Here is a 144,179-nt window from a genome sequence, read left to right as displayed (position 1 = left end):
CTGGCTGCCTGTCCGTCAGAGGATAGACTTTAAAGTTCTGATGCTGGCCTATAAAGCTCTGAATGGTTTAGGACCAAAATACATCAATGACCTCCTGACCCAGTATGAACCATCCAGATCCCTCAGGTCATCTGGATCCGGTCTTTTATCAGTTCCCAGAGTCAGAACCAGACACGGAGAAGCTGCATTCAGCTTTTATGCTCCTTATATCTGGAACAAACTCCCAGAAAGCCTCAGATCAGCTGAAACACTCAGTTTATTTAAATCCAGGTTGAAGACTCACCTGTTCTCAGCTGCATTTGAATAAAGCACCAAATCCACACTTTTAAGCTTAAATTTCAAAACTTACATTTAACTACTGATTTTATCTACTGTTCTGATTTTATCTGTTTTGATTTTATATACTGTTGTTTGTTTGTTTGTTTGTTAATTAGTTAGTTTATTTGCTTGTTTTAATCAATTTTAAATCATGCTTTTTATTTGTTCTTGTTTCTTTTTTTTTTTTTTAACTCTTTATTTTGTACTTTTTCCTTTGTATTACATACGGACAAGACAATAATAATAATAACACAACAACAAACACACACAAAAAGAAAAAAAAAAAAAAAAAAAAAAAAAAAAAAAAAAAAAAACCACGAGAGGTCCCGCCCTATAAGGCTGACTGAGACTTATAAATTATCCATTTTGTCCACTGTTTTCGGTGTTTGTCAGATTTCAGTCTCAGAGTGTAAGTCATTTTTTCCATTGTATATATGTCCTCGATTACGTCCATCCAGTCTTCCAGTTTTAAAGGATCGCTTTTCAGCCAATTCTTTGTTATCACCTTTTTGCTTGACAACAACATAATCTTAAACAAATACCAGTCCTCCTTTTTTACATTTTCCCATATTCCAAAATACATTACTCGTGCCTCACACAGTACTTCATACCCCAGCACCTTCGTCATTGTTGCCGCGATTCTTTCCCAATATGATTTAATATATTTACACTTCCAAAACACATGTGAGTGATTGGCGTTCCAGTCTCCACATAATCTCCAGCATTGTTGGGGTGTTTTCAACTGCTTGCTTTTAATATATGGAGTAATAAAAAACCTAATCACATTTTTCCAGCCATATTCTCTCCATCGTCTAGAGCTAGTGGAGTTATGCTGTGTGAGACATAAGGATCGCCAATCATCCTCTGACAACTCAATTTGTAGTTCCGATTCCCACTTTTGTTTAATATATAATGTTTCATTCCTATTCGAATTTTGTAGGCCATCATATAATTTCGACAGAATTCCTGATGGAAGATTTTTATATGCACCTGTTATTGTTCCTATTATACGATTTCTTTCTCTCGAGAGCTTCTTTCTAATTTCTGTATTGTAAAAGTGTCTTAATTGAAAGTACCTAAATAAATCTGATTTATCCAATCCGAATTGTTTCTGTAGATTCTCAAAAGATTTAAATGTTGTCCCATCTATTAATGTACACATTGCTGTAATTCCTTTATTGACCCATCTTAAAAATGTACTATCCCATTGTCCACTTTGGAATTTTCGAGAGTATGCAGGCCAAATCAGCAATTTACAATCTTCTGTAATTCTATATTTCTTCATTATTGTCCACCAGAGTTTAATAGTAAATTCAGTGATGAGATTTTTGTTCGTGGGCTGGGTAGTTTCTTCTCCCAATCTTGCTTGTGGATGACATGATAGGCAATAATTTAACTCTATATGCTTCCATTTTGAAGTATATTCTGATGAACACCAGTAAACAGTATATCTCAGCTGGGCTGCATAGAAATATTCCTTGAAATTCGGGAGGGCAAGTCCTCCTTTTTCTTTTCCTGATTGGAGTATTTTAAATCTTATTCTTGGCTTTGTCCCTTTCCAAATAAATCTACTAACTAATTTATCCCATTTACCAAACTGTGCATCTGTTATTTGGACTGGTAATGAGGTGAATAGGTACAATAACCGGGGAAGCACATTCATTTTTATTACCTCTATTCTTGAGCTAAGGTCCTTGACAAGCGGAGCCCATTTAATCAGATCTTTTTGGATTGTGTTACTAAACTTCACATAGTTTGCCTCGTATAAAGTACTTGTATCACTAGTTAAATAGACACCTAAGTATTTGATCTTATTTGAATCCCATTTTAGTTTAAGTTCATTTTGTAATAATTCTTTGGGGAAATAATTCAGACAGAGTACTTGAGTCTTTACGATGTTTAGTTTATATCCTGCGTTTTTACCAAAATATTTTAATGCTTTAAACAGCCAAGGAAAGGTCGTATCAGGATCCTGTAGATATATAATTATATCATCTGCAAAAAGACCTATTCGTTGTTCAAGTTTGGAAACAAAAACCCCTTTTAAGTCTGTACTTTGCCGTATATACTGAGCCAAAGGCTCAATATACAAAGCAAAAAGAGCTGGACTCAAGCAGCAACCTTGCCTAGTTCCTCTAAAGAGCTCAAAGCTGTCTGTCAAGTCCCCATTTATTTTAACTCTAGCCATTGGCCTATGATACAGGGATTGTATACACTTGATGAAGATACTGTCAAAGCCCATTCTCTTCAAAACAGCAAAAAGAAATATCCAAGAGACTCTGTCAAAAGCCTTTTCAGCATCTAAACTCACTAAGGCTGTTGGGATTTTTTCTCTATTAACTTCATTAATTATATGCAATGTGCGTCGTATATTGTCTTGTGTCTGTCGCCCCTTAATGAACCCTGTCTGGTCTTCATCCACCAGGTCAGGAAGGAACAGCTCTAGGCGTCTTGTGATTATAGATGTAAATAGTTTATAATCAACATTTAAGATGGAGATTGGGCGATAAGAATCACAGTTTTCCTTGTTTTTACCTTCTTTCGGTAAGACTGAGATGATGGCCTCTTTCCAGGAAGGTGGAATTTTAGCGTGTTTTATTGTCCAATTAAAAGAATCTATCAAAATAGGGGCCAAAACCTCTTTGAAAGTCTTATACCACTCATTGGGGTACCCATCACTCCCTGGACTTTTATTCGTCTTCAATCTCCTTATTGCCTTATCCAGTTCTTCCTTTGTAATTGGTTTGGTTAATAGTTCATTTTGAGTTGTCCCTATTGAAGGGAGGTCTAACTGATCCAAAAACTCTACAATTTCTGGTCCATTTTTCTGATCCGGTTGACTATACAATGTTTTATAATATTCTTGAAAGGTGTTTTTTATCTGTGTTGGTTCATATAGTAGTTCCTTGGTATTTGGATCTCTAATCTTGTTGACTGCATTAGTTATTTGCATTAATTTTAACCGTTTAGCCAATACTTTAGTTGCTTTGGAGCCAGACTCATAGAATGTTTGTTTTGTGAATCTCAGTTTCTTTTCTATTTCCTCCATAGTCAAATCACTTAGTTGTTTTCTTACGTTTTTGATTTTTTCGGCCAAATCAGGACTCAAATCTGTATGCTTTTTTTTTTCCAAATCCCTTAATTGTTGTTCTAATTTGGACTGTGTAAGCTTCTTCATTTTTTTGAGGTAGCTGGTCCTTGATATCAAATACCCCCGAGTTACTACTTTCACAGTATCCCAAATTATTGTTGGGTCTATCTGATCATCCTTATTGTGGGCAATACAGGTTTGTATTTCTTTTTTGATCTCTTTTACCTCAGATTCATTATTGAGAATACCAATGTTCAATTTCCATAATAATTTCTTTTTCTGATTATGTAGGTGAATGGTCAAATGAATGGCGTTGTGATCCGACAAGTCGGCTATACCGATATTGCATTCTGTGACTCTATGTTTATCACTTCTATTTATCAAAAAAAAATCTATCCTAGAGTGAACCTTATGGGCTGCTGAGAAATGGGTATAATCCTTCTCCAGAGGGTGTAATTCTCTCCATACATCACAGAGATCCGCTTCCTTTATTAATGAGTTAAGAGATTTAGATTTATTATCTTTGCGTCTTTTTTTGCTTGTAGTATCTTTAGTATGATTTAATATACAGTTCCAGTCGCCCCCACATATCAAGGTCCCTTCACTAAAGCTTATAATTTTTTCAGATAGTTTTTGATAGAATTTTGAGTTGTCCTCTGGAGGGGCATACACATTTATCAGGGACACCACTTCATTATTAATCCTCCCTTTGACAGCAACATATCTACCCTCCTTGTCACAGATTTCCTCTAACTTTTCAAAATTTACCGTGTTAGCTAATAAAATTATAACTCCTCTTCGTCTGCTATTCTTACATGAGCTATAAAAAGAATTTACATAGCCAAGCTTTTTAAATTTTTCATGTTCTTCTTTTGACATATGAGTTTCTTGAATGAATATAATCTGTGCCTTGTGTCGTTTCAATTTAGATAGCAATCTACTCCTTTTAACTGGATTCCCCAGACCATTGATATTGATTGAAATAATTTTTATTTTACCTACACCACTCATAATTCGTACAGTGTGCAATGATCATCCCCTCTAGTTTAAGAAAATAAAATAAAACAATATTACTAGACATTAAACAAAAATTAAACACAAACTTGCGACTCCCAATTAGTAGGAAGAAACTGTCTCCCACCATGACCCCGTTGGTAGATCTAGGGTAAAAAACCTCCGTAAAGGAGGGCCCTATGAAATATTTGAGAACTGAAGAAGTAGTTCCCAAATTATAGTCCAACGTATTTACCTCCATCCGGTGTTGCTCCTCCAGAACTTTGAATTTAAGAGGCCTATAATTTTCTGATCAGTAACAGGGGGAAGATATCCCCCGAACTAATCAGCATTTCTCTGAAATTCCTCCAATTTTTTTTTAACTCTCTGCCTCGGGGAAGAAATTTGCTCTCGATGGGAGATTGAGGCCCGTTTCCACTCTCGACACCTTCTGCTTAGCGCATCGTCCTCCTCAGATGCCGCCGGGATCTGGACATCGTATCCCCTCCTCTGCATCTCCATAGCCGCCTCTCGTACGTTACCGTAGTTTCTGACTCCGTCCTGCCAGTGGATCCGAATGCTCGTGTAGGGAGTTTGGAAGCGCACTCCCGCTTCCTTTAGTATCCGCTTAACTTCTCTGTATTGTTTGCGCTTTTGAACAATATCTGATGCATAGTCATGATCAAAGTAGATCGTCTTGCCATTCACCTGGATTTGCTTCTTTTTCCAAACTTCTCGAAGTATGAGTTCTTTCGTTGTGAATTCCTGGAAATTAATAAGAATCGGACGTGGGAATTCTCCAGGGCGCGGTTTCTGTACAGAGATACGATGGGCCCGCTGGATCTTAAGTTCTAGCCCGGCCGGTATAGGTATCTCGTGCTGTAGCAGCTCCGAGACAAAGTCTTGGACAGATCTCCCCTCGGAGCCTTCCTCCACTCCAACCAGGCGTATATTATTTCTGCGGGATCTTGACTCCAGGTCCACCAGCTTGTTCTGAATAAATTTCTGTGTTTTCAAGCTTTGGAGGAGCGCTTCAATTAACTCCATTGTCACATCTTCTATATTTCCCACTCGATCCTCGGCTTCCCCCACTCTCTTCGACAGAGTTTTTATGTCCTCCTTTATCTTGTCGAGCTTACCGCCCAATTCCCGCTGTAGCGTGTTAATGCCTTCTCTCAGCCTTTCATTATCTTGTTTCATTTCTGATTTCAATGATTCGATGGCTTTTAGTAATTCGCCAGCCGAATCTCTAATTATGCCATCGGGGCTCGTGCAGTCTTGTCCTGTTGCGTTATTGGTATTTATTTTTGCGGCTTTATCATGTCCCCTTGGCATTTTGGCCTCCTTTTGCCTTATTCCTCACCAATTATATTCGTTTTGCTCAATTGAATTGTCTGTTGACGAGTTTTCGGTGTTTTAAATTCCTGATAGGGAGCTACCACCAAACGCGTCCACTCAATCCGCCATGACACCCGGAAGTCGGCCCGTTCTTGTTTCTAATGTCTCTGTAAAGCACTTTGAATCACCTTGTTGTTGAATTGTGCTATACAAATAAACTTGCCTTGCCTAATCTCAGTCAACAGTTTGTGGTAGAGGTGGATGTGTCAGAATGAGGAGGAGAATCAGGTCCTGTCTCGGCGGTTTGAAGGTGAACTCCACCCAAGTGCCTTTTTCTCACAGCGTCTCTCCCCTACAGAGTGAAATTGTGATGTCAGGGATTGAGAAATGCTAGCCATAAAACTCACCCTAGAGGAATGGAGGCACTGGCTGGAGGGCACTGAGCATCTGTTTATTGTCTGGAGGGACCACAAAAACCTGGAATACATCCGGCTGGCGAAATCCCTCAACTCACGCCTGAAATAAACTTCTCAACCGACTGCTGTCTGGATTACTGCAGCTACTTCCCACGCCTGGCCGGCCTGGCCCACATCACCCTGGATTTCATCATGGCGCTGCCACCCTCTGCAGGTAACACAACTGTACTAACCATTGTCGATCGTCTTTCCAAGGCTGCACGCTTTATTGCCCTCTCAAAGCTTCCGACCGCCTTGGCAACAGCCCGCCTGCTCACCACACATGTGTTCAGACTCCTTGGTATCCCAGAGGATATCGTCTTTGACAGGGGACCTCAGTTCACCTCACGTGTGTGGAAAGAGTTTTGTACCACCCTGGGCGCAAAGGTTTGTCTCTCATCTGGTTTTCACGGCCTGGCGTGCGACTCGTGTCGGCCTGCTATGGACAAAAGAGCGAAATGAGGCTGTCCACTTGCTTTGTGTCTGTTTGAGTGGAGTCCAGAAAACTCTCTACGGAACAAAAGACTATAGAACTTGACTTCAAGCTGAGGTGGCAATTCAGCCATTTGATTCCTATCACAGCAGCTCATGATGAATGAACATGGTGCAATAAAAGTAGAAGTAGACTTTTCCAAACACTTACATTTACTTCAATTTTCTTGAGTAAGTTTAGGGGTTGTCCCATCAGCTTGCAGTCAAGTTCTATACTCTTGCTAATGAGCTACTAATTATATTCAGGTGTGCTGCAGCAGGGACACATTGGAAAAGTTTCAGGACACCCACTCTCGAGGACTGGAGTTTGAAACCCCTGCCCTAGATCACGAGTTACCCCACTAGTGGACCTGTCTGTCCTGAAGGGGTCCTCGGAGCTGCCGAATCCCACTACTGCTTTTGCCCCGCCTGATCCTCCAGCGATGAAAGTGGATGTTTCACGCCAGCTCATTGGGCAGCTCGGACACAGCCTTCCCCTGCATCCATTCCAGTTCCCCAGGTCAGGGTGGCTAGGACCAGCCAGTCCCTGTCTCTGCTCCCAGGGTTGCCAGGGTGCAGTTTTCTTCTGTGCCCTTATCATTCTTCAAGTGGAGGTGGCTGGTGTCCGGTGGGTCCCTGCACCAGTTCCCAGGGTAAGAGCAGCTGAGACCCAGTCATCTCCTGCACCAGTACCTGTTCCTTGGGTGGCAGCAGCTGGGGTCCTGCACCTTTCCTATGGTGAGGGTATACAGTGGCTTGCAAAAGTATTTTGCCCCCTTGAACTTTCCCACATTTTGTCTTGAATTTAATTGTAATTCCAGGTGAAAGACCAACACAAAGTGGTGCACACGTGAGAAGTGGAACCAAAATCAGACATGATTCCAAACATGTTTTACAAATAAATAACTGCAAAGTGGGGTGTGCGTAATTATTCAGCCCCCCTTTGGTCTGAGTGCAGTCAGTTGCACATAGACGTTGCCTGATGAGTGCTAATGACTAAACAGAGTGCACCTGTGTGTAATCTAATGTCAGTACAAATACAGCTGCTCTGTGACGGCCTCAGAGGTTGTCTAAGAGAATATTGGGAGCAACAACACCATGAAGTCCAAACTAGTGATGGGCAGATGAAGCTTCATGAAGCACTGAAGCTTTTCATCCAATTGGTTCACCCCAGCACAAAGCTTCTTGAAGCTTCATTTGCTCTAGCAGGACACCTACTGGACGTAAAAATATTAGTTGGCATGAATTTGAAGTGTGTGGCCTTTTGCACACAGCCTGTAAATGTCAACAACAAAAGGAGTGTGTAAAACATGTATATTGTAGTGATGCAGTATACTGTGTATATTTATACTGGCAGTATGGAAAATGATCATTTGGAAATGCTTAAAATGGAAATGATCATTTACTGTGAGGTGAGGTGTGGTTGGGGTGTGGACAGTGGTTGTGCTTTTGTAACGTTGAAGTATGGACAGCTACACACTGAGGCGTCAGTCCTGCCTGTTCACATTTTATTCTGTAAAAACTAAATTTTCACTGCTTTTATGACCTTTTAGTGGGGAGAACATAGCTAGGATTTAATGGTTTAACAAATCTTTTAAATCCTTTGTCCTCCACAATGCTAAATGGCTCAATCACCATGGTAACCAGGTCTTCATCTATTTGAGATTGTTCTCCTGAGGAAAGACAATAAAGACAAAGCACAAATATAAATATCACACACGTAACTTTCTCTCCTCACTCTCATAAACCTCCAAACTCTCACTAACCGCAACTCTCCATCAAACACCCACATTTTGAATGAAGTCTGAGGGGTTTATATCGCTGTCATATCTCGCAGCAAAGTTCGAACCACTTCATGAACCAGTCACGTGGTACAGCCGGGCAGCGAGGCTTCGGACGTCATCATTTTCAGCTCCTCCCATAAATGAAGCAAGCCTCGATACGTGCATCGCGGAAACGCCCCCTCCATTACTCGACACAAGCTTTGAAGCCTCGATACAGAACGTCACATCACTAGTCCAACGACCACACCAGACAGGTCAGGGATAAAGTTATTGAGAAATTTAAAGCAGGCTTAGGCTACACAAAGATTTCCCAAGCCTTGAACATCCACGGAGCACTGTTCAAGCCATCATTCAGAAATGGAAGGAGTATGGCACAACTGTAAACCTACCAAGACAAGGCCGTCCACCTAAACTCACAGGCCGAACAAGGAGAGCGCTGATCAGAAATGCAGCCAAGAGGCCCATGGTGACTCTGGACGAGCTGCAGAGATCTACAGCTCAGGTGGGGGAATCTGTCCATAGGACAACTATTAGTCGTGCACTGCACAAAGTTGGCCTTTATGGAAGAGTGGCAAGAAGAAAGCCATTGTTAACAGAAAACCAGAAGAAGTCCCGTTTGCAGTTTGCCACAAGCCATGTGGGGACACAGCAAACATGTGGAAGAAGCTGCTCTGGTCAGATGAGACCAACATGGACCCTCTAGCCTGTTCCTGGGCTAGATTTCCGTGTTTCATCACCCGAGGGTTCCCGCCGCCAACCAAGACGACCGAGGTGTACTGTTGCCTCTGGCAGTCAGCCTTGAAGTGCTGCTAGCCCCGCGGCCCACCTCCTGAACTGCTCAATCTCACCGCTGGCCCTGCAGCCAGCCTCCTTAACTGCTTCGTGTGCACTGCTAGCCTCGTGGCTAGTCTCCTGAACGGCTAGATTTTTTTGGACTTGTATTTCATATTTGCCAACATTAAAGCTGCTTTTTGAGTTCAATTCAGCCTTTGAGTCTTGCATATTGGGTCCTAACCTGCTTGACTCACACAGCAAAGCAAGATACCACCAGGTGACCCAGACATTGGTATTCTTCATACGATGCAACCACTGCAGCTGGGCGCATTCCAGACAGAGGTTAAAGAATGGCCCAGGAGGTAATAACAAAATAAGTCAACGACCCACCGGCTTGCCAGGCACTTCTTCCCCTTCTTGCTGTTCCAGGCTTCCTGCTCTGGCAACCTTTAGCTGATGTCAGCCACAGGCCTTGACACCCTGCTTAAACTCAGGTCAGCTCTGTCGTACCATTCTACTCACCTAGACTGACATCACCTCCCCTTAAAACTCATCTCTCTCCCCCTGCAGTCAGTTTAGTTATATTCACCATCTCCTGGACTTAGCAGCCATTACCACACTAACCCCTTTCTCCTCTCCCCTCAGTGTGATCACTAGACATTAGCTGCCATGCTCCAGTCCCCCACCTCTGGTTCAATTTATGAGCCAATATTTATTTACACAATAGTGATAAAAAACAAGTAAAAAACACGTTAAAAGGCACGGTGGCATAATGGTTAGCACTGTTTCCTCACAGCAAGGTCCTTAGTTCAATTCCATCATCAGGCCGGGGGCTTTTTGTGTTTCTGGAGTTTGTATGTTTGTACCCGTGTTTGCATGGGTGTCTCCTACTTCCTTCCACAGTCCAAAGACATGTAATTGGAAACTCTAAATTGCCAATAGGTTTGAATGCAGGAGTGAATATGACCGCAAATAGTTGTCTTTGTCTATGAGTTCGCCCTGTGACAGACTGGTGACCTGTCCAAGGTGTACCCTGCCTCTCGCCCTAAGACAGCTGGGATAGGCTCCAGCCCCCCGCGACCCTGAAAAAGGATAAGCGAGTGGATAGATGGAACACTAAAAGTAAGGCTTACATTTTTTAAGAGTAGTGCAAATTGCATTTATAAATAATAATTACACTATAAATCTAATGAAAACGGTTTTATGTAATACAGAAATATATGTAGAGTCATATGTAGAGTTATTATACTGCTTTACAGAGAACAGTAGGAAGAATTTTCTGAAACATTCTTAATGCCAGCAGGGTTGAATGAGTCTGAAAGAGATCTGCTGCCTCGGTAGTTTGGAGTGGAGTGGGTATGATGAGTCGTCCATGATGGAGAGTAGCTTGTTCAGTGACCTCCTGTCCCTCACTCAGTCAAATGTCTCCAAATTCTGGTGGTTAAAGAATCTGAGCTTGGGTCTGCCGTGTCACAGACTCACTTTTGGTCCAGTCTGTCATTTGGATTGGCCTAGTTGGATTCAGGGTCACCTGATCCAGCCCAACTATAAGCTTTGTCTTTTCTTTCAAAAGAAAAGTATTAAGCATAGTTTAAAAAGTAGGCAGGGTGTCTATCTCCCAAATCCAAGCTGGAGCTGGTTCTGCAGAAATGGGGCCTGGAAGCTGAAGGCTCTGGCTATCATACAACTTTTAAATATCCTAGGAACCACAAGTAAGCCAACAGTCTGAGAGTGAAGTGCTCTATTTGGGTCATATGGTACTACAAGGTTGTTAAGGTAAGATGGGGCCTGATTATTCAAGACCTTGTATGTGAGGAGAAGGATTTTAAATGTGATTCTGGATTTAACAAGGAGAGCTGTTAAGCTGGCTGGCTGACAATGACGAGAAGCCAGTATAGGAGAATTTTACAACTACCAATTCAAGAATTTTCTAGATAAAGGGAAGGTTTAAGATTGGCGTACAATTATCTAAGACAACTGGGTCAAGCCATGGCTTTTTAAGTAATGGCTTAATTACTGCCACCTTTAAAGCCTGTAGTATAGACCTGGCTTTCTTTGTTACTGGAACTAAATATCCAGCAGCAGACTAAGAGTGAAAAGATGCTGCAGAAAGCCAGAAAGGTGGGCAGGGCAGGACTTCTGGACCCTGTAACAGATGTGATGAGGGCCTGCAGCGTGGCCTTGCTGTAGTATGTCCAGCTGCTGTTAACAACTTGCCAATTTTTGTGTGCATGTTTTTTTTTTTGTTTTGTTTTTTGTTTTTTTTTTGTTTTTTGTTGTTGTTTTGCAACTTAGAGTTGGCTTTTCATTTTGAACAAATTCATTTGAATAGAGCCACTATAATTTTCACCTGATAAATAGCGGCTAGAATGTGATGAATTTATTATTCATTTTAGCTAATGTGTTTTTCATTAGAATTTGCTATTTGCTTGTAAATTTAAGTAGAACTGCAACAGCATTTACAATTTATAAGAGCTAGCTTTTTTGTTACCTTGTACCCAATGTTTTCTGGTAACATTAAAGTGTTTTTTAGTTTGCTGTTTTAACACAAAGATATGTCTAAATTGCCTCAAATTCTTCCAGATTAACTGTTAAATGTCTAGCTATGTTTAGTTGCAGCTGTTAGATCATATTTGGACATATCAATATCTTCGGATGATTTGCATTTCTGTTGTGTGGTTAATGTGTAGACCTGATACATCTACCCATGTAATTTCTTCCAGCCTACATTTAAAAAGAATTATCTTTTGTATAAACATCCCATGGGCATTACTGATGTATCTTGGAGCTTCTTCTGATGCAGCAGGCACATTTACCTCAGCTGACATGACTGCTGCTGAGGATCATCCAAATCCTCAGAGTCATCTACTCCCTCCCCAAACTTTACTGAGGCACCACAGGCTTCTACATCCTCCTCTGACATGACTGTATTTGCAGAGGTCTGTTCTGAGTCTGTGCGTGCGTGTACGTGCGTGCGCGTGCCTCATTACTCCTCCTAATGTCATTTATAAATATCAATTCATTTCAGTTTAATTTAATTATACAGCTCCAAATGACAACAACAAGGTGCTTTATATTGTACAGTAGACCCTACAATAATACATACAGAGAAAAACCCAACAATCATATGACCCCCTATGAGCAGCACTTTGGCGACAGTGGGAAGGAAAAACTCCCTTTTAACAGGAAGAAACCTCCAGCAGAACCAGGCTCAGGGAGGGGCGGGGCCATCTGCTGCGATTGGTTGGGGTGAGAGAAGGAAGACAGGATAAAGACATGCTGTGCATACGTAAATAAGCACTTGCCAATGCCTTACTAATACCTTAACAAAGCTTCTTAATAGTGCTTAATTGTGTGATATTATTATAAAGTAATATCTTGCTTGCTCTTTGCTTAGGCTGCTGCCCCCGCGACCCGGCCCCGGACAAAGCGGATGAAGATGGATGGATGGATGGATATTATAAAGTACTAACCACTGAACAAACATGGTCTGGTGTTATTTAGATGAGTCAGTGGTCAAAGGCTTTGGCACTCTGATCTGAGTGAAACTGGCACATTTGTCATGTGATTTCGCCTCTCTTTCATGGCCAGAAATACTACATGTATTTGGATATGTACACCTAGCCTTAACATGTGAGTTATAAAAATGTGCAAATAAAATCATTTGTGATAACGACTGTGACCTTCATATCAAGTCTGAGAAAAACATTTTGGATAGCACTAAACTAGTTTAGGATGTTTATTAGTACGCTGAAGTTCCAAGCCTCTGAGCCATTGTATAACTACTATGTGTCAAATATGCAAGCACTTTATAGTTAATTATCTTGCAGCCTATAAACATTTCTGTGTTCAGCTCTATTGGTCCTGTCAACATACTTTTAAATATTTATGATAGCCACCCAGACAACAAGAGAAGGGTGTTCTCGGGTCAGCTGCTGTCACAGATAAATTTAAAAGGCAGAGCTCTGCCAAGAGGAGTTGCACAACCAACAAGGACTTGTTAGACATTCCTGTCCTAGCCTAGTCTATTGAATTTTAATAGTGAAATAAAAGGCAGTGATGGCATATGATTAAGGTAACAGGTTTTTGTCATACTCCAAGAGCAGGCAGAACTCAAACGCAGACTCAGAATGCAGTTTGGTAAATCTATTTATAATGATATGACAAAAATATTTACAGAAACAGAAACGGGAAAACATGCACAGTCTCTACATACAGTATCCAAGCCGATGCTCTGCCAGATTCGACTCCATCTTTAAACTTGATTGCGAAACAGACTTCTCTTTTCAACTCACACACAAATCTTCCTTGAGGAAAACAGGGCAGGCTCTGCGACTGGTTTAACACTAAAGCGTCAATTAAAGAAATGTCCTCAGTATTTGAAGGGAGCTGACTGATCATCAGATAAGAAGCAGGTGAGTTGATTACCACAGGTGTTCATTCTCTTTGCTGTAGAGTAAAATTTCATGTTCCTGTTCCAACACTATGTGGTGTTTTTGTGTAGCTTATCTGCATAGCAATTAATTAATTGAAAACCTATAGATAACTTCTTATTTCATAGTATAATCGTTGTGTGCCTCATCTACTCACTGACTATTCACTCACTACTTATAGTCACAGTACTCACTCACTGGATCATCGGGCTTCGTTAGCTTAGCTCGTAGCCGACTCGCTAGCAGCATGGCATCTTGCTCATTGTGTCAAATGTTTATTTACTCCTTCGCCTCCTTTAGCAGTAATGATACTTATAATAAATATAGCCTATTTGAAGCTCTTGAAGCTCTGGGGTGGACAAGGCTGATGCTTAGCCTCGTCCACCCCAGCTGTAAAACTCAGAAACCAGTCTTACTTGTTATCATCTATCGTCCACCTGGGCCTTACACAGAGTTTCTGTCTGATTTCTCAGACTTTATATCTGATTTAGTTCTGAGCTCAGATAAAATAATTGTGGGTGATTTTAACATCCATGTAGATGCTAAAAATGACAGCCTCAACATGGCATTTAATCTGTTATTAGACTCAATTGGTTTCTCTCAAAATGTAAAAGAACCCACCCACCACTTTAATCACACTCTAATGGTAAATGGCCTGTATTTGTATAGCGCTTTTACTATATATACATATAGTAAATATATATATATATATATATATATATATATATATATATATATATATTTACTATATATACATATAGTAAATATATATATTTACTATATATATTTACTATATGTATATATAGTAAATATATATATATATAGTAAATATATATATTTACTATATATACATATAGTAAATATAAATATATATATATATATATTTATATTTACTATATATACATATAGTAAATATAAATATATATATATATATATATATATTTACTATATGTATATATAGTAAATATATATATATATATATATATATATATATATATATATACACACACAAATATATATGCTAGAATGAAGGAATGTTTTAAATAGAAGTTTTCATGTTCTGTGACATATTGTTATATCGAGAGTTTTAGTTTTTAAACTGAATATTGCTAAATGTATTAAATTAGGTTAAAAAAACAGTTTTCAGGTTTTCCGTCTGGTTTACAGTATTTTTAGCTACATTTGATGAGTTGGTGTAGTATTTCTGCTTAGTTCATTCAGATATAATTGAAACTATAGATTTACTTATTACTCCTGTTTTCTTCTAAACATTTTTGGGTGAACACAATAGTTCTACATGTAAAAATGTTACACTAATCACATTAAGTAATATGCAGTACTTTTTTATGGGGTAGTAAAATAATGAGTTTGGCTAATCTCACTTAAGTTTTAGCTAATTCAGTATTTGGTTTCTATTATTTGGCAGCTGAATTAGATTGTTGACTTAAATGTGTTTAAAAAAAGTGGGCAGTGGTCTTCTTATGTTTACTGTCATAAAATATACCAATACAAACACAATTTGCATATTTCTTAAAAAAACAAAACAAAATTATAAACACAGCATTACTGTAGCAAACATGATTGCTCATATCTTACACATTCAATGTGTGCAATTACATATTTAGCAGCTTATGTACAATGTTCATCATTAAACTGAGAACAAAACCTGCAAACAAAACCTTTTTTTTATGTAAAATGGTGAAATCTTTAAATACTCAGACATCGTGCATAAAATAGTCTTGTTTGTAGGAGGATTTGAACAGTAGGTCGATGAAACCGTTTCATTGCAGCTCAAAGAAATAAGGAAAGAGGGGCTGGAGGTAATCAGATCCGTGCATAGGGGGCTGGGAAAACTGAAGAGGGTCGTTTCTCCTCTTCTAGATTGTGTGAACAGTCCTTCCTACCCAGAGCGCATTCCTCTGCTCTCGCTCCAAGCGCGCATGATGGTAGAGGGAAAAATGAACCCTTTGGCAAAATGGGCGCTGGTCCTTTTAGGGCTTCTCTCCCTTATTCTGAACATCGTCCTCATCGGCATCCACTCCAGCAGGGCACCCAAATGTTCCCGTGAACGCATCCACCCGCTGCGAGGCAGACACGACGACCGCACCCTTGTGTTCGCTGACCTCACCCGGGAGGAGTATATGAAGGTCCAGCAGTATTTACTCAAACAAAAAGACCTGGCTATATCCACCAGCCAGATCACAAAGCCATCTGAAAACTTTCTCTTCTTAATAGAACTGTCGCTCCCAAAGAAAGCAGAGGTGCTGGCTTACCTGGACGAGAAAGGCACCAAACCGGTGAGAGAGGCGACGGCAGTGGTTTTCCACGGCGCAAAAGGCTATATCAAGGAATATGTAGTGGGACCTCTCGACAACCCAACATACCACAGAGATGTGACTAAAGAGAGGTATCAGGTGGATGTCCCCATTAATGCGCGTCCGGCCACCATTGGGGAGTACGTCTTGGTTTTTCGTTTTTTTGAAACCGAGATCTTCTCCAAGTTAGAGAAACTCCTTCGAGAAAGCTTTGGGGTAGACAAGAAAAAGACGCTGAACGCGTTCGAGCAGATGCCTCGCGGAGTTCGGTCCGGGGACAGAAAAACCTGGGTGTCTTTCTTCAGGGATATGAGTGGCATGTACATCCATCCGGTGGGCTTCGAAATTCTGCTTAACCACGAAAGCCTAAACATGTCACAGTGGAGAATAGAGAAATTGTTTTATAACGGCAAATATTTTGACTCTGTAGAAGAACTTCAACGCGCATATGATAATGGGTCAGTTAAGAAAATCGTTTATAAAGAGTCGCCTGACTATGGCTCTCTCAAGCCCAGGAGCAAGCCTCTGCAGATCGGCCCGCAGCAGTTTTACTCAGAGGGGGCGCGATACAACGTCAGCAACAACCATGTCCTGTACCTGGACTGGAGCTTCGCTTTCGGACTGAGCTCTCTCACCGGCATGAAGGTGTTTGATGTACGTTTCAAGGGCGAAAGGATCGCGTATGAACTGAGCGTACAGGAGGCTATGTCGGTGTACGGTTCAGTGACTCCAGGGATGATTATTACCAAGTTCCTAGATTCAAGTATCGGCATTGGGCGCTTTGCCCACGAGCTCGTCCGTGGAGTAGATTGTCCTTATCAGGCGACCTACGTGGACACATACCGCTACATTGATGCCCCACTCCCGGTCAGGTTTAGAAATTCTATCTGCATCTTTGAGCACAACATGGGTCAGCCCCTGCGCAGGCACTTCGCCGACTTTTTCCACAACAACTTTGGAGGAATGGCAAACAGCGCTTTAGTGTTCAGGACCATCACGGCTATCGGGAACTATGACTACATGTGGGATTTCATCTTTTACCAGAGCGGATCAGTGGAGGTCAAAGTTCACGCAACCGGCTACATCTCCTCTTCCTACCTGCTTCCCGGGAGTAAAACACACGGACACCAGGTGGCTGAAAATGTCCTGGGCAACATTCACACGCACTTCATTAATTTTAAAGTGGACCTGGATGTACTTGGTGAGTGACGTACACATTTAAATGTGATTTATTTATTTATTTTTTGACAAAACCGATGTAAATGTAAAGCTTTGCAAAATTAAGCAAACAAGTCTGTTGTCAAAGGCCAAATTATTTGGATATAAGTCCCCCTTTTCCACTCCACACGGTCCTCTTTACTTTCTCTGCTGGTCAGAGTAAATGTTAGCCCCTTAAATATGAGAAATAATAGTACAAGTCCTTTTTAATAAAAGCTATATGTTATATGTTTAGCTGATGTCACATTCCAGATGTGGAGGACGATTCCCCAAAATTACAAAAACAAAACAGCAACTTCGTATTAGAATTTTCTGTATTTTAGAAAAACAAATAAACCAAATCAAATCATATATAGTGCAGTGTATAGTATTATAGCCTTTAGTTTACAGCCTCCTAATAAATATGTCACACTTGATAAAAGTAAATATAAATCCATACAGGCAATAAGCTGTTTGCACAAGTGTGCCAAGCAGGAACACACACACAGACACAAATCCTACTATACATTCCACAGCACTTACACATTGCCCACAGAGTCCACAGTGAAAACAGATCTCCTCTGGTGTTTCTTACTGCAACCAAAGGCAATTTGTGTTTTACTGCTTATGTTCAGCATTACAGCTGCTTATGGAGCCACGATGCTTTTATGCACAATGTAAGCTTCTAGGCATCCTTACCTAAAGAAATCAGTTCCAGTCCTGTGTAATTCTTTTTAATCTCATCTATGTATTCATCAGCCACTCATCTCGCTGAGTGTAAATAACATAAAGACCACCTTCCACACATTCACTGAAGCATAGAAATGCAGAAAAGAAAACAACATTTTGCCACATTTCCTCTGCAGGTGTGAAGAATGTATTCCAGACCAAAGATATGGAGTACATGAATGTGTCACTGCCATGGATGCCTGATCACTACGCCATGATCCCTAAGCTGGTGGAGAAGCAGCTCAAAACAGAAAAGGTCTTCTTCATTTTTATTCAGTTGCATTTTTCATAACCTGCAGAGAATAGAAACAGCAGCGCACACGGGTCAGGAAATGTAGCAGCAGTGTGATGCAGCTGGCAACAAGGTGCTGGGTTAGAATCTCATTTCCTTTCCATGGTTTCCTCTGGGTTTCCAACGCCATTCTTCTTACATTAAACGGTCATCCTTATTGGCAGTTGGTGGACTGTATTTGATTGGCTAAATATGGTTTTAGACTACAGCACTTAGAATTCAAAGACATTTTTTCAGAGTGCATGAAATGCTGATGCCTAGCTTCCTTACCAACAGTTCTCAAAGATGCATTGCCAGAAATAGTGGATATTGAGTATGAAAGCATGCTTGTAGACCGCACACTGAGAGAAACCCATGTCACACTTTTATAGTACAAATGAAATACATTTCCACGCTCTTAAAACTAGAAGATTTAATGTTTTGTTTTCTCATTTAAAGAGAAAAGAGAGGGAAAGACAACACCAGTAATGAAAGAAAATGTTATGGTGGACGTGTAACCACACTTAAATATCATCCTGCTACAGTTTCCCATCACCTGCACAGACTCTGTGTTATACTGCTATTAACAACACAAGCTCTTGTTCTGCTCGGTGAAGTTGAAGTTGAGCCAACCCCAGTGAGTCTCCACTGGAGAATCACTGGATGAATGATGGGACCACTGGAACAACCTGATTCCAGACTTATGCACAAAATAAACAGGTGAAAAAAGGTACTTAGTAGTTCTTAGTGTAAAACGAGCAGGGTTGATCCAGAAAGGTGAAAGAACACAAAAGGATACACAGGTGTGATTGAGACTCATTCAGGGTTGGACAGACAGTTACAAAGACAGCAGACACTAATAATAATAATAATAATAATAATAATAATGATAATAATGATAATGATAATAATAATAATAATAATAATAATGATAATAATAATAATAATGATAATAATGATAATAATGATAATAATGATAATAATGATGATAATAATAATAATAATAATAATAATGATAATAATAATAATAATGATAATAATAATGATAATAATAATAACAATAATAATAATGATAATAATAATAATGATAATAATAATAATAATGATAATAATGATAATAATAATAATAATAATAATAATGATAATAATGATAATAATAATAATAATAATAATGATAATAATAATAATAATAATAATAATAATAATGATAATAATGATAATAATAATAATGATAATAATGATAATAATAATAATAATAATAATAATAATGATAATAATGATAATAATAATAATAATAATGATAATAATGATAATAATAATAATAATAATAATAATAATAATAATGATAATAATAATAATAATGATAATAATAATGATAATAATAATAATAATAATGATAATAATAATAATAATAATAATAATAATAATGATAATAATAATAATAATAATAATAATAATAATGATAATAATAATAATGATAATAATAATAATAATAATGATAATAATAATAATAATAATAATAATAATGATAATAATAATAATAATAATAATAATAATGATAATAATAATAATGATAATAATAATAATAATAATGATAATAATAATAATAATAATAATAATAATAATGATAATAATAATGATAATAATAATAATAATAATAATGATAATAATAATAATAATAATAATAATGATAATAATAATGATAATAATAATAATAATAACAATAATGATAATAATAATGATAATAATAATAATAATAATAATGATAATAATGATAATAATAATAATGATAATAATAATAATAATGATAATAATAATGATAATAATAATAATAATGATAATAATAATAATGATAATAATAATAACGATAATGATAATTATGAGCAGACTTGAACCTCTGAACATGTTCCTTAAACAATATATATGTTTATCCCTTTTTATTTTTTTTAATGTTTATTACAAATTTGAAAATGGGCCTTTAGTCTTGTTAAGCACTCTATATCCCACGTCTGCCTCCACCATAGAGTCAACAATGTTTCAGGAAGACTCAAATCCAGAATCCAGAACCGTCTTCCTTTTGTGCCATCCACATGAGACGCATACAGAGCAAACTTGTCAGAATGTAGTGAATGTTTAACTTAAATAGATAAGGTTTGCACATATAGGGATAGAAATGGGCTGTGACTGCACTCTCATGTGAATGTACTATGGCAATGAGCATGTTTTCTCCATATTTTTCAACCCTTTAAGTTCTGCCAAGTGCATGAGCTAGGTGGCATCTTTCTTTGTGAAGAAGCTTTAGTCTTAACCAGCTTAAGCCTGTTGCCTTTAAGTCTTAGACTGTGGAACTGGATTCATTCATTTCCACTGACTTTGTTTAATACTGTAAGGTTGTGTCATTTTTCAGGCCAGTTCTCTAAAGGAACCGGTGTATCAGTAGGTATCAGCACAAGTGTCAGTAACCAGGCTAGAGCAGAGTGTTTCCTTTAGTCTCTTTTTTATGGTTTTCTAGAAAACCATGTTATGCTGGGCTTACACTGTGCGATTTTTGGCCCATTTTGAGCCGATTTTTGAGTCGTGCGACCGTTTTGGCGATCGGCCCGATTTTGGCCTTCATCGTGCGTCGTGCATCGTGTAGTATACGTGGGGTAACGAGACGCGATTAACACCTCACGACCAGCTCCCGATCATCAATCGCTTGGTCGTGAGGATTTCAAACCGGTTTGAAGTCCTCGCGACCGTCGTGACGGTGTCACCACAGTTTGTCACACTGCTCACGCGCAAACACAAATGTCAGCGAAAAAGACGGCGCAGCACGGCTGTGCAGCGTGTGATCTGGACACAAGCGATGGAGGCACAACTTGTAGAACTTTGGAAAGCTCATCCGAGCCTTTTCGATGTGGCCTCACAAAATGATCACGACCACAACAACCATGAAAATAGTTGGATCTACATGCTGCTCAATCACAGCTGATCATGTTTTTCATTAGCAATTTAGCAAAGTTGATGGTGGTGGTGTGTCTGTGTGAGTGAAAGACAGAGAGGGAGAGCGACAGAATTTCTGTTATAACCTTCATTTTATGGACGCACAGTGTGACTCAGGTCGCATCAGAGCATCGGGCCGTATAGTGTGAGACCTGCATCGTGACCTATGAACTTCTCACCCCTGCGAGTCAATCGTACAGTTTGAGCAGGAGCTGAATCGCGCGACTGAAAAAATCGCACAGTGTAAGCCCAGCATAATCAGGTCAATAAATAAAAGTGACCATAAGCTTTAAGATCTTTGTACTGGATCAGTCAGAAGACGCCAGACTTAACCACTAATCATGCAGCAGATTACCAGGAGTCACTTGCTTTCACTTAAAAATAGACTAATGACCGTGACACCTTTGCAGGAAGCTGCCTTGCGTTATGACACCAAGACACCACGCTACCTGCACATTGCCAGCAACAAGACCAACAGGTGGGGCCATCAGCGCTCATACAGGCTGCAGGTGTATAGCTTTGCTGGGGACCACCTTCCAGAGAGTGAGACAGAGGAGAAGGCGATGTCCTGGGCCAGGTAGGACTGAATGATAGCAAAATTAAAAAACAACAAATCAAAACACGCACATTAAATCTGACTCATGTCTACTTTATCTTAAAGAAATAAAGCTAGTGAAACAGGTCATTTGAGTAATGGAACAGGTGGGCTTGGACAGGTGTGTAGTATTGATTTTATTTTTTTATATATACCCAAGTTAATGTGTCATGACCCAGTGCTTTGGCCTTTGAACTTGAGTTTTTCTGTTTTGCACGTTTGAATCCAAGTCTGCGGTTTTTTGTTTGCTCAGTGTTAGCACTACATTCTCGCATCTATTGCATATTATTGCTACTCTGGGGTAAGTATATCTACTGCATGACATCATGTTTTGTAAGGATGCCATGTGTCTGTATCATCTCTCTTCTGTTAGACCTTCTTACCCAAAGAAACATCAGCCAAATCATGTTTAATACCATCTGTTTCATTGGCTGGGGCTGTGCTGGGCGCATGCTGGCTCCTCTGGGGACTCTCCCTAATTACCTCATGTGTATTTTGAGCCATCAGTTTTTCATACTGTTTGTTTTCCCGAGTATTAATCGCCACATGTGGATCACTGGAGTTTCTTATTTTGCTGTTTGGAATTTTCACCAGATAGTTTTTTGTTACTTTGCCTGCAAGTCATATTTTGGGTCCAGATTTGCCACTAAACATGACATAATGTCACTTTGAACATGCAGCTAATATCGGGGTTTTCTAAGATGGAGTCCACGCGTGTTTGCCTGCAGGTATAAGGTTGCTGTTACCAAGCATAAGGATGTAGAGCAGACCAGCAGCAATCTGTACAATCAGAACAACATCTGGACTCCAGCTGTTGACTTCAGCAAGTACATTGAAGACAATGAAAGCATAGAAGACGAGGTATGTCTGATAAACTAAACACCAACACAATATAACGGCACTCGATTATTTACTTAATCGTGATTTGTCTGCAGGACCTTGTTGCCTGGGTGACCACCGGATTCCTCCACATCCCTCATGCCGAGGATATCCCCAACACCGTAACGGTGGGCAATGGGGGTGGGGTCCTGCTGAGGCCCCACAACTACTTTGATGAGGATCCATCCATCCACTCTGCGGATTCGGTGTACTTTGAGCCAGGCAGCGAGGACAGCTGTGAGCACAACAGGATGGCTTGCCTCACTCGTGACACCTGCAGCCCCAACCTGGAGCCATTCAGCTACCATGGCTTTGATGGAGTCATGAATTTTAATGACTGGAACTGATTTTTATTTAATTTATTTTAATTTTTTTAATTTAATTTAAAATTTTTTGCATTATGTTGTGGAGCTTCTGAGGCCTGACAAACTCACACGTGCTTGGCCTTAAGTAATAATCATGAAGGCCATTAAAGTGTATAAGAAAGCTGCTTCTAAAGGTAAAAGTGCACCAGGCAGCATTTTATATAATATTCATAATTTTTCTCTAAAGACACATTTAGTCACTTTTTTTTACACATCTACCAGGAGTTAGACCTGACCACCCAGTTCATGTCATGTTTTTCAAATGTATTGAAAAGAGTTTTGCACAACCTTCATTCATTGCAGCTTGCATTTGGTTGCAGCTTGCATCATGCAAAACGGTGATGAAACATAAGAGACTATCCTGTTAGGCTGTAATAGGCCTTTGCATGTACAGTAGATCACGTGTCCTATACAGTAAGACCAGTGTCTATACTCTATATCTAATTACGAGTATAATAACAAAGTTGACTCTAACACGATGAATCTCCCAATGCCAGATGTCTTATTCTAAGCTGGTCTACAAATTACAGCTTGCTGGCTAACTAGCTATTATTGCAATAAGGCAAATGTTAGTTATACAGTTTTGTTTTGTTACATGGTAACATGATTTACTAATGGTTAAATATGCTACCATGTGACATTATATGTCAGTATTACGAGTTACATCAGCTGGTCAAATAATTCCTCAACATGACTTTTCTACTGATAATGTTTGCAAGCAAGAGCCACCGAAATGGAACTGTGAATATGTGTGGTTATAAAATGTTACATTTATTTGCCTGCACAGTTTCTGATTTGTTTCACCTACTTTCAGTTATGATTTTATATGAATTAAAGGATTTGCTTTCATTGTTTATTTTATTTTTTTACCGCTTGCATGTCTTTGATATAGTTACAGTTATCACTGAATACTAAAAAATAATTATAATCACTAGACCCAAAAACCCAAATGCAGAAACCTTGGAGGTAGAGCAAAATCCAGATATTCAAAAATCATTGCAGGCAGGATTCAGGGTAGTCAGTATAAACAACACAGTCAAGAGGTAAAGTTTATATAAGACTCTGAAAGATCACACATGATAAACCCAAATAGGAACAAATAGAGTTATGACAACAGCCCAACTTATACGGTATCTTTAAAAAACACAATTTCCACAGCAGAAAACACTCACTGATTGTGACGTTCAAAGAGAAATGTTTGGTGTTAATATTCATGTAGTTTGTGGATGGAAATCTCTGGAAGAAAATGAATAGCACTTGGTTTCGACAAGGTGAGCTAGTATTTAATAAAAATAAATCAAACTGAATGATGATCTTTATTTCCTCCTTTTATTCATATTTAAAGTTTTATGATAACATTATATACTGAAAATGAAATAAAATAAATTATTAAGAAAAACAACAAAAAACTGTTTGCATAAATAAATCAAAGTGGATTTGAATTTTTAGTAAAAAGTTTAACCTAAATATGAATATGAAAATTAAACCTAAACTTTTCATAACTCAGTTTCTTTAAAGAGTTGTGGTAAACTATGACATCAAACCAAAACAAAGAAAAACGGGAATATTGCAGTAATAAGTCAAAATGCTCCCAAATATGATTCTCTGGTTTTCTTCCTGATGATGGACTGCAACACAAGCTGTGATGTAAACACTGTAAGCTGCACTGCTGTGGCTCCGAGGTGGGACTACTAAACATTTGACTAAAGTTGGATTCAATCTGGATGTTTTTCAACAGAAGCATTCAGAGGAATGTTTTTGTTGTTGTTTTTACTAAAATACTCTTTGTTTTGTTTTATCTGTAACCATTCTTATCAACTCTATCGCACACTCATACACACGCACAAAGATAAGACCATATCCTATTCCAGTAGGGAGGAAATGGAAAGCACATGTGAAAGTCAGAGTAAGTCGGTCTACACTGCAGAATTTATGGGAACTGCTCTAAAGGTTCATGTGCAGGTCAGTGACCGTATGAGCATGAACCCTGGTGAAGCTGAACATATGTTTTTCTGCTCCAGATGCACAAGGAAATGTTTATGTTTAAGTGCTCACTTTTTTGGCTCTCTTGGCTCTAGGACAGGAAAAAAAGGCAGGGGGGAGAAAATAGGAGGAAATATGTTAAAAGGGGGGCTTACTTGAGTAAGGCAGTGACAGGATGTGAAGATCCTGAGGGAGAGCAGAGCAAAACAAAACTATAACTATGTAAGAGTAAAGGCTCTTGACTCTGAGGACCTTCCCATCAAGCAGATAACAGTCAGGTAACCAGTTAACTAAGCACTTTGTCTTTCACACAGTTAAAAGTGTGGGGGGGAAACCCAAAATTCATCCAATGAAAATGTTAAAACTTAAAATGATTTATTCTGTCTTTGACTTTGGCACCGATGCACAAATAATTGAATAGAATTCAATTATATCTTGAAAACTGGGCGGAAACAACTTCCTGTTAAACTAGGTTCAGGGAGGGGCAACTTGTTCCAGGAAACAACACGAGCGCAACAGTTTTAACCCTTAATCTGCATTTATGTCTGACTAACTGGGGTCAGTGTCTTGTCCAGGGATATTAGGTATGGGATCATGGAACCACCAACCTTCTGATTAGTAGATGACATGACATAGAAGATGACTCTTCCTCCTGAGCTACTGCAACACCACAGGGCACATGTTCAGGACCCACAAATATCACATTTGACCTATATTGAGATTATCTTTGTTCATCGAGATCATTCTATTCACGATCACGATCCTTTCCTAAACAGCACCAAGTATTATCCCTAAACTGACACAAAGAGTGCATAAAAGTATACAAACACATCAGATTTGAATGGGGAAAAAATCATGCTGGATATATGTACTGATATGTATGTGTTAGGAACAAAAGGATGCCACACTGTTTGATTCGGCAGGCTGCTCTGTGGAGGTTTTTACAGCTAAGTTGAAGACACATTTGTTCATCCTACATGTCTTAATTCTGTGGCTTTTAGTTTTTACATTTGTATTGTTTTTAACTTGTATTGTGTCTTTTACCTGTATTGCTATGTATCGCTTTTATTTTATTTATCTCTTTAGTTGTACAGCACTTTGTTTGAAAGCGCTTTATAAATAAAGTTATTATTATTATTATTATTATTATTATTATTATTATTATTATTATTATTATTATTAAATTCAGACACCCTGATACTCAAATTGAAAACAATAGACGCAGGATGGTCCATTTTTCTCAAATTTCTTTGCAGCAACTGAAAATGGTACCCAGTAGTTTGTATGGCGCTGTGTGCCATTGTTGTCTAACAACACTGAGACACGTTCCTATGAAGATAACAGATTGCCTTTAAAGAGAAAATAAAATTGAATTGGAATCAGACATACATACATGACATACATGACATACATGACATACATGACACCGGTCAGTCAGAAGTGCCAGCTTGATGCCAGATCTGGGCCAGACCTGTTTTCTATGAGCCAGGGCCACATAAACCAAACCCCAATTAAGCCAGATGTGGCATGCCATCACATAGACAGTGCCATCTATGCCAGGCCTGGCCCATATCTGGATGACATACCACTTACAATGCTGGAAGTCAGCCAGCATTGCTGGCTTGACACCAGATCCGGGCCAGACCTGCTTGCTATGTGGGGAGCTATGAACATGCCCTTGAATAGCTAGAATAGCTATCTCACAGTGCAGGACAAAGGGTCTGCACTTGACTGTCTTCCACCTGTAGTTTTAGCTCATCCATTTTGTTCACAAGAGACTTGTTTATTTTAGTAGGTGCTGGAGCCTGGAGGAGGCGGATTGGTCCAAGGCAGAGAAAGTGCTGGGTAGGCCAGAGCTGAGCAGAGTGGACAGCTCCAATTAAATGTACAGTCACAAAAGAAAAAGAAAAAGTACAAAAGAGAAAACACGTTCATCTGGTGTGTGTGCTGAGGTGATGTGGTAGAAAGGCTGGCCAAAGTACTACAGTGGACCAACCTGCAGACCCTCAGCCAGCGCAGGGGTTGGCTCAGATGATGGTCGACATGGTGACCATGCAGGAGCAGCAGGTGGTGCACTGCCTCTGCCTCGGCCCTCTGCTTCACTTCATCAGGCCATTTAAACGTGGTCGCTTTGTATTAGCTCTTGTTTATAAGATTGGGGAAACCTGCAGTCAGCTGAGACTGAAGAAGTCACTTGGATGAGTGACGAAATATTTCTCCCACAAAACGCTACGTCCAGATGAACAGAATCAACTTTTTGGAGATTTGCTTTCCTGGATGATTGAGCATCAAGACATTAGCTCTTGTGGATAATGCAACGTGATATCTGCGATAAAGCAGGCACTGTTTCGGGTCATCTCCTGAGTCAGCATCCGAAAATAGATACTGACTGACCAGGGCACATCATGTCTCGCACACTGAAAGAGCTGTATGAATTACTGGGTGGGAGGATAAACACAATTGGGATCGCGGGTTATACCCTCTGTTGTTTGAAGTGCAGAACGTGCACCAGGCCTCCACGGGGGGAAGGTCCCAGTCCGGTTAAAATAAAGATTCAGTACGTCCTGGACCTTAGAGCAAAGCTGCACATTTTGGGGAGGTTATTGCAAGAGAATTTGCTCGAGGCCCAATAACATCAACAGCGCCTGTTCAGTAGAGGGGCTACACTCAGGCAATTTTCGTTGGGAGATAGAGTGCTTGTGTTTCTCCATTCTTCTAGTTCCAATTTACTCAACAAGTGGCAAGTGGGGGATATTGACTATGAAGTGATCAGGGTAGGAGTCGCACAAGTATATCATCTCAACCTCCTTAAAGCATGGAAAGAGGCTGAAACCACATTTCTGGTGAGCCTGGTGAAGGAAATAGATGAGTTGGGGCTGGAGGTGTTAAATTCCACCATTCCTGCCTCCCTCCATTGTGTTGACCATGTCACACAGGTCCAGAGAGCGGATGTTGCCACGTTGTAACAGGATTTTGTTCAGACAAAATTGGCCAAAATGAGTTTAGAAGTATAATGAGAGACTGGCCTGGCTGAAGGGATCTCGGCACATAACAATGCTCGCAGAGACACCCGTCCACAGGACGAGCTCTCCAGGAGAAGCCAGCTTGGAACCACTAGATGATCAGTGTCATGCATCCAGTGGAGCAGCACCCTGATATTGGCTGACCAATAATAGAACAGAAGGTTAGGCAGAGCCAGTCCACCTTGTGGGCGTGGCCTTTGCAGGATGCGTGGGTTCTTCTTGTTCCAAATGAATGATGATATTAGCTTGTCTAGAGAGCTGAAGAAATGTTTGGTCAGATACTGTATATAGGGAGGTTTTGGAATAGATAAAGGAGCCTTGGCAGCAGGTTCATTTTAATATATTGATCCTCCCGCAGAGAGAGAGGGATAACAAGTTCCAGCAGTGGATGTCCCTTTTCAGACTCTCCAACATTGGCAGGTAGTTTACTTTATAAGATCTTTGTAACAGTCGGAGATCCAGATTCTGAGGCATTTAAACTTTTTATTGTTTATTTTGAATGGTATTAGATTAGATGGGATATTTTTTGCAGCTCCATTGATTGGGATGAATTCACTTTTCTGAGGATTTATTTTGTAGCCACATTGAACCAAATCTTTGCAGCGTGCTTAGTAGTTTTGAGGCGAGGGTGGGGTGAGTTATGAAAAGCAATAGATCGTCTGCGTAAAGTGAAACTTTGTATTCTTGGCCTCCTCTGATGACTCCTGTGATACTGGTATCTTGTCGTATGGCTGAGGCTAAGGGCTCTATAGCAATGACAAACAATAGTGGAGACAGGGGGCAGCCCTGCCTAGTGCCCCTATGGAGTTTAAAATAAGAAGAGATCGTATTATTAGTACGCACAGCTGCCACTGGTGCATTGTAGAGAGTTTTAACCCATGATATGGGTTAAAGCCAAAGCCAAATTTGCTCAAAGTATGAAAAAGGTAGTCCCACTCCACCCGGTCGAAGGCCTTCTCAGCATCAAGTGACAGTAGGGCTTCAGGTGTATCAGTTGAAGGGGTCATGGATTATACTTAACACGCGTCTAATATTGAACAAAGAGTATCTGATCTTGATAAGCCAGTTTGGTCCGTGGAATTGATTGTTGGTAAAACGACCTTGGTAAAATGAGTTTTTTGTTTTTTTGTCACACCTTCTCTCTCTTGTTTGTTTGTTTGTTTGTTTGTTTGTTTGTTTTCTTCCCTGGCAAGTGGGAGGGTGGGGTTTCAGTTTATAAGAAGTATGCTCTACTGCTTGTATAATTTCTTAATAATTTCTTGTCTGTGATTGTACAAAAACTTCTTTCAATAAAAAGACTGATTAAAAAAGAAAATTGGCTGAAATGCGCGTAATAGAAGAGTCGCACAGCACGTGGTGTAGCCCCATAATTCTGGTGGTAAAGAGGGATGGGTCTATACGGTTCTGTGTCAACTACAGCAAGGTGAATGAGGTGTCACAGTTTGATGCTTAGCCCTTGCCTCAACACCGTTGGGCTCCTGGACAGGTTGGGCGCAGCTCGCTTTTTCACATCTTGGATTTAACAAAGGGCTACTGGCAGATTTCCTTGGCTGGAGTCTAAGAAAAAAACGTCCTTCTCTAGTTCATATGGTTTGTACCGATTTGTCACACTTCCATTTGTCTTGTTCGGAGCCTCGGCCACTTTCCAGCACCTTACAAACCAGGTGCTGATGCTCCATAGGCCGGGGCACAGATGATTGTGGCAGATTTTCTCTCCTGCTAGCAAGGGTTAGGGGTAAGCTAGGCGGTAGGCTATGTCAGGTGATGGAGGCATATGGTGTCGTTCTACATATCCCATAATGGTAAATAAATGGTAAATGGCCTGCATTTGTATAGCGCTTTTCTAGCCCATTGGACTCCAAAGCGCTTTACACTACATTCAGTCATCCACCCATTCACACACACATTCATACACTGGTGATGGCAGCTACATTGTAGCCACAGGTGCCCTGGGGCGCACTGACAGAGGCGAGGCTGCCGGACACTGGCGCCACCGGGCCCTCTGACCACCACCAGCAGGCCAACACGGGGTTAGTATCTTGCCCAAGGATATTTGGCATGCAGCCAGGAGGCAGCCTGGGATCGAACCACCAACCTTCTGATAAGTGGCTGACTTGCTCTGCCACCTGAGCTACAGCCACCCATAATGATGAAGTGAAAGATATTTATGTCAAATAATAATAAAAAACAAAACAAAACCATATTCATGCAACCCTTTCCGCTTGGGTTACTTGCATAGTAGCATTCCAAGTCAATGAGAGCTTGGGAGGTAAATGTGATTAACAGATGGGACAATTTAACTGAGCAGATCAGGTGGGGAGAAACATTTTAAGTTGCACCCATCAGAATCCCTAACGGTATTAATGGGCTACACCTTTTTCCCTGTGAGGGCCACGTGTCAACAAAATGACCTTTCTGGCCACAGGCAAAACTCTCACCAGCCCAACATCTTCTTCCCTGACCTGACGGGCTGAGACGGGCCCGTCCAGGCTGCACTGGCTCCTCCTCATTTGCCTGCGCGCTCTCATGCTTCTCCACTCCCAGAGAGGAGACTTTGCCCAAAAACACCCAGACTTTCCTGCATGTAGCCGTCTAACCTGATGCACATATTCATTAATTCATCTAATGTTTTTGGTAAGTCCGTTATTGCCAACTTTAATTCATTTGTTTTGCTACTCTGCCACACACCTTGTTGGTGGAGTGCTACATGAATGGCTGTCATTCTGGAAGATTTTCCTCTTTCAACAGAAAAGTCACTGGGACTTTGTTAGAGTGACCATGGCGTTCTTGATCACCTCCCTGAATAAGGACGTTCTTACCCTGATCACTCAGGGTAAGAAGGTCCTTAACCCTCTAAGAAGAGTCCTGGTGGTTCCAACCTTCTTCCATTTACAGATGATGGAGGCCACTCATTAGGACTTTCAGTGATACCAAAATCATTCTTTACCCTTTCCCAGATCTGTGCCATGATCTAATCCTGCCTTATAGCTGTATTGTCAGCTATTAGAACTTATATAGACAAATGTGTGGCTTTCCAAAGCGTCCAATCCAATCCAACTTTATTTACAAGCACTTTAAAATAACCAGCACAGGATCAAAGTGCTGTACAGTAAATCAGTTAAGAATAATAGAATAGAACAAAGAAGAAAAAACAAAACACATAATACATGAAATTTAAACAACCCTATTTTTAAAAGAAAACAACATAGAATCAACGAATAAAAATACATAAAAACTAAAAAACAGCATCTCACAAGGTGTCAGAGACCAGGGTGAAGAGACGAGTTTTCAGAAGTGATTTAAAAACAGGCAGAGGAGAGGCCTGTCTGATCTCTAAAGGCAGATCGTGCCACAGTTTGGGAGCTGCTACAGCAAAAGCACGATCTCCTCTAAGTTTACGCTCAGGCCTGGGAATGACAATGACAGCAGGCTGAGCAAGTGAAGTGCTGTGAATACTTTCCACATGCACTGTAGCTGTGTTTGTCAGCATGAAGGATCGTTCTCTCCGTGCAAGCGCTGCAATAGGCGAATGTCCTGTCTCTTCCTCTATTCCTCCTGTCGCCTCACGACACCTTTAACCAGCTCAGTATGTCTATTGTGTATTATTGTAGGGTCTTTATCTTACAATACAAAACTGCCTTGGATGACTGTTGTGATTTGGTGCTATTTAAATAAAACTTAATTGAACTGAATGTCCCTGATGTAAATGATTTCAAATAGTGCCCACAAAATTGTGCAGGACAGAAAAAGCATTTTGAATAAAATCCAGAAACTCAAAAACTTTCAGTTAAGAGAACTCCTGAAAGAAGACGTTTAAACCTTACACAGCACTCGGACTCAGCAGACCATAAAATAGGAGTGAAATGATTCCTACTCTGTTCCCCACAACATGATTTACACACCCAGTCTCACGGAGGCATTGTGCTCCAGCATCCAAACATCTGGGACTTGTCAGAGCGCTCAGTACTAAACTAGGGGAGTTGGGTTTTTTTACATATTCACATAAATATGTCCTCACGATGAACACAGAGCTGTGAGAATCCAGTACAACGGCAGATCATGGCAGGCCATAAACGTGGTGCTTTGTGCAGAAAACAGGAAGAGTTTCTGGAATCGGTTTAAATTAAAGGGAAGTTTAATGACCACTACAGTCGAGATTGTTCATTAATTGTAACTTTATGTTTGCTGGCATGGCTCTGTGTTCTCACTGCCTGTGTCCATACACCAAAAGCTGGAGAACAGCAGCACAATCCTGTGACAAAGAGGTGGTACTTAAGTCAAACGGACTGTTGGTGTTTTACAAATGCACAGGAACTAAAACAGCTTAAATGATCTGTTCTATATTAGACACCAAATAGATGCCTAGAAGGATATCAGCTGATACAATGTTGCCTGCTCTGGTGTTATAGTGCCCATACCCTGAGCTGGACTTCATAGCCTAGCTGAACAAGTCTTTTTGGCTTTTGGCTGTAGCTCAAGAGGTCTACTAGGAAGGTTGGTGCTGCTCCTGTCTTGATCCTGAATATCCGTGTGGAAGATACTAACCCTGTGTTACTCTCTGATGCACCCATTGGCATGTGAATGGGTGTGATGAGATTAGCGAGATTATTTGTTCATTCGAGGCTCAATGTTGAAATCAGGGGGTTGTCTTCTTATGGGAGTGTTGGCAGTTGGATCTCTGACTGCACCTTGGGCAACAACTGAACCCAAAGAGGAGGAAATGTTTGGGAACATTTACATAGCAACACTTTACTGATTATTGTCTAACTTTAAATGTTATTGATAGTTGTAAATCATTTTCTCTGTGAAAACAAATACCAATAAATGCTCACAGTAGTGGTGGAAGGACCACTGCTTAAGATTCCTGTGAAATGCCAAAGGAGCCGTTATCTCCAACTCAGAGGATTTAAAAGAATTTTCTTCCTGCTCCTTCGAAGCAGGGAAACATTAGGACCAGGACTGAAACTTTGCTCGTGCTGAATACATAGACAATTTTAGAGAATATAGTTTGTTCTGGACCCCCTGAGGTTATTACTCCAGCATCAACACAGCCGACCCAGCCTCCTCCTGGAGCTCAGTTTCAGTGCAATATGTTGCAAAAGAGCCCATCAATAGGATGTTCCAACCGCCTCCTTTTGAACTTTAAACATGGTGTGGCATTCAAAGAGTTTAGTAGTCTCATCTGACCAGACTATACTCTCCCAGTATTTCACAGACTTGTCTAAAAATTGTTCAGCAAACTTTAAATGCGCTTGTGTGGTGAGCATGCATACAGGCCATGGCAGCTGATTGCATTACTTATTGTTTCCTTTCATTCTTAGTCTCTCTGTAGCTCTCCACAAGTGGTCCCTTGCTCTTGGACAGCTCTTATGATAAATCTTTTTTACTCCTCAGCTTGAAAACTTGGAGGGAGCTTCTTGATGTTCTTTTCACTTCTGTAATGTGGCTCCGTCGGTGCTCAGTGGAACCTTCAGTAGTTTAAAAATGCTTCTGTAACCAGTGCCGTCACAATGTTTGGTAAGAATAAGGTTGTGACAGTCTTGAGAGAGTTTTTTTATGGGATGTTTATTCTGCGACTCCTTGGTAATAAGACACCTCTTATGTCTATATATAGATATTTCTATATATAGACCTGTATTTGCTCCTTTGTGTAAGGAGGAGCAGGATGAGTTTGTCCAGATCCACACAGCACGAATGTCTCTGACCAAACAACCAGAAACAGACTTCATCAGGGTGGTCTCAGGGCCTCACGTCCTCCACAGTGGACCCGGTGCTCACTGTCCAGCACCACTGAGCCCAACTGTGCTTTTCACATGAGCACATGTGGCAGACATGAAAGGGTTTGGAGAAGCTATGCATAGTGTTATGATAGCTTGCAAAGTTTTTTTAAACACCTGTAACTACCATAACCATTTGTTCAGCTGAAAGAATTTCAACACTTCCAAGAGACTCATCATAACTCTTGAAACACAAAATATTTGAGCTTTCAGGAATAGTTCAAATATTTTGTGTTTCAAGAGTTATGATGAGTTAGTGCTTTAGAGCCTGAATCGTGGAGTGTTTATTGAATTGCTTTGACAAAATGTTTTTCAAAATTAATTAAATATAAATTTTCAGATATGGGTTTAAGTATGATCATATTTTACATAATATTTTGCTGTACCATTTTTGTTTATTTATTTTAGATGTTATTCCTTAAAAATCCATCCATCCATTCGCTTCTGCTTATCCTGGCTGGAGCCTATCACAGTTGTCACAGGGCAAGAGGCAGAGTACACCCTGTCGCAGGGCCAACACACAGAGACAGGCTGTTTCCTGATTCAGGGTCTGCAGCCTTAAAGGCCGCATTTTAAGGCCGATTACGTCACAGCGACGCGACGAAGGCTGTCCCAATTCAAAGGCTGCTCGAAATGCGGCCCTCAAATGCGTCCTTCATTTCCCTGAATTTTAAGGATGGGTCGGTGTAGACTTCGTGGCCCAACATATCCCAGACTTCATAGCACGGCAGTGGGTGTGGGCTGAAGCGGAGCGGCCGAAGAGCAAACCTTTAAAAAGTAAGTACTGAATATGACATCACTTATTTATGTGCGAATGTTTAATAATGAAGAACATTAAAACATGACTGTTGGCCACATGTCGGCAGAGTTATGTGACATTAGTGACGTTTGTACTAACTTGGTTTTAAAGCCTTTACTTTCAAATATACGGCGTTCAATAGTCGACCTTAATCCTACAGAGATGTGATGATTTTGTGGATAATTAAAGTCAGTCATGTATCCACAAACACAACAAGCTGAAAGTCAGTGATGCTGCTCGGTTTGCAGTCCTGAACGTCACGGCACAAGCAGGATCCACTGCACTGTTAATGTGAGCTGTGTTGGTAGCCACACTAGTCTTCGTCTTTGTGGTACCAGCTATTTTAGCTAACTTGTTACATAGTTGAAAATAAAACCTCTTCTAGTTGAAATTCTGGTGTTACTCTCCATATTTATGTTGCAGCTTTTGAGCCGTTTCGCACGTCACTTAGGTGTGGAGGTAAGTGACGGAAGTGACGGGAAAAGGTAAGCGACCCATGTTGCAGGTGACGTCAGACGCCGGAGATTTGGCGGAAAAAAAGCGGATGGTAGCGTAAAATTTAATAAAGTTTCTTTAAGCTTCAGTATTACCAAATAAACTAACCAATTGTCATATAACTAACAACATCTGTTCTATCATCTCTAACACCCTGGAGGACAACGAGGAGAGTTTAGACGCTCTCCAAGATTACATCGACCGGTGCTTCCAAGATTTAGTAATGAAGAAGGCCCAGAGCGCATCCTCCCCAGCCAAAGCTGAGACGCCGTCATCTAAAAGATATCGCCCGGCAGACTCCCCCAGCACAACATCGCCTGCAGGCAAAGATATCGTCGACATCCTGGAGTCAATCGATAAGTGATTGTTCAGTTTTGATGCGAGGCTGTCCCTGGTGGAGATCCTACACCAGGAATTTAAATCTCTGAGAGAATCCCTGGAGTTCAGCCAGCGGCAGGTGGAAACACTTGCTGCGGAAAATGCCACGCTACGGGACTCGGTCAAATCTCTAACCGAAAATTTGACCCAATTAAACATAGAAAATAAAATAATAAAAGAGATCGTTATAGATTTACAAGCCCGTAGCATGAGAGATAATCTGGTGTTTTCTGGTATTCCAGAGTCTGCCGGAGAGGACCCGGAAACGACCGTGAGAAGCTTCATTAAAATCCAACTGAAGCTGCCGGAGGACACGGTGAAAAACATAGGGTTCGAAAGAGTGCATCGCATCGGGGATCCGAAGACAGGAAGCGGGAGACCACGTCCTATTGTAGCCAAATTCGGCCACTTCAAGCAGAAGGAGCAGGTGAAGAGTCGTGGCAGAGAGCTGAAAGGAAGGGATTTTAGCGTGAACGACCAGTTCCCCAGAGAGATCCTGGAACGACGCAGGGTCCTCTTCCCAGTCCGACGTAGTTTTATCCAGAAAGGCTCCCGGGCTGTCATCGCCGTGGACCGGCTCTACGTGGACGGACAGCTCTACCGCGACCCCGGCATCACTCCATGGCTGTATTGTCCGCACACCAGATAAGAATCCGCTACACTATCCTCTTCACTCACACTCTCTTGTTTTAACTTTTGCTTAACTATGTAATTTCAGTTTGCTAATTTAGTATAACGTCACTGTCACTCTCCGCCAACGCTTTAATTGGAATGTTTCCGTTTTTATTTCTTTTTCCCTCTCTCTCTCTTGTCGCTCACATTGCTCTTTGGTTTATTTGCTTCTCTTTTCTATCACTATGTCGATCACCTGTTTCCCTATCCATCCACAAACAACACGGTCTATTTCTACATGCTCACTCTGCACAATCACGCACACACATGCGTTTAAAGGCAACACATTGACAACAGCCACACAGCGCACACAGATATAGGACAGCCACACACATTTGCTCATATTAGTTATTATGCACACTCATAGTCAGACCTATGGAGCTTCTTGCCGCGCATTTTCTTCTCTTTACTTACAAAAAAAAATGTTGTGTTTCCATTTTCCTCACCCGTCTAAGCGAGACACACAGCGTACATCTTTAGCCACAAACACACAACTATGGGCATGCTAAGATTTGTACATGGAATGTGCATGGAGCTGGCTCTAGGGAAAAAAGGTTAAAAATACTTAACCAACTTAAAACATTACAGGCAGACGTTGTTTTATTACGAGAAACCCACATGCCTGTCACAGGTTTGAACAAACTTAACACCTGAGTTTCCTCATGTGTTCTCAGCCTGTTATAATTCTAGACAAAGAGGAGTAGCAATTTTAATACATAAAAATATTAATTTCACAGTACTCGATGCAGTTATAGATCCAGAGGGCAGATTCCTAATCGTCAAACTATCTATACTTAACCAAAAGCTAGGTATTGTAAGTATATATGGTCCAAATGTTGATGACCCCTCATTCTTCCACGGTTTTTTTAGTACACTCTCCGAACACCTTGATTGTGTTACCGACACCAGACCTAGGGGAATCTGGACCGGCAGCAAGCGGCACACAGGCTAGAGAGCACTGTGTAGCCAAATATGAGCAACTAGAGAGGACACCGAAGTTAGCGTCTTGCTCAGGCCGGAGCTCATTTATTTCTGCAACATATACACAACACAAATGCATTCTTCCCATAAAATAACAGAGTTCATAAACAAAAATAAAGCTACAAAAAGCATTCTCTCAAAAGCAAAATAAATACAAACTAATTCAAAATGACTTTACATACTCACAACTTAAACAAAACACTCGTGGCTAAAGCAGAACAACATACCAAAATAACCCATCTCACATTCACACAACCTTACATATATATATACATATATACGTATATATATATATATATATATATATATATATATATATATATATATATATATATATATATACACATACAGCAAGCCCCATGATGGACAAAATCCAACAGATGAAGAGAGCAAGCAGAGTCATTCAAATAAATCATGTCACTGTAATCCAGGGCGGGTAAAAGAAAAAAAGTGGCAGCAACAAGCTTTTTCCTGTGAAACATGATCTGTTCCTGGAAGAGAAGCCCAACTTCAGCCTCAGTGTCTTTATTAGATGTTCAATGTGTGGCTTATAGGAAAGACTGTCATCAACCACAATACCGAGGTATGTGTACGACGCCACAACCTCTGACTTGGATTCCTGAGATCAAATATATTTTCCTTTGGGTTTGTTTTCTTCCCATTTGTGGCTTTAATGTAGTGTTACATCCTGTTTGTTTGCTTCCATCTGTATACATGTCCAGATTCACTGTTGTTTCTATTCGTACATTGCTGTGTGATCACTGTTCCCTCTGCTGACTGATGTGACCTTTTGTATCTCACACTGATACTTGTCATATTTGTATCTGCGCCTAAAAGATAAAAAGTTTTCCATGCTAAAACACAGCTCCACCTCCTGCGGTTCTCCCTCTGAACCACTAGATGTCTCTGTTATCTAAATGAAGACGTGCAGCACAGCAACCACAGCAGCGCTCAGATCACAGGTGTCCTGTTCTTATGTCTAAAAGCATGAAACAGGTGAGACAGGTGGGATCAATATTAATGTTGTGGAAATATATGAAAAAGCAACAGAAGAGTGAAAACATTTCGTGTTTCTAGAAAGATCTTTCAGCTCACAGCTGCTCACAGACTGTATTTACAAGTGACAAACTGCAACTCTACAGTACATCTACAGTATATATCAAATATGTTCTGTATTCAAATCTATTGAGTGATGTTTGAAAGTCTTTCCAGGTGAGTTTGATCCAGGAGGGTCTGAAGTCAGAGTCAGACAGAGACTGTGCAGAGACTGTAGAAGGACAGAGCAGCAGCAGAGCAGTCCAGATACACTGATGATCCTCTGTCAGATCCAGAGGGACACACAGGGCTGATGCTGGACTCTACATTGTGTCTGACAGTGGAGCTGTTCTCAGAGCAGTTCACTCTGCAGCACTGACAGTCATCTGCACTTCATTCCTCTGTCAGTCACTGCTGGATGAAGCTCTCCTCTCCACCTCCCAGTAACATGGCCCAGTCAGAGCGTCTCTACACACAAGCTGCTGCTGCTTCAACCTCTCTGGATCATCAGGACACAGCTGCTCCTCTCAGCACACACACCGTCCTGTTTACCATCATCGCCTCCACCTGCAGAGAGAAGGAGGAAGAGCAGAGGAGATAAACGAGTGTTTCCAGAGACTCTTCATCAGCTGTCAGTCAGTGATGCAGCACATCCAGTATAAAGAGCAGCAGGGACGTCAGTGCTGGGACTGTACTAGGACTCATTGTTGCTTCACTTTCTCTAATCTTTGGATTTTTATTGAAGTTGATGAAAATGTTTTTGACTCCTAGTTTGAGTTTGGACTTTCATTCATTAGAAGAACCTTGGTGTGTCCACTCTGAGCTCTGTAGGAACCCCAACAATCCAGATGGACGGTTCCAGCTGTTAACTGGAGGAATTCCATCCAAACATCTGCTCTCACTAAACTCTTCCTCACCTACAGACTGTGTTCTTCACTGCCTTAAATTCGGAAATGAATGCAGTCATTGGTCTGCGTGCGGCTTTGTTCAGAGAGCTGATTGGCTGTTGACAGCGTTTGATCAGAGCGTGTCAGCCGTTACTATGGTGACCATAAAGGTGAGAAACAGGAAGTGTTTGTGTCCAATCCTGAAGCCTGTCACCGTTCTCCTCTCACAGCTTCACTGAGAAGCTGCAGCTTTACAGGAAACACTGGATCTTTGTTTCATACTGACTGTGTTTAGTACAATACTGCTGACAGCACCACCCACTCACTCCATCACTCTACTTACTCCAGAGTCTCCAGTCTGTAGTCTGGACTCTGCTGAAGATCACACAGCTGCTTCACATCTGGATCCTTCAGGTTGTAGTTGTAGCTCAACTCCAGCTCTCTCAGATGGGAGGGGTTGGACTTCAGTGCTGCTGCCAGATAACCACAGCTGATCTTTGACAAACCACAGTAACTCAATCTGTATAAAGAATGAAAGATGTAAGTTTATTAGACAAAGTGTGAGCTTGAAATCATTCAGTGTTTCATCATCTGTTCAGAGCTGAAGAAGGTTCAGAATGTAGAAGTTTAGAAAATGGAAACTCCAAACAGCTGAAGCCAACAGGAAGCAGCTTCAAACAGGAAACTGTGCAGAGTTTCAGACTATATGTCCTGATGCAGCCAGTTGGATTTTGGAGATTTGAATCTCTGTTCTGTGACTAAGTCCTTGAATCATTTCTTCCAGTTGGTCCAACAAGACAGACTAAGTATTGGACATGTGTTGTGGCTCCATCAGGGGAGCTTCTAGATGTGATGTGATGGCCCCTCTGGGTCTGTCAGGTCACAGCACTGAAGAGAGCTCAAACTGGGCACACAGTTGTTCCAGTCTGGACCAAAGACTCTATACTGGGACTGAGGGACTGCTCTGACTGCACCCACTGGGACTTTTTAAAGGCTCATGTTCTCACTTAGATCATCGATTTCTACTGACATTTCTTTCTGGGAAAAATGGGGATTACTTTGGAAACAGGAAGTATTTTCCCCAATAAGCAGCCCTGGATTAGTAAATCACTCCAACATGTTCTCAGGCAGAAGAAGCTGTCTTGTTATGAGGGAGAGAAGAAAAAGATTGAGGCACAGAAACTTGTTGAAAGAGAGACAAAGCAGCTAAAATCAGGTGTAAAAGTAAAGCAGAGGATGAGCTGAATAAAGGACACTCAAGGCTGGCTTGGAAAGGAATGAAGTCCATGGTGGGGATGCAGAACAAGGAGCAAAGATGAATGTGATGCTGAATCAGCAGAAGACTTGGACTCATTTGATTCCAGCTTTGATATCATTGATTTCAATGAAGAGCTTTGTGATTGTAGCAAAGGGCTGGTAGCTCTGAGAGTCCCACTGATGAGGTGTTTGTGTGGAAATCTCTTAGTGGGACCAAAGAGAGAAAAAGCCCTGGTCCTGATGCTGTGGGAGGGAAATGATTGAAGTGTGCTGTGAGGAACATTTTCCAGTCCTCCTTGGAACAACAGGAAGTTCCCAGCATATGGAAACAAAGGTTAAGTGTCCTATGGCACTCAGTGATGATGGTGCTGTGGCCCCACCACCTCCACCTCTTTGTAAAGGAACTAACTGTAATCTGAAGCTTCAAATGGAACTAAGACTTCCTCCACTAGGTGGCAGTGTCTGATGAGAAAGTGTTAGTGGAGCTGGCCTGGGGTCAGAAACAGGAAGATGCAGGATTTGGGCTGAAATGGGGAAAAGTGGTTAGCACTAGTGCCTTAAAGCAAGAAGGTTGTAGGTTGAAGCTTGGTGGCCTTTCTGTGGAGGTTGGATGTTCTCCCACAGTCCAATGAAATGCTGCTTAGGTTCATTGGTGCTTCTACATTGGCTGTAGGTGTGGATGTGAGAGAGTGCTTCTCTGTCGCTCTCTGTTGGCCCTGTGATGGACTGCTCACCTGTGCAGGTGGACCACGCCTCTTGCCCTATGACAGCTAGGGCACAGGCTGCAGCCCTGTGAGCCTAAGCTGAATAAACAGTTAGCAAAAATGATCCATAGATGGCCTGAAATCCCCCAGTTAGCAGTTTGGTAGATAGCTATGACATGCTAATCCCATCCAGCAGCTGTATTCTACCTGTAAGCTGATCCCTGCTGAGCCAAAGCACTTTTTCATATGCAAATTACAACCTTTAATAGAAACCTATTGGTCAGCATCTTATTAGCCTGCTGTTAGCTTCATTCCACAGAAAACTGAGAGAAACTAACAGAGTTGATAAAGAATAAAGAGAAATGTGCTGATTTAAAGCCTTTGAAGTGCTTCAGATGATCTCTGTCCACTTCTGTCCACTCATTCATTCATGTAAGCTTTCTAATGCCGCTTTGATCTTCACAGTCTGCTTGATGAAACTCATTCTAACCCTGAATGTCAGAGTGTTCCTCCTTCTCTTTCCCATCATTCATGCTGGCAGTGGAGGAGATTTGGATGTTGGACTGTGTTTGGATGATGTGTGTATGTTTGTGTTGGACTGCTGTCTGTAAAGCAAACGCACATTTTGCTTTGGATTTCAGTGTCACACAGACTTTAAGGTGGAATGAAGAGTTGGAGAGTTTCACAGTGAATTATCCAGTGGAGGATTTTTCTTCTTCTTTGAAGGTTTGAAATGTGAACATTGTTCTGCTGCAGTCAATGGACTAAACCAGAGAAGAAGAAAACAGACTTTACCATGAAGATCCTCAGTGTGGATCAGTATAATATCAGCCTGATGTCTGCAGTTTAGAGTCAGCACAACAATCATATTCATCTCAGCACAACTAAAACATGCTGACTGACCTCAGAGTTTCAAATCGACAACGTGGACTCTCCAGGAAACCACACAGATGCTTCACTCCTGGATCCTTCAGGTTGTTGTTGTAGCTCAGGTCCAGCTCTCTCAGATGGGAGGGGTTGGACTTCAGTGCTGCTGCCAGATAATCACAGCTGATCTCTGACAAACCACAGTTCTTCAATCTGTATAAAGAATGAAAGATGTAAGTTTATTAGACAAAGTGCTTGAAAGCATTCAGTGTTTCATCATCTGTTCAGAGCTGAAGAAGGTTCTGAATGTAGAAGTTTAGAAAATGGAAACTCCAAACAGCTGAAGCCAACAGGAAGCAGCTTCAAACAAACACAACAAGAGAAAAAACTCTGAATGTTTCACATTAAAGTCGTACATTTCTCATAAAAACAGGACAAAGACTTGAAAAAGTCGTGTTTTTCCTTCCAGGAACCACATGGCTTCACTTTTAAAGGTGAAGTGTGACAGAAACGGACATATTTGAAGTCCAACACCTTTTTCCAGTCACATTATTAAAGCAGACAAACTACAAGCTCATTTTCATTCCAACAAGTCATCTTCTGACCTGGACTAACAACACTGGTCTCTATGTGCAGCTGGCTGTGAGACCAGTGCTCAGGGAGCGTCTACAAAGTGCAACACTGAAAGAACATCACACACTCATTTGCTTCCAGCACTTTCACACAAACATCTACTGTCATCATTGTCACCAAACTCTGTGGATCCTTTATTGCAAATTCAAATGGGATCAAATGGTCAGACAAAAGAGGGTTATGAGGAAATATGATGAAATGTTGTGTATTAGCAGCAACTTATTGAATCTTTTTCCTCAGAAACCAAACAAAATGATTGACAAACATGTTTTTACAAACTCAGTGTTGGACTTGGATCAGCAGGATAAGCTGATGTTTAAAGGCATTTGAGTCTCGCTGTATGAGAGTCCAGTTATTACTCAATATTTATGGATGATGTTCTATCAGTGTTGCACTTTGTAGACGCTCCCTGAGCCTCACAGCCAGCTGCACATGGACCAGCTGACATTACCCAGCATTAGAGGCGGCTGTAAAAAATTCATGTTCCCATTTAAATGGTTTTAATTTGAATAAAACGATGTTGATTCATTCAATCCTGAATCGATGTTTAATATTAATGTATTTTGCCAGAATCTCAGCTTAAAGCTCCCAAAAGTATTTCAACAACAAGCAAACAGATAAAACAGTAAATGAGAGCAGCTAAACACACAAAGATGGAAACACAGAGCGTGGATCGTTCACTCGACGGCACGTACACGGACACGCCGTCGGGGCTGAAAGTGGACAGCTCACAGATCCTGAAGCTGCAGGTTTCATCTGTCTCCAACCAAAACTGAGTGAAGCAGCAGCAGAAGAAGATCCAAACTCTGCTTCACGTTTGATGAACATCGTCATGAATTCTCTCTGACTTTGACCTTTACTTCCTGCACAGCTCTCTCTCTCTCTCAGTGTGCTTCAAGAACAGTTTACCTTCAGAAATCTGTTTCCTGCATGATTCACTGCTTATTACGCACCAGTCTGCTGTTGTGTTCACTGCTGTCAGCCTCCGAAAACAAAGCCTCATTTCTGCTGTTCAATACTGAAGAAATTTAAACCTTTTAAAATGATGACAGATTACAAACTCTCAGCTGTGTCTGGAATCAAACCTCTGTAACTTTGCTTCACTTCAGCAGCATCAGCTCATGTTCACATGTTGATTCATGGTTTGCTTCAGTTTTTCATCGACTGCAGAAGATTTTGAAGGTTATCTGCTATAAAAAGCCAGAACAGGAAAATCTGCTTCATGTGTTTCTGTTTGATCCTCAGTGACTTTGACACAAAGGCCTCTGCTGTGATGATCACACCTCTGATCAGGTCTCACAGTGTCAGCTTTGTTTTTATACATATGGATATGTGCTGATAAATGATCAGAGTTAGAATATTTCCCACTGTCTGCTGTGTGCCGTGACCTTTGACCTGCTAAAGACAGTCAGCTGTGGATGATTCATTGTTGTGTCTGATACTTAGAACTGTGAGGAAGAAGCTACACAGTTAATCAGGGTCCCCTCTCTCTGAATCAGGAAAGGTGGGCAGGCCGCGTGTGGGCCACGGGCCATACGTTGAGTCTCACTGTTTGAAATGTGAACATTGTTCTGCTGCAGTCAATGGACTAAACCAGAGAAGAAGAAAACAGACTTTACCATGAAGATCCTCAGTGTGGATCAGTATAATATCAGCCTGATGTCTGCAGTTTAGAGTCAGCACAACAATCATATTCATCTCAGCACAACTAAAACATGCTGACTGACCTCAGAGTTTCAAATCGACAACGTGGACTCTCCAGGAAACCACACAGATGCTTCACTCCTGGATCCTTCAGGTTGTAGTTGTCGCTCAGGTCCAGCTCTCTCAGATGGGAGGGGTTGGACTTCAGTGCTGCTGCCAGATAATCACAGCTGATCTCTGACAAACCACAGCTCCACAATCTGTATAAAGAATGAAAGATGTAAGTTTATTAGACAAAGAGCTTGAAATCATTCAGTGTTTCATCATCTGTTCAGAGCTGAAGAAGGTTCTGAATGTAGAAGTTTAGAAAATGGAAACTCCAAACAGCTGAAGCCAACAGGAAGCAGCTTCAAACAAACACAACAAGAGAAAAAACTCTGAATGTTTCACATTAAAGTCGTACATTTCTCATAAAAACAGGACAAAGACTTGAAAAAGTCGTGTTTTTCCTTCCAGGAACCACATGGCTTCACTTTTAAAGGTGAAGTGTGACAGAAACGGACATATTTGAAGTCCAACACCTTTTTCCAGTCACATTATTAAAGCAGACAAACTACAAGCTCATTTTCATTCCAACAAGTCATCTTCTGACCTGGACTAACAACACTGGTCTCTATGTGCAGCTGGCTGTGAGACCAGTGCTCAGGGAGCGTCTACAAAGTGCAACACTGAAAGAACATCACACACTCATTTGCTTCCAGCACTTTCACACAAACATCTACTGTCATCATTGTCACCAAACTCTGTGGATCCTTTATTGCAAATTCAAATGGGATCAAATGGTCAGACAAAAGAGGGTTATGAGGAAATATGATGAAATGTTGTGTATTAGCAGCAAGTTATTGAATCATTTTCCTCAGAAACCAAACAAAATGATTGACAAACATGTTTTTACAAACTCAGTGTTGGACTTGGATCAGCAGGATAAGCTGATGTTTAAAGGCATTTGAGTCTCGCTGTATGAGAGTCCAGTTATTACTCAATATTTATGGATGATGTTCTTTCAGTGTTGCACTTTGTAGACGCTCCCTGAGACTCACAGCCAGCTGCACATGGACCAGCTGACATTACCCAGCATTAGAGGCGGCTGTAAAAAATTCATGTTCCCATTTAAATGGTTTTAATTTGAATAAAGCGATGTTGATTCATTCAATCCTGAATCGATGTTTAATATTAATGTATTTTGCCAGAATCTCAGCTTAAAGCTCCCAAAAGTATTTCAACAACAAGCAAACAGATAAAACAGTAAATGAGAGCAGCTAAACACACAAAGATGGAAACACAGAGCGTGGATCGTTCACTCGACGGCACGTACACGGACACGCCGTCGGGGCTGAAAGTGGACAGCTCACAGATCCTGAAGCTGCAGGTTTCATCTGTCTCCAACCAAAACTGAGTGAAGCAGCAGCAGAAGAAGATCCAAACTCTGCTTTACGTTTGATGAACATCGTCATGAATTCTCTCTGACTTTGACCTTTACTTCCTGCACAGCTCTCTCTCTCTCTCAGTGTGCTTCAAGAACAGTTTACCTTCAGAAATCTGTTTCCTGCATGATTCACTGCTTATTACGCACCAGTCTGCTGTTGTGTTCACTGCTGTCAGCCTCCGAAAACAAAGCCTCATTTCTGCTGTTCAATACTGAAGAAATTTAAACCTTTTAAAATGATGACAGATTACAAACTCTCAGCTGTGTCTGTAATCAAACCTCTGTAACTTTGCTTCACTTCAGCAGCATCAGCTCATGTTCACATGTTGATTCATGGTTTGCTTCAGTTTTTCATCGACTGCAGAAGATTTTGAAGGTTATCTGCTATAAAAAGCCAGAACAGGAAAACCTGCTTCATGTGTTTCTGTTTGATCCTCAGTGACTTTGACACAAAGGCCTCTGCTGTGATGATCACACCTCTGATCAGGTCTCACAGTGTCAGCTTTGTTTTTATACATATGGATATGTGCTGATAAATGATCAGAGTTAGAGTATTTCCCACTGTCTGCTGTGTGCCGTGACCTTTGACCTGCTAAAGACAGTCAGCTGTGGATGATTCATTGTTGTGTCTGATACTTAGAACTGTGAGGAAGAAGCTACACAGTTAATCAGGGTCCCCTCTCTCTGAATCAGGAAAGGTGGGCAGGCCGCGTGTGGGCCGCGGGCCATACGTTGAGTCTCACTGTTTGAAATGTGAACATTGTTCTGCTGCAGTCAATGGACTAAACCAGAGAAGAAGAAAACAGACTTTACCATGAAGATCCTCAGTGTGGATCAGTATAATATCAGCCTGATGTCTGCAGTTTAGAGTCAGCACAACAATCATATTCATCTCAGCACAACTAAAACATGCTGACTGACCTCAGAGTTTCAAATCGACAACGTGGACTCTCCAGGAAACCACACAGATGCTTCACTCCTGGATCCTTCAGGTTGTTGTTGTAGCTCAGGTCCAGCTCTCTCAGATGGGAGGGGTTGGACTTCAGTGCTGCTGCCAGATAATCACAGCTGATCTCTGACAAACCACAGCCCTTCAATCTGTATAAAGAATGAAAGATGTAAGTTTATTAGACAAAGAGCTTGAAAGCATTCAGTGTTTCATCATCTGTTCAGAGCTGAAGAAGGTTCAGAATGTAGAAGTTTAGAAAATGGAAACTCCAAACAGCTGAAGCCAACAGGAAGCAGCTTCAAACAAACACAACAAGAGAAAAAACTCTGAATGTTTCACATTAAAGTCGTACATTTCTCATAAAAACAGGACAAAGACTTGAAAAAGTCGTGTTTTTCCTTCCAGGAACCACATGGCTTCACTTTTAAAGGTGAAGTGTGACAGAAACGGACATATTTGAAGTCCAACACCTTTTTCCAGTCACATTATTAAAGCAGACAAACTACAAGCTCATTTTCATTGCAACAAGTCATCTTCTGACCTGGACTAACAACACTGGTCTCTATGTGCAGCTGGCTGTGAGACCAGTGCTCAGGGAGCGTCTACAAAGTGCAACACTGAAAGAACATCACACACTCATTTGCTTCCAGCACTTTCACACAAACATCTACTGTCATCATTGTCACCAAACTCTGTGGATCCTTTATTGCAAATTCAAATGGGATCAAATGGTCAGACAAAAGAGGGTTATGAGGAAATATGATGAAATGTTGTGTATTAGCAGCAACTTATTGAATCTTTTTCCTCAGAAACCAAACAAAATGATTGACAAACATGTTTTTACAAACTCAGTGTTGGACTTGGATCAGCAGGATAAGCTGATGTTTAAAGGCATTTGAGTCTCGCTGTATGAGAGTCCAGTTATTACTCAATATTTATGGATGATGTTCTATCAGTGTTGCACTTTGTAGACGCTCCCTGAGCCTCACAGCCAGCTGCACATGGACCAGCTGACATTACCCAGCATTAGAGGCGGCTGTAAAAAATTCATGTTCCCATTTAAATGGTTTTAATTTGAATAAAGCGATGTTGATTCATTCAATCCTGAATCGATGTTTAATATTAATGTATTTTGCCAGAATCTCAGCTTAAAGCTCCCAAAAGTATTTCAACAACAAGCAAACAGATAAAACAGTAAATGAGAGCAGCTAAACACACAAAGATGGAAACACAGAGCGTGGATCGTTCACTCGACGGCACGTACACGGACACGCCGTCGGGGCTGACAGTGGACAGCTCACAGATCCTGAAGCTGCAGGTTTCATCTGTCTCCAACCAAAACTGAGTGAAGCAGCAGCAGAAGAAGATCCAAACTCTGCTTTACGTTTGATGAACATCGTCATGAATTCTCTCTGACTTTGACCTTTACTTCCTGCACAGCTCTCTCTCTCTCTCAGTGTGCTTCAAGAACAGTTTACCTTCAGAAATCTGTTTCCTGCATGATTCACTGCTTATTACGCACCAGTCTGCTGTTGTGTTCACTGCTGTCAGCCTCCGAAAACAAAGCCTCATTTCTGCTGTTCAATACTGAAGAAATTTAAACCTTTTAAAATGATGACAGATTACAAACTCTCAGCTGTGTCTGGAATCAAACCTCTGTAACTTTGCTTCACTTCAGCAGCATCAGCTCATGTTCACATGTTGATTCATGGTTTGCTTCAGTTTTTCATCGACTGCAGAAGATTTTGAAGGTTATCTGCTATAAAAAGCCAGAACAGGAAAACCTGCTTCATGTGTTTCTGTTTGATCCTCAGTGACTTTGACACAAAGGCCTCTGCTGTGATGATCACACCTCTGATCAGGTCTCACAGTGTCAGCTTTGTTTTTATACATATGGATATGTGCTGATAAATGATCAGAGTTAGAATATTTCCCACTGTCTGCTGTGTGCCGTGACCTTTGACCTGCTAAAGACAGTCAGCTGTGGATGATTCATTGTTGTGTCTGATACTTAGAACTGTGAGGAAGAAGCTACACAGTTAATCAGGGTCCCCTCTCTCTGAATCAGGAAAGGTGGGCAGGCCGCGTGTGGGCCGCGGGCCATACGTTGAGTCTCACTGTTTGAAATGTGAACATTGTTCTGCTGCAGTCAATGGACTAAACCAGAGAAGAAGAAAACAGACTTTACCATGAAGATCCTCAGTGTGGATCAGTATAATATCAGCCTGATGTCTGCAGTTTAGAGTCAGCACAACAATCATATTCATCTCAGCACAACTAAAACATGCTGACTGACCTCAGAGTTTCAAATCGACAACGTGGACTCTCCAGGAAACCACACAGATGCTTCACTCCTGGATCCTTCAGGTTGTTGTTGGAGCTCAGGTCCAGCTCTCTCAGATGGGAGGGGTTGGACTTCAGTGCTGCTGCCAGATAATCACAGCTGATCCTTGACAAACCACAGCCCTTCAATCTGTATAAAGAATGAAAGATGTAAGTTTATTAGACAAAGAGCTTGAAAGCATTCAGTGTTTCATCATCTGTTCAGAGCTGAAGAAGGTTCAGAATGTAGAAGTTTAGAAAATGGAAACTCCAAACAGCTGAAGCCAACAGGAAGCAGCTTCAAACAAACACAACAAGAGAAAAAACTCTGAATGTTTCACATTAAAGTCGTACATTTCTCATAAAAACAGGACAAAGACTTGAAAAAGTCGTGTTTTTCCTTCCAGGAACCACATGGCTTCACTTTTAAAGGTGAAGTGTGACAGAAACGGACATATTTGAAGTCCAACACCTTTTTCCAGTCACATTATTAAAGCAGACAAACTACAAGCTCATTTTCATTCCAACAAGTCATCTTCTGACCTGGACTAACAACACTGGTCTCTATGTGCAGCTGGCTGTGAGACCAGTGCTCAGGGAGCGTCTACAAAGTGCAACACTGAAAGAACATCACACACTCATTTGCTTCCATCATCCAACCTGAAGAGGAAACTGACGGCTCCCCTTCAAAGTAAAAGCTGCTCCTTTTGGACACAGTATCAAAGAAAGTCTACAGTATAACACAGAAAAGACAGAGCAAAGTTTTGGTTGGTTTTAAATTGTGCAGAAATGAAACAACACTAAGCTCAATTATGTGACAGACATTTCATCCCATGTCAGTTTGGCCTCATCCTGGGCCGGATTATCCAGCACACACTCTGACCACAGGCCCAGGGGCCACGCACAGCTGGGCTCCATCCAAGAGACAGGAAACAAACCAACACAATAATAAAAAGCACCATGTGATCTTCTTACATCTTCAAGACAAACATAGTAAAAACATGAGCATATTTGTTTCCTGATAAAATGATATGACAGGTAGAACAGAGTAAAGTGGTGGTGTTACAGCCTTTCTCCCCTCTGCTGCCGAGGCTGTTAGTCTCTCCCAAACTCAGCTACAGGACTTCCAAATGAATGAAAGCAGCAGAAGTGGCTTTACAAATGAAAGAGGAAGAGGAGAAGAAGAGGAGAGGGAGGCCACCCTGACCATCACTCCAGCTGAAAACATCACACTTCCATTAAAGTTGGTGAGGAAATGTTGAGCAGGATGAGCTGCTGGCTAATCTGGAGGCTGTAGCAGCAGCTCACAGTCACAGTGGGTTTCTACTCATGAAAAAGCTCTGGCTGCTTCATTTCTCATCTCATATCAGAGACTTTAAAGCTTCACTGAAGCTGTACTGTGATGCTTCCATATTCCAGTGAGGCCTCCATAATGATTTCAGCTGTTCTGTACACACACTGTGTGCCCTGTATGGCTCAAAGTCTCTGCAGCCTGTTTTTATCTGCTATCATCAGATCGTCATCATCCTCATTCACATCCCTCACACACTCTACAGCCTCATCAGCACTGACTTCATCTTCACTGACTGATGGAGCACAACATGAACCTGTGGAGGCTGAAACACTGTCCTGTCAAACATCTCCCCGTCACCACTCCACTTCTGTCAGCCTTTAAATGAACCCTGCTCAAGCCTGTCACTTCTGTTTGGAGCCAAAAGAAAAAACTGTTGTTCAGTCGTTTGGAAAGACTCAACATTTCTGAAAGCACTCAAACTTCTTCACATTTGTCTTCAGACACATCCTGAACATTTAGGAACTAAAGAAAGTTCCAGGAGGGTGGCACGGATGCCCCTCCGGTGGTCCTCCTTGGGCTCTCGCACTCTGGGGCCTCTGGATGTCTGGAGCCTGGATCTCCTCCATGCCTGCTTCATGCCCTGGGGGGCGGGGCTATGGCTCTCTACATCCTCTAGCAGACCATTACATGAAGAAACCTTTTGAATACAAGCGTGCTGATCCACGCAGGTGTGCACACGGGTGTTCACTGTTCATAGACATAAACTACACCTCTATTGGTGCTATTTCCAAGCACATTGTGCGCTGTCGGTCCTGCTTGCTGCACAACAACATTCAATATTTAGTATTTACTGCTGTTTACGCTAGATTAACGTGATGGTGTTGTGTTTAGTATGTTGCTGTTTTTTTTGCTTGTTTTCTCTTCTTTTTCTCTCAACAGGTGATCCAGGAGATTTCCCCCCCCCCCCACCCCCCACCCCTTTCTCACTGTCCCTCTCCCCTTCTGTTTTTCTTTTCCTTCCTCTTTCTTTCTCCCTTTCCTATCCCTCACTCATGTCTGTCCCGTCTGTAACAACTGAAAATAAAATAAAATAAATAATAAAAACAAAGGTCGATCAAATGGACCAATACGGCAATGCCACGATGATCCATTTGGCAAAGTAAATCCATTGTGTCTCCTTGTTGGTCTTCAGACAACAATTCTGACGGATAAAGAACCAAATGGGACAGGCAAAAAAAAAAAAAAAAAAGGAACTAAAGAAAGTTTCAAACATCAATCAAAGACCTGAAATATAGAAAAACTACAACAGCTGCAGACAGTGAACTCACCTCAGAGTCTCCAGTCGACAGTTTGGACTCTCCAGTCCAGCACACAGAAGCTTCACTCCTGAACCCGGAAGCTTGTTCTCGCTCATGTCCAGCTCTGTCAGATGGGAGGGGTTGGACTTCAGAGCTGAGGCCACAACTTCACAGTGAGTCTCTGAGAGTCCACACCGAGTCAGTCTGTGATGATAGAAAATATAAAATGTGTTATTATAAAAGCAGAAAATCTGCATTATAAACACAGACTGAATGTACATGAAGACAAAACAGAGTGAGGTCATAATCTGATGACTCTGCTCTTCACATCTGTGCTTCAGCTCCTCTTACTGTGTTTGACATGACACAGTGATTGAGTCTCTCTCAGACCTGCAGACTTTTAATGAGAATCTTTGTTTGGCTTTAATCTGTAGATGAAGGAGGAAGATGGTGTCACATTTAGGCTTCCATAATGTCCACAGTCTGTCACTGAGATCTGATCCAGAGTCAGAGTGAAGACACACATTTGGATTGTTTCCTGTTTTGACTCCAGAACATTTTGAATGAGTTCAGCTCAGTGAAGAGTTCCAGCTGGAAAGATGATCTCTGTTTGCTACCTGCCGTCAGGTACGACTGTTCACGTCCACACGCAGGAAAAACCTGCTGACTGTCACCAAACGGAGCAGAAATCTCATCACTGGACAATAATGATGAATGAACTCAGAGCTGCTGATATCAGATCTGATTTCAGGGGAACTAAACACAGAAATGATTGGCTCATTTTAGCTTTCTGAGCCATTATCTGCTGGTGTGTCGCTAGTTGGCAGAAAATGATTTGTATTCCTGTTCAGGGCTTCAGTGTTTATGAGTCCAGATCCAGGTGACAGCAAGTCAAAATGATGTTACCTGTCTGTGTCCAGCAGCAGCCTGTATTCACTTTGAATATTGTTATAACCTGACATGGATCAGTTTGTCTTTGATTGGTTTGTAAATGTCACTGTTTCCATTGGACCTGAGTGACGTACAAAGACAGAGAGGGAGAGAAAGGAGAGAGAGGAAGGAGACAGCAAAGAGAGAGCAACAGAAACAGGTGAGAGTGGACAGGTGACCAAGGTCAGCAACCAATCAGAGAGCTTCTGTTTGACCCACAGTCACTGATGATGACTGCACATAACCATCAGTGTGTTACTCTGATATCAAATATGGATCCTGCTCTTATAATAACGATCATCAGATGATGTTATTGTGTTATTTTGTAGCTGAATACGATGTTTGTGTGATTATCAGTGAAAGAAGCAGTGAGGAGGATGGAGAGAGAGAGAGGACAGAGGCTGAAGTTAGAAACACTAAAAGGATTTTTCATGGATTTCATGGATGATTTGAGTGATTTCCAGCAGGACACTTAAACATGTCAGTGGACGTCCTAAAGAACATATTCACTGATATGAAACAGGATCAATATCAGTGGAAACATGGTGGAAACAGCTGTGACTGCATGGATGTGACACACTTCAAATCTGTTCTCCACTCTTGGATTTGGGACCCATGGAGCTGCTGCTGAGTCTGTACAATAAAGGAATGGTGTGGAAGGTTGCAGCGTACGGACACAAACACTTTGTGGTTACAATCTGATTTTATTTTCAAAATTAAACTTCTAACCTACACTGATCAATGATGTTAATGATCACATCTGGACTCACCGAGCCTTTCTGCAGTTCCTCACAGCTGGAATCAGTCTCTGTCGTCCCTGCTCTGATGTGTTGTACTTCTGCAGGTCCAACTCATCCAGAACCTCCTCTGACATCTGCAGCATGAAGGCCAGAGCTGAGCACTGGATCTCAGAGAGTCTCTCTGATCTGTTCTCTGACTTCAGGAACTCTTGGATCTCCTGATGTACTGAGAGGTCGTTCATCTCCATCAGACAGTGGAAGATGTTGATGCTTCTGTCAGGAGAGATTTTATCACTTTTCATCTCCTTCAGGTTGTTGACGACTCTCTGGATGGTTTCTGGACTGCTCTCTGTCTGACCCAGCAGACCTGCTAAGAGTCTCTGGTTGGACTCCAGACAGAGGCCATGAAGGAAGCGGACAAACAGGTCCAGGTGGCCATTTTTACTCTGGAGGGATTTCTGCATGACTCTCATAAGCAAATCATCAGAAAATGAAATGTAATAGTAAGGATCATCTGGATTATTTTCCAGGAAGTTCTTCAGCACCTCTGTCTTCCTATTGGTGAGACAGTGGAACATGTAGACAGCAGCCAGAAACTCCTGAATGCTCAGATGAACAAAGCAGTAGACTGGTTTCTGGAAGATCACACACTCTCTTTTGAAGATCTCTGTACAAACTCCTGAGTACACCGAGGCCTCTGTCACATCCAGACCACACTGCTCCAGGTCTTCTTGGTAGAACATGATGTTTCCTTTCTCCAGATGTTCAAACGCCAGCCTCCCCAGCTTCAGAAGAACTTCCCTGTCAGCCTCCGTCAGCTCCTGTGGACTCGTCTCATGTCCCTCGTGGTACTTGTTCTTCTTCCTCTTTGTCTGAACCAGCAGGAAGTGTGAGTACATGTCAGTCAGGGTCTTGGGCAGCTCTCCTCTCTGCTCTGTAGTCAACATGTGCTCCAGAACTGTAGCAGTGATCCAGCAGAAGACTGGGATGCTACACATGATGTGGAGGCTCCTGGATGTCTTCATGTGGGAGATGATTCTGGACAGCTCTTCATCACTGAATCTCCTCCTGAAGTACTCCTCCTTCTGGGCGTCAGTGAAGCCTCGTACTTCTGTTAGCCTGTCAACACATGTAGGAGGGATCTGATTGGCTGCTGCGGGTCGGGAAGTTATCCAGACGAGAGCCGAGGGAAGCAGATTCCCCTGGATGAGGTTTGTCAGCAGCTGGCTGACTGATGACTTCTGTGTGACATCAGACAGCAGCTTCCTGTTGGTGAAATCCAATGAAAGTCTGCTTTCATCCAGGCCGTCAAAGATGAACAGAAGCTGAGAGACAGCCAGCTTCTCTGCTGAGACCTTCTGTAATGTTGGATGGAAAACATGGAGCAGCTCCAGAAGACTGTACTGCTCCTCTCTGATCAGGTTCAGCTCCCTGAATGAAAGCAGAACCACCACACTGACATGTTGGTTCTCCAAGCCCTCTGCCCAGTCCAGAGTGAACTTCTGCACTGAGAAGGTTTTTCCAACACCAGCCACGCCGTTGGTCAGAACCACTCTGATGGGGCTCTGTTGGTCAGGTAAGGCTTTAAAGATGTCCTGGCACCTGATTGGAGCGTCATGGAGGGCGTCCATCTTGGAAGCAGTCTCCAGCTGCCTCACCTCATGTTGGGTATGAACCTCTTCACTCTGTCCCTCTGTGATGTAGAGCTCAGTGTAGATGGTGTTGAGGAGGGTTCTACTTCCTGTTTCATCACTTCCTTCAGTCACACGTTCACATCTCCTCCTCAGACTGATCTTATGTTCATCTAAAACCTCCTGCACACCAACATCTGCTGAAAGAAAGAAAAACAGAAAGAAAACTCTTCAATGTCTGAACAACACAAGAAGTCCAGTTTTCAGAAATGAGTCCATCAGCAGACAGATGTTCAGTCTTACTTTGTACACAGCTGCTCTGACTGGCTGTCTGCAGTCCAGCTCTGCTTCTGGATCTTTCTCCACACTGTGGACAGGAGGAGTCTCCTGATGAAGCAGACTGGTCCCAGTATGAGGGGATGCACTGTCTGCAGAACCAGTGTCCACAGCTGGTAGAGACTGGATCCTTCAGGACGTCCTGACACAAAGCACAGCAGGACAGCTGCTCCTCCTCACAGACACCACTCCTTTTCCTCGTCCTCCCTCTGTGAACACATTTCTTTATCACTAAAAACATTGACTGTTAGTGACAAACATCCAGATTTGATGACACTGTGCAGAAGCTGTGATGGTGACACAGAAAAGTCAAAGTGGAGATACTTCTGTCCACCTTTGATTAGACTCATTACAAAAAGGAAAACAAAGTTTGAACACAGTCATGTTTCCAGTTCACTGACTTACATTTATTCCATGGACACTCACTCTAACCTGAACCACAGCTACAACCCAACATTGTTGAGGCCTCATCTCCTCCTTTCCTGACTGTAGAGGTTAAATATGCAACAACCAACAAATAAAAGAATTTGGTTCATTTCAAAGAAATTCACACGGTGACCAAGTAAAGTAACCGTAGTAAAGGAGACAACATCCCGTTGATGGTGGGATTATTTGAAAGATTTGCTTTAGTCACGTCACCAAATGCAGTTGAACCACCCGTGGATCCATGTTTGACCATTCTACCACTCTGAGCTCTGCTTTTTAATCATTTTATTATTATCATCATTCATTTATTCATTCTTTGGAGGGGGGCTATTTCCTAATGCCGCCCTAATAAGGTGATGTTCAAGGGGAAATATAACAGAAACTCTTTCAGTGTTATTCATTAATAAATTAACAGATAAACTGTGAAGAAGAAAAAAACTGAGATTTAAAGGAGAGAGTGAGAAACTTGATCATCCATCCTCATAATACATGTTTATCAGTATCTGCTGTGACCATACTGCAGTAATAACTACAAGTCTGCATTTCTGTGACTGTTGATCAATCACAGCAGGAATCTGAGCTCATCTCTGCACACAGAGCAGCTTCAGCTCTGGGATAAACTGCTCGCTTCACGTCCTTCTCAGCTCACAGACACTCATCCTGATATTTTCCTTTAACATTTGATGGTATAATTCATCTGAGTTTAAACTTTATCTGCAGAAATACAGAAAAACAGACCCAAACACCAGAAACCATCAGTTTCACCATGTAGAATATATTGCTGTTTCCTTGCTTTTAATTCAGAGAGAAACTCTGATTTTGATTTTCTCTGTTCTCTTTGCCACGGCCCATCCCAGCAGCAGCTGAAGCAGCTGACTGTCTCAACACTGAATAACACTTTAGGAGGAACGTCTTGATGCTTTCTCAATCATCCAGGGAAGTAAATCTCCAAAAGTTGATTCTGTTCATCTGGACGTAGCATAAATGTGGTTATCCCAGCTGGACTTTTGTCAAAGCTGGAAAGGCTCCTAAAGAAAGCTCCAGCCGATCCAGGAGAGAAGGACAACCGCTGCCCAAGAGAAAACCTGTAGTGATCCCGTGTCAGGAGTATCGGAGCAGTTGAGATGCATTTTTTCTAAACACCAGGTAGGGCTGCACAATTTTGCATAAAATGAGAATCACGATTTTTTGGCTTAGAATTGAGATCACGATTTTCTCACGATTTTCTTTTCCAGTATAAATATTTATTGCACTTATTAACTGCACATCAACTTCGTAACAGTTGAGACTGAACATAAAAACAATAAATAAACATAAAAACAACAAATGTCTCACATTTTGTCGTTGCCGAAAATGTACTGCTTGAAATTCCGTCTCCACCGTTGCTCGACGCTGCGTGTACAGAGCAGGTAGTGCAACAATAGAAAAATAGTTGGCACTGTGTAGCGTTTGTCTAGGGTGTTGATCATTTTCCTAAATCCCTCGTTTTGCACAGTGTTGATGGGAGCCATATCTTTGGTCAGGTGATAAGTGATAGCCTCCGTAATTTCTTTGTGCCTGCGGGAGTTCGACGGGTATAGGGAAGCGCTGTATAAGGTTCCCGTTATTGATGTTTGGGTGGTTGACCGGGACGGATTTTCTCCAGTCACTTTCTCGTCATCCCTGACGTGCTCTCCGTTGTTTTTTCCTGCTAATTTTAGCGTCACACGGCACAGCTTCTGTATCACATGGTATAAGGCTCCGCCCTTGTCATTTGTTGAGCAGGAAGAGTGAGCGCTTGTTTTCATGCAGCGTACGTCCCGGATCAAAATGCGGTACAATCATCGTCTTTTTTTTCTTTTTTTTTTTAAATTGTTGTCATTTGGAAATGAGATCGCACATAAGTATGAATTGAGATCGCGATTTTCTAACGATTAATCGTGCAGCTCTAACACCGGGTCTCAGTGTCTTTTAAACCCAAAACACCCTGCCCCAAAAACTGGTCCACCCCACAAATCGGGTCCCCGACACAAACAGAGTAACATAGTGTACGCTGTTAAGTGCAGGAGGATTGTCAGGATTTATACGTTGGGGAAACCAAACAACCTCTGGCTACAACACAGAAGAGCCACCTCGTCAGGCCAGGACTCTGCAGTCTGTTTACACCTACAGGCCAGTGGACACTCTTTCAATGATGAGGATGTAACATCCTGGACAGGGAGGAACGCTGGTTTGAGGGCGGAGTCAAGGAGGCCATTTACGTGAAAAGGGAAAGACCATCTCTGAATAGAGGAGGGGGCCTAAGGGTACATCTGTCACCATCTTACAATGCTGTGATTGCAGCCATTCCCCAACTCTCTGTGAATGGGACTCATGGCCATTAATCAGTGATTGTTGATCAATGGTCATGAGAATTTTCCAGATGAACAGAATTAACTTTTGGAGAAAGTTCAATCAGCATTTCAGATATAAGAGGGTATTTTAACACCAACATCAGTCCTTCTACTTAAGTATGTTTGCCTCTTTGTTTACGCCTAAATTAACTTTACTGTTAACAAGTTTTCATGTTTTTATAATCCACCAGTGTGCTCATGCTTTTTTAAGTGAAAAGAGATTTTTAATGATCAAATATAATTATTTTTGTTATTTGTGGATTTTAAATGTCCTTGACAGAGACAGATGATAATCATTATTCTGCACTGTGGTCTCAGGTTTGGTCGAGGTAGCACAAAGAATGGCTGGCTATGTTGAACTTCCTCCTGGGATCTACACTAAGAAGTGAGTCCAACATTAGCAGGGTCTCTTCCCTTTATCTGGATTCACTTTAGCATTCACAGTCACGTGAAGCTTGTTATTAACTCGATAAGTCAACCCAGGGTTTCAGCTGAGCGTTCACATGAAACACGTGGTGTTGGCAGCATCTGATCAATCATATTCATGGAGACGTGTATCAGCAACAGAGCAGCTGAGTTTGCAGGAGGAAGTCAAACTAAACCACAGGAACAATATGAGGAGATTACACACATAATAAAATACTAGCAGTAACACAGCTGCTGCAGACAAATCAGTCGTGTGATCGTGTGTGAGAGGAGACGGACAGTAAAGGAGTTTGCTATTAAAAGCTCTGTATGAATGTGGGAGCATTTGAAGGGCTTTAAAAAGGCCAATATAAAATAAAAGGCAGCAAAACTGCTGACTGTGAAAGTCACCAGACTTATCAGAGCTCTATGATTAAGACCTGTAAGAACACCTATTTGTACTTGTTGGCATTATATCAAATACACACGTATATTAAGCCTTTGTTTGAACTCTGGTTGAATTTGTTACTTTCAGACTGTGAAACATCACAGAGGCTGCAGCTGCAGATCTTTTATTCACCTGGAAATTTACTTTAAATGTTAGATGGAAAATTAACCAAAGTAAGAACAATAATCCATAAACCTTCATAAAGACAAACATCTCCCCAGCTGCTGAAGTGTCACTGAAGGGAAAAACTATTTGTCCTCCTCCATCCAGCAAACACAACGTTTCTTGGAAGAGCTCCGCACCAGCCTATAATTTTTTACTCATAACCTCCTTTTTTATGACACCTTTCTGTTGATTCCTGACGTTTGTATATATTTTATAACAATGACGAAACCTAAAGCTTCAAAAGCCCGTGAAAAGACTGAGAAAATTGGAGAAGATGAAGGTGAGCCAGCGAGTGTGGCTAACGAGCACGTGCTAGCTGAGGAGCCAAGTGCAATTAGCCCCGTGACTTCCCAAGTAGCTAACCCGACGTCGGCCGACATAATGAGTGCAATTGCTAGATTGGAGACTTCGGTTGATAGCAAATTAACTGCTATTTCAACCACGATGAACGCTGTGGAGACCACTCTTTCCACGTTAAATGGGAGGATACATGATATTGAGGAAGCTGTAAATGGGCATGACGAGAGGATTGCCGTTTTAGAGGCGCTCTGCGACTCACTCCAGAAAGGATACGATTTACATCACAAAAAATTGGATGACCTCGAGTCGCGGTCAAGACGACAGAATATCAGGATCCTTGGAGTTGCGGAGGGGACAGAGAAAGGAAACCCACTGGACTTTGCTTCTGAGCTAATTCCTAAGCTCCTGGGGAGTGAGAACTTCACGGGCAGGGTTGTGGTGGATAGAGCACACCGTGCCCTGGGCCCCAAGCCAGCTGACGGGGACCAGCCTCGTCCTTTAATTGTAAGGCTGCACTACTATCAAACCCGCGAGCGTATCCTGAGGCTGGCAGCACAAAAAGCTGCGCTGCAGTACGACGGGGCGAAAGTTTTCATCTTTCCGGATCTGACCGCGGAGGTGCTGGCACGGCGCAAGAAGTTTGAAGAAATCCGCAAACGGTGCAGGGCGGCCAATCTACGCTACGGCTTTAGTCATCCGGCTCGATTTCGGGTGACGCTGGACGGGGTCACACAGACTTTTGATAAGCCGGAGGCAGCCAAAAGATTCCTGGACCAGAAACTGGCCGTGGGTACAAATGAGTAGGGCTTTTTAACACAACGGTTTACTTCCTCAGGTATATGTTTTTTCTGCATAAGCCTTATTTTTGCTGTTCTTATGGGCGTGTTGATGTGGGCTCATACAGCTTAGGTCAGTATTATTGCTGTTATTACTTCCTACAATATGGACAGTATAAGCCCTCAGGGTCTTTGTTTACTCTTTGATTTGCTGTATGGGAGCCTAGTAAAGCTCAAACATATATGGTTTATACGGCTTTTGTTTTTCATTTATCTGAATTTTCTCTTTTTCTTTTATAAAGTGTCTTATAAATCTCCCTTTGCTGGTGTGGGGCTGCGGGATGGGTAAGGGGTAGGATTGTAGCTACTACTATGTTCCTATTGGATATGTTGGGTGGAGAAGGGCTTCAATTGGGGAGGCCCCTCATTTTTGGTGGGACTGTTCTTAGTGTTTTATGTTTGGATGTTTTTGTTCTATGGTGGTACAGAGTGTATAACTACTGGTTAGCTAGTCAAATTAGGATAAGTAACATTTATGTTAAACACATTCAATAAGACTACACTGAGGTTGGTCAGTTGGAATGTGAAAGGCCTGGGTAATCCTGTAAAAAGGGCTAAAGTTCTTGCACACCTTTAACTATTGCAACCTGACATAATTTTTTTACAGGAGACGCATGCTAAGCGCAAAGTTCAATCTGTGCTCCGTGCTAATTGGTTGGGTCAGGCATACAATGCTAATTTTGGAGCTAAAGCAAGAGGGGTTGCAATTTTGTCCAGGAAGAATATTCCTTTCTGTCAAAGCACAGTTACTGTGGGTCCAGGGGGAAGGTACCTAATTCTTACAGGTCTCTTGAACTCCTTACCCGTCACTTTTGTAAACGTATACGGTCCTAACTTTGATTGCCCTGAGTTTTTTCAAAACATTTTTTGAATTGGGTGATAAGCCTCATAGGTTACTTACAAGATTACTTAGAAAAACACAAGCATCACAAACGATACTATCAATCAACAACAAACATGGGCGGACCACTAGAAACCCCCAAGAAATAAACAAGTGTTTTGAAGATTTTTATCATGATCTTTATAGCTCTAAGAGTTCTGCGAGTCAGTCATTAATTGAGGACTTTCTGGAAAAGTGTGATCTCCCAAAATTAGACGATGAGGCAGTTGCAGATTTGGAGGCGGACTTCACATTAGATGAGATTAAGACAGCTATTCAACAGATGTCAAATAATAAGGCCCCTGGGCCAGATGGTTTTGGAGCAGAGTTTTATAAAGCTTACTCCTCATTGCTAGCCCCTCTGATTTTGCGTATGTTTAACTATTCAAAATTGTCTGGCTCTTTGCGAAGTTCATTATATCATGGTGTAATTTCATTGATTCTTAAAAAAGATCGCGATCCTATGTCTGTCTCGTCCTATCGGCCTATATCTCTCCTTTCTGTTGAGACCAAGATATTAACAAAAGTGTTATCAAACCGCCTTAAAGATCATATTGCTAAACTTATCCATCCGGATCAAACAGGGTTTATCCCTAACCGCTACATTTATTTTAATTTGCGTAGATTATTTAATCTCATATATAGTCCTGCTAGGTGTTCAGATGATTCTGTGGTAATAGCTTTGGATGCTGAAAAAGCTTTTGATCAGGTCGAGTGGCCGTATATGTTTACTATATTATCCAAATTTGGATTTGGTGATTCTTTTATCAATTGGATTAGAATTTTGTGCAAAGGACCTATGGCCTCGGTAAGGACTAATAATGATGTATCAGACCATTTTCGATTGCACAGGGGCACGCGACAGGGAGATCCCATTTCTCCTTTTATTTTTGCCCTGGCCCTAGAACCTTTAGCAGCTCGTATACGGCTAAGTTCTGATATACTACTGATTATACATCAGGGTGTTCCTCATAAGTTCTCTGCTTATGTTGATGATGTAGTCTTATTCATATCAAAAGACCTCGATCAGTCCACTATTGCAGCTTATTAACGAATTTGGCTCTCTCTCAGGGTATAAGATAAATTGGACGAAAAGTGAACTTATGCCTCTGTCGGATGGGGTGGACATGGCTTATCTGCATAATACTCCATTTAGAATAGCGCTAGATAAGATTGAATGTCTCGGTATCACAGTCACATGTAAGGTGTCACAACTTTAAAGCAAAATTGGGATAGAAAAGTTAATCAATTGGAGAAGAATATTGAGTTTTGGATCACATTGCCAATTTCCATGGTGGGGCGGATTAATGCCATCAAAATGGTAGTTTTGCCCAGATTTTTGTACATCTTTCAGTCAATCCCAGTGTGCATTCCCCAGTCATATTTTAAAAAGCTGGAATCTATTGTATCCTCCTTTGTGTGCTCGGGTAAGGTTCCTAGAATTTCCAAAAAACATCTTGTTAAACATAAGACTTGTGGTGGCCTTGGACTCCCAAATTTTAGATTATATTATATGGCAGCACACTTAAATATTTTTTCATTTTGGCGAAGGTGCACTCCAGGTGCTGATTTGGAAGGACAACCTTCATGGTTGATGATGGAACACCTGTCTTGTAGACAAACTTGTCTTCCAGCCCTGCTTAATAGCCCGATAAAAGTGAAGAATACACTATATGGCAGAAATCCTGTGATTCAAAATTCAATTAAGGTCTGGAACCAACTATTGGGCACAGTAAAGGCTCCTAAAATGTATGTGGATGCTCCAATATGTAACAATCATGCCTTCAGGCCTGGGCTGGAGGACATCACGTTTGTGACATGGCAGGGAAGAGGGATCTCATGGGATCTCATCAAACCATCTATTCCACAATACAATTTGATTCCTCGAAACTCAGTGCTTGACAGCTTCGTGTCAGTTGAGCCCTACACTAGAGGTGCTGTGTCTCGCTTTTTCAGGGCCTTACTGGATATATACAGTCCTTCATCTGATACTTTTAGGGAGCAGTGGCAGGAAGAACTGGGGGTGGATGTTACTGATGATCTCTGGCAAGAGTGCATTAAGAATATATATTGTAGTTCTATAAATGCTAGACATAGTCTGATCCAATTTAAGGTTGTGTATAAGTTGCATTTTTCTCCCACTAAAGTGGAAAAAATATATAAGAACGTTTCAGCCCTCTGTGTTAAGTGTTCAAGTGGTCGAGGAACTTTATCTCACCTTTTCTTTCAATGCCAAAAACTACAGCTTTTTTGGAATCATTTGTTTGATTTTCTGACCAAAGCCATTGGCAGGAACGTCCCATGTTCCCCTTTGCAGCATTGTTCGGGGTGTCTGAACCGGGATGGGCAAGGGACAAGACAGAGACACAGGTTGTGTCAATGACTACACTTGTGGCTAGAAAGCTGGAAGTCTGATAAACCTCCTACCTTCGAAATGTGGTTGAGAGAATTTGGAAATGTACTCCATCTGGAGAAAATCAGGTTTACCTTGTCTAACCGAGAGAGTGTTTTATAAGATTTGGCAACCAGTCATTAGCCTGATGGATAAACTTAAGTGAAATATACTCTGTCTTAACATTCATGTATGCTGTATTACCACCTTGTTGACTTGCCGTCCACCTTCTATTGTGTTATTTTGAAGGTGATTGTTGTATACTGCTCAATTATAAAATCAATAAAAATATATTGAAAAATAAATAAATAAATCACACCATCTGAGCCCAAAAAAAAAAAAAGAAATGTGTGTGAAAAAGAGCTGAGCTGATATTAAACATGAGGATTTATTCAAAAATACAGAGTCAGGAACAACATCTAGACACACATTACCTCTCAGCAGCAGAAGAACATCCTTTAAAGTTTACAGGAATATCCTTCGAGTCGTTGCTCTTTAAGGAAACACAGCTGGGTTCAGGTCCAGGAGATTCTGGCCTCTTATTGATCCTAAAAGAAAAACAATAAATGTAACAGCTTCATGAGACAGGAAGGAAAAACTGGAAATATTAAATTAAAGACATGATGAACAATCTCATAAAAATAATGTACTCACTCTTTGTCACATAACAGTCTTTTGTTAAAGTTTACACGGATATCCTTCGACATGTTGCTCTTTAAGGAAACACAGCTGGGTTCAGGTCCAGGTTCTGGATTAGTTTCAGGGTTATGTCCAGCTGAGCCTGGTACGCCCCACAGCTCTGGGCTTTAAAACAACACACACAGAGGTATGAGTGTGAATAATGATGGAGTAGTGATGTGAGTGCTGAGCTGTGACATGGAGAAGAGTCATGGACAGTTAGAGATGGTCATCTCAACTCTGAGCTTTGGTCTGGCTCTCATGTTCCCCACACAGAGTGCTTTTAGAGGGAGGCACTCCCTCCTCTCTGTCCTCACACTGATCCATGCTGCTGAAAACATCCAGATGAACAGAATCAACTTTTTGGGGAGTTACTGCATGATTGAGCATCAAGACACTTTTTAGTATTTTACTAATTTCTGAAGCATTTTACCAACTTTGTTCAAATTGAGATTTTGAGTTTGACTGTTGCTGCAACACCAGGATGTTACTACAGAATACACTTTATATTGTGTTCAATTGGATGTTAGTCCAGTGGTCCTAAACTGACACACCTGCACCTGGATTCATTCTGACCAGATTTTAGCCCAACAGTGTTTCATACTTCATACATCAGACACAAACTCTGCAGCTGTCATTGTGTGCAGTGTGTGTGCAGCAGGACACCGTGTCCTATGAGTGTTATACTACAATAAACAGAGCCTGACCGCGGGCATACAGAGGGCAAAAACCCACTTATGCTCTAAAGATGAAGTTCTGTTTCTCTTCAAATGACCCTCAGAGGTCATTAAACACATCACAGATTACCTCAAGAACAACAGGCTGAAGAACATAAAAACAAACGCAGAGTTTCTGTCTGATGGTTTGAACATGAAACAGGAATTATTGAACAAAAACGGACAGTTTACTAACTCTGCGGAATTTATGATCTAGCATCAGCACATTCACCTACAATACACGAATGAATATCACCAGTTAAACTGAAAAAGGAAAATAACCTGCATACAAATCCGACAGCAGACTATAGCGAACGAGCAGAGAAATGCATTTTATAGATGAAATGTTGGCAGCGACTTCTGAAAAGCAACTCTTAGGCCACCCCTGTCTCACTGTCAGCAGGTAATGAACATCCACAGACTGGAAGACCGTTTCCATCACTAAAAAAAGGATCCATAACTCGAAATTTCGAGTTATTTTCTCGTAATTTCGACTTATTAGCAGTCAAAAGGGTTACTGACGCCCATTCCTACGAGCATCAGTAACTCGTAGGAATTGCAACATGGCGCCTGTGTTCGGCTTGGCCGCTGTTGCTGCGCTGTGTTTTTGCCGACTGCTTCAGTATATTATTTTTTATCTTCTCATCTCATCTGTGATATATCATGAAGGTCTAATTGCTACTCGGATCTACAGTTCACATACATTGTTGAGTATCAAAATATGTATGGAAAAAACTTTTGACAGCTGGCAGAGCTACCACCAGGCTTTCCCTCCGCCGTTTGTCTGCCCTCCTCCCTCTCCCGACTACCGGTACCTGTTCTTAGCTCCAAATAATAACCCAGGAGCAAGAACAAGGTTAAGGAGATCGTCTAGAAGGGGCTGTAGGTCTGGTGTCCAGGCTAAAAGGAAACGCGCCCGACAGAGGGGATTTCTTCCGCTCCATGGTAGAGAACGTCTCCGGTATTTGGTACCGGTTCCCCTCCAGGACGCGGATAAGGCCGATCGGTTACCACCTAGCCGGCTTTTCATCACGGGCGAACAGAACGATTACCTGGATCGGCGTCTTGTCTGGAGATGCGGGATGTTTTCACTTTGGCCTATCATTCTACAAGACCACAGTTCCACAGCTAGAGGTACCGGGAGACTACGTCCTCTTTCCAGGTGTCTGCTGTCAATTCCCCGTCAATCAGCTGTTGATGACCTCAGCCTGTCACCTCCGCTTCAGATCGCTCTCCTGAACGCTCGTTCCATAGCCAACAAATCATTTGTACTGAATGACTTTTTTAGCAGTAATAGTCTGGACTTCATGTTTCTCACAGAATCTTGGCAGCGGGAGAATGAATTCATCCACCTTAATGAGCTCTGCCCGGTCGGCTGTCGCTTCATTGGGACTCCGCGTTTGGACCGTCGTGGTGGTGGTCTGGTCGCTGTTCACCGAAACAATTTCACTTGCAGGACTATGGACTCTGAGTTTTTCCCTTCCTTTGAGTCACAACTTCTTAAGGTTGGTTCTTCAGATATATTTTATTGTGTTTTAATTTACCGCCCTCCCGGCCTTGCTGGTGTTTTCATTAAAGATTTTACGGACTTTTTATCTTCCATTATTAAACTGGAGAAAGTCTTAATGATTGGGGATTTCAACCTCCACGTGGATGATCTTAGCTGTAGCATGGCCTCTGACTTTTTATCCATTACAGACTCTTTTAGTTTCATTCAGCATGTCTCTGGACCCACCCATGTTAAAGGCCACACCTTGGACCTTGTGTTTTCTCTTGGCTTAGACATAACTAATGTCTGTGTTAAAGACGTACAAGTGAGTGACCATTCCTGTGTTACTTTTAGTCTTCCCTCTGTACGCACCACCTTCTAATCTCATGTTCCATAAGCGGTTCATAAATCAGGATATTGCTTTGAAGTTTTCTAATTTGTTGGACCCTCATGCGATCAATGGCTGTACTGATGCTGATGTTGCTACACAGTGTTTTAATAATCACTGCTTGGAGATTTTAAATTCAGTGTCACCTATGAAATCTGTGATTGCTGCCTCAAATAGAGCTTATCCATGGATAAATGATGACATAAGGAAGGTCAAAAGAATCTGTAGGAAAGTAGAACGCCTTTGGAAATCAACCAAACTCGAAGTTCACAGGCTCCACCTTAGGGAACTTTGGGTTTCCTTACATGAAACCATAAAAACAGCCAGATCAGGATATTTTTCTCAGTTAATATCATCAAGCAAGAGAAATTCCAAGGTACTGTTTGACTCCATAAACTCTATTGTTTCCCCCGTGGTCCACCCAGTACCAGTGACCTCCATATCTGAGAGTGATGAGTTTCTGAATTTCTTTCTGGATAAAGTTAATAATGTCTGTATGAGCATTGGCTCTTCAATACCATCTGTTTGTGTCTCTGGGCCACCTCCCCCTCATTTACTGTCAGTGTTTAACCCAATGACCATACATGACCTTTCACTCCTGCTGGATAAAATGAAAATTACCACTTGTGCAAATGACATTCTACCTGCTGGGCTGTTTAAAAATGCTCTCTCTGCCATTGGCCGCTCTATTGTAGAGATATGCAATGCCTCTCTTTTAACAGGTGTGGTCCCTACGTTCTGTAAGCATGCTGTGGTTGAGCAGATATTAAAAAAGAGCAGTTTGGATCCAACTCAGCTTAAGAATTATAGGCCTATCTCTAAGCTTCCATTATTATCAAAATTCTGGAAAAAGTAGTTGCAGATCAGCTTACCACTTTTTTAGAAAAACATGAAATTTATGACAAATTTCAGTCAGGTTTCCGTAAAAGTCACTCAACAGAAACCGCATTACTTAAAGTCTCTAGTGACATTATGATGTCAGCTGACTCCGGAGCATCCTCAGTCATGGTTTTGTTGGTCTGCCTTTGACACCATTGACCATCCTGATTAACAGGCTCCGGGACGTAGTCTGTGTGTCTGGTCTGGCTTTGAAGTAGTTTCAGTCACACCTCTCCAACATATCTTTTAGTGTTTTTGCGAATCGGTTTATGTCACATTCTAAAGATCTGACATGTGGGGTACCGCAGGGTTCAGTTCTGGGTCCTATTCTATTTCTTTTGTGCATGTTACCTCTAGGACTTATAATTAGGCAGTACCCTGAGGTGTCTTATCACTTCTATGCTGATGATATTCAGCTCTATTGCTCTTTTAAGCCGATGGAAGTCCATAAACTGTCCTCTTTAATTAAATGTTTAGCTTCCATTGAACAGAGGCTTGGTGACAACTACTTACAGTTGAACTCTGAGAAGTCAGAAACATTAATTATTGCCCCCGACAACCAGATATCTCTAATCAAACAGCATCTTGGTTCTCTCGGCTCATCTGTTCAGCTGAGCCTCAGGTACCTCGGTGTGATCTTTGGTTCTGCCATGTCCCTACAACAACACGCTCACAGTTAATTAGGAGCTGCCTTTTTCAGCTAAGAAACATCTCCAAACTGCGAACTTTGCTGTCTGAGTTAGAAAAGGTTATTCATGCTTTAATTTCTTCTCGCTTAGATTATTGTAACAGCCTTTTTCTGTGTTTGAGCAAAAGGAATCTTGAGCGTCTCCAGTTAGTCCAGAATGCTGCTGCAAGGCTTTTAACTAAGACACCAAAAAGAGAGCACGTTACACCAGTGTTACGTTCATTACACTGGCTTCCAGTACACTTCAGAATTCATTTTAAAATCTTGGTACTGACTTTTAAAGCTTTGACTTGTGATGCCCCTGCTTACATTTCTGATCTTTTAGAGCCCCACGCTCCCTCTCGCAGCCTGAGATCTTCTCATCAAAGGCTGTTGGTAGTCCCACGAACTCGTTTTAAGACCAGAGGAGACTGATGTTTAGAGCGGTGGCCCCCAGGCTGTGGAGTGCTCTCCCTCCATCTTTACTTTGACTTGACTGTATTTATTCTTTTAAAAAGCAGCTTAAGACTCATTTATTTAGATTAGCTTTTAATTAGATTTGTGCTGTGTGTTTGATTATTTTATGTATTTCTGTTTTATATTACTGTGAAGCACTTTGTGGTTTTATCCTGTGAAAAGTGCTGTATAAATAAATGGATTTGATTTGATTATTAACTTGGAATTTTGAGAAAACTAACTGTTAATCAGTAATTTACGTGAATGACGTAATTTCCTTGTTACCCGGAAGCTGAAGCCCTCAGCTACAAATGCTACAGCTAAAGATACCAGAATTACAGCCAGTCATAAATGCACAAATTGCAGATAATTTTCCGTGTGGCTTCAGAGATGATGAAATCCTTCTGTTATTAGCTGAATCACATGGCGTTAATATCAGCAAACGTACTCTCGAAAGTGCAGATTTGTTGCGATCCGGTTTTGAGTGCGCATTCTACGTAGATTACTGATTGGCAGAACTAACTCGAAATTTCGAGCTACTTTTCTCAAAATTTCGAGTTACAAGTCGAAATTTCGAGAATGGATCCTTTTTTGTGGCGGAAACGAGCTTCCATAACAGACTGATGGAAATAGTTATAAAAAATGCTGCGTAATAAAGAAAAATAGTGTAGATTAGTTTGAGTTGTGTTTAGCTGAGCTGTGTCTTTAATCAAATCTAAACTGAAGAGTTCATTTTGTGGAGGAGCAGCAAGACTTTCAGTGTTACTCTCAGAGAAAGCCTCCCAAATGTCTGTTGTCTTACTAGTGGAATTATCTGGAAAATGAACCAATTCTTATAAGCTGCTTTTCTATATGAGCAGTCAAAGCATTTTATACAGCGTGCTTCATTCACACAAGCACTTCTTTTTCTAACAATGCCACTATGATGGATGCATCGGAGAGCAAGTCGGGGTTCCATATCTTGCCCAAGGATACCGTGACTGACTGGAGCAGCCAGGGATCAAACCTCCAACCTTCCAGTTAGTAATTCTACCTGCTGAGCTACAGTCTGTACTTCCTGAACAACACACCCTCCGTTTGTTTCTCCTCCTTTTTTGACCACAAAAATAATTCTAAAACTTTTCGTTATAAATACAAAAATGTTCTGTTCAAATGGCTTTTAATGAGCCTTATAAATGAAACAGTTTAAAAACATCGAACTACTAAATCAAGGGTAGCCTGAATTTACAGTCACACTGAACACAGCAAGTGTCCCTGCTCTCAGATACAAAATCTGCCTTTAAAAGTTAAGAGTAATGAAATCAGCAGTTCTGATTCTAGAATTTGTAGTCTCACACACCACTTGTGCATTTTTGTTGTTTTGATTTACATACGTTGATATTGTGCTGTAAACAAATGATGAGAACATTTTCTAAAACCTTTGAGTGTCCATCAGGATCCTGTAGAAACAGCTTCCAGCTCAAACATCAATATTCTGAATTCTGTTTAGAAAGAAAAAGATTTCTAGAAAATTCTCTAAAGAATTCATCATCGGTTTTGTTTTCTACTATTTTTTTGAAATGTCCCTCTAGCACAGATTTCTTTAGTCACATGTCTTTCTGTGTCTTCCATACAAACATTAAACATGCAAACACTCAACACAGCAACACTGAAAGCATTTGAGTGTAACTTTCATTCAAATTAAACTTTATACACAATTACAATAATGGAAAAAATGACTAAATATTAAAACACTACAACCACTGAAGAAAGAAATAAAACCAATCACAATCAACAACAGAGTACGATAATAGAACAATAGAAGAGACATATCATACAATTCATATACGTTCATGTGATCTCTACATTCAAAAAACCCAGTAACCTTCAATCCTTCATTAGTGTGAATGCTTGAAAAGCATTCACAGTATTGTTCTTCTAATCTTTATTAGTGTGAATGCTTGAAAAGCATTCACAGTATTGTTCTTCGAATCTTTATTATTATTAGTGTGAATGCTTGAAAAGCATTCACAGTATTGTTCTTCTAATCTTTATTAGTGTGAATGCTTGAAAAGCATTCACAGTATTGTTATTCTAATCTTTATTATTAGTGTGAATGCTTGAAAAGCATTCACAGTATTGTTCTTCTAATCTTTATTCTATTTTATTCTGTATTCCGTACGTTTTTTGTACTCCTACTCCTTCAAAACCGTTCAACTTAGAAAAACCATTCAAACACCATTAGATTCCTCTTCTTTTGGACATGACTGCTTCTATTTTTCTCATTTTTAACATTTATATTTTTAATTTTATTCAACTTTATTCAACAAAAATTTCCCAAAATTTCCCATGTATTTCAATGGGGAGACCCTTCAAATTCTCATTCAACTTATTCATTTTTAAACTCTTACTACTTCCACATACATTGACATAGAGCCACCATTCAAACTTTAAAACGAAGACAAGACATTCAACTATTCAACTTGTATTTATCTTTTCAATATCTATTATACTTTTTCTTCAGTTCCAGTTTAAGTTTCATGATGTTTTTTCACCCGTTTCAAAATTTATAATGGGTGTGTATGGGACGGAATGTTGGGGCTAGAGTGAGACAGCTCAACTGCTAGAGTGAGAGGAGCAAAAAAATTAATCTTAAAATCTTTTTTAAAACTGCTGCTGTGTCCGCAGCGTTTGCTCTACAGGTATGATTTTACCCTCAAAACGTAGCCATCGCTGTCCTCTTTCATCCAATGTGTTTACTATTGTACTAGGTGTTATGGTTCTTTCATAAATGTCACCAATGCACAGCCTCCTCCCTCCAACTCTTCCATAGACTCTAATGTTAAAATGGCTCAGAAGGTTCGTTTGAAAATCAGAAGAGCATGGTGTCTTTCCACTGTCACCACGTCCATATAATAAACTCCACAGACATGAAAACTGAGAATTTGGTAGACTAGACATTGCTGTCGCTCACAGTGAAAGAATTTTGTCAATACGACTTTTACTTTTCATTTGGGAACGATTTGTTTCGGCCTGACTTTTCTGTTCATTTTAAGCAGCAAAAGTGAGGCGCATGTCTGTGTACGTGTGTATGGAGCCATTGGGTGCGGTCACTATAGCAACCAGGCTCACACCTGCCTGCTTAACGAGCTCTCTCTCTCACTCTGCCAAGATTCATCTTAAACACTTCTCTTTCAACTGCTGCTGTGTCCACAGTGTTAAAGCCATCATTTTACCCTCAAAACGTCGCCATCGTTGTTCTCTTTCCAACACCGTGTCTTTCAAAGCTCAGACTTTTAAATTTTTTAAACTGTGTGGATCCAAGCAGAGGGATCACATTTTAGTCATTCAGTGATTCAAAGAATATGAACTTTTAATATTCATTCAGATGTTTTCTGACTCTAAATGTTCTCTTCTAAATTCTTAGGGTTTTCTAATTTACAATTAAAACATTTTCAGCTTTTTTCCAACTTCTTCTTCTGTGTAACCTTCAGCTTTTAGCAGTTCAGCACTTTTGTTTTCAGGTTAAATTCGGGTTGTTTTTTTTTAATCTCATTCAAAATTTTTAACTTAAATTCAGTAATTATTTCATTTCAGTGCATACATTCAGATTCAAGCATTCACACTGCAGTTTCTTCAGAAAATGCACTTTCTAGTTATTATTAGTGTGAATGCTTGAAAAGCATTCACAGTATTGTTCTTCTAATCTTTATTATTATTATATTTTATCTATTCCGTACGTTTTTTGTACTCCTACTCCTTCAAAACCGTTCAACTTAGAAAAACCATTCAAACACCATTAGATTCCTATTCTTTTGGACATGACTGCTTCTACTTTTCTCATTTTTAACATTTATATTTTTAATTTTATTCAACTTTATTCAACAAAAATTTCCCATGTATTTCAATGGGGAGACCCTTCAAATTCTCATTCAACTTACTCATTTTTAAACTCTTACTACTTCCACATACATTGACATAGAGCCACCATTCAAACTTTAAAACGAAGACAAGACATTCAACTATTCAACTTGTATTTATCTTTTCAATATCTATTATACTTTTTCTTCAGTTCCAGTTTAAGTTTCATGATGTTTTTTCACCCGTTTCAAAATTTATAATGGGTGTGTATGGGACGGAATGTTGGGGCTAGAGTGAGGCAGCTCAACTGCTAGAGTGAGAGGAGCAAAAAAATTAATCTTAAAATATTTTTTAAAACTGCTGCTGTGTCCACAGCGTTTGCTCTACAGCCACCATTTTACCCTCAAAACATAGCCATCGCTGTCCTCTTTCATCCAATGTGTTTACTATTGTCCTAGGTGTTATGGTTCTTTCATAAATGTCACCAATGCACAGCCTCCTCCCTCCAACTCTTCCATAGACTCTAATGTTAAAATGGCTCAGAAGGTTCGTTTGAAAATCAGAAGAGCATGGTGTCTTTACACTGTCACCACGTCCATACAATAAACTCCACAGGCATGAAAACTGAGAATTCAGTAGACTAGACATTGCTGTCGCTCACGGTGAAAGAATTTTGTCAATACGACTTGTACTTTTCATATGGGAAAGATTTGTTTCGGCCTGACTTTTCTGTTCATTTTAAGCAGCAAAAGTGAGGCGCATGTCTGTGTACGTGTGTATGGAGCCCTTGGGTGCGGTCACTATAGCAACCAGGCTCACACCTGCCTGCTTAACGAGCTCTCTCTCTCTCTCTGCCAAGATTCATCTTAAACACTTCTCTTTCAACTGCTGCTGTGTCCACAGTGTTAAAGCCATCATTTTACCCTCAAAACGTCGCCATCGTTGTTCTTTTTCCAACATCTTGTCTTTCAAAGCTCAGAGATGTAAACTTTTTAAACTGTGTGGGTCCAAGTGGAGGGATCACATTTTAGTCATTCAGTGATTCAAAGAATATGACCTTTTAATATTCATTCAGATGTTTTCTGACTTCTTTTTCTTTTCTCATTTCTTAGGGTTTTCTAATTTACATTTAAAACATTTTCAGTTTTTTTCCAACTCCTTCTTCTGTGTAACCTTCAGCTTTTAGCAGTTCAGCACCTTTGTTTTCAGGTTAAATTCGTGTTTTTTTTTTGTTTTTTTTTTAATCTCATTCAATATTTTTAACTCAAAATTCAGCAATTAATTCATTTCAGTGCATACATTCAGATTCAAGCATTCACACTGCAGTTTCTTCAGAAAATGCACTTTCTAGTTAGTGTGAATGCTTGAAAAGCATTCACAGTATTGTTCTTCTAATCTTTATTATTATATTTTCTTATTCCGTACGTTTTTTGAAAGCCTACTCCTTCAAAACCGTTCAACTTAGAAAAACCATTCAAACATCGTTAGATTCCTATTATTTTGGACATGACTGCTTCTATTTTTCTCATTTTTAACATTTATATTTTTAATTTTATTCAACTTTATTCAACAAAAATTTCCCATGTATTTCAATGGGGAGACCCTTCAAATTCTCATTCAACTTACTCATTTTTAAACTCTTACTACTTCCACATACATTGACATAGAGCCACCATTCAAACTTTAAAACGAAGACAAGACATTCAACTATTCAACTTGTATTTATCTTTTCAATATCTATTATACTTTTTCTTCAGTTCCAGTTTAAGTTTCATGATGTTTTTTCACCCGTTTCAGAGTTTATAATGGGTGTGTATGGGACGGAATGTTGGGGCTAGAGTGAGACAGCTCAACTGCTAGAGTGAGAGGAGCGAAAAAATTAATCTTAAAATCTTTTTTAAAACTGCTGCTGTGTCCGCAGCGTTTGCTCTACAGGTATGATTTTACCCTCAAAACGTAGCCATCGCTGTCCTCTTTCATCCAATGTGTTTACTATTGTCCTAGGTGTTATGGTTCTTTCATAAATGCCACCAATGCACAGCCTCCTCCCTCCAACTCTTCCATAGACTCTAATGTTAAAATGGCTCAGAAGGTTCGTTTGAAAATCAGAAGAGCATGGTGTCTTTCCACTGTCACCACGTCCATATAATAAGCTCCACAGGCATGAAAACTGAGAATTAGGTAGACTAGACATTGCTGTCGCTCACGGTGAAAGAATTTCGTCAATACGACTTTTACTTTTCATTTGGGAGCGATTTGTTTCGGCCTGACTTTTCTGTTCATTTTAAGCAGCAAAAGTGAGGCGCATGTCTGTGTACGTGTGTATGGAGCCATTGGGTGCAGTCACTATAGCAACCAGGCTCACACCTGCCTGCTTAACGAGCTCTCTCTCTCTCTGCCAAGATTCATCTTAAACACTTCTCTTTCAACTGCTGCTGTGTCCACAGTGTTACAGCCATCATTTTACCCTCAAAACGTCGCCATCGTTGTTCTCTTTCCAACACTGTTTTTCAAAGCTCAGACTTTTACATTTTTTAAACTGTGTGGATCCAAGCAGAGGGATCACATTTTAGTCATTCAGTGATTCAAAGAATATGACCTTTTAATATTCATTCAGATGTTTTCTGACTCTAAATGTTCTTTTCTCATTTCCTAGGGTTTTCTAATTTACATTTAAAACATTTTCAGCTTTTTTCCAACTTCTGCTTCTGTGTAACCTTCAGCTTTTAGCAGTTCAGCACTTTTGTTTTCAGGTTAAATTTGGGTTTTTTTGTTTGTTTTTTTAAAATTTCATTTAATATTTTTAACTCAAAATTCAGCAATTAATTCATTTCAGTGCATACATTCAGATTCAAGCATTCACACTGCAGTTTCTTCAGAAAATGCACTTTCTAGTTATATTTTATTATTTTTCCGTACGTTTTTTGAAAGCCTACTCCTTCAAAACCGTTCAACTTAGAAAAACCATTCAAACATCGTTAGATTCCTATTATTTTGGACAACACTGCTTCTATTTTTCATATTTTTAACATTTATATTTTTAATTTTATTCAACTTTATTCAACAAAAATTTCCCATGTATTTCAATGGGGAGACCCTTCAAATTCTCATTCAACTTACTCATTTTTAAACTCTTACTACTTCCACATACATTGACATAGAGCCACCATTCAAACTTTAAAACGAAGACAAGACATTCAACTATTCAACTTGTATTTATCTTTTCAATATCTATTATACTTTTTCTTCAGTTCCAGTTTAAGTTTCATGATGTTTTTTCACCCGTTTCAGAGTTTATAATGGGTGTGTATGGGACGGAATGTTGGGGCTAGAGTGAGGCAGCTCAACTGCTAGAGTGAGAGGAGCAAAAAAATTAATCTTAAAATCTTTTTTAAAACTGCTGCTGTGTCCGCAGCGTTTGCTCTACAGGTATGATTTTACCCTCAAAACGTAGCCATCGCTGTCCTCTTTCATCCAATGTGTTTACTATTGTACTAGGTGTTATGGTTCTTTCATAAATGTCACCAATGCACAGCCTCCTCCCTCCAACTCTTCCATAGACTCTAATGTTAAAATGGCTCAGAAGGTTCGTTTGAAAATCAGAAGAGCATGGTGTCTTTCCACTGTCACCACGTCCATATAATAAGCTCCACAGGCATGAAAACTGAGAATTAGGTAGACTAGACATTGCTGTCGCTCACGGTGAAAGAATTTTGTCAATACGACTTTTACTTTTCATTTGGGAGCGATTTGTTTCGGCCTGACTTTTCTGTTCATTTTAAGCAGCAAAAGTGAGGTGCATGTCTGTGTCCGTGTGTATGGAGCCATTGGGTGCGGTCACTATAGCAACCAGGCTCACACCTGCCTGCTTAACGAGCTCTGCCTGCCACTGTACCAAGATTCATCTTAAGCACTTCTCTTTCAACTGCTGCTGTGTCCACAGTGTTACAGCCATCATTTTACCCTCAAATTGTCGCCATTATTGTTCTCTTTCCAACACCGTATCTTTCAAAGCTCAGGCATTTAAACTTTTTAAACTGTGTGGATCAAAGTGGAGGGATCACATTTGAGTCATTCAGTGATTCAAAGAATATGACCTTTTAATATTCATTCAGATGTTTTCTGACTCTAAATGTTCTTTTCTCATTTCTTAGGGTTTTCTAATTTACATTTAAAACATTTTCAGTTTTTTTCCAACTCCTTCTTCTGTGTAACCTTCAGCTTTTAGCAGTTCAGCACTGTTGTTTTCAGGTTAAATTCGGGTTTTTTTTTTTTATCTCATTCAAGATTTTTAACTTAAATTCAGTAATTAATTCATTTCAGTGCATACATTCAGATTGAAGCATTCACACTGCAGTTTCTTCAGAAAATGCACTTTCTAGTTATTAGTGTGAATGCTTGAAAAGCATTCACAGTATTGTTCTTCTAATCTTTATTATTCCATTTTATTATTATCTATTCCGTACGTTTTTTGAAAGCCTACTCCTTCAAAACCGTTCAACTTAGAAAAACCATTCAAACACCATTAGATTCCTATTCTTTTGGACATGATTGCTTGTATTTTTCTCATTTTTAACATTTATATTTTTAATTTTATTCAACTTTATTCAACAAAAATTTCCCATGTATTTCAATGGGGAGACCCTTCAAATTCTCATTCAACTTACTCATTTTTAAACTCTTACTACTTCCACATACATTGACATAGAGCCACCATTCAAACTTTAAAACGAAGACAAGACATTCAACTATTCAACTTGTATTTATCTTTTCAATATCTATTATACTTTTTCTTCAGTTCCAGTTTAAGTTTCATGATGTTTTTTCACCCGTTTCAGAGTTTATAATGGGTGTGTATGGGACGGAATGTTGGGGCTAGAGTGAGGCAGCTCAACTGCTAGAGTGAGAGGAGCAAAAAAATAAATCTTAAAATCTTTTTTAAAACTGCTGCTGTGTCCGCAGCGTTTGCTCTACAGGTATGATTTTACCCTCAAAACGTAGCCATGGCTGTCCTCTTTCATCCAATGTGTTTACTATTGTCCTAGGTGTTATGGTTCTTTCATAAATGTCACCAATGCACAGCCTCCTCCCTCCAACTCTTCCATAGACTCTAATGTTAAAATGGCTCAGAAGGTTCGTTTGAAAATCAGAAGAGCATGGTGTCTTTACACTGTCACCACGTCCATATAATAAGCTCCACAGGCATGAAAACTGGGAATTAGGTAGACTAGACATGGCTGTCGCTCACGGTGAAAGAATTTTGTCAGTACGACATGTACTTTTCATTTGGGAACGATTTGTTTCGGCCTGACTTTTCTGTTCATTTTAAGCAGCAAAAGTGAGGTGCATGTCTGTGTCGTGTGTATGGAGCCATTGGGTGCGGTCACTATAGCAACCAGGCTCACACCTGCCTGCTTAACGAGCTCTCTCTGCCACTCTGCCAAGATTCATCTTAAACACTTCTCTTTCAACTGCTGCTGTGTCCACAGTGTTAAAGCCATCATTTTACCCTCAAAACGTCGCCATCGTTGTTCTCTTTCCAACATCTTGTCTTTCAAAGCTCAGACATTTAAACTTTTTAAACTGTGTGGATCCAAGTGGAGGGATCACATTTTAGTCATTCAGTGATTCAAAGAATGACCTTTTAATATTCTTTCAGATGTTTTCTGACTCTAAATGTTCTTTTCTCATTTCTTAGGTTTTTCTAATTTACAATTAAAACATTTTCAGCTTTTTTCCAACTTCTTCTTCTGTGTAACCTTCAGCTTTTAGCAGTTCAGCACTTTTGTTTTCAGGTTAAATTCGGGTTTTTTTTTTAATCTCATTCAAAATTTTTAACTTAAATTCAGTAATTATTTCATTTCAATGCATACATTCAGATTCAAGCATTCACACTGCAGTTTCTTCAGAAAATGCACTTTCTAGTTATATTTAGTGTGAATGCTTGAAAAGCATTCACAGTATTGTTATTCTAATCTTTATTATTAGTGTGAATGCTTGAAAAGCATTCACAGTATTGTTCTTCTAATCTTTATTATTAGTGTGAATGCTTGAAAAGCATTCACAGTATTGTTCTTCTAATCTTTATTATTATTAGTGTGAATGCTTGAAAAGCATTCACAGTATTGTTATTCGAATCTTTATTATTATTATTATTATTATTATATTTTATCTATTCCGTACGTTTTTTGTAATCCTATAACTTCAAAACCGTTCAACTTAGAAAAACCATTCAAACACCGTTAGATTCCTATTCTTTTGGACAACACTGCTTCTATTTTTCATATTTTTAACATTTATATTTTTAATTTTATTCAACTTTATTCAACAAAAATTTATAATGTATTTCAATGGGGAGACCCTTCAAATCCTCATTCAACTTACTCATTTTTAAACTCTTACTACTTCCACATACATTGACATAGAGCCACCATTCAAACTTTAAAACGAAGACAAGACATTCAACTATTCAACTTGTATTTATCTTTTCAATATCTATTATACTTTTTCTTCAGTTCCAGTTTAAGTTTCATGATGTTTTTTCACCCGTTTCAGAGTTTATAATGGGTGTGTATGGGACGGAATGTTGGGGCTAGAGTGAGGCAGCTCAACTGCTAGAGTGAGAGGAGCAAAAAAATTAATCTTAAAATCTTTTTTAAAACTGCTGCTGTGTCCGCAGCGTTTGCTCTACAGGTATGATTTTACCCTCAAAACGTAGCCATGGCTGTCCTCTTTCATCCAATGTGTTTACTATTGTCCTAGGTGTTACGGTTCTCTCATAAATGTCATCAATGCACAGCCTCCTCCCTCCAACTCTTCCATAGACTCTAATGTTAAAATGGCTCAGAAGGTTCGTTTGAAAATCAGAAGAGCATGGTGTCTTTCCACTGTCACCACGTCCATATAATAAACTCCACAGACATGAAAACTGAGAATTAGGTAGACTAGACATTGCTGTCGCTCACGGTGAAAGAATTTTGTCAATACGACTTTTACTTTTCATTTGGGAGCGATTTGTTTGGGCCTGACTTTTCTGTTCATTTTAAGCAGCAAAAGTGAGGTGCATGTCTGTGTACGTGTGTATGGAGCCCTTGGGTGCAGTCACTATAGCAACCAGGCTCACACCTGCCTGCTTAACGAGCTCTCTCTCTCACTCTGCCAAGATTCATCTTAAACACTTCTCTTTCAACTGCTGCTGTGTCCACAGTGTTAAAGCCATCATTTTACCCTCAAAACGTCGCCATCGTTGTTCTTTTTCCAACATCTTGTCTTTCAAAGCTCAGAGATGTAAACTTTTTAAACTGTGTGGGTCCAAGTGGAGGGATCACATTTTAGTCATTCAGTGATTCAAAGAATATGACCTTTTAATATTCTTTCAGATGTTTTCTGACTCTAAATGTTCTTTTCTCATTTCTTAGGTTTTTCTAATTTACAATTAAAACATTTTCAGCTTTTTTCCAACTTCTTCTTCTGTGTAACCTTCAGCTTTTAGCAGTTCAGCACTGTTGTTTTCAGGTTAAATTCAGGTTGTTTTTTTTTTATTTTTATCTCATTCAAAATTTTTAACTCAAAATTCAGCAATTAATTCATTTCAGTCCATACATTCAGATTCAAGCATTCACACTGCAGTTTCTTCAGAAAATGCACTTTCTAGTTAGTGTGAATGCTTGAAAAGCATTCACAGTATTGTTCTTCTAATCTTTATTATTATTATATTTTATTATTTTTCCGTACGTTTTTTGAAAGCCTACTCCTTCAAAACCGTTCAACTTAGAAAAACCATTCAAACATCGTTAGATTCCTATTCTTTTGGACAACATTGCTTCTATTTTTCTCATTTTTAACATTTATATTTTTAATTTTATTCAACTTTTTTCAACAAAAATTTATAATGTATTTCAATGGGGAGACCCTTCAAATTCTCATTCAACTTACTCATTTTTAAACTCTTACTACTTCCACATACATTGACATAGAGCCACCATTCAAACTTTAAAACGAAGACAAGACATTCAACTATTCAACTTGTATTTATCTTTTCAATATCTATTATACTTTTTCTTCAGTTCCAGTTTAAGTTTCATGATGTTTTTTCACCCGTTTCAGAGTTTATAATGGGTGTGTATGGGACGGAATGTTGGGGCTAGAGTGAGGCAGCTCAACTGCTAGAGTGAGAGGAGCAAAAAAATTAATCTTAAAATCTTTTTTAAAACTGCTGCTGTGTCCGCAGCGTTTGCTCTACAGGTATGATTTTACCCTCAAAACGTAGCCATGGCTGTCCTCTTTCATCCAATGTGTTTACTATTGTCCTAGGTGTTATGGTTCTTTCGTAAATGTCACCAATGCACAGCCTCCTCCCTCCAACTCTTCCATAGACTCTAATGTTAAAATGGCTCAGAAGGTTCGTTTGAAAATCAGAAGAGCATGGTGTCTTTCCACTGTCACCACGTCCATATAATAAACTCCACAGGCATGAAAACTGAGAATTCAGTAGACTAGACATTGCTGTCACTCACGGTGAAAGAATTTTGTCAATACGACTTTTACTTTTCATTTGGGAACAATTTGTTTCGGCCTGACTTTTCTGTTCATTTTAAGCAGCAAAAGTGAGGCGCATGTCTGTGTACGTGTGTATGGAGCCATTGGGTGCGGTCACTATAGCAACCAGGCTCACACCTGCCTGCTTAACGAGCTCTGCCTGCCACTGTACCAAGATTCATCTTAAGCACTTCTCTTTCAACTGCTGCTGTGTCCACAGTGTTACAGCCATCATTTTACCCTCAAATTGTCGCCATTATTGTTCTCTTTCCAACACCGTATCTTTCAAAGCTCAGGCATTTAAACTTTTTAAACTGTGTGGATCAAAGTGGAGGGATCACATTTGAGTCATTCAGTGATTCAAAGAATATGACCTTTTAATATTCATTCAGATGTTTTCTGACTCTAAATGTTCTTTTCTCATTTCTTAGGGTTTTCTAATTTACATTTAAAACATTTTCAGTTTTTTTCCAACTCCTTCTTCTGTGTAACCTTCAGCTTTTAGCAGTTCAGCACCTTTGTTTTCAGGTTAAATTGGTTTTTTTTTTTGGTTTTTTTTAATCTCATTCAATATTTGTAACTCAAAATTCAGCAATTAATTCAATTCAGTGCATACATTCAGATTCAAGCATTCACACTGCAGTTTCTTCAGAAAATGCACTTTCTAGTTATATTTTATTATTTTTCCGTACGTTTTTTGAAAGCCTACTCCTTCAAAACCGTTCAACTTAGAAAAACCATTCAAACATCGTTAGATTCCTATTATTTTGGACAACATTGCTTCTATTTTTCTCATTTTTAACATTTATATTTTTAATTTTATTCAACTTTATTCAACAAAAATTTCCCATGTATTTCAATGGGGAGACCCTTCAAATTCTCATTCAACTTACTCATTTTTAAACTCTTACTACTTCCACATACATTGACATAGAGCCACCATTCAAACTTTAAAACGAAGACAAGACATTCAACTATTCAACTTGTATTTATCTTTTCAATATCTATTATACTTTTTCTTCAGTTCCAGTTTAAGTTTCATGATGTTTTTTCACCCGTTTCAAAATTTATAATGGGTGTGTATGGGACGGAATGTTGGGGCTAGAGTGAGACAGCTCAACTGCTAGAGTGAGAGGAGCAAAAAAATTAATCTTAAAATCTTTTTTAAAACTGCTGCTGTGTCCACAGCGTTTGCTCTACAGGTATGATTTTACCCTCAAAACGTAGCCATGGCTGTCCTCTTTCATCCAATGTGTTTACTATTGTACTAGGTGTTATGGTTCTTTCATAAATGTCACCAATGCACAGCCTCCTCCCTCCAACTCTTCCATAGACTCTAATGTTAAAATGGCTCAGAAGGTTTGTTTGAAAATCAGAAGAGCATGGTGTCTTTCCACTGTCACCACATCCATATAATAAACTCCACAGGCATGAAAACTGAGAATTCAGTAGACTAGACATTGCTGTCACTCACGGTGAAAGAATTTTGTCAATACGACTTTTACTTTTCATTTGGGAGCGATTTGTTTCGGCCTGACTTTTCTGTTCATTTTAAGCAGCAAAAGTGAGGTGCATGTCTGTGTACGTGTGTATGGAGCCCTTGGGTGCAGTCACTATAGCAACCAGGCTCACACCTGCCTGCTTAACGAGCTCTGTCTCTCACTCTGCCAAGATTAAATCAAAAATGTGTGTTACATCTAAGCAGTTGTAGTAAGATTAACTTTTTCAATAGGTACAATAAGACAGGTTTGACAGGCTTTTGCCACAGATTAACAGTATGTCAGTAGTTAATATAGGCTAACTGAATAGAGACCTGAATTATTGCCCTGTTAAATTCAAGTTGATTGTGTATTGGTGGACTTGTCTTCTCCACACAGGTTTTTCATACCTCGGCAGTTTTAGTCAGTTGATGACTTTAAAATAATCTTTTCTGACTGGATAATTAAAGCTCACAGCATCTACCTGTCTGTAGTGTATTTTCCCACATTTTAAATAATCGAATCTCATTTAATGTCTCTGTTTTTAGTCTGTATAGTTTATCTCCCCACGAATACGCTCAAAGTAGTCTTAAAATAAAATCCATAAAACAGTTCAAGATGACATACTTTTTATTTGCTAATTTAATGCCAGTTGCCCTCTTTCCTGAGTATAAGCGAATGAGTGACATAAAGAGAAAAAGTACCAATTTGTATGCTGGTGAGTCTTGTGTATTTTTTTCTCTGTCTCTCTATGACAGAGAAATATATATGCTCATTATTGATGTTCAAACTGATGCTCAAATTTCCAAGCACCACCTGAACGCCTCATCAGTCTTTAACTAATCACTGCACCAACTGCCGTCATTCCGCTTTGCTCTCTGCTGTGGTAAGTACAATACACTCAGTACAGCACTGTTTTAATTTTATGATGGTAAAAATACATGTTTGACATTTAAACTCACATATCAAGTCTTTTTAAAGTTCAACAGAGTTCAAAGAATAAAGAAAGCAAAAAAAGAACCTTTGCTACCATTTATATAGGTTTATGACTTTTGCTGTTAGCAGCAGTGCTAACGCTAGCTTCAATGCTAATGCTAGCTATAGTGCTAACACTAGCCTTAGCAGTTGTTAACTGACAAAAAGAATATTCTTGTGATATTCCTGTGATATTTATTGGCGGTCAGTGAGACAAAAGTAACAAATGAGATTTATTATTGCCATTGTGGCTCAGTTTTAACAGTAAGAGTACTTCATGACTTTTGCTGTTAGTAGCAGGAATGCTAACGCTAGCTTCAATGCTAACGCTAGCTTCAATGCTAATGCTAGCTATAGTGCTAACACTAGCCTTAGCAGTTGTTAACTGACAAAAAGAATATTCCTGTGATATTCCTGTGATATTTATTGGCGGTCAGTGAGACAAAAGTAACAAATGAGATTTATTATTGCCATTGTGCCTCAGTTTTAACAGTAAGAGTACTTCATGACTTTTGCTGTTAGTAGCAGTGCTAATGCTAGCTTCGATGCTAATGCTAGCATCAATGCTAACGCTAGCTATAGTGCCAACACTAGCCTTAGCAGTTTTTAACTGACAAAAAGAATATTCCTGTGATATTCCTGTGATATTTATTGGCGGTCAGTGAGACAAAAGTAACAAATGAGCTTTATTATTGCCATTGTGCCTCAGTTTTAACAGTAAGAGTGCTAGTTCTACCAGCAGTGCTAACACTAACTGAAGTTAGTGTTAGCACTTAGCGATGCTAAGGGTAGTAACAGTCTAACAGTAGCCTTATATAAGTACTTAAATAAATACTTCAGTTAATTAGTTTGAATTATAAAATGGCTGCTGTATCAGCTGGTGTGCTATATTACTCTATAATTACCCTGCTGACTATAAGTTCAGTGTATCATGTCGTGTGGGCTTTGTTTTTTTGTTAGTCTGATAAAACTGTACAGACAACTAACATGTTATTTCTTGTCTTACACTTTCAGGAACTTGACTCACATCTGTGCTTTGCCTGGTAGGTGTGCACATACTGTTAGAGAAGTACACCAAAATTTTAAAAAAATAATCTGACTAATATAAGCTTTAAAGTGATGGGTTCAAACTTTGTGCTAGACCTTTTAAACACATTTTTATAATAAAGACACATAAGTTCAGCTTAACAATTGGGCTAAAATATTTTTTTCGTACATTTTTGCACATTACATGTGATTAGTTAACAATTCACTCAGTCATATTTGTATTTAAAAATATTATTGCTGAATTTAATTAAATATTTATTCTTTTAAAAAGTGCCAAATTGTGCAACTTTTTGCACATGGCAGCCGACAACAGTTTAGCTTGAGTATTTGTTTTGTCCTTTTTCAGTAGTCACAATTAGTTCATACAATTACCATGTGATATAATTTTATTAAAAAATTTTTTTTCTTGTTTTTTGTTCACAGTGTGCAGAAGAAGAACAAGGACCAGATCTCCAGTCTTCTATCTCACATCCCAACCCCCCAACCCCTCTATCTTCTGTCCTACTCCACCTGTTGTCTCTGCCTTCTTTCCATCTGTATTTCACCCTGTGGTTTGTGAGAAATTTTGCCAAACCAAGAATCTTATTGCGGTTTGATTTAAAGCCGTGTCTCTCCTGCTCTGTCTGTTCTCTCTGCTAAATTTTCTCTCTACCTGTTTTTCACTCTTTGGCTTGCTGCTGAAAAATGCACAAGCCAATAAAACAATAAAGAGTGCATATTTTGCCTCAACCTGAGAACAAACTGAACAAACAAAGAAAACTCTGCGGTTTGATTTAAAGCCGTGTCTCTCCTGCTCTGTCTGTTCTCTCTGCTAAATTTTCTCTCTACCTGTTTTTCACTCTTGGCTTGCTGCTGAAAAACGCCAAGCCATTAAAGCAATAAAGAGTGCATATTGCCTCTACCTGAGAACAAACTGAACAAATAAAGAAAACTCTAATTCACGGTTTGATTGTGATTTCCCAGCCGTGTTTCTCCTGCTCTGTCTGTTCTCTCTTCTAAATTTTCTCTCTAGCTGTTTTTCACTTTGCGCTTGCTGCTAAGTTGTGCCAAGCCAATAAAGAGAGTGCATATTATTCTCTTGACTGACAAACTGTCAAACAAACAAAGACATCTGTTTCTGAGAAATAAAAACTGAAATATAAAGACAAAGAAAACATCTCCTGCTCTGTGCCACTCTTATTTTATAAACATATTTTCTAAAGACTAAGAGAAACACTTGTGTAAAAATGCCAAGGAAGCAGAAAAAGTCACAAGCTGCAAAACAACGCTGGAAGAAGTTCCATGAGTTTTATGAAGTACCAACATGTGAACAAGCTGAGTGTGATTTTCCTCAGAGCTCTGCAGAAGACTTTGTGTCTGCAAAGACCAATGCTGATGGTGTCAAACAGGCAGGTCAACATGTTCCTGCACATGTACAACAGGTATCCTATGCAGATGCTGTAAAGATTGGATTGCAGCATGAATTTAATGATCATCAGGTAAACCATAGAGACCAACCTGAGGTGTCAAGTGCCCCACAGGTGGGTTATGCTGATATTGTAAAAAGAGGCCGTCACAGTGATGTGGCAGGACCATCTCATGCAGAAAGAGTGAACTTTGAAAACCAGCCCTCTGTTACACATATCTGTGCATCTCACAGCCAGGCTCATCCCAAATATGGAGACTCCAGAAACAAGCAGTGCACATGTAACTCACTCACATTTCTTGCTTTCCTTCATGAGAATGATAACATGACTACAGCTGACCTTAATCTGGTCTTGGATAAAGGTGATGTGATGTACAAAGAGGCCAAGAAAAGATTTCCTAAAAATATTCATTTGGCAACCGATGAGCTGCCAGACAAAGTTGATGCTCGCTGGTCTATGTATGATGTCGACATGACACAGCCTTCCCGGTATGGGACATTTGAAGAACCTCCAGAGGAGGCAGTAGATACCTTTCTCAGCTTAGAAGCAGGACTGAGCTGCCTGTTGTCAGATGTGCAGTATGCCTTATTGATTATGAGTGGATTGTGTATCGCAGTGTTCCGATCCACATCAGGCAAATATGGTTTCTTTGATCCACACTCCAGAACACCCAGTGGTCTTCCTCTACTACTACAGTCACGTAATCGTGGTACAGCAGTGATGCTGAAATTCACTCTCCTCAGTGACATGATTAAGAGGATCCAAGATTCTTATGAAATGATGGAGATATCACCCTCTTGTAACTATGAACTGAAGCCTGTGCAGTTCTACAGTATGAGCACAGTCAACCTGAGTGATACTATCACAGACACAGTCTGCAGACCAACAGCTGCCACTGCTGTGGCATCTACTCACTCTGATACAACTGTTGATGAAGCAAACTCCTCTACTCCAAGGAGAAACACAACGACTGATCTGACTGAGAACATCTTTTGTCAAATGTCCATTTGTACGCCACCGGTGAAACAAAAAGAAGTCCACGTGACTCAGTTCACATCATATGAAGATCAGAATGAACCTCCTAATATACCAACTGAAGAACTATGCAGTGAATTAAGTTTCCTTCCATCAAGGGATGCTTTTTTATGTCAATCAAATGCTGCAATAACAAATGTTGCTTCCTGTGATCTTTCTGATATAGTTTTACAAAAACTGAAAAAAGTTAATAAACAACAAAGGCAAAAAATGAGAAGAAGATTAATGGCATCAGAGAAACCCAGAAATCAGAGAAAAGAAAACCAAAAAAGGAAAGAACGACAAAAGTATGCTTCAAACAAAGAGTACAAAGAAAAGAAAAAGTCTTGCACAAGCGAGGCATATAAAAACAATCCTGAAGTCAGACAGAAAAAACAACAGTATATTAGAAGACGTTACTGTGAAAATGATGAATTCAGACAGAAACAACAGCAATATATTAGAAGACGTTACTGTGAAAATGATGAATTCAGAAAGAAACAAAAACAATATGTTAAAAAACGTTTTTCTGAGAATGCTACAGTTAGAAAGAAACAACAACAATATATTAAAAGACGTTACTGTGAGAACGATGAATTTAGAAAGAAACAACAACAATATATTAAAAGACGCTACTGTGACAATGCTGAATTTAGACAAAAACAAAAAAGCTATATCACTAAAAGGTATCAAGAAAACCCTGAATTCAGAGAGAGACAGAGATCTCGAGTGACTCAGCGTTATGCACGTGATAACGCATTCAGAGTAAGACACAGACAACTAATGAAACAACTAATGCGAGACAGGTATCAAAGTAATCTTGCATTCAGGATTATGCACAACATGAGATGTGCAATGAAAATAAAAAGGAAATACAGATGGGTGAACAGACAAACCCAAGAGAGTGACAACAGTGTGATCAACGAGGCCATATCTGTGTTCAAATCACAAATCAAAGCTGGACCATCATGCCCATGTACTGTATGCTTCAAGGCTTCATTTCCAAACCAAGTGCGACCCTGCACAAGGTCAAAGTATGTCAAAAACCCACATGTGGTTACAACATGTTTGACTGGAAGATTTGTTCATGTTTGTGATGAAAACTGCAGAAATGAGCAGTGCAATGTTCCCGATGAGAGAAAAAGAGAGTGGATTTGTCACACCTGCCACGATCATCTTAAAAATGGATCCATGCCAGCGCTTGCTGTTGCCAATAAACTGGATCTTGCTGATACTCCACCTGAACTGTCTGATCTCAACATACTGGAGAGACATCTCATAGCCAAGTGCATACCATTTGCAAAGATTATTCCTCTTCCCAAAGGCAGACAAAGAGCAATTAGAGGAAATGTGGTCTGTGTCCCATCAGAGGTACAGGAAACTGTTGAAGCATTGCCTCGATTGAGAATTAATTCTCAGGTCTTGAGAGTAAAATTGAAGAGACGCTTGTCTTACAAAGGTCATCAGCTGTTTCAGACTGTAAGCTGGTCTAAACTTGTGCAAGCACTGCATAAACTCAAGCAGATTCACCCACAGTATAAGGATGTGAGCATCAGAGATGATGCTGAGCTGTGTGATCCAACACTTCCTGATGAAGATGATGATGATGATGATGATGAAAACATGAATGAGGACGATTATGATGAGGCTGATTTAATGGAAATTGACAGCTGTGAGAAAAATGCACTGAGTGAAGCACAAAATATAAATGAACAGGACATTGACATGTTACCCTGTGATGGTGAACAATCGCATGAACAGATGAGAGATGATTCAGAGCAAGCAGATGGACTGACTAATGGTGGGTTTGCACTCGAGTCCTGTTTGCAGCCCCCTGATGTGGCTGAGGAGATATTATGTTTCAGTGAAGGAATCTACTCTGTTGCTCCTGCAGAGAGAAACAATCCAATAAGTTTTTTCAAAACACCTAAACTGGAGGCCATGGCCTTCCCTGTGCAGTTTCCTACAGGCCAAAACACACTTGATGAAAGAAGGCTGATCAAAGTATCCCCCAGTGGGTATTTCAAATCAAGACTTTTCTGCATTGATGATCGTTTTGCCAAAGACACAAACTATTTATTCTTTGCACAGTTTGTGACTGAAATACACTTGGCTACATCCAGCATGACAGTACAGTTAAGGAAGGCAAAGCCTCTGACCAGAGATGGTAGAAAAATAACCTCAGGCATGTTACAAGATAAACATGAGGTGGAGAAACTGGTGCGAAATAAAGATGCAGTGAGATTCATGCAGCCTCTGAGAGGAACCCCAGCCTATTGGGAGAAAACAACAAGAGATCTTTTTGCCATGATCAGACAGTTGGGAACTCCCACGTTCTTTTGCACATTTTCAGCTGCTGAAATGCGCTGGCCTGAAGTGATCGAGGCAATAACAAGGCAGCAAGGTGAACAAGTGAATTTTGAAGGACTCGACTGGTCAGCAAAGTGTGACATCCTGAGAAGCAATCCTGTCACAACAATGCGCATGTTTGACAAGAGAGTTGAAGCATTATTCAGAGATTTACTCTTATCTCCTGCAGAGCCACTTGGCAAAGTCATTGACTACTTTTACAGAGTTGAGTTTCAGCACAGAGGAAGCCCACACATACACTGCCTCCTGTGGGTAGAAGGTGCTCCTGTGTTTGAGGAGGATGATGAGCAAACTGTTCTTGATTTTATAAACAAATACATCACAGCTCAGCTGCCTGATCCACATAAACAACCTGAACTGTACAAAAAAGTAACAGAAGTGCAAAAACACAGTAAGAACCACACAAAGACGTGCTTTAGGAGTTTAAGCTCCGGGTGCCGTTTTGGTTTTCCCAAACCACCCTGCAATGAGACAATGATCACAAGACCCAGTGAGGATGATGCACTGGAAGTAGAAACGGCAAAGAACAAGCTCAGACCACTGAACCAGCTGCTGAATGAACCTGAAACTGCTTCCATGAGTTTAGAGCAGCTCTTGGAAAGATGCAAGTTGACACATGCAGAATATGAGAGATACCTGAATAAAATGAACATGAGGAGTACGATCATACTAAAGCGTGATCCAAAAGACTCTTGGATAAACGGCTATAATCCACATCTGCTTGAAGCCTGGAACAGTAATATCGACATAAGCTTTGTTTTAGATGCTTTTGGTGCTGCAAATTATTTAATGAAATATATATCAAAAAAAGAGGGCGGGCTATCTGAGTACCTGAAAACTGTCATTGAGAACTCCCATAAGGACAGTGTAAATGAGTGCGATGAAATGAGAGCCGTCATGCAGGCATATTCAAAGAAGCGAGAGATCAGTGCACAGGAGTGTGTTGCTCGTGCATGTGGTCTTCACATGAAGCAATGCTCACGTGCTGTAATATTCATTCCAACTGATGATAATCCTGTGAAAATGAGTCGTCCCCTGTCAGTTCTGGACAACACAACACCTGAGTCTTCCAATGTTTGGATGACATCTTTGAATGACAAATACAAAGCCAGACCTGAAACACCAGAGTATGAGGAGATGTGCATGGCAGACTTTGCTGCTACTTGCAGGATTGTCTATGGCCAACAGAAAAAAGGTAAAGATGTTTTGCCCCTTCTCAATGAGATGGGGTTTGTGCAAAGGCGCAAAAACAATAAGCCTGCTATCATCAGATTTCACCGCTGCTCACAAGAAAAACATCCAGAGCAATATTACGGAAGACTGCTTAAACTGTACCTTCCTCATCGTTCAGACCACGAACTGAAAACACCATCGTTGCCAACCTATCAGGCTTTCTATGGTGCTGGCTGTGTACAGCTACCAGGTACTGACCATCTTGAGTACGTGCAACACATTGTCAAAAGAAACAGAGAAAAATATGAGAAAAACAGTGAGGAGATCGAGAGCGCTGTTGAGGAATATGAGCAGAACAGAGGTGTGACTGACGAATGGTGTAATCTGGCACCTGAATCAGATCTCGTAAGGTTGCCACTTGTCGAACAAGAAAGAGAGCGAGACAATGAAAATGAACAGGAAGATGTGCCCGACTACAGCCGTCAGGCTGATGCTTCAACAGAAGTCAGAGCCATCAGGGAACCCCCTGCTATTGATCCCACATTGTTACGTCAGATGTTTCAAAATCTGAATAAGAAGCAAGCCTGCATATTTTATGCAGTTAGAGACTGGTGCATTAAAAGAGTCTGTGCTCTAAATCCAGAGCAGTTTTTCTTTTATATTAATGGTGGTGCTGGAACAGGAAAATCACATCTTATCAAATGCATCTACTCAGAAGCATCTAAGATACTGAGCAAAGTGCCCAGATATGCAGACGATGTTGACATATCAAAACCCACCGTCCTGTTAACTGCTTTCACTGGGACTGCAGCTTTTAACATTTCTGGAACAACACTGCATTCTCTTCTCAAGCTGCCTAGAAGCTTAAAACCTCCCATTCAGGGACTTGGCAATCAGCTGGATGAAGTCAGATCAGAACTTTTGAATGCTGAAATAATCGTCATTGACGAAGTGTCTATGGTGTCAAGACATCTGTTTGCATATGTAGATGCAAGACTCAAACAGATCAAAGGGACTCGGAGACCCTTTGGAGGCATGTCAGTCATTGCTGTCGGAGACTTCTATCAGCTACCCCCAGTGCGACAGTCTAAACCTCTCTGTGTGCACGACCCGTCTGAGATCGACCTGTGGCGGGAGCATTTTCAGATGATCACTCTGACTGAGATTATGCGTCAGAAAGATGATGTTGTCTTTGCTGAGATGCTGAACAGAATTCGTGTAAAAGGAAAGTTGGATGAGCTTTGCGAAGCAGATAGAAATTTGTTGTTACAGGCCATAACTGAACCAGCCCATTGTCCGACTGATGCATTGCACATTTTTGCAACTAATAAAGAAGTGGATGCACACAACTCTTCAACACTGGCTCTGCTCCACACTCATATCATTGACATCCATGCAGATGATTATAGAAAAGATCCTAGAACTGGCAGAATGGCACTTCAAGACAGACCATTGAAAGGAGGTAAAAACGAGTTACCAGACACACTGAAAGTTGCAGAAGGAGCTCGTGTCATGCTCACCAGAAACATTGACATACAAAATGGTTTGGTTAATGGAGCTTTTGGAATACTACTTAGAGTAGTTCACTCTGAAAACGACCAACACATCATCAAGCTTGGACTTAAAATGGATAATGAGACATCTGGAAAGAATAACCGCACACCAGCAGACGATATGGTGTACATTGAGAGAGCAGAGGAGAATCTGAAGCAGAAAGGAGTGGTACGAAGACAGTTCCCAGTGAAGCTGGCCTTTGCATGTACAATACATAAGGTACAGGGTATGACAACTACATCAGCTGTTGTCTCTCTTAAGAGCATTTTTGAGCCCGGCATGGCCTACGTAGCTGTCAGTAGAGTGACGTCTCTCAGTGGACTGTATCTTCTTGATATGGAGGAGAAAAAAATATTCACCAACCCAGAAATCACTGCAGCGCTTGAGAACATGAGACAAGCCAACCTTGATGACATGATGCCTCTTCTACACGTGAGGCAAACACTGAGCAGGTCAGAGGTTTTCACCATTGTTCATCATAATACAGAGGGACTGCCAGCTCACATTAATGACATCAAAAGTCACCATGAATTGTGTCTAGCAGATGTTTTGTGCCTAACAGAAACACACCTGCGGGGCTCTTTTGTCGCAGAGAGTCTCCACTTGGAAAATTACAATTTGTTCAAACGCAACAGACACCTGTCCTACACAAACTTTCCCCAGATGGCAAACAGAAGTGGTGGTGGAGTTGCTGTTTATGTGAAAAGTGACATTCAAGTGCATGAAAAACAGTACATCCATAATGTAACTGACCTTGAATTTCTGGCTTTAAAGGTTGAAGCACCAGTCAGTGCTCTGATTGCAGTTGTATACAGACCTCCAGACTACACTCTGAGGCCATTCCTGAAAAACCTGGTAAGCCTATTAGACTCATTGGAGATCATGGACTGTCATCCCATCATAGTTTGTGGTGATTTTAATGAGAATGTTTTATCCAGTGCAAACAAACTAATCCTGGAGCTGTTTGAGTCTAGGGGATACGCACAGGTCATCACTGCCCCTACCACAGAGAAGAACACACTGCTTGACCTAATTTTCATTTCTCAGTCAGATCGATGTCTCCATTCTGGAGTCATGAAGACATACCATAGTTACCATGACCCAGTATACTGTGTATTGTCCTGTGATGATTCATGATCTAGATCTTTGAATACAGTAAGTAATATCTATATTTTTGAATGACTTAAGAAAGTAGAGCGATATTTAAAAGTTGACGCTCTGCATTGCAGTATAATGGTTGAATTGTTTACATAAAATACAATTACATGAATTAAGTAATGATATCAGTAAAAGATGACAATTTTATTTATTACAGAAAATCTAAAATTCACTAACAGTAACCTATAAATGTCAGAAAAATCAAATATAGCAGTTTGAAACGAACAGTGTAGGCATATCCTCTCTGCAGCCAGGCTTCAACATCCTGCCAGGCTGCCCCAGTCTCACTGTGGCTGGGAGGGAGGGAGGGTGGACCAGAGGATTGCCTACACAACACATAAATGTTCAACAGCTTCTTCATTGTTTCTGAGAGAACAATAATGACTAAAGGTTGCTTTTTAAAAAAACAAACAAACAAACAAACCTAATTACAGCAATAATGACAGTTAAGCCACTTTATGTGTGCCTCTATTTTGAAATAATATTTACAAAAATATTATTATTTTGGTTTGTTATAAACTTTAAACTTTTTCAAAAGTACACAATTATATTTTTGGACAAATTTTTCTATGAAACATAAATTTTTATGAGCTTTTATCATGTTTCTGGCCAGTGCAATCATCAGGGTGGGTCTGGGTTGATAACTGCACATTTCTGGCCAGAAATGTTTCAGCAGTGTTACATATGTAGTGCATATGTTACACTTGCTTTCTGTTACCAGCTGATACCCTACATTTGTATAGACATTTGATGGTGTGAGGTTGGGGAGTTGAGTGGGAGGGGGGGGGGGGGGGGGGGTACGGTGGGAGTCGAGGGGGGGGGTTTCCTTTCCTGTTAGGTTTCCTTTGTTTTTCTTTTTTTTTCTTTTTAAGAGAGACACAGTCCTCCTGTGTCTTCTCCAAGCTTCACATGTAAAATCCAACAATGTGAAGCACATAGCAGCCAGAAACTGTAATGCCACAGATCAGAGAAACTTCATCATCACCATCTTCATCGCCATACGATCAGAGCGTGAGACTTCACATCTGGAGCACAGGAGAGATTCTGTGATAAGTCTTCCTTCTAGCTTGTCCCACAAGCAGTCGGTGAGATTTACTAACAACAAAAAGGGTTAATGACATTATTTCCATGAAAACATGTATTCATTCCTTGTGAAGTGTTTAAATTGTGTTTTCACTTGACCTTAGGAGTGTTAGAGTGTATTGTAATGTCTGTACTCAGGTGTTTCCCTCTGTGATCCATCCCCTTCAGAGCTGAGACACTCAGGACTGAACAGACTGCACAGTTTCTGTGACTGAGCCTCCAAAACACCTTCTTTGAAACCACTCATGATAGAAGGGCTTCATATTTGCAGCAGCACTACTACAGGTATTCAGTTTATTACAGGATGTGTTTGTTTCCTAGGACCAGCTCTGAGTGCACACTACCTAACATATACACCTTTCTGTTTATTACAAACCAACTACTCTGGATCATACGGCCAGTTGGCAGGAATGTTGCTGCAGGAAAACATCCCTGGAGATCACCATCATTGTCAGACTGACTGTGCCTCCTCTGTGCAGTGTCAAGATCCTCCCTAAATGAGTGTGTAAGTTAACATTTTCATTATTTTATTCCCTTTGACAAGACAAGTATCACTGATATTTACATTTACAACTACATATTCCTGTTTTCTGCTCTTCTTTTAAAGTCCTCAGCTATCCTGCTTCTGTGCTGCTTGCCACACATCAAACACTGGCCGGATGACAGGGAGGATCCACTCTGAAGTCACTGGACATGATGAGGATCATATGGGACTTCATAGTTTCACAGAAACATTGTGCTCTGTGATTACAGGTTTTAAATGGACATAATGACTGCCTCTCTCTGATCAACAGGCTAAAGGATTGTTGTCATTGTTAGTGCTCTGTACAATGTATGCTTATTTAGTATTTCATCACAGAGCAAACCTTTTTTTCTTTAACATATTTTTATTTTTTTATTTGTGGGGATAGGTTAATTGATTAATCCAAATTGTCACTAGGTGTGAATGTGCGAGTGAATGTGAGTGTGAATGGTTGTCTGTCCCTGTGTGTTGGCCCTGTGACAGACTGGCGACCTGTCCAGGGTGTACCCCGCCTTTCGCCCTATGACAGCTGGGATAGGCTCCAGCGCCCCCCGCGACCCTGGAAAGGATAAGCGGAAGCGAATGGATGGATGGATGGATATTTTTATTTTGTTCTAATGTTGAATTAACTGTGGGGATTTTTTTTAAGTGGGCACTCGGGATGTCATATGACCAGAAATGTGGTAACTGGAATTCAACAGTATGGAAGAAAAAATCTGCTAAGAACAAAACACACACAAAACCCCCCAAGAAAATTCAAATTCATTCCATGTAATCCAATCTAAAACATTTTAAACTGCTGAACAGCAACACAAACAGCGTTAAAAAACAGTGTTAACAGAATGATTATGATGATTTTGTACCAAAGTTTCAGGTCACATGGCACACCTAGTGTGTAGTGTGGGGTATCAGCTGGTAAGTATAGGTTTTTTTTTTCATATTTGTGTCCTTAGAGTTCAGATAGATAAAGCCTTGTGTATAATAATTAGTCATAACCACAACTCAAAGTCAGGGACTAACTAATTTTGGGACTTTGTGTCTGAGCCCAGGTTAAAACAATGTGTAAAAAAGCATTTAGTGGCATGGCTGAACAATGCTGTATTGATACTTATTTATCCATGTTCACAAAAAGGACTAATGTGTTTATTTGATTATTTGCATGTGTTAAACTGTGTCACCACCTTACGCTTTCATTTGACTTTACTCAAAAATCTCTATACAGTTCTCTTTTACCACTGTGTGGACTCTGTTTACATTAAAACATAAAGAAGAATGAGTAATAAAAAGATGTGTAGACAGATTAAGTAGACCGATAGAAACAGCTGTTCAGCCATGTTCTAAGAAACCAACACAATTTAAAGGTTCAGGATTGTGGTTTTAAAAGTTGAATTTTCATTTATTTCATATCTTGCTTATTATTTTTTATTTAGTTATTTAATTTAGTTATTTTTATTTATTCTACTAGTCCTTTTCAGAAAGAAGCTGTAAAATATGACTTAAGATTTTTATGTTATTTTCTATGACATACAAAACAAATTGATGTATGTAATACTATTAAACATGATATACACATGTGTATATGTCTGAAAAACATTATGCTGTATATTAAAGTTTGTATTTTCTCCAGAATTTTTGTTCATCTTTTAAGTTCATTTCAATTAGAAGAATTTGAACTTTTAATATTCATTCAGAGGTTTTCTGACTCTAAATTTTCTTTTGTCATTACTCATCTTTTTATTATTTACATTTTAAACATGTTTAGCTTTTTTCCAACTTCTTCTGTGTGAACATCAGCTTTCAAAAGTTCTGCACTTTTGTTTTCAGGTGAAAATTTCTGTATTTTCCAGCTCATTCGGAATTTTTAACTTAACATTCAGCAATTAATTCATTTCAGTGCATACATTCAGATTCAAGCATTCACACTGCAGTTTCTTCAGAAAATGCACTTTCTAGTTATTATATTTTCTTATTCCGTACGTTTTTTGAAAGCCTACTCCTTCAAAACCGTTCAACTTAGAAAAACCATTCAAACACCATTAGATTCCTATTATTTTGGACATGACTGCTTCTACTTTTCTCATTTTTAACATTTATATTTTTAATTTTATTCAACTTTATTCAACAAAAATTTCCCATGTATTTCAATGGGGAGACCCTTCAAATTCTCATTCAACTTACTCATTTTTAAACTCTTACTACTTCCACATACATTGACATAGAGCCACCATTCAAACTTTAAAACGAAGACAAGACATTCAACTATTCAACTTGTATTTATCTTTTCAATATCTATTATACTTTTTCTTCAGTTCCAGTTTAAGTTTCATGATGTTTTTTCACCCGTTTCAAAATTTATAATGGGTGTGTATGGGACGGAATGTTGGGGCTAGAGTGAGGCAGCTCAACTGCTAGAGTGAGAGGAGCAAAAAAATTAATCTTAAAATCTTTTTTAAAACTGCTGCTGTGTCCGCAGCGTTTGCTCTACAGGTATGATTTTACCCTCAAAACGTAGCCATGGCTGTCCTCTTTCATCCAATGTGTTTACTATTGTACTAGGTGTTATGGTTCTTTCATAAATGTCACCAATGCACAGCCTCCTCCCTCCAACTCTTCCATAGACTCTAATGTTAAAATGGCTCAGAAGGTTCGTTTGAAAATCAGAAGAGCATGGTGTCTTTCCACTGTCACCACGTCCATATAATAAGCTCCACAGGTATGAAAACTGAGAATTAGGTAGACTAGACATTGCTGTCGCTCACTGTGAAAGAATTTTGTCAATACGACTTTTACTTTTCATTTGGGAGCGATTTGTTTCGGCCTGACTTTTCTGTTCATTTTAAGCAGCAAAAGTGAGGTGCATGTCTGTGTGCGTGTGTATGGAGCCATTGGGTGCGGTCACTATAGCAACCAGGCTCACACCTGCCTGCTTAACGAGCTCTCTCTCTCACTCTGCCAAGATTCATCTTAAACACTTCTCTTTCAACTGCTGCTGTGTCCACAGTGTTACAGCCATCATTTTACCCTCAAAACGTTGTTCTCTTTCCAACATCTTGTCTTTCAAAGCTCAGAGATGTAAACTTTTTAAACTGTGTGGATCCAAGTGGAGGGATCACATTTTAGTCATTCAGTGATTCAAAGAATATGACCTTTTAATATTCATTCAGATGTTTTCTGACTCTAAATGTTCCTTTCTCATTTCTTAGGGTTTTCTAATTTACAATTAAAACATTTTCAGCTTTTTTCCAACTTCTTCTGTCTAACCTTCAGCTTTTAGCAGTTCAGCACTTTTGTTTTCAGGTTAAATTCGGACTTTTTTTTTTTATCTCATTCAAAATTTTTAACTCAAAATTCAGCAATTAATTCATTTCAGTCCATACATTCAGATTCAAGCATTCACACTGCAGTTTCTTCAGAAAATGCACTTTCTAGTTATATTTTATTATTTTTCCGTACGTTTTTTGAAAGCCTACTCCTTCAAAACCGTTCAACTTAGAAAAACCATTCAAACACCGTTAGATTCCTATTCTTTTGGACAACACTGCTTCTATTTTTCATATTTTTAACATTTATATTTTTAATTTTATTCAACTTTATTCAACAAAAATTTATAATGTATTTCAATGGGGAGACCCTTCAAATCCTCATTCAACTTACTCATTTTTAAACTCTTACTACTTCCACATACATTGACATAGAGCCACCATTCAAACTTTAAAACGAAGACAAGACATTCAACTATTCAACTTGTATTTATCTTTTCAATATCTATTATACTTTTTCTTCAGTTCCAGTTTAAGTTTCATGATGTTTTTTCACCCGTTTCAGAGTTTATAATGGGTGTGTATGGGACGGAATGTTGCCGCTAGAGTGAGAGAGCTCAACTGCTAGAGTGAGAGGAGCAAAAAAATTAATCTTAAAATATTTTTTAAAACTGCTGCTGTGTCCACAGCGTTTGCTCTACAGGTATGATTTTACCCTCAAAACGTAGCCATCGCTGTCCTCTTTCATCCAATGTGTTTACTATTGTCCTAGGTGTTATGGTTCTTTCGTAAATGTCACCAATGCACAGCCTCCTCCCTCCAACTCTTCCATAGACTCTAATGTTAAAATGGCTCAGAAGGTTCGTTTGAAAATCAGAAGAGCATGGTGTCTTTCCACTGTCACCACGTCCATATAATAAACTCCACAGGCATGAAAACTGAGAATTCAGTAGACTAGACATTGCTGTCACTCACGGTGAAAGAATTTCGTCAATACGACTTTTACTTTTCATTTGGGAACGATTTGTTTCGGCCTGACTTTTCTGTTCATTTTAAGCAGCAAAAGTGAGGCGCATGTCTGTGTACGTGTGTATGGAGCCATTGGGTGCGGTCACTATAGCAACCAGGCTCACACCTGCCTGCTTAACGAGCTCTCTCTCTCTCTCTGCCAAGATTCATCTTAAACACTTCTCTTTCAACTGCTGCTGTGTCCACAGTGTTACAGCCATCATTTTACCCTCAAAACGTCGCCATCGTTGTTCTCTTTCCAACACCGTGTCTTTCAAAGCTCAGACTTTTAAATTTTTTAAACTGTGTGGATCCAAGCAGAGGGATCACATTTTAGTCATTCAGTGATTCAAAGAATATGAACTTTTAATATTCATTCAGATGTTTTCTGACTCTAAATGTTCTCTTCTCATTTCTTAGGGTTTTCTAATTTACAATTAAAACATTTTCAGCTTTTTTCCAACTTCTTCTTCTGTGTAACCTTCAGCTTTTAGCAGTTCAGCACTTTTGTTTTCAGGTTAAATTCGTTTTTTTTTTTTAATCTCATTCAAAATTTTTAACTTAAATTCAGTAATTATTTCATTTCAGTGCATACATTCAGATTCAAGCATTCACACTGCAGTTTCTTCAGAAAATGCACTTTCTAGTTATTATTATATTTTATTTTTCCGTACGTTTTTTGAAAGCCTACTCCTTCAAAACCATTCAACTTAGAAAAACCATTCAAACATCGTTAGATTCCTATTCTTTTGGACAACATTGCTTCTATTTTTCTCATTTTTAACATTTATATTTTTAATTTTATTCAACTTTATTCAACAAAAATTTATAATGTATTTCAATGGGGAGACCCTTCAAATCCTCATTCAACTTACTCATTTTTAAACTCTTACTACTTCCACATACATTGACATAGAGCCACCATTCAAACTTTAAAACGAAGACAAGACATTCAACTATTCAACTTGTATTTATCTTTTCAATATCTATTATACTTTTTCTTCAGTTCCAGTTTAAGTTTCATGATGTTTTTTCACCCGTTTCAGAGTTTATAATGGGTGTGTATGGGACGGAATGTTGGGGCTAGAGTGAGACAGCTCAACTGCTAGAGTGAGAGGAGCAAAAAAATTAATCTTAAAATCTTTTTTAAAACTGCTGCTGTGTCCGCAGCGTTTGCTCTACAGGTATGATTTTACCCTCAAAACGTAGCCATGGCTGTCCTCTTTCATCCAATGTGTTTACTATTGTACTAGGTGTTATGGTTCTTTCATAAATGTCACCAATGCACAGCCTCCTCCCTCCAACTCTTCCATAGACTCTAATGTTAAAATGGCTCAGAAGGTTCGTTTGAAAATCAGAAGAGCATGGTGTCTTTCTACTGTCACCACGTCCATATAATAAGCTCCACAGGCATGAAAACTGAGAATTAGGTAGACTAGACATTGCTGTCGCTCACGGTGAAAGAATTTTGTCAATACGACTTTTACTTTTCATTTGGGAGCGATTTGTTTCGGCCTGACTTTTCTGTTCATTTTAAGCAGCAAAAGTGAGGCGCATGTCTGTGTACGTGTGTATGGAGCCTTTGGGTGCGGTCACTATAGCAACCAGGCTCACACCTGCCTGCTTAACGAGCTCTGCCTGCCACTCTGCCAAAATTCATCTTAAACACTTCTCTTTCAACTGCTGCTGTGTCCACAGTGTTAAAGCCATCATTTTACCCTCAAAACGTCGCCATCGTTGTTCTCTTTCCAACACCGTGTCTTTTAAAGCTCACACTTTTAAATTTTTTAAACTGTGTGGATCAAAGTGGAGGGATCACATTTTAGTCATTCAGTGATTCAAAGAATATGAACTTTTAATATTCATTCAGATGTTTTCTGACTCTAAATGTTCTTTTCTCATTTCTTAGGTTTTTCTAATTTACAATTAAAACATTTTCAGCTTTTTTCCAACTTCTTCTTCTGTGTAACCTTCAGCTTTTAGCAGTTCAGCACTTTTGTTTTCAGGTTAAATTCGGGTTTTTTTTTTTTGTTTTTTTTAATCTCATTCAAAATTTTTAACTTAAATTCAGTAATTATTTCATTTCAATGCATACATTCAGATTCAAGCATTCACACTGCAGTTTCTTCAGAAAATGCACTTTCTAGTTTATTCTGTATTCCGTACGTTTTTTGAAAGCCTACTCCTTCAAAACCGTTCAACTTAGAAAAACCATTCAAACATCGTTAGATTCCTATTATTTTGGACAACATTGCTTCTATTTTTCTCATTTTTAACATTTATATTTTTAATTTTATTCAACTTTATTCAACAAAAATTTCCCATGTATTTCAATGGGGAGACCCTTCAAATTCTCATTCAACTTACTCATTTTTAAACTCTTACTACTTCAACATACGTTGACATAGAGCCACCATTCAAACTTTAAAACGAAGACAAGACATTCAACTATTCAACTTGTATTTATCTTTTCAATATCTATTATACTTTTTCTTCAGTTCCAGTTTAAGTTTCATGATGTTTTTTCACCCGTTTCAGAGTTTATAATGGGTGTGTATGGGACGGAATGTTGGGGCTAGAGTGAGGCAGCTCAACTGCTAGAGTGAGAGGAGCAAAAAAATTAATCTTAAAATCTTTTTTAAAACTGCTGCTGTGTCCGCAGCGTTTGCTCTACAGGTATGATTTTACCCTCAAAACGTAGCCATCGTTGTCCTCTTTCATCCAATGTGTTTACTATTGTCCTAGGTGTTATGGTTCTTTCATAAATGTCACCAATGCACAGCCTCCTCCCTCCAACTCTTCCATAGACTCTAATGTTAAAATGGCTCAGAAGGTTCGTTTGAAAATCAGAAGAGCATGGTGTCTTTCCACTGTCACCACGTCCATATAATAAACTCCACAGGCATGAAAACTGAGAATTCAGTAGACTAGAAGCTGCTGTCGCTCACGGTGAAAGAATTTTGTCAATACGACTTTTACTTTTCATTTGGGAACGATTTGTTTCGGCCTGACTTTTCTGTTCATTTTAAGCAGCAAAAGTGAGGCGCATGTCTGTGTACGTGTGTATGGAGCCATTGGGTGCGGTCACTATAGCAACCAGGCTCACACCTGCCTGCTTAACGAGCTCTGCCTGCCACTGTACCAAGATTCATCTTAAGCACTTCTCTTTCAACTGTTGCTGTGTCCACAGTGTTACAGCCATCATTTTACCCTCAAATTGTCGCCATTATTGTTCTCTTTCCAACACCGTATCTTTCAAAGCTCAGGCATTTAAACTTTTTAAACTGTGTGGATCAAAGTGGAGGGATCACATTTGAGTCATTCAGTGATTCAAAGAATATGACCTTTTAATATTCATTCAGATGTTTTCTGACTCTAAATGTTCTTTTCTCATTTCTTAGGTTTTTCTAATTTACATTTAAAACATTTTCAGTTTTTTTCCAACTCCTTCTTCTGTGTAACCTTCAGCTTTTAGCAGTTCAGCACCTTTGTTTTCAGGTTAAATTCGTTGTTTTTTTTTGTTTTTTTTTAATCTCATTCAATATTTTTAACTCAAAATTCAGCAATTAATTCATTTCAGTGCATACATTCAGATTCAAGCATTCACACTGCAGTTTCTTCAGAAAATGCACTTTCTAGTTTAAATTACATTTCAATTCCAGCTGGCAGCTGTTGGAGTCAAACTGTTAAATGTTGTCATTGTTACTTAAATTTGTAAGTCTTAGTTCAAGCAGCAGGATCAAAGACATTCCTTTGTTTCCTCCGCAACCAGTCTGCTGGTGGGGGACATCCCCAATGTGAATCATAGTTCACATTTTATTATGGGGACATCCTATCTGAAGGTTCTGTTTTCTTGGTTAATAAGCTTCCTGCTTTTATTACCCTTTTGGTGAGCAGGATGTCACACAAACGCACCTCCAAACACAAATACACACACACATTCAAGCACATGCATATACACACACATACATAAGGAGGTCTGGTTTCTTCGCCAGTTTTCAAGGAGGGTTAAGGATGGTTTCTCCACTGAAAGGAGGTTTTTCCTCCGCCGCTGAGGGCATTGAGCGTTTGGTTTCTCCACCAATATGTAAGGAGGCCAGAGCTCTCACTGGTGCCTATTTTGTGTGTGAACGAGATGAAATACATTGCAAAGTATTCAGTGGGCAGCACGTAGTATGTAGATCATTGAAGGAAGAAAGTAATGAGTTTGTGCACAAAGCAGATGAAACAGTGAGTGTGAATGTGTCTGACGTCACTGTGTGTGTGAGCCACAGAGAGGAGTGAAAGACAAAGTCAAACATCCAAACTCAGCCTGCAGTTCTGTTCTGTGATTCTACATTTGACTATCCGTTGAGTTTGGTGTGCACTTCTGCTTTGTTCAGATGCATTTAGATACATCACCTCCACTCTCCTGTCTTTCCTTCTCTACCATTGCCTCCTAACTGGGGATGGGTACCGGTATCCGGTGCCATTATGGCACCAGTTCTGACATAAACGGTAGTAACCAGACCAAAAAGCAGCGCACATTTCAGTGCTTTTTTTCCTGAGATGTCATACACTTTGGATTCTAGCCAATCATTTTACGTTTCCGAGGATAGTAGGCGGGTCCAGGTACGTACGTTCTTTTAGAGCAGAGCTACAGATTAAAAATGCCCAAGGCGAAGCGGTCAAAAGTCTGGCTGTACTTCACAGCAAAAGATGTAAACTCAGCAGCAACAAGTGCTTTAAGCTGATACTGTGATACTGTCAAAGGAGGTAACACCTCAAATCTGATGAATCAGGGTGGCTGTAGCTCAGGAGGTAGAGCTGGTCACCTACTGATCGGACGGTTGATGGTTCGATCCCAGGCTCCTCCAGTCTGCGTGTCAAATATCCTTGGGCAAGATACTAATCCCAACTGGCTCATTCTGATATTTTCCTTTAAAATTTGATGGTATAATTCATCTGAGTTTACACTTTATCTGCATAAATACAGAAAAACAGACCCAAACACCAGAAACCATCAGCAGAGAAAATCAGAGTTTTTCTCTGCTCTCTTTGCCACAGCCCATCCCAGCAGCAGCTGAAGCAGCTGACTGTCACAACACTGAATAACACTTTAGGAGGAATTTCAGAGGTCAGTAAAGCTCCAGTTTCAACATCAGTTAATTAATCATAGTTCATCACAAATGTTAACCTGGCTGGCACACATGTTATTGTTAGCCATTTAAATATTAGCAGTTAGCTGAGGCCACAAGAAGAAGAGGCCCTAGAAGAACAATGGATGATAAGATGAGATTTTCAAGACTAGGCAGAGACGTGTTTTCCTTTACTGTCTCTTACAGAGGAGGGAGCAGATACCAGACGAGGTCACGGAGGTACGGGGAGGATTCGCAGCAGACAGCAAGACTGCCACGTCCATGCGAGAGAGCCATGGCTACGATAATCTCTGTTTTTGTCTCACTATATAATGTTGTACAGCCCATGTGAGGGTTATCCTCTCTGTGGACCAGATGCTTGATTTCACACAGAGGTCCACCAACTGAATTTGATCAGTTATGGAACGATTTACCTCGACAGGCTCCTTCACTCGCTGCTTTTAAACCTCCTTTAAAACACACTTTTACTCCCTGACCTTTGACCCAGTGTGACATGTTGACTCACTACCTCAGACAGCTTAAAAATAGTCTTTTTGTTTTTTGGTGCTGCCTAAAAGAACCGTAAAATATCTGCCCTATATACAGTTATGTTCATATATTTTTGTACTACATCAGGAAACTCAAAAACATAGTTTGTAATATTTTAATCCTTATTTTTAAAACAGTTTTTGTCATTTTTCTTCTCCATTGCATCAAAAATCATTATTTACACTGAATAAATGAGTCAGCAGCTCTCTTACATTGTTGCTGCAGGTTCATTACTGAAGTCTGGAGGTTTATCATTGGACCAGTCACTCCTCACAGACACACAGCTGGATGCTGCAGATCCTGCTTCATCCTCTTCCTCCATCTTCTTGATGTCAGGGTGGAGTTAGTCTGAGAGGCAAACACACACACTCAGAGGTGCTGTTGTACTGGAAGCATCACACTGATGGGTTTCTAAAGTTCTCATTGATCATTTCATGGAGTTTCTGTGGTAAACACTGTCCTGTGACGTATGTGTTATGGTGAGGGTCATGAGGGCTAACCAGCCCCACTCCTTACTCCTCATGTTTCAACCTGAAGCACAATAACAGCCTAAACCTAACCAGGAGGCTGTAACCTCAAAGGGACTTCATGGTTAGAAATAAAGGTTCAGTGAAATGAAGCAGATCATAAAAACATGAGTTCCAACTTTAAAAGAAGCATCCACACGATGACGGCACAGCAGAGGAGCACTTTCTCTAACACACTGATTCAATTCCACTGACACAAGGACACACATAGGAAGACACACACACACAAGCCTTTATAAGAAACAACACAATCATCTGCGCTTGACTTGTCAATCCAAGTCCTTAGCCCATGAGCCCGCGGTATCACACCACAGATATTCCCTTACTTTGAAAAAATAAAGCCAGTTTTCAGAACAGACCAGGGCCCTATTTCAGGAAGCCGGTTTAGTGCAAACTCTGAGTAAGTAAACCCTGAGTTAACGAAAACTCTGGGTTTTCGGTTTCACAAAGCGAGTTTAGATTAATTCTGAGTGAGTTACTATGACGACACACTCCGTGAAGCTAACCTGCCCCCTAGCAGGTTTACTTCAACTAACCCTGACCTTCTCCGCCTCTTTGTCAGAAACCTGACTGTAGGAAGTGTCAGACATGGCGTGCCCCTTCCTTGAAGAGCCAGTAGATGTTGAAGCCCAAATTCTCCGCAGAGCTCTCCGCCGGGAGAGAGTGATTAGAGCGCTTTTGGACATTTTATCATTTCCTGATGATTTCCTGTGTGAACGTTACCGTTTTTCAGCACAATCTATAATTTATTTGAATAACATCCTCAGGCCATATATTGCTCATGTGACACATCGCGGACATCCTCTCAGTTCTGTGCATATTATTTGTATCGCACTTCGGTTTTTTGCAAACGGGAGCTTTCTGTATAATATTGGTGATGCTGAGCACGTTTCCAAGGCTACCGTCTGTCGGGCAGTCAGGAATGTTACAGTTGCACTGAAACGTCTCCTGTACTCGTTTGTGGTGTTCCCCGGTCATAGACCCACAAGATTTATCAAAGAGGGATGCCACAAAATTGCAGGTAGCAGGATGAACAAAACTTAATTCATGATGTGGTGATACTTGAACTACTACTTAAATTTTACATTTATGTTCAGGGTTCCCAGGCGTGATTGGCTGTATAGATGGCACTCACATTCCAATCATTGCTCCTTCAGTAAATGAAGGAGACTATGTGAACAGGAAGTCTTTCCACAGCATTAATGTACAGGTACATAGCTCCCTGTAGCATTTCAAACTAACAAATTATTTCATCATAGTAATGGATGCTAATTTGTGTTCTCTGCACTGTGAAGATCATATGTGATGCTGCCAACATTATCACAAATGTGGAAGCCAACTGCTCAGCCTCTGTGAGTGGTGGTGGTGGAGGACCCCCACCTGTTTTTCGGGCCTCCGCTTTTTTTCTGTTGGCTATAACGGGTCACATTTGAGCATACAGAGTAAGCAAATATGTACTTGTAATGTGCTCAGATAATTTCAATAAGTGCTTACAGAGGGGAAATTAATGTAGCCTCTAACTGCAATTGATTTACATCGGACAAACAGACCAAGCACTATGGCTCATAATACAATTACACCTCACCTGTTTGGACTATATTTTTATATTTCATTTTTACTTGCTGCCAGGAACGTTTGGGGCCTGTTGGGTTGCACCTGCGCTCACATCACGTCACAAAATCAAATGTATGAAATAAAAAATAAAATAAAATATAATAAAATAACGTGTTAAATGGGTGGAAATCCCTAGATCAATGTTTAAATTAACACTCACGCATTGACTCTGTCGGCTATGTTTTGCCATGCATGCTCTCTTTCTTTTGCAGCTGAGCCTGTGTTACTTTTTTTCCGCAAAATTTGCATGTTATCGGCATATGCTGCCATCAGAATTTCGGCCTCAAGCGCTGTAAGATGCATTGACCGCGCCTTCTTTCCCTCCGTCTCCATGGTGACTCGCTTAATCTGTGCTCCACTAATCAGGGCTTTATGTATCCTCGTGCGCGCGTTTAACTTGGGGTTAAAGCAACTCCGCGTTGATTGAACTAATTGTTATCAGCCTTTCTGAAACCGAATATTCCGAGTTGGACAGTTCAGGGTTACTCAACCCTGAGTATCGTTTTTCACTCTGAGTTTTCTAAACCGGCTTCCTGAAATAGGGCCCCGGGGTCCGTTCTTCGTACCTCGCTAAGTAAGTTAGCTGGATTTGATTGCTGACGATTTCGCGTGATCTTGGGTCGTTCGGTTCCCCGAAGCTCATCCGGGACTTGCTGCCATAGCAACAGAGCCGTAAGCAGGTCCCGAGCAGGTTTACTTTATGTAAACAGGATTAGATCGCGGCCACTCAGGTATGTCCGCTTCATTTATACAAAAGCAACAGCGATATTTTACCACTGTTTCACCATAAATAAATAACATCAATGTAACTAAAGATAATGCAGCACCTGATCCTGTTATTGATTCCATACAGATACATACAGGTCATTTCCTAAAAAAGGGAAATGTACTATTAACATTCTATTACATGTATGTGATTATTACAGATGTAATTCATATTTCAGAGTAGTAATAGTAAATTACTTCGTGTAATCAAGATGAGAGACCACGGCTATAAAAGCGAAGGTGGATTTGGGAAGCCTGTCGCAGCCATGTCCTGTCCGTATACGCGAGCAACCCATTGTGGAAGGTGCAAGATTGATAAGGAGAGTCCTCAGAATTCAGCGTATATTGCGGGACAGACAGGATCCTTTAGCTCAGCGCGACAGTGTGCTCATAGAGAGATATCGATTTTCCCGTGAGGGTATTATTCACTTAACCAACTTGTTGACGAGGGGGTGCAGGACCACCACCTGTCTTTTTTTGCTCTGCCCTTTTCTTGGTTGCTGTTATAAACAAACAAACAGATTATTTCAGGGTCTCTTTCCAAGAGACTAAAAGCAATATAAGTGATAAATATTACCATTCTGTAGAATATTCTTATATTTCACTTTTACCTGTTCCCGTGGGTCCTGTTGTGGCTCTAATGTGAAAGAGGATATAATATAACATATTATAATATAATATAATGTAATATAATATTGGATAATATCGTGTCATATGATAAATCTACCCTACCGCCTACTGGTATTGGCCAGAGGGGCCGATGGTGCGATATGGCAGCCTCGCTTCTGTCAGTCTGCCCCAGGGCAGCTGTGGCTACAACCGTAGCTGCCTCCACCAGTGTGTGAATGTGAGAGTGAATGAATAGTGCTATTGTAAAGCGCTTTGGGTGCCTTGAAAAGCGCTATATAAATCAAATCCATTATTATTATTATTATTATTATTATTATTATTATTATTATTGTTATTATTAAATTACTTACGAGTTTGATTTGTCAGCAACTTCCTGCCAGCCCTCTCTCCTTGCTTTTGCAGCCTTTGCAGTGTTCCCTTGCGTTTTAATTAAACTCTGAAACTCCTGAAATCCCTCACTCAAGAGTTCTTGCACTGCTGCCGAAAAATACCGAGCGCGCTCCTTCGACATTTTCGCCGACCAATCAGAGGGTTGCCGATCAATGTTTCTACTATCGATGCGTAGCCCCTTTTACGACACCCAGTGATCTCACATGACTTCATCCAGCTGTACTGATCGTCAACAACAGGTGTGTTCGGAGAACCGGGATAGCGAGCTCAAAGTTAGCGCGATGATTTGGTCTTGGATGTAGTAAGCGAGGTAGGAAGAACAGACCTGATGTTTATGCTACAGCCTGTTTACCGATATAATCAATATCAGATATCAGAGCAACAGAAACCTCGGTGATCAGGACGCTGGGACTGAGAACAGGAAGTGGCTCAAACGTCACAGTTTCATAACGTCACCCTGAACTCCACTCACAGAGTTTCTGTCGCCATTGTTGTTTTTAAAGTCCCGTGATAAAGGCGGGTCTTTCTGTGAATCCGCACGCTCATTGGCTAATAACTTGCGATTGACACACCGTTATCCAATGAGCGTGCGGGAACTTCCGACATAAAGTTGTTTCCTTTGAAAAACCAAAGTCTGATTATTTTTGCCTCCACTGACGGAGCCTGTTGCTCCCGCCACAGAGACACAGTAATGTCAGAGCGGTGTTTACACTCAGCTGCCTCAGCACAGCTCTCACTCTCCTCCTGCTCTCTCACACTAAACGGAGGCTCAGCTAAACTCACTTCCTCTCTACTTACAGGAAACCAGCGCTCCGGCCTCACATTTCACCCACAGACACGAACAGCGTGGAATTATTTTATGTCATAAGAAGAAACATATTCATGTTAACACTGACCGGCCTCAGCTCCACCTTCCTCCTCCTGCTACTCTGAAGGCTTTCACTTTCACTGCTCCGCCCTAAACACAGAGGATGCTGGGACTTGTAGTTTTTTCCTTCCGGTGTGGTCTTCCTCTTTGTTTGTTTGTTTGTGTTCAAGTCATTTCGATCATGTAAACATCAACAGAACACGTGAAGCCACACAGAGTTTGTATGTCGAGGTGGGTAGGAGGGTTTGAGGGTTAGTCACTATGGTCCAGCAGTCCATTCTGAAATTTCTCAGAGTAACAGTGTGACTAAGGAAACAATGCTGCTCAGTTAGAAATGGTTTGTTAGAAATATTATTGTGAATCCAGTTTCTAATAGTTATTGTAGGAGCCATATGAGTTGTTCCTTTTTTGACTAAGTGGGTTGGTTTAAATGGACTCACTGTATTGGTGCACGGGTGTGGGGTGTGTCTCATGGGTGTGGTAGATGATAAATGTGGTTGCACTCACCTAGTGATGGCCAAATGAAGCTTTCCGAAGCACTGAAGCTTGTATTGAAAAACGGTTCATTACTCGAAGCTTTTCAACACAGTCCTCTCCGGTGACATCTGGTGGTGAAAATTTTGAAGAGCAGCTTGAATCTGCAAAATAAAACGGACTGCTCAATTATCACTGCTCACTCAAGAGTGGAGTTCTCTCTGATATTGGGCCACCGTTCCGTTGCTTTGAACATGTAATTGGTTTTGTTTTCTCGATTGGGGGGCTGAAAAAAATGTAATGCGTATCTGCGTAATACATTTTGATCAATAAACTTTCCCTATTTAAACATGCACTATGGTGGCCTTTCTTTGCTCATAACTCCTTGATGTTGGTAAATACAATAAGTGAGCAATATATATAATATACATATGATAACGCACAGCACATTATGGAGTATGCCCCTGCTGTGAAGTCCTGCCTCCATCTACTTGTCATTTAATCACAGCTGGACAGGTTCATACAAAATATTAGATTAGGCCAATTGTCCTATACATATTTTTGACCTAGGGGTGGGATTGATTGTGAACTGGAAAGGGAAAATGCTTAGGGAGCTGAGTACGGCTGCATCGTCACTGATTTGTAGAATCATTTTGATTCGATACAGGATCCGATTCAATTTGATTGGAATCTGGAAAGTTTTGCCTCAGTCAGAAATATTACAATTCTGATCATTTAACAGTATATATCCATAATTTCGTATCTATTAAAAGAAAGCTGACACATGTGAGACTTAATTAGAGATGTAAACAGAGAGTTATGAAACCTGCAGCTGCAGAAGCCAGCGAAGAAAAAAGAGGCAAACACAGCGCGGACCCGACGACGCACCAAAATCTGACTCTGACGCGTCGGGTCCGCGCTCTGTGTTCACGTTTGTATGCAGAATCCGTAAACCTGCTCCCAGTTACAGTTTTAGCTGTATGGTGTTTGACGACATGTTGTGAGGTTTAACCTGAGATGCTGGCGTTTCAGGCATAATAACGTTAATTTACAAATCGACACGGGATTTTAATGAATCAATATCACTTTATTCAATTTAGCATGGATTGTAATCAGAAAGGCGATAATCAAAACCCACCCCTAATCAAGAACTTGCAAAGTAAAAACATGATCTATGTCAGGTAGCCCTTTTGTTATTTACATTTAAAAAGAGGATTAGTGTTACTGTGCGCTGGCTGAGTCTGTTTCTTTTCTTAGAAATAGTTTCTCCTGCCCTGGAGAAAATCCACTTGCATGGAACAGAAGAGGCTGTGGAGTGCAGGAACTACACTGCAAGCTGGTAGATATGCAGGTATTCCTGGGTCCTGCAGACTATCACCTAACAACAATAAACAAAATGATTTTCTAAACTGTAGCAATGTCATGTACGTATAGTGTCAAATACATTTTTGTAGTCTTCATCAGCTTTAATTCACATGGAAGTGTTCCTAAAGTCATATGCTGTAATGATATTTCCATTATGAAAACATGATTTTGGACATTTCAGGTGTTTCACTTCGGCAGATAAAATGAATTGAGCAAAATCAACTCAAAATATTCCCACACGCCAGAACGTCCTCTCTTCCTCGCTGGCTCCATATCTGTCAGTGGAATGATCACCTCGTCGCTATCTGTCACCATCAACACACTCCACGAATCCCGTGGATGATTCACTTCCTTATATCTGTTTGAATCAGGTACCGAAGCAGTTACGTGCGTAATGAAGCTTCGGACGTCACTGGTCACGTGACTTTTGCCAAACGAAGCAAGCCTCGACACAGTGCTTCTGAACCAGTGTGTTGTTTTTTTCGACACACGCTCCGGAGCGTCAGCTTCAAGCGGGCCATCACTACACTCACCTGTTCACAGCACCTGATGTTGATGAGCAGAAAGGTAGGGTGAGCCTGAGGCAAAACTTTCTGTTGACCGCAGCTTGAATGATTTTGATGTATTTTAACTGTAACTTGATGGTTTTTGTATATTTGTGCACTAATTGATACCATAGACTAAGTTGTAATTTGACATTGTAGTTAGTGCAGTTATTGGTAGTGATGGGCAGACGAAGCCTCATGAAGCACTGAAGCTCTTCCTCCAATTGGTTCACCCCAGCACAAAGCTTCTTGAAGCTTCATTTGCTCTAGCAGGACACCTACTGGACGTAAAAATATTAGTTGGCATGAATTTGAAGTGTGTGGCCTTTTGCACACAGCCTGTAAATGTCAACAACAAAAGGAGTGTGTAACACATGTATATTGTAGTGATGGCAGTATACTGTGTATATTTATACTGGCAGTATGGAAAATGATCATTTGGAAATGCTTAAAATGGAAATGATCATTTACTGTGAGGTGAGGTGTGGTTGGGGTGTGGACAGTAGTTGTGCTTTTGTAACGTTGAAGTATGGACAGCTACACACTGAGGCGTCAGTCCTGCCTGTTCACATTTTATTCTGTAAAAACTAAATTTTCACTGCTTTTATGACCTTTTAGTGGGGAGAACATAGCTAGGATTTAATGATTTAACAAATCTTTTAAATTCTTTGTCCTCCACAATGCTAAATAGCTGGGAGTCCTCAATCACCATGCTAACCAGGGGCCCGTTTTTCGTACCTCGCTTACTACATCCAAGACCAAATCATCGCGCTAACTTTGAGCTCGCTAATCCGGTTCTCCGAACACACCTGTTGTTGACGATCAGTACAGCTGGATGAAGTAATGTGAGATCACTGGGTGTCGTAAAAGGGGCTACGCATCGATAGTAGAAACATTGATCAGCAACCCTCTGATTGGTCGGCGAAAATGTCGAAGGAGAGCGCTCGGTATTTTTCGGCAGCAGAGCAAGAACTCTTGAGTGAGGGATTTCAGGAGTTTCAGAGTTTAATCAGAACGCAAGGGAACACTGCAAAGGCTGCAAAAGCAAGGAGAGAGGGCTGGCAGGAAGTTGCTGACAAATTAAAATCGTAAGTAATTTAATAATAACAATAATAATAATAATAATAATAATAATAATAATAATGGATTGGATTTATATAGCGCTTTTCAAGGCACCCAAAGCGCTTTACAATACCACTATTCATTCACTCTCACATTCACACACTGGTGGAGGCAGCTACAGTTGTAGCCACAGCTGCCCTGGGGCAGACTGACAGAAGCCAGGCTGCCATATCGCGCCATCGGCCCCTCTGGCCAACACCAGTAGGCGGTAGGGTAGATTTATCATATTACACTATATTATCCAATATTATATTACATTATATTATATTATAATATGTTATATTATATCCCCTTTCACATTAGAGCCACAACAGGACCCACTAGAACATGGGAACAAGTAAAAGTGAAATATAAGAATATTCTTGAAATAGCCTTGAAAAGCGCTATATAAATCAAATCCATTATTATTATTATTATTATTATTATTATTATCATTATTATTATTATTAATAATAATGATAATATTATTATTATTATTATTATTATTATCATTTAGTAACATTACTGCATGCTATATTATCATGGCATTTGATGGCTCACCTGGTCTTGCTCCACAATCGGTGTTCCCCTTATTCTCATGCAAAGCTCTGTAGTGCCTAAGCATGGATGAGGTGTTGTTGTTATATCCCAGCTCCCTGGCACATAGCAAACACTTCACCTTGTACAAAAGTAAAGACAGCTTAACATTAATTCTATTGCACCATCAGTATCATGAAAATACATCTTCTGTAGAAATTTACATACCTTGTTGGGAGGAATAAGATCAAAATGTTCCCACACAGGGGAGGACATCCTCCTCTCCTTAGCTGGCTCCATTCTCTCCTGACTTTCTCTCCTCACTCTCATAAACCTCCAAACTGTCTCCAAACTCTCACTAACCGTAACTCTCCATCAAACACCCACATTTTGAATGAAGTCTGAGGGGTTTATATCGCTGTCATATCTCGCAGCAAAGTTCGAACCACTTCATGAACCAGTCACGTGGTACAGCCGGGCAGCGAGGCTTCGGACGTCATCATTTTCAGCTCCTCCCATAAATGAAGCAAGCCTCGATACGCGCATCGCGGAAACGCCCCCTCCATTACTCTCTGTGTGAGGATCTAAACGTATTCTACGCTAGATTCGACACAGCGAACACCATGAGACCGGACAGTGTGCGCGCCGCGGATGACGTCAGTGCGCACACTGTGTCTGAGGAGGATGTGCGGAAGTGCTTCAGGAAGGTGAACGCACGCAAAGCTACTGGTCCGGACGAGATTCCCGGCCGCGTCCTCAGGTCATGCGCGGCTCAGCTGGCTGGAGTGTTCACGCACATCTTCAACCTTTCCCTCTCTCTGTCTGTAGTCCCAGCCTGCTTCAAAATGGCCACCATCATCCCTGTACCCAAATCCTCCACCATCTCCTCATTGAACGACTGGCGACCTGTAGCCCTGACCCCCATCGTGAGCAAATGCTTCGAGAAGCTGGTCAGGGACTTCATCTGCTCTGCACTACCCGACTCACTGGACCCTCTACAGTTCGCATACCGCCACAACAGGTCCACTGATGATGCCATAGCCCTGACACTACACACTGCCCTGTCACACCTGGAGAAGAGAGACACGTATGTGAGGATGCTGTTTGTAGATTACAGCTCAGCATTCAATACCATCGTTCCCTCGAAGCTGGACAGGAAACTGCAGGATCTAGGACTGAGCAGCTCCCTCTGCAGCTGGATCCTTAGCTTCCTGTCTGACAGACGCCAAGTGGTCAGACTGGGCAGCATCACCTCATCCCCCATCACACTGAACACTGGTGCTCCACAGGGGTGTGTACTGAGCCCTCTCCTGTACTCACTCTACACCTACGACTGCACAGCCACTAACAGCTCCAACATCATTGTGAAGTTTGCGGACGACACTACAGTGGTGGGTCTTATCACCAACGGTGATGAGACGGCTTACAGGGAGGAGGTCAGCGCCCTGACCCACTGGTGTCAAGACAACCATCTCACCCTCAACGTCGCAAAGACAAAGGAGCTGATAGTGGACTTCCGGAGGTGCAGAGAAGTACACACCCCCATCACCATCAACGGCGCTGCTGTGGAGAGAGTGAGCAGCTTCCGGTTCCTTGGCGTACATCTGGCTGAGGATCTTACGTGGTCAGTACACACAAACAAAACAGTGAAGAAGGCGCAGCAGCGCCTCTTCTTTCTCAGGAGACTGAAAAGATTCGGCATGAGCCCCCGCATCCTCAGGACCTTCTATCACTGTGCCATTGAGAGCATCCTCACTGGATGCATCACCACCTGGTATGGCAACAGCACCGCCTACAACTGCAAAGCTCTCCAGCGAGTAGTGCGGTGCTCTGAACGGATAATTGGAGGTGAGCTTCCCTCCCTCCAAGACATCTACAGGAAGCGCTGCCTGAGGAAAGCGGGGAGGATCATCAAGGACTCCAGTCACCCCAGCCATAAACTGTTCAGACTGCTTCCATCAGGAAGGAGGTTCTGCAGCATCCGGTCCCGTACCAGCAGACTGAGAGACAGCTTCTTCCACCAGGCCATCAGACTGCTGAACACGTCATAGACACCTCAGCTTCACTACTGGAACTTCAACATTATGCACTCCACACTGTATATAAATGCCACTTGTTTTGCACATATTCAACTCTGTATATTTTTATATATTTATTATTATTATTATTATTATTATTTTATTTTTATTTTTTTTTACTATTTAATTTGTAAAAATGTGTATACACACACACACACACACACACACACACACACACACACACACACACACACGTAGGAAAATATTTAGTATACACATCCAGAAATGCATACACTATTATATATTGTACATATATTTATTAGTTTCAGGTTGGCCATTCTTGTATTTTGCTCGTTTGTGTTGTTGTGTTTGCACATCTCTGTTGCTTGTGGGGCTCGCACACAAGAATTTCACTCGCATGTGCTGTGCCAGTGTGCCTGCACATGTGATGTGACAATAAAAGTGATTTGATTTGATTTTGATTTGACACAAGCTTCGAAGCCTCGATGCAGAACGTCACATCACTAGTTATTGGTAAATTGCAGTTATTTGTTTGTGCAATCTGTGCATTTGTTTAATAGTTAATCCCATGTGCTGATTTGTATATTGGACAGTTGCATGTGGAATAAAAGGAGCAAATGTTACAGTGTATTTTATGTGTTCATTGCTGCGCGTCATCTGTGTCCTCATGTTTAGCCTGCCGCGACCATAGGTTGGAGGAGCCGCAACAAATTGTCAACAGAAAATTTTGTAGGTTTTATTGTCTTATTTATATATAGATGAGTTTTATTGGTGAGAGTTTTATAGTTTGCTGTTGCCTTTGTCGACACGCTGTTAGATTAAGCCTTTGGCTACACAATACAGATTTCTTTCAGGAGTCTTATTCCCCTGTTAGGTTTTAGCAGTACAGCTGCACAAGGCCTTGTACTGATTTTCTTTCTAGTTATTGTGCATCAGGCGGCTGAAGCCATTGGCTTGGGAGTACCGCCGCAGTTTGTGTTTAAGACAGTTTGTCTTCCTCACATCTGACGGTATGGAGGTACATAAATACCCACCGCTAGTATGTACGGAAGACTAGGTTGAGTTAGTTAGGTTTAATAGGCAGATAGTGGGGGATATTGCTCCTGTTAATTGTGTGTGTCCAAGGTTTATTGAAGGGAATGTCATCAAGTTGATGTGTTGGAATGAGGCTGTGTGGCATAGGTGCAGTTCAGCGTTTGGATTTTGTAATGTTTTGAAAAAAATGGAGACACACCAATTAATACAATGTGGTGATGTGGATGGAAAGAAAAGACAGCCGAAACCTACTGCTAAGGCTTTGGAGAATCAGATTGAAAGGCTTCAAACAGAACGGCACACTACGATAGATGATGTTAATCCAAGTGATAGCATCTCTAATGTTGCAAGCAGAAGTTGTAGGAAAAGCAAACTCAGTGGCTCAATAGTTTAATCTGCCTTGTCAGCACGCATAATGGCAGAAGCTGACATGGCTGCCCTTCTTGTTCGACAGAGGTTGTTGAAAGAAAAGCATGCTTTGGAAGAACAAGAAATACAGCTTAAGAAAAGAAAGGAGCTGCTTGACTTAGAAACTGAAATAGCAGCCTCAGCAGCAAAGGTGAATGTTTTAAAAACTTCTGAAATGTCCCGAGTCTCAAGTGCTGCTAATGTTAAATCTGATGGAATGAATTCTTATTTAAATTCAAATTCAAATTTTATTTGTCACGTACACAGTCATACACAGTACGATATGTAGTGAAATGCTTGGACAACTGCTCGTGACCTAAAGAAAACAAAAAAGGAAAGGCTATGAATAAGATAGGAAATAAATATGAAAAATTAAAAAGGGTAAATTTAACTAGGAAGGAATAAAATATAAATTAAAGTTGAAAATAAAATAACTGTACAACAAAATACACAATACACAATATAGAACTATATAAGAATGTATGAAGAAATCTAAATATAAATAAATATATACACAATAACAGCAGCTGTACAAGTATTAACTGGAAATGAAGAATATAGTGACCAGTGTTGTGCAAAACCAAAGTCCAGAAAGTCCAGTGTGTGTGTAAGAACCATATGTGTGGGTCAGTACTGTGTGGTGGTGTGATTGAGAGACCGTATCGCCTGCGGGAAGAAGCTCCTCCTCAGTCTCTCTGTGTTGGTCTTCAGGGAGCGGAATCGCTTTCCTGACCTCAGCAGAGAGAACAGTCTGTTGTTGGGATGGCTGAGGTCCTTCACGATCTTCCTGGCCTTGGTCCAGCACCGCCTGCTGTAGATTGAGTGCAGGTCAGGGAGCTCGGAGCGGATGGTGCGCTCAGCTGACCGCACAACCCTCTGTAGAGCTCGTCTGTCCTGCATGGTGCTGTTCCCGAACCAGGTTAAGATGTTTCCCGTCAGGATGCTCTCTATGGTGCACGAGTAAAAGTTCCTGAGCACCTTGGAGGGCAGTTGGAAGTCTCTCAAGCGTCTGAGGTGGTAGAGACGCTGTCGGGCCTTTTTCACCACGGTGTTGATGTGACAGGACCATGACAGGTCCTGCGTGATGTGAACTCCGAGGTATTTGAAGCTGTCCACTCTCTCCACTGGGCACTCGTTGATGACGGGGGTCTGGTAGTTCCTCTCCTGCTTAGTGCTGAAGTCCACTATCAGCTCCTTTGTCTTACTGACGTTTAGAAGGAGGTTGTTCCTCTGGCACCAGTTCTCCAGATTCCTAATCTCCTTCAGGTAGGCCGTCTCGTTGTTATCAGAGATCAGGCCCACCACGACGGTGTCGTCAGCAAACTTGATGATGGTGGTGGAGCTGGTAGTGGCCACACAGTCATATGTGTACAAAGAGTACAGCAGGGGGCTCAGAACACACCCCTGGGGGGCTCCAGTGCTGAGAGTGGTGGAGGCTGAGACATGTCCGCCCATCCTTACTGCCTTTGGTCTGCCAGTTAGGAAGTTGGAGATCCACTGACACATAGATGAGCTGAGTCCCAGATGCTCCAGCTTGGTGGTGAGTGTGGAGGGAATTATGGTATTAAATGCAGAGCTGTAGTCTATGAAGAGCATTTTAACATAATTCCCCCTTCTAGTGTCCAAGTGAGTGAGTGATGTGTGGAGGAGATGAGAGATGGCATCGTCTGTGGAACGATTTGGACGGTAAGCGAACTGTAGTGGGTCCAGTGTGTCTGGTAGTGAAGAAATGATGAAGTCTCTGACCAGGCGTTCAAAGCACTTCATCACTACTGAGGTGAGGGCTACAGGGCGATAGTCATTGAGAGAAGCAGGGTGGGGTTTCTTCGGGACAGGAACAATGATGGACTCTTTGAAGCATGTGGGGATCACCGACTGAGATAAAGAGATGTTGAATATCTCAGTGAACACAGGAGCTAGCTGGTATGCGCAGTCTCTTAGGATACGACCTGGGATGCCGTCTGGTCCTGCTGCTTTCCTGGTGTTCACTCTCTTGAAGGCTCTCCTTACTTCATGCTCGGAGATGACGAGCACGTTTCCGGTGCTGGCAGTATCTTCCTGTCTGCAGCCGTTAGCGCCGCTAACACTAGCATTGTTGGAGACCTTAGCTGCAGCCTCGAAGCGAGCATAGAAAGTGTTCAGCTCGTCTGCCAAAGTCACGGCCGCGTTCGTCATACCGGTTGTTGGTGCTTTATAGTCCGTTATTGTCCTTAGTCCCCGCCACAGGCTCCTAGAGTCACTCTGTTGGAGTTGTGACTCTAGTTTCCTCCCGTAGCGCTGCTTCGCCTCTTTCACCGCCCTCCGCACGTTATATGACGCGGCTTTGTACGGGTCCATGTCCCCCGTCATGAGTCCCGTGTTGTAGGCAGCGGTGCGGGATCTCAGAGCGTCGCGGATGGTTTTATCCACCCACGGCTTCTGGTTGGGAAACGTTGTGATAGTCTTTGTCTCCACGGTATCATCCGCTAGTTTCCCGATGAATCCCACAACCGCTTCCGTAAACACGTTGACGTCATCGTCGGAGCTGTTTCTGAACATGCCCCAGTCTGCGTCATCGAGTGTGTCCTGTAACGCGGCCACCGATTGATCCGTCCAGCGCGCGACCTTCCTCTGAACCGGAACTTCCTGTTTCAGCCTTTGTTTGTATTTTGGCATGAGGAAGATGGCGGCGTGATCAGATTTGCCAAACGGGGGGCGGGATTGTGCCTTGTAGCCGTCCTTGACCGTAGTGTAGCAGTGGTCCAGTGTCCTTTCACCCCTGGTGGGGCAGGTGATGTGTTGATAAAAGTTCGGCGCTGCGCGTTTGAGGTTGGCGCTATTAAAGTCCCCCGTCACAATAAGCGCAGCGTCCCGGTGTTGTGTCTGGTGCTGTGTGAGTGCCTCATGCAGCTCGCATAAGGCGGTGACCGTGTCCGCTTGTGGTGGAATATAAAAGGCACTTACAATGACCGATGTAAATTCCCGAGGTAGATAAAAAGGACGACACATGATGGACAGTAGTTCCAGATTTGGTGTGCAGGAGCGTGTGAGAGGAACAACGTTCGCACTGTTGCACCAGTTGTTGTTCACCATTAAACACACGCCGCCTCCCCTTGACTTCCTCGAGTCCCGTGTCCTGTCCATGCGGTGAACCGAGAAGAACTCGGCCGGCTGGATGGCGTGGTCCGGCACCGCTGGGTTCAGCCATGTCTCGGTGAAGCAGAGGAGATTGCAGTCCCGATTGCAGCCCCTCTAGGCCGCCGCCGCTTCCCTTTGTTCTCCCTCGAGATCTCACTCGGCCAGCTCGGATCCGGAGTTAAAAACTTCGAATTGTGAGTACATTGTATACCAATAGAAACAAGAGTGTCACTGTCATACCTAATGTACCCAATGGTGATGATTTTGCCGATTTAGAAACGCTGAAAACTAACTTAAAAAACAAAGACAAAGAAAAAGAAAAAGTGGTCGGAGCAGTCGTGACGGCAGCCGACCTCACCGGCGCCATCTTAACTTAAATTTAGAACGAGAGCAGGGGAGTTTAGTCGTTTTTAAATCCCAATGCTCCGACGTTCAAACCTGTGTTACCAGAGCGACCATATCAGGGTGTTGATGCAAGTGATCATCAAGCGCAGGTATTGGATGTAAGGCCCAAGGTTAAAAATATTTCTCAGCCCAAGGTCGTTTCGTTGGAACAGTCAGAGACGAAGTTATATCAAGTATTTCCAGGTGCAGTGTCGACTACTCGGATGATGTCGCAGTCTCACGCACAATCGAAACCTCTTACACATACAGTGCAAGGTAGTGAGGGTCATGATCATCTAGTCACAGTTTTGAAGAAACAAAATGAAATTACAACTTTATTAGCTGAGCAGCAGTCTCTGTTTTTGCTACCAAGTCGTGACATTCAGTTATTTGATGGTGATCCTTTGCAATATCAAACATTTATGAGAGCTTTTGAGCACATGGTGGAGAGTCAAGCTCACAGTGCTAAGGATTGTTTATATTTTCTCGAGCAATACACTAGAGGCCATCCAAGAGAAATGGTCAGAAGCTGTCAGTATATGCCTGCTGAGTATGGATATGCTAAAGCTAAATCTTTGCTCCAAGAGAACTTTGGCAATTCGCTGAAAATTGCTGCTGCCTACATCGAAAGGGTCAGTAAATGGCCATCTATAAAATCTGATGATGTGAAGGCGTTGCAGGAATATGGGTGTTTATTAAGGCAATGTTGTAATGCAATGGGAGACGTTGAGTCCTTGCATGAGTTGGATGTCTCTGCTAATATGCAAGCAGTTATAAAAAAGTTGCCTTATAAGCTCAGGGATAAGTGGAGGAATGTTGTCTGCGATCTGCAGGAAAGATTTCAACGTAAAGTGGTTTTTTGCGACGTTGTTGAGTTTGTCGAAAAGCAAGTTAAGATCGCAAGTGACCCATTGTTTGGAGACATACAGGATCCTCCAACAGCCATCAGAAAAGAGGCGAGGAATGATAAGTCTCAGTTTTACCCTAAGGCTAAGCGGAATAGTTTTGCTACTACGGTGGCCAAGGTGGAAGGGAAGATTGAGCCAGCATTGAGGCGAGAGAGTGGTTCAGTTGTGACCAAGGTTTGCTTGTTTTGTGGAGCAGAGCATATGTTGGATTTGTGTCCTTCATTTGAAAGAAACTTGCACTGTGAAAGATTATCTTTTTTGAAAGAGAATGGTGTGTGTTTTGGTTGTCTGCGCATTGGGCACAGAAGCAAGGACTGTAGGAAACGTCTCTTGTGTAAAGTTTGTAATCAGAAACACCCCACACTCTTACATATTCACTCCAAGCAGAGGGAAAGTGTTTCAGTGCAAACTATAGGAGGGAGAGAACCACCAGATGAAGGTCCTTCATGTGCTGTGCAAAGCAGTGGTGTTATTGGGGCCGGTGAGCAAAATAGTGCTCTGTCCATAATACCAGTTAGAGTGAAGTCTAAGAAAGGTACTCAGTCATTGGTAACCTATGCTTTTCTAGATCCTGGGAGCTCAGCTTCATTTTGTACTGAAGGGCTCATGAATAGGTTGAATCTTTCAGGAAGGAAAACTGGCATTCTTTTGCGGACAATGGGTCAGGAGAAAATGGTCAGTAGTTACGTGGTTTCAGATTTGGAAGTAGCTGGTTTGGATTTAGATCACTACGGTGACTTGCCTGACTTATTTACTCAGAAAAGCATGCCTGTTCATCAATGTAATATTCCTCGACAGGAAGATCTCAGTAGATGGCCACATTTGCGCCATATTAAGATACTGGAGATAAATTCCGGGGTAGACCTGTTGATCGGGACCAATGTGCCCAAGGCTTTAGAGCCATGGGAGGTTGTTAGAAGTCAGGATGGAGGTCCCTATGCGGTAAAAACTATGCTGGGTTGGACGGTGACTCTCAGAGAAGATCGTAAGACTGACATTTTTGATGTGAGTGTCAATAGGATTTCCGTGTCAAGATTGGATGAGCTGTGGGAAGGTCAAATGAAGGCTGATTTTCCAGAATGTATTCAGGATGAGCAGTTTGCTTTGTCTAGAGAAGATCAGCAGCTTATGAAGTCAGTGATGGACTCTGTTAAGTTGGTTGATGGTCATTACACCATTGGTTTACCTTTTAGGTGCAATCGGGTAAAAATGTCAAATAATAGGAAGGCTGTAGAACAGCGAGCTGTGAGCCTTAAACGGAAGTTTGTCAAGGATGATTCCTGGTTGTCAGGGCCAAAGTTTCTTGCTGAACCAGAAATTAATTGGCCAGTGAACCTTGATTTTGGAAAGCTCTCTGTAAATGATCCAGAGATTAAAATGGCCAATTTAGTTAATGCTGTTGATGCAAATGAATACAAGAGTGCATCAATCAGGGACATCAAGAAGGCCTACAGAAAGCTGGCTTTGCAGTTACACCCCGACAGAAACCAAGACGACCCGCAAGCCCTGGACAAGTTCGCAGACTTGGGGGCAGCCTATGAGGTCCTCTCAGATAAGGAGAAAAGGAAACAGTATGACATGTATGGAGAGTACAGGCTAAAAGAGGGTCACCACAGCTCTCACAGCAAGATCTTCTCCAGTTTCTTTGGTGATTTTGGGTTCATGTTTGGTGGCAACAGGACAGGAATATTCCCAGAGGAAATGACATAATACTGGACCAGGAGGTTACACTGGAAGAAGTGTGCTCTGTGAACTTTGTGGGTGGCGAACGTGAGTTGAAAGAGGCAGTGGAAGGATGGAATCAGGAACAGATTCATGAGATGCTGCTGCAAAAGGGCATAAAGTGGATTTTTTAATCCCCCTGCTGGTTCCCGTCATGGCGGTGTTTGGGAACGTCTCATAAGGTCTGTCAGGAAGGTGTTAAATTCCATTTTGAAAGTGCAGAATTTGGACGAAGAAGGCCTTTGTACAGTTCTTTGTGAGGCAGAGGCTATTGTGAACAGTAGACCAATAACCAAAGCCTCTACTAATCCTAATGATTTGGAGGCCTTGACTCCTAACCATCTGTTGCTGCTTAAGACCAAGCCATTGATACCACCAGGAGTGTTTCAGAAGGGGGACGTGTATGGACGACGTCGATGGAGGCAAGTACAGTACATGTCTGACCTGTTCTGGAAGCGCTGGGTTAAGGAGTACCTGCCCCAGAGCGTCAGACGTGGCAGAGAATCGGACGGAACTTCCTGGGGATGTGGTTATCGTTGTCGATGATTCTGCGCCTCGTAACTCTTGGGTGACTGGAAGGATTGTGGAAGCAATTTCTGACGGTAAAGGACTTGTACGTCAGGTTCGTGTTAAAACAAAGACTGGTTGTTTGGACAGGCAGATCACTAAAGTGTCTTCTACAGGAAGCAGAAGAGTCATGAAGATTGACTTTTTCAAATGTCTATTTGTATTATTAGTATGTATATTTGTTTATTTTGAATTAAAATTGTACCTTTGAATGTTTGATAAAGGATTGATCATGTTTATCAGTATGTCTCCTACATGAATGAATGAATGAATGCTTTATTGGCCATATGCAGGTTGCCCCACAGAGGAATAGGACCCCCCCCCCCCCCCCCCCGACTTACACACACAACAACAAGACAACACAAGGGAATACAGTCGGAGATCGGCGGCGTTGGGAGAATAACACTGAAAAAATTACACAACATTGGGAAAAGTACAAGAGGAAAAAAAAGAGACCTCTTCTCACGCTGGGCACCTATGGGAGGACAGCATGAGAACAGGAAACAAAAAAAAATTCCTCTGCACAGAGAGCACATTAATGTCCACATCACAACATCAGAGCACATGACAAGCCACAGGGGATGGATAGGGGGGTGGGGGGTGATTCGAAGGAACACAGCAGTCGTCCTGCACCATGCTACCATTTCAGCGCGGCACGCAGACCCGCTGCCTTCCCCCGCAGGAACAAGCATCGAAGGCGTTTGGAAGGGAGGGGGATGAGTGCGTGCTTATCAGTGTAAGTGTATGTGTGTACGTGTCCATAGTTCAGCTGAGACAGTGTCCTTCGGCCTATCAGGCTAAGTAAACAGTCCTCCAGCCGATCCAGGTGTCCTTCATGGGATGGGAAGAATAGTCATCACACAGTCGTTATCAGGGAGTTGTTTTGGTGGGCTCCAGCCTTGGGCCTGAGCAGCTGGCGCCGTGGTGTCCAAATGTAGAATATTGTTGATTTCTCCTTTATGCGAGCAGCGAATTTAGCACTCTGACACTGGGGCCTCGATTTCCCGTTGGAGCGCTGCGAGCCTCCCCATGATGGTATCAAGCTTCTGTTCCGTGGTGTTGTCATTCTTTTGGTTCTGAGACCCCACACCTGCAGTGAGCCGTTCTGCGATGTTATCCAACTTTCGCTCAAGGGTGTTATTGTGAGCAGGCCCCTCTCTGATGTATCCCATCATACGCTCAATGGTGTTAGTTTGAGTCTTCACGGCAGCTGTAAGCGTCTCCAAGGTGTTAACCATGCTGCGTTCGGTGTGGGAGGCCGCGCCTCGTCCCATCGCTTCAATTCCAGCGGTCAGCTTAGGGGGAGTTTGAACAGCCGGTTCCGCTCTCTTATTTCTCCGATAAGTCAGGGCCAAGCCAGCTCCGATCAGCAAGAACCCTGTTATCATGGTTCCGAATAGGTAAATATCCTCAGCGTCCTCGATAGACAGTCCCGCCAGGCACAAGATCCTCCAGGTTTGCCACCCATCCATCGTGTATCCGGCAGGGAAAGTCCCTCCAGGGCACTCGGGCTCTCCCGAGCCCAGACTTCTCGTTGAGAAGAGGGTGTCAATAGCGTTCAGAGACCAGTTGATCAAATCCATAATTCTCTGTTAGGTTTTAGAGAACGACAGTGAGAGACTGTTCAAGGGAAAAGTAGTGCACGCGAGACAAGACAGGACACAAGAGGCTAAGCAGGGAAGATAAGGGGAAGGAGGAGAGGAGAAAAGTGCGACCGCCTTCACAGAGAGCCAAGTAAGTACATGGTAAGTATGATGTAATTATTGCTCTAAAATAATTAGGGGCTGGTATGTAGGAGCCATACGAGTTCCTTTTTTGACTAAGTGGGTTGGTTTAAATGGACTCACTGTATAGAGATTGAAAATGTGACGTCACTCAGGGGTAAAACCGCAAAGAATTCTGGGAACTCGTGGCAAGAGGTACTAGCGCACGCAGGTTTTCAATTGAACTCAGTTACACAGCGATAAAAAGAAACACAAAAATGTCAAGAAGCTGTTGTATTATTAACTGCAATAGCCGGTCGCATGACAGCCACGGGAAGCCGACGGGTAAAGAGATCGGTTGTTATCGGATTACGTCGTTGAAGAGAAATTGTTCGAGCCATGTTTCCGAAGTAACAAAGAGGCGGGTGGCCTGGATTGCAGCCATTCAAAGACCAAATATAACGTCCCAGAACACTCCAGCTCACAGGTTAGTCTGCTCCAAGCATTTCCACAGAGGTCAGTCTGCTGTTGTAGTTAATGCGTCATTTTTCTTAACATAATTGGTGATATAGGTTACAAGCAAGTCTGGCGCTGAACAGAAATTGTCGTGCTATGCTCCTTTGTTTGTTGTGCATAAATAGTGAATTGTCCTGACACAATATTGTGTTTCGCTTCTGTTATTATGGTACATTGACAAAAACATATACTTTTATTCACAGGATAAAACAGTTGTTTTGTATCACTAATTGTCCAGTACGATTACAGCATACAGTATTATTGTCACTGCTACATTTCTGTAATGAACCAGAAATTATTTCCACTGCTAATTAATTACCGTTGAGCTCAAAGGTTATATTAATAAACGGTTAACGAATGTGTATTTATGAAGACAATTTGTGAGACTGGTAAACTTATGATACGTACGATGGTCTTTTGTTCTACACGGTGCATTTCAAGGTCCTGCACCCATCCGTCGGTAAACTGTACCTGGGCTTGTTGCAGTGACCTGAAGTTACTAAACTTCATGAGTGTATGCACTCACTCCAAGAACCGTATGATTATAAATATGAGCGTGCTGAAGTTGGGCAGCACGCTAACGTCTTTTGTCCCTCTGTGTGCTCGTAAGGCTCTGACCCTTTCACTCCTTTGATTTTTTTCCTCGTATCTTTTCTTTGTCTTTTCATTAAGTCTGTCTTTGTACGGACCGGCATTGTTCTCCTTCGTTTTGTACAGAACCTTTTTGGGGGGCAAAGAAAAACAAGAAGGTATTGGAACAGAAGAATGAACGTTTTGCGGTGCTGCAAATGCTTGCATTTGATGCGGTACTTGGATTGTTTTGCCACGAGTTCACGGCATGCAATGTGCGAAAGTCACGTGGGCTGTCAATCTCTATTGGTGCACGGGTGTGGGGCGTGTCTCATGGGTGTGGTAGATGATAAATGTGGTTGCACTCACCTGTTCACAGCACCTGATGTTGATGAGCAGAAAGGTAGGGTGAGCCTGAGGCAAAACTTTCTGTTGACCGCAGCTTGAATGATTTTGATGTATTTTAACTGTAACTTGATGGTTTTTGTATATTTGTGCACTAATTGATACCATAGACTAAGTTGTAATTTGACATTGTAGTTAGTGCAGTTATTGGTAAATTGCAGTTATTTGTTTGTGCAATCTGTGCATTTGTTTAATAGTTAATCCCATGTGCTGATTTGTATATTGGACAGTTGCATGTGGAATAAAAGGAGCAAATGTTACAGTGTATTTTATGTGTTCATTGCTGCACGTCATCTGTGTCCTCATGTTTAGCCTGCCGCGGCCATAGGTTGGAGGAGCCGCAACAGTTATAACAGCCATGAGTCATACGGATACTCATGGGAACACCTATCAGGTCAGGACTCACCATGGCACAGGGATACACTGATTAGCTAGAGTCATATCTAGAGCAGGCTTTCCTTGTCAAGATGATCCCACACTGCTTCAATAATGCTGAGGTTCAGGCGTTAGGCCAACACATTCTCAACCCGGCACATAAAACACAGACGATTGTGACGGGTTGTCAGTATTTTACACGCTGTGAATGATAATGCTCTGGTTATGACTGATTGTCAGAGCTGGTGTAGAAAGAAGACGACAGTGGACATATTTACAGTGAGGTCAGTGGACAACAGTTCAACCCAAGGGCGTAGATTTGGTTTTGGCATTGGTGGGGACGGATGATTCAACCACCGAACCCTGCCCTGTTTCTTTTTTTTCCCCTTTTTGTCTTCGCTTCTTGAGAAAAGGAGAAGTATACTTGCCTACATATGCTATTCTACCTGCTTTTAAACCATTTAAAATTACAATTCATAGTTTTACATTTGAATTATATAATGTTAAATTACTATTAAACAAATGACTGACTAAGTATTTTAGGCTTTAGTTTACTTCAGCCATATTCCATATAAATCAGGTATCATACAAAAATAAAACTAGCTTCAAATACAGTCATGACAATAAAAGAATATGACTTTAAGGACTTAACAACATTACTTCAGTTACACCAACATCTCTGACACATCAGCACTAAGGGAACACTGAATGACCTGCTGGGTTTTGTCCATAAAACTACTCGTCTAAGATTACCACAAAGTAAAAGATCTCTCAGCAACATTATGCAACATTTTAGGCACTACTGCCCCGATCAAGTCAGTGAGCTGGGATTTTTTTTTATTCTAAACATGAACTACTGTTGTTAAGGTTCAAATATTGAGGAAGGAGAGTACAAACAACCAGGTCCAGAAGATCTTGGTCAAACAATTGATTTTAATGAATACACGCGTGGGAAGACCAGTCTGTACGCAGACAGCACTTGATCTTCGACTTAGTCAAAGCATACACAGATTTTTATAGCATCAGGGTTTGAATTAACGACGCCCCTTCATACGTCACAGACAGAATATATACACACGTCAGATCAAAACCACAATGACTTTTAACACAGTTTAAAAGAACGTTGTCTTCGTCTCGTCTGGAACACGAGCCCCACATCCTACCAGACGCTGTTCCTCTTTCCAGAGACAAACATGACCAACCTCTCACCTATAAATGAGTCTACTAATGTGTGTGTGTGTATGTGTTGACCCTACATGCCCTCTCATCTCACCCGTTGCACTTCTGACCTTTTACCAGACCAGAGGCTCATCCTTATGTGTAATAACCTAACTGAAACTATATGTACTATGTTGAATAAATGTTTTAATCAAGAACCTCTACTAAGAGCTTAATAAAAGAATATAAAAGTATAACAGACAATTTGAATAACCTAGTAATTCAAATAGCCTCGTCTAACCTGCTCAGAATAACTTAGACTCTGCTTTCACTTCTGCTTTCCCTTCTGCAAACTCTCTGCAACTTCCTGTCAGCCTGCAACTTATTCTTTCTAAAAGACACACACTGTTTGAACCTCTGAATACAATATCAATGCTGCAGATTCTATTATTAATGCAATGGTAATGATGATGATTATTTAACAATAGCAGTAAAATAATTTCCCTGCTCCACACTGTTACAGCTACTGGTGTCCCACACAGCAACTCAATGTCCACTATGTGAAGCAGCCAAACACAGGCCTGCTCCTCTCGTTAACTGAGATAAACTGCTGGCATATTGGTTTTACATCTATACTGTCCAGCCTCTCCTGGTGGACACACAGCAGCATTGTTTAATCTCATTTGAGTCATTGTTAACCTTACCCATCTTTTTAGTCTTCTGAGAGCACTGAAGCTTCTTTCAGCCTCAGTACCTGCGTTTTATCCTCAGATTAAAAGTATTATTCTGTGCTTGATGTGCCTCACCTTTGGCCCTGGCTCCTCCCCTCTGACTGCACTAGGACATATTGCCACCTGACAAAATAACACATTGATTCGTGCCATATAAAAAGTGAGACATGTCAATTCAGATTCTTTGTCAAACATACACTAATGAATCAATTTACATCAGCAGCCTAACAATTGTCATGATAATAAATACTAGTTAATCATCAGTCACCTGTGAGCTCGCCTCTCCACCTCTGAGCTACAACATGGCAGAGCTGCCTCTGTCACCTGATGAATAACAGTGAGACACTCCACATACATGCAGTCACACATGTGCTTCAAATACAGTCATGAACCAACAAGTCATCATTTCACCTGTGATCTTGTGTCACCATTACTCTCTGAGCTTTGTGTTGTTTGGAATATTTGCAAAATCATGACTACCTCATGACATTTTGTCTCAAAATTTAACCCTATGAATATGTCAGCACCATTAGGATGAAATTATTGTGTCACCAACATTTAACGTTAGACATATAATTTTAACAGCCTCTGTAAACTAATATCCTGGCTGCTCGAGGCTGCAGTTTTCTCTGACAGCTTTAATCAAAATTAGAAATGCTGCTCTGAGACTGAGAGAACTAATAGTGCCGCCTGTTGTGCAGTTAGTTTCCCAAACACGTTATTCATGGTTACATACAGTCTTAGACTGATGTGGGCCAAAGCCTAGCATAGCCTGTAACGTTATTATGACACATTTTATGAGTGAACTTGGCTTTAAGTGACTCACAGGTTTCTTTGAAAAACACTTTCTTATATCCAGATTCTTCCTCTTTGCTGTCGTCCTCCTCTCCTCCTGGCAGCGCAGGTTTGCCACTGCTAGAACTAAACAGCTCCCTGAAAGGCTCAGCCAATCACATTGGCCATATTTGTCACATGACATAGGACTTCAGTAGAGCACGTGATTTAACTCTTTCTGCACCGCTGGGTGAATGAGACGTCGACAGATGTTGGTTTTTTTGGGGTTTTTTTTTTTCTTTTTTTCTATCGGGTTAGTTTTTCTTTACTCTGTTAGGATGCCTGGGTCGTTGACCCAGGGTATTTGAGTTTATTATATTATTTATACTTTTTAGTCTTTGGTTTCTTTGAGTTCTGTCTTATGGTTTATGTCTCTGTCTTCTTTAGTTGCTCTGTCTCCCCTATCACCTGTATCCCCTTGTCTAGTTTGCGTCTCTGTGTATCCTTAGTTTCTATATCCCCGTGTTCAGTCAGTGTTTGTGTCTGCCCTGGTCCCACGTCTCTGTTCCCTCTGTAGTGCCTGCATGTGAGTCTGTGTTATGTGTTTCTCTGTCTTACCTCAGTGTGTTCAGTTTACGCTTCCTTTTGTCTCGTCAGTTCTGATTTGCCCCAGCTGTGTTTCCCTCCTGTTACCCATTCCCTGATTGCTCCCTCTGTGTACTTAAGCCCTGTGTTTCTCTATGTCAGTGTCGCGATCTACCGTTTATTTTGCTGTGTGTTTTGCCAGTCCACCGGTGTTAGTATATTTTGAGTTTTTCTAGTTATGTGATGTTTGCGTTCAGCATTAAAGCTGTTTTGGTTTAAGTTCTGTCTCCGGAGTCTGCACCTTGGGTCCTATTCCTGTCCGCACACAGCCGTCACCTAACATACTCGAAGAGATCAAATTATTGGTGGGGACAATTCAATAATCGCTGGATATTGGTGGGGACACGTCCCTTCCGTCCATGCCAAATCTACGCCCTTGGTTCAACCCCACAGTGGTGGGTGCACGAGTGCAGTCTCCTCCTCCTCCTAGCAGTGCTTGTGGCCGTGTTGTCAACTTAGCGACTTTGTCGCTATATTTAGCGAGTTTTCAGACCCCCTTAGCGACTTTTTTTCTAAAAAGCGACTAGCGACAAATCTGGCGACTTTTTCTGGTATTATTGGAGACTTATTTATGACGACTTTTTGACGTGAAAACGCGTATCGCTCTTACTCTCAACAAGCAGCGGTGCTGCGGTGGGCACCTCACCCGTGCCAAAGCGCTCCCAGGCGGAGGACAGTCCTCCCCAGCTGCTATCCGGGCATGAGACGTTCACACCTGTGTGTCCAAAAGGCAAATGAATCGCGCATGAGCGAAGCCGCTGCTCCCGCACTAGCTGTGTCCCAATTCAGAGTCTGCGCGCTTGAAGTATGCATTTCAAGTGCGGTTGCGTCACCGCCACGCGACTACGGCTGTCCCAATTCGAAGTGTACTTCAAATGCGCCGTTGATTTCCCCAAATATCAAGCGTGGTCCGGTGCACGCTTCGTGGTCCCATATATCCCACAATTCATAGCGCGGCGGTGGGTGTGGATAATTTTGCCGCAAAATACGGCAGAAGGGAGCGGCCGAAGAGGGTTTTTTTTTCCAAACTTTATTGAACTTATAAAGCGAACAGTCAGTCATTCCAGTTCAGTTTGTATGGTAGACATACAAGGCAAATAAGAGTAACAATATACAGTACAATGAAATAAGAAGGATAAATAAATAAAGGATAAAAAAAAGAAAAAAAGGGGGGAATGTGACAGACTTCATAACAACTTGTACTTGAAAGTTGTGACAGCTCATTCGTTAAACATTTCTGAATGAACTTCAATCAATGATAAACCTTTTTTATTGGAATTTAATTTAAGAGAGTTTAAGTAATATTCAATTTCAATCAAAAACAAATTAATGATGGGGTTGAGTTTTGAACTTTACATTTATATATATATATATATATGGAATTTCCCTAATAAGATGGAGCGGCCGAAGAGTGAACTGTCAAAAGTACTGAATATGACGTCACTTATTTATGTGCGAATGTTTAATAATTAAAGTCAGTCATATATCCACAAACACAACAAGCTGAAAGTGTGTGTGTGTGTGTGTGTGTGTGTGTGTGTGTGTGTGTGTGTGTGTGTGTGTGTGTGTGTGTGTGTGTGTATATATGGGCCATCAACACGTACGCCCTGCCCGTGATCAGGTACCCTGCTGGGGTAATAGGCTGGCCAAAGGAGGAGATAGAAGCCACTGACATCAAGACAAGAAAGCTCCTTACCATGCATGGAGGGTTTCACCCCAAGTCCAGCACCCTGAGGCTGTACGCTAAGCGGAAGGAAGGGGGCCGGGGACTGGTGAGTGTCAGCACCACAGTCCAGGATGAGACAACGAACATCCAAGAATACATTGGGAAGATGGCCCCAACTGACCGAGTGCTCAGTGAATACCTCAGGCAGCAGAAACCCAAGAAAGAGGAGGGAGACGAGGAACCATCATGGAAGGACAGGCCCCTGCACGGTATGTACCACCGGCAGATAGAGGAAGTGGCTGATATCCAGAAATCCTACCAGTGGCTGGACAAAGCTGGACTGAAAGACAGCACAGAGGCACTAATCATGGCAGCACAAGAACAAGCTCTGAGCACAAGATCCATAGAGGCTGGGGTCTATCACACCAGGCAAGACCCCAGGTGCAGGCTGTGTAAAGATGCCCCAGAGACAATCCAGCACATAACAGCAGGGTGCAAGATGCTAGCAGGCAAGGCATACATGGAACGCCATAACCAAGTGGCCGGCATAGTGTACAGGAACATCTGTGCCGAGTATAACCTGGAAGTCCCGAGGTCAAAATGGGAGATGCCCCCAAGGGTGGTGGAGAATGACCGAGCTAAGATCCTGTGGGACTTCCAGATACAGACGGACAAAATGGTGATGGCTAACCAACCGGACATAGTGGTGGTAGACAAACAGAAGAAGACGGCCGTAGTGATCGATGTAGCGGTTCCGAATGACAGCAACATCAGGAAGAAGGAACACGAGAAGCTGGAGAAATACCAAGGGCTCAGAGAAGAGCTCGAGAGGATGTGGAGGGTGAAGGTGACGGTGGTCCCCGTGGTAATCGGAGCACTAGGTGCGGTGACTCCCAAGCTAGGCGAGTGGCTCCAGCAGATCCCGGGAATAACATCGGAGATCTCTGTCCAGAAGAGCGCAGTCCTGGGAACAGCTAAGATACTGCGCAGGACCCTCAAGCTCCCAGGCCTCTGGTAGAGGACCCGAGCTTGAAGGATAAACCGCCCGCAGGGGCGTGCTGGGTGTTTTTTGTTTTTTTGTTTTTGTTTTGTTTTTTTGTTTTTTTTTTCATAATAATCTGACAATACTATAATATTGGCCATATTATATTTACATTACCACAGTGAGATGACTTTAGTCTCATGAACAACATTAGCTAATTGTTATTTACTAGCTAATCTTAAATGACTGTTCAGCACAGAAATGAAGCCCAACAATCATGTTTACAGTCCCGTGGTCTCAGCCTCAGATACTCAACTAATCAAAGTGATGTCATGACAAAAATGAATGACCAACAAAACATTTTTCTCCTTCATTTCTGTCAAACAAAGCTGTATGTAACGTGTCTCGCGGTTAGTATCATGGTTGCTAGGCAACCTGAACAGAGCGACGAAGCGTATACCGTCCCATTTCACAAGCCTCTCACTTCCGCACTTCTCGTACTTATAGTACGCACCGTACGTAGTATGCGTAGTGCGCGTACTTCAAGCGTGCAGACCCTGAATTGGGACACAGCTACTGACTGTAACGCAGCCAGTTCTTCCTTTACTGTTATGCTGTTTTGTGGATCACAAGGTTTAAAACTACTTATAAACACACACTCTCACACACAAAGTATCTCCACCAGAGTGCCAGTTTCGGGTCACTTTTGCCGGTCCAGGCCTGGATAAAGAAGCAGGATTTGAATTGTGACATTAAAAAACAATAATTGCTAAAAGAAATTTAATTTGTAGTTGTAAATAAATTCTAACTGCATTTAGGATGTTTTTTACTCACTCTATGTCTCTTCCACGATGTTATTTCTCTCTCCAACAACGTAGGTTAGAATTACATTAGCATGACCAATTATGCAAATTAGGCGATGACGTCATTTGACGACTTCTAGCGACTTTTAGGACAGCCAATAGCGATTTTCCTTACTGAGAAGTTGGCAACACTGCCGTGAAGTGAAAACACACACAGTGACTCCTTCCCAAACAGTTATCCTTTGTGGCAACACAGCTCCCTTGACTTCTCTCCGTTCCCCATTCCTAGTGGCATAAACACAGAAACCTTGAAGCACAGGCCGAGGGGGAGGTGTGGCAGCAGTTTTTCACACCAGCCTATTAATCAACCAAAGACCCAGACAGACTTTTAATTCATTTGAAAGCCTGATGCTTAGCCTCGTCCACCCCAGCTGTAAAACTCAGAAACCAGTCTTACTTGTTATCATCTATCGTCCACCTGGGCCTTACACAGAGTTTCTGTCTGATTTCTCAGACTTTATATCTAATTTAGTTCTGAGCTCAGATAAAATAGTTATTGTGGGTGATTTTAACATCCATGTAGATGCTAAAAATGACAGCCTCAACATGGCATTTAATCTGTTATTAGACTCAATTGGTATCTCTCAACATGTAAAAGAACCCACCCACCACTTTAATCACACTCTAGAACTTGTTTTAACATATGCATAGAAACTGAACATTTAACAGTGTTTCCTGAAAACATATATACATGTAAACATACACACACACACACATATGTATATATATATATATATATATATATATACATATATATATATATATATATATATATATATATATATACACATATATATACATATATACGTGTATATATATGTATATATGTATATATATGTATATATATATATATATATATATATATATATATATATATGTATATATGTATATGTATATATGTATATATATGTATATATATGTATGTGTGTATATATATGTATATATATGTATGGCCCGGAATGGCTAACTGAAGGCCGGACGGTCCTGATCCCCAAGGACCCCAAGAAGGGACCGGTCCCCTCCAACTACCGACCAATAACCTGCCTCAGTACTACATGGAAGCTCCTGTCAGGCATCATATCAGCTAAGATGAACAGGCACATGGGTCAATACATGAGCGGGACACAGAAAGGAATTGGCAAGAATACCAGAGGCGCAAAACACCAGCTACTGGTAGACAGAACAGTCAGCCGAGACTGCAAGACCAGACTGACCAACCTGTGCACTGCCTGGATTGATTACAAGAAGGCCTATGACTCAATGCCCCACAGCTGGATACTGGAATGCCTAGAATTGTACAAGATCAATGGGACCCTAAGAGCCTTCATCAGGAACTCAATAGGGATGTGGCGTACAACACTAGAGGCCAACTCCAAGCCCATAGCACAAGTCACCATCAAGTGCGGGATCTACCAAGGAGATGCTCTGTCCCCACTGCTGTTCTGCATAGGCCTGAACCCCCTCAGTGAGATCATTAACAAGACTGGCTACGGATACCGACTACGGAACGGAGCAGTTGTCAGCCACCTCCTGTACATGGATGACATCAAGCTGTATGCCAAGAGTGAACGAGACATCGATTCACTGATCCACACTACCAGGCTATACAGCAATGACATTGGAATGTCGTTCGGACTGGAGAAGTGTAGTCGGATGGTAACAAAGAGGGGGAAGGTAGTCAGAACTGAGGGGATTGAACTACCAGAAGGCAACATTGCAGACATAGAGGACAGTTACAAGTACTTGGGGATCCCGCAGGCGAATGGGAACCATGAAGAGGCCGCTAGAAAAGCTGCAACCACCAAGTACCTGCAGAGGGTCAGGCAAGTCCTGAGGAGTCAGCTGAATGGTAAGAACAAGATCCGGGCCATCAACACGTACGCCCTGCCCGTGATCAGGTACCCTGCTGGGGTAATAGGCTGGCCAAAGGAGGAGATAGAAGCCACTGACATAAAGACAAGAAAGCTCCTTACCATGCATGGAGGGTTTCACCCCAAGTCCAGCACCCTGAGGCTGTACGCTAAGCGGAAGGAAGGGGGCCGGGGACTGGTGAGTGTCAGCACCACAGTCCAGGATGAGACAACGAACATCCAAGAATACATTGGGAAGATGGCTCCAACTGACCGAGTGCTCAGTGAATACCTCAGGCAGCAGAAACCCAAGAAAGAGGAGGGAGACGAGGAACCATCATGGAAGGACAGAGCCCTGCACGGTATGTACCACCGGCAGATAGAGGAGGTGGCTGATATCCAGAAATCCTACCAGTGGCTGGACAAAGCTGGACTGAAAGACAGCACAGAGGCACTAATCATGGCAGCACAAGAACAAGCTCTGAGCACAAGATCCATAGAGGCTGGGGTCTATCACACCAGGCAAGACCCCAGGTGCAGGCTGTGTAAAGATGCCCCAGAGACAATCCAGCACATAACAGCAGGGTGCAAGATGCTAGCAGGCAAGGCATACATGGAACGCCATAACCAAGTGGCCGGCATAGTGTACAGGAACATCTGTGCCGAGTATAACCTGGAAGTCCCGAGGTCAAAATGGGAGATGCCCCCAAGGGTGGTGGAGAATGACCGAGCTAAGATCCTGTGGGACTTCCAGATACAGACGGACAAAATGGTGGTGGCTAACCAACCGGACATAGTGGTGGTAGACAAACAGAAGAAGACGGCCGTAGTGATCGATGTAGCGGTTCCGAATGACAGCAATATCAGGAAGAAGGAACACGAGAAGCTGGAGAAATACCAAGGGCTCAGAGAAGAGCTCGAGAGGATGTGGAGGGTGAAGGTAACGGTGGTCCCCGTGGTAATCGGAGCACTAGGTGCGGTGACTCCCAAGATAGGCGAGTGGCTCCAGCAGATCCCGGGAACAACATCGGAGATCTCTGTCCAGAAGAGCGCAGTCCTGGGAACAGCTAAGATACTGCGCAGGACCCTCAAGCTCCCAGGCCTCTGGTAGAGGACCCGAGCTTGAAGGATAAACCGCCCGCAGGGGCGTGCTGGGTGTTATTATATATGTATATATGTATATGTATATATGTATATATATGTATATGTATATATGTATATATATGTATATATATGTATGTGTGTATATATATGTATATATATGTATGTGTATATATATGTATATATATGTATGTGTATATGTATGTATATATATGTATGTGTATATGTATGTATATATATGTATGTGTATATGTATGTGTATATGTATGTATATATATATATATATATATATATATATATATATATATATATATATATATATATATATATATATATTAGGGGTGCAACGATACACAAAATTCACGGTTCGGTTCGGTTCGATACTTTGGTGTCACGGTTCGATATTTTTTCGATACAAAAAAATGTTCAAGCATTTTTAATTTGTCATTTATTAAAATTATAAATATATATTTTAACTCAAAAGTACAGTTTTTAAATTTAACCCTAACCCTTGTGCGTGTTTTTTATTTTGACAGCGAATGCACACCTGCGGACCACTTATGTGCAGCCCTGGTTATTTAGCTCATCATATTGCAGCCACAGAAATTATTTTGTCCATGAAACCATAAAGCTGCACTTTCTTTTTGCCTTATAGTCTGATTTGTCATAACTTCTCCGTTTTGTGGTAAGCTTTTCTTTGGCTGTCACTTCTTCACCCTGACCTGTCTTATTTGGCTCAGCAGAACTGAAATGCTTTTACACACGCACTCACATAATTTCAGCGATTCTCTGCGCGATCAACCTCTCACATGTTTAAGCTTGCTGCGGGAGATTTCACTTGTCATGTTTGCATAGTAAGCTAACGATTAATAAGACGATGTCAGAGGAATTGGTGCACAAATTATCATCACTCACAGATCAGTGCTGTCGCTCTCTATACACAGTTCGCACGATTGCAAAGTGAAAGCAAAAAAACAAGCGCAAATTCAAACGCGACTTCAATATGTCACATATTGACAGTGGCTCACCGATGCCAATGACATAATTACCCAGCTACATTTCCGAAAGAATGCAAAAGCATTGACATATATTTTTCCTACAATAGCCCGACGGGCAGGGAAGAGATAGATTTTGGTAGCCCGAATGAAAAAAATCGCTAGCTCCGGGACGTCGGGCTAGCGATATTGCGAGCCCTGTATCTGATTGAGGAATCACTCATCTTTGGAAAAGAGAGTTTATTACAGAGAAATGGCTCTTTCCAAAATAAAAGCTATACTATCCGCTTCTTCTGGGCTATATTCTCAGCAGCATAAGGAGAATCATGTGCTAACAGCTGTCTAAATGACTCGGCTAAAGTTAGTAGCATGCTTGCTTTTTTTTGTCTGCTTCCACTTGTCTTTGCACTAGGATGATGTCGGCGTAAATGTGCAGTCATATTCGTTGTGTTCCCACTAGTGCTTTCAGGTTAATCTCGTTGAAATGACCTTAACGCCACAACACGGCAAATCTCCGTTAACGAGCTACCGCCGATCGCTCCGTGCATGGGGCTAGACGGCCAACACGTTAACGAGCTAACTGCGCTAACACACTAGTTCACACCAATGTAATTGAGCATTGCGTGGCACATCCAACATACTGTTTTACTTTAGTCCATGACGCGCTTACCTTCAGGGTCATACGTCACATGAAAACCAAAATAATTCCAAACGCCAGATCTGAATGAGAGTGGGGGAGGTCCATGTTAAAAGGAGAGCTTAACTTCTGTCTCGCTAGCTTGCCCTGCGCTCTTCCTTCTGACTATGCTGTCTGTGTTGAGCGCTCAGTGGATCTGCGCTGGACAGTGCAGCCTAGGCGGAGCAGTCGAACACAGATTCACTGAGCGCTCAACACAGACAGCATCGTCAGAAGGAAAATTTATAAAATAAATTACAAATGTTGTATTGTTCGATACATATGCGTACCGAACCGAAAGCACTGTATCGAACGGTTCAATATCGATACGAATATCGTTGCACCCCTAGTATATATGTATATGTATATATGTATATATATATGTATATATGTGTATATATATGTATATATATATATATATATGTATATATGTATATATATGTATATATGTATACATATATACTAGGGGTGCAACGGGCAACACCAGTGTTTTCTAGTCCATGATCACATCTCACGCTGGATGGCATTCCAAAGTTCTGAACACCAACCATGAACAGTGACAAAACACTTGATGCCCTGTTGTTATCTAAACACGCAAGGTAGATGATGGTTCTACTGAAACCATCCACACAGCCATGGAACACCATCCTCCATCTCACAAGTTTGTGGTTTCCATCTATATGCCTATAAAAAAATGAAATAAGTATAAGTTATGTATGGGGAAACTATGACATGGTCAAGGATATGCACACGTTTGAGTAAATAAAACAATGAGTTATTTTGCTTTAGATAATCCATTTCGCTATAGACTTAGAATTTAGGACTGTTTTCCTGTTAGAATTTTCTCACCATAACTGATTGGGGAAAGGAACACTGTACAGTCGTCGACGTATTGCATTGCGTCTTCTGAGGGAATGTCCAAAGGGGTCAATTTCTTGTAGACTTTGTCTTACACGCCACCTTTGGATTCGTAACCCACGTGATCTCAAGCTGCCATGCACATATCGTTCACCTGCATTTGTGGTATACTGAAGGATTTCCCTAACAACCCTGTTCAGGTTTTCATCGGATAATGTTGCATAAGTCAGTGGCTCAATGCCAAGGTCCTCTCTGTGCCTGTACAGAGTACGGGAGCTAACCCCTAAGCATGTTGCAATGCTTTGCCAGTTCATTCCAAGAGATACTAAATGAGATATTTGCTCTCTTGAAATGCTGTATCGCGGTCGACCTTGAGAGCAAGTCATAAGAGGTGGAGGTAGCAAGACAAGTCTGTTCTCAGATGTAGTTCCTTGTCTGGTTTCATAAGCAGTCAGTAAAAAAATTAGCCATCCATTTAAGGACTATAATGTATTCACTACTTCTCTATTTCTTGCATCGTCAACAAATCTTGAGATGGACAAAATTCCAGATAAGGTTTGAATGTGATCACCAAGTTCTCTATGGAGCCTCTGACGAACAAAAGAATCTGTAGCTTCTCTTTGAATTTGTTCCAAACATTCTAATACATTATTTAAAAAAGTTCTAATGTCATTTTCATTACTACTTACTCGACAAATTAACTGCAATACTAGCAAAGAAAGCAGGACAACTTTGAACAGCTTCATTGCTTGGTTCTTCTGGTTTAGGTCTGGGTATGTCAAGTAAGTTCTCCAAGTGTATTACATTTCCTGGTTTAAGAATAACTTCCTGCTTAAAGGATTAACTTCCTGTGTTAGGAAATGCAGATGTGAATGTCAGAGTGTATGTATGCAAGGGTAAAGGATAAACACTGGGATTGTATGTGTATATGAGTATAGGAGTACAAATATATATGTGTTGAAAGGTAAAGGGTATGTATATATATGTATGACTAGAAAGGGCTGCACCTGCAAGGAGAATAAATATATGTCAACATAAAAATATGTAGCATTACGAAAAATAGAATACATGTGTGTGAAAGGAAGATTAATGGATTTATGTGAGAGTGAATATACATGGATATGAAATAAGAATAAAGGTGTGCGAGATGACAATATATGTATGTGAGAGTGACAATACATGTGCATGAAAGAAGAATATATGTATGTGAGAGTCAAAGTATGAATTTTGGCTTGTACGGCCCCTCATAAAGTATAGAACTTTTCTAAACCCCAATGGTATTGTCATGAAATAAAATGAACCAAAATGTGTTTATGAAATAAGTTTAAACGTCTGAACAAGTAGTGTCTCTTTAAACCTTTCATCACAGTGCGAACGCTACAATAAACAAGAGTCATGTGCACTCAGCCATAACTGAGACAACCAACCGTAGCACTGGCGCTCCCAGGCGCAGCCTCCTCAAACGTTGATAATATGTTCTTTAACATATTCCATTGCCTTCGACGCATCCAGAAATTCTTTCTCCTCCCCGTTGTGCGTGATACAAAGTCGCGCTGGGAACCTGATCCCAAAACGGATACCTTCCTGCTCACGGAGAAGTTTCCGGACTTCTGTAAAAGCAGCCCGAGCTCGGGCCACCGAGGTCGTAAAATCCAGGAATATTGCAATTGGTTGTCCATTGAACCTCAGCGGAGCTTGGGTCCTGGCACGGCGTAGAATTTCCACACAATCCTGGTAGTAATGAAGCTTGGCTATGATGGCCCGCGGGTTACCACCCGGCCTTCTCGGGGCCAGACTCCTGTGTGAGCGGTCGACAATAACATCTTTATCCATACCCAGCGCTTCACGTAGTAGCGCGGATACGGCCGTGGTGGAGCTCGAATCCGGGCCCTCCGGGACCCCTATGATACGGATATTAGATCTCCGCATCCTGCCTTCCATGTCATCACATTTATCTTTCAGGTCAGATAGCTCCTTCCTCAAAGTCTTCACCGTAGATTGCAAGGTGACCACCTCATCGCTCCACATTGACAGCCCGTCCTCTACTTCTTTCACCGTGGCCTTAACTCCATCCATTTCAGCGCGCGATGCCAACGTATTGTTAGCAATCTCATTTCTCACTTCTTGCACGTCAGCCCTAATGTTATCAAAATCTTCTTTCAGTGCATTCCTGAGTTCTTCTTTTAACACCACGCTGATATCATCTTTAATGGATTGAAGAAGCTCTACGAAGCGATGGGCGCTCTCACAAAGCGCCCATCACTCTGCTGAGCCCGTTCCTCAGTGGTCGCTGAGCCGGGCGCCGCCCTTGGGCCACCATTGGTATTCTCGCCCGAGGATGCGCCGGGCCTAGCCGCTGTTCCTCCGGTGTACTTGTATTTCCTTAGGTTAGATGCCATTTTGTCTCGAATGATGCTTTAATATAGTGTATAAAACTGTTGGCCTCCCCTGTGACATAAAATGAGACTTTGTAGGTTGAAAAAAAAAAAAACTATTTCTGAAACTCGGTTAGCAGGAGCCTTCAGAAACACGCCCTACTCCATTGCTGGCTCGCTAGCGCCCCCGCTTTTTGTTGTTTTGTCTGTGTTTTGTGTTCATAGAAATTTTTTTGAGATAGTTGAGATTCTGACATGTCTGTGGATACTGCACGTCTCTATTTAAACACCAGGCCTGGCAGCAGTTTCCTATGAAACTGAAGAGACATGTCTCCTGTCAGCTTGCTCGATGAACAGTGATATGTGTGTATGCTGAAGAGATATCCACGCATCCAAAAAATTGAATCAAGATAAATGAAAATTTTGCAGCATGAGAAGCAGATGCTTTAACAAAGACAAATAAAAATTCAATTCTGAGCTCAAAGATTACCATGTTCACACTGATGTAATTGTCATAACTATCCTTCTTTAGTCATCCTGCACAAAGGGAATACTGGCTGGGACATCAAACTTGTTTGCTCAGACTGATCATACTGTGTGTCTTCCACTGCACACTACACAAGAGTACACCAACAGAACTCCCCAGGACAGAAAGTGACCCAGTACAATTGTAGAATTTTGACAAAACCACTTTGAGACTACTGTTTTCAAGTCACATAGTTTTGTGAGCATGGAGTATTTATTTGTAATTCAATGTCCTCTGTGTAATACGCAGTGATTCCAAGAAACATTTAGCAGCATCTGTTCTCTTGGCCACAGGGCTCAAATATTGTGTAAGACTAAAAACGTTCACTCGCTATGTTGCTGTGGAGGAGTGCTGCCATCTAGTGGCAAATACAGAGTCCTAAGGAAAGAAGGCATTTAAATATAACAGAAGAGGAAGAAGCTATGAGAATAAAGCCCTTTTTTGATTAATTAGGGCCCGAGCACTGACAGTGCGAAGGCCCTATTGTATCTGCTCCGTTTCTTATTATTATTATTATTATTATTATTCAGGCGAAACAAGGGCCTTTTTGAGGGCCTAAACATGCTCAAAAACTCATGAAATTTTGCACACATGCCAGGTCTGGTGAAAAATTTTGTATTTTAATGGTTTTACATATGAGCACTGGGAAATGGCTCTAGAGCGCCACCTATGCCTTGTTAAATGCAGCCCTACGACCACATCGTTTGAGCTACATGTATGAAATTTGGCACACATGTGTATCATGCCAAGACGAACAAAAAAGTCAGTGGGCCCATTGACGCAAACCCAACAGGAAGTCCGCCATTTGGAAGAGAAGGTGACATTTTGGCTCTAATTTTACCATTTCCATGCCTCGAACTTTTGCGAACTCCTCCTTGGGGTTTGATTTCATAACCTTCATATTTGGTCAGTGTCAACTACACCCTTGTGCCATGTTAAATTGCGGAGCTTTTGAGTTTTCACAATACGGTGAGGCCGTGGCGCCATGGCGAATTTCGATGACTCGCCATGAAAATCTTATTGCCTCTCATTTTGTCATACATTTTCTGACCTTGACCAAAGTGAACACATATGATAAGGCTCCACCCCTGAACATATTTCAACTGCCATATTTGACACCAGGGACAGCGCCACCTAGTGGGAACAGGAAATGTCATGTTTTACACTTTGGGGTACAGTATTGTGATGGGTGACATCTGCAGCCTCAAATTTCTCCAGGAAAGCCTTAAGGAGTTGGTCTTGGGTTACAGTGAAAACTGTGACTTTTCACGAAAGGGTGTGACCCCAGCAGCATGGCGAACTTTGATGTCACGCCATGAAGAAACAAATTAGTATAACTCAATGAAATCCAGTCTGATCAGTACCAGACTTTACAGGCATGATGTCAGACCCGCCCTGAACAAATTGATATGCCCATTGTCGGAAATACGGACAGCGCCACCTAGTGGCAACAGGAAATGTCATGGCTTTAACTTTATTGTACTGATTTTCACAGGTTGATCGTGGCCACCTCAAAAGCAGTGAATATCACCATCAGTCCCTCGTGATGCTTCAGTGCAAAAATTGTGACTTTAAACTGAACGGCGCACCCTGGTGGCAACGCAGTTCATCATGAAAGATGAAGTGGCTTTTGAGGGGCTTGGAAAGTTTATAGAGGCTTGAAATTTGGCGCACACCTCCAAATGGATGAAAGCATTGTTGTTATGTAAC

The 144,179-nt window shown here is 41.1% G+C and overlaps 3 protein-coding genes across 8 annotated transcripts; 2 read left to right on the top strand and 1 right to left on the bottom strand.

The window, feature by feature from the left end:
• The first annotated feature begins 15,518 nt into the window (after positions 1-15,518).
• aoc2 (amine oxidase copper containing 2) lies at positions 15,519-23,141 on the top strand. The gene is made up of 5 exons (XM_085453082.1): positions 15,519-17,173; positions 18,036-18,154; positions 21,565-21,731; positions 22,478-22,610; positions 22,685-23,141. Exons 1-5 carry the CDS (start codon positions 15,598-15,600, stop codon positions 22,973-22,975), a joined length of 2,286 nt encoding a protein of 761 aa, XP_085309208.1. The 5' UTR covers positions 15,519-15,597; the 3' UTR covers positions 22,976-23,141.
• A 15,009-nt stretch (positions 23,142-38,150) lies between these two features.
• On the bottom strand, positions 38,151-109,579 carry LOC146710504 (NACHT, LRR and PYD domains-containing protein 12-like). 3 transcript variants are annotated; one of them, XM_085453079.1, is made up of 13 exons: positions 109,527-109,579; positions 104,917-105,052; positions 63,993-64,142; positions 63,773-63,886; positions 55,082-55,323; positions 53,178-54,978; positions 51,508-51,681; positions 48,860-49,036; positions 46,536-46,712; positions 44,212-44,388; positions 41,888-42,064; positions 39,367-39,543; positions 38,151-38,703 (listed from the first exon to the last, which is right to left on the bottom strand). In XM_085453079.1, the coding sequence occupies exons 2-13, from the start codon at positions 105,024-105,026 to the stop codon at positions 38,691-38,693; spliced, it is 3,489 nt and encodes a 1,162-aa protein (XP_085309205.1). In that variant the 5' UTR covers positions 105,027-105,052; positions 109,527-109,579; the 3' UTR covers positions 38,151-38,690. The 3 variants fall into 3 exon arrangements, with proteins under 3 accessions (XP_085309205.1, XP_085309206.1, XP_085309207.1); XM_085453080.1 differs by lacking the exon at positions 63,993-64,142; XM_085453081.1 differs by lacking the exons at positions 46,536-46,712; positions 48,860-49,036.
• Positions 82,569-96,159, top strand: LOC146710505 (uncharacterized). 4 transcript variants are annotated; one of them, XR_014919944.1, is made up of 6 exons: positions 82,569-83,353; positions 84,457-84,485; positions 84,913-92,861; positions 94,416-94,532; positions 94,649-94,752; positions 94,855-96,159. XR_014919944.1 is itself a non-coding variant. In XM_085453077.1 (4 exons), the coding sequence occupies exons 3-4, from the start codon at positions 85,716-85,718 to the stop codon at positions 94,419-94,421; spliced, it is 7,152 nt and encodes a 2,383-aa protein (XP_085309203.1). In that variant the 5' UTR covers positions 82,569-83,353; positions 84,457-84,485; positions 84,913-85,715; the 3' UTR covers positions 94,422-94,540. The 4 variants fall into 4 exon arrangements, 3 of the variants coding, with proteins under 3 accessions (XP_085309203.1, XP_085309201.1, XP_085309204.1); XM_085453077.1 differs by lacking the exons at positions 94,649-94,752; positions 94,855-96,159 and having other exon boundaries at positions 94,416-94,540; XM_085453075.1 differs by lacking the exons at positions 94,416-94,532; positions 94,649-94,752; positions 94,855-96,159 and having other exon boundaries at positions 82,569-83,185; positions 83,278-83,353; positions 84,913-93,554.
• Positions 109,580-144,179: the final 34,600 nt, after the last annotated feature.

Source organism: Copadichromis virginalis, linkage group LG4 (assembly GCF_057382275.1).
Source record: "Copadichromis virginalis isolate Kocher_CV1m ecotype Utaka linkage group LG4, C_Virginalis_male_GT1.1, whole genome shotgun sequence".
Taxonomy (NCBI): domain Eukaryota; kingdom Metazoa; phylum Chordata; class Actinopteri; order Cichliformes; family Cichlidae; genus Copadichromis; species Copadichromis virginalis.
The sequence above is the reverse complement of the archived record's forward strand: the minus strand, read 5'-3'. Positions and strand labels throughout refer to the sequence as shown.

Bases quoted from the DNA above. Each gene is read 5' to 3' on its own strand.
- aoc2 (XM_085453082.1), top strand. From the start codon at position 15,598: ATGATGGTAGAGGGAAAAATGAACCCTTTGGCAAAATGGGCGCTGGTC. The intron at 17,174-18,035 runs GTGAGTGACGTA...TTTCCTCTGCAG, and splicing joins AGTGGACCTGGATGTACTTG to GTGTGAAGAATGTATTCCAG. The intron at 18,155-21,564 runs GTCTTCTTCATT...ACACCTTTGCAG, and splicing joins AGCAGCTCAAAACAGAAAAG to GAAGCTGCCTTGCGTTATGA.
- LOC146710505 (XM_085453075.1), top strand. From the start codon at position 85,716: ATGCCAAGGAAGCAGAAAAAGTCACAAGCTGCAAAACAACGCTGGAAG.
- LOC146710504 (XM_085453079.1), bottom strand. From the start codon at position 105,026: ATGGAGGAAGAGGATGAAGCAGGATCTGCAGCATCCAGCTGTGTGTCT. The intron at 55,324-63,772 runs GTAATGTGTGTC...ATGTGTTCACAG, and splicing joins TGTTCTTCTGCTGCTGAGAG to AGGGAGGACGAGGAAAAGGA. The intron at 42,065-44,211 runs GTCAGTCAGCAT...TTCTTTATACAG, and splicing joins TGTCGATTTGAAACTCTGAG to ATTGAAGAACTGTGGTTTGT.